Consider the following 108,715-nt stretch of genomic DNA (forward strand, 5'->3'; position numbering starts at 1 on the left):
TCAATTAAAAAATATTATATGATGGTCTGTAAAAAACTAAGACTCGCCGAGGGGCGCGTGCACTTGCAGGCTCTCCGGGCGGCTCTGTCTCACCACCCGCGTTTGGTGCTCTGGAACCGCAGTGTGTGGACTGGATTGGGACGGCCGGTGGTCAAGGAAAGGCGAAGGAAGAACGAGGACCAAGCTAGTTGCTGATTAGTTACCGTTTATTCAATCTTCCATCTTTCTCATCTCCCGCACTCCCAGCTCTGGCCTCTCTCTGGATCTACTGCCACCTCTTTTTCTAGTCTCTCCTCCTCCTTGTCTCTCCTACCTTGCCCTCTAGGCTACACCCAGCCAGGTAGCAAAATCAACATAAGAAAGCCCTTCCTGAGGGCAGGGCATTCCAAAGCCTTCTTGACTCTTAAGGTTTTTTTCCTTTCCTTAGTCCAAACACTTATTAACATCTTAATACTAGTTATTTTTGTATGGACATAGCAAGAGATACATTGAGGCTTGCAAGGCAGCTCTCCTGGCAACATCTTGCCACAGGCTCAGACCACAGCACTCAGGCCAGATTAATCATTCCTCACCCTAGCAGGGTCTGAATCTAGTTATCACTGTTTGGATCATGACAACATTTGTCCATGATCAAGCTCTTAACTTATAGTTAAACATTAGGCACTTTGGCCAGGCCCATCTTGATGCCAGGGTAGCACACAACTCACCGCTTGCCCTGGGTCTGTCTTGTCCCCCGTAGGGACCTTGCTTTGGGGATGCTAGGAAGTAAGGGCAGCTGAGGCTTAGGTCAAGAGAACAGATGCCCTAGAAGAAAATATCATGTAGAGTCAAATGACTCCCAGGTTACAAAAGCATAACATTTGTTAAGTCTTCCTGTGTCCATACAAAAAGGACTTGCTCTGAATAAACTATGCAAAGGACTCGAGGAGAAGAGAAAAACATTATTTACAAGTCAACAGAACACTAAGAAAGAAGCTACAAATAAACAAAGAGGAATAGGAGCACTGTAACGGGAGTAACCCAATAAACCTAAACTACCTGAGGCTATGTTATCCTACTATGGTCTGGAGAGATAAAAGTGCTTGCCTCACAGGTGACTGACCCCGATTTGAGATTTTGTACCATGTGGTCCTCTGAGCACTGCCAGGGGTGACCCCGGACCACAGAGCCAGTAGCCCTGCTTGGTGTGGCCCCCCCAAATAGTAAGAAGGCAGAAAATTTTTCCATGAGTTATTTTGTTTTAGTTGCCTCCATTTATCTCGTTCTTTCATTTTTAAAAACCTCCATTCATTTCTCGATTAACTAAAGTTCACTTTCTAGTAGATGCTTTGGTTGTTTGTTTTGCTTTTTGGGTCATACCCAGCGATGCACAGGGGTCACTCCTGGCTCTGCACTCAGGAACTACCCCTGGCGGTGCTCAAGGGACCATATGGGATACTGAGAATCGAACCCAGGTTGGCCGCATGCAAGGCAAACACCCTCTCTGCTGTGCTATCACTCCAGCCCTCTAGTAGATGCTTTGAAAGAAAATGATGGTGGCTGGAAAGATAGTCCAGCAGGCAGACATAGAAAGATTGCACTCATCTGTGGAATATAGAATAACAGACTAGGAGACTAACACCCAAGAATAGTAGAAATAAGTACCAAGAGGTTGACTCCTTGGCTTGGAGGCTGGTCTCTCATTCTGGGCAACTCAGAGAAGGGAACACCAAGTAAAATGTGGTCGGAGCTCATGCGGGGGAAGGGTGATGCGTGCCGAATGTAGACAAGAGACTGAACACAATGGCCACTCAACACCTTTATTGCAAACCACAACACCTAATCAGAGAGAGAGAACAAAAGGGAATTCCCTGCCATAGTGGCAGTGTGGGGTGGGGGGAGACGGGACTGGGGAGGGTGGGAGGGATGCTGGTTTTCCTGGTGGTGGAGAATGGGCACTGTTGAAGGGATGGGTTCTCAAACTTTGTATGGGGGAAACATGAGCACAAAAATGTATAAATCTGTAACTGTACCCTCACGGTGATTCACTAATTAAAAAAAAAAAAAAAAGATAGTCCAGCAGGGATAGTACATTTGCCCTGCAAGGGACCAACCTGAGTTTCACCCCTAGCACCAGATTCTCAAATCAGGGTCACAACTACAGTCCCCTGAGCCCTGCCAGGAGTGAGCCCTGAGTGCAGAGCCAGGAGTACCCCCCCTGATCACCTGTCGGCGGTGCTGTGCCCCACCCCCGACAAAAAAAGAAAGAGGATGATGGAAAATATATGCTGTTAATATAGACATGATAAACATTAATACACATGTGCTAATCACACGGTATAATACATGTGCATTGATGTTTATTAATACATGCATATATTTATATATCTCTCTCTATATATTTGCCTGAATACCTTACCTTTACCTTGATTGTAAGTAACTTTACTATGGCATTTTTCATTGTTTTTGTTTGTTTGGGGGCCACCCCCGGCTGTGCTCAGGGCTCCGTGCTCAGGAGCGACCACTGGTGGTGCTCAGTTACCACATGTGACGCTGGCACCAAACGGGGGGGGTGGAAGTGTCTGCTTTACCCGTTCTCTCTTTCCGCCCCTTATTCTCCTTTTAGGCTTCGTATTTGATTTCTGCTTTGCTTCGTTTGTGGTGGGGTGGTCACGCATGGTGGTGCTCAGGGTTCACTCCTGGTTCAGTGCTCAGGAGTTGGTCTCAGCTGCGCGGGAGACTGCAGTGCCAATTGAATCCAGGCCCACTGCACGAGAAGCATCTGCCCTGGGCCTTTGCACTGGCTCTTAAGCCTCTCGTTCGAAAAAAGGATTTTCTTCATCTTTGGCCTCATAGCAAAATGTTTTAGGTTTTTCATCTCACTTCCACAATGACCCATCGGCTATTTCTCTAATGCATTCCCACTCCTTTTAGTTTAGTCCTTTTTGGGGGGACAGGAGCCAGGGCACACCCAATGAGGTTCAGGGGGTACTCCCAGCTCTGTGCTCAGGAGTTGCTCCTGGCAGTGCTCGAGGGACCGTGTGGTGCTGTGGCTTGACCCTGGGCCTCCTGGAGACTCAGTCCATTAAGCTCCATGTTCCTTCTCCTGAGGAATGGGATTGAAGAAGGTACTTAGCACCAATGCGGTACATTTGATTTTAGATCTTTAAATGGAAAGAGCTGCATATCCCTACATCTCTGTATAGACACATCTGTGTAGAGAAACACATGCCTCTATTAGAAATCACCAGCTCCCACTTATACCAACGATTCCAAACTATTTCCTGCCGGGGTATTTTATTGTTTTGTTTCTCTCTACTACTATTTTTTTTTTTTTTTTACTTTTTGGGTCACACCTGGTGATGCACAGGGGTTACTCCTGGCTCTGCACTCAGGAATTACTCCTGGCGTGCTCATGGGACCATATGGGATGCTGGGAATCGAATCTGGGTCGGCCGCCTACAAGGTAAACACCCTTCCCGCTGTGCTATCACTCCAGCCCCCTCTGCTACATATTTAGGTGTTTCCTCTCCAGGCTGAGAATCCTGACTTTGCAGCTGCACACACCTCTCCATTTGCTCAGTGACACAGGAATACATCTGCAGCAGAGGGGTGGGAGAGCGAGTACAGCGGGTAAGGCACTTGCCTTCGTGGAGACAACTTGGATTTGACCCTGAGCGTGGCATATGGTTCCCTCAGGAGTGACCCGTGAGCACAGAGCCAGGTGTAAGCCTGGGGCAGCTGATCGTGGTCCAAAAATCAAACAGGGAATACACCTGCAGGAATTCCGGAACACGAGCAGGGCTCAGGATGCTTCTGCCGCGCTCTCCTGGCGTGCCCGCCAGTGCCTGGGTTTTCAGCCATGACCCCTCCTGGCAGTCCGGGTGCGGGAGGAAGATGGAAGCAGGAAAGCGCAGCGGGCATCTGGGCGTGGAGGGGGAGGGGGGCATCTCACTTAGACTCAGGGGCTGCCCCCAGGTTGGCGGGAGGCCTGGGCGCTTGTGACCTGGGTCCACTTGGTGGCCTGTTGGCCGGCGGCCTGCGTGCCGGGGAGAGAGGACAGATGGTGGGGGTGGCTGCTCCCATCCCAAGCCGGAAGCAGGTGATTGTGGCAGAAGGAGATGCTGGCGGGAGAGCGGTCACCCAGGATCTGAATGGGGGAGGGAGGGAGGGCCATGGGGAAAAGGGGGGACTGGATGGGCCAGGCCACGAGGGTTTTGGAAGCGACTTCCACTAAGTCAGCAGGCTGGGAGCGGAAGCTGGCAGGAAACCCAACTCTGCTGAGAACCCCCAAAGCATTTCTGCTTCCCAGCCCAGAGACTGAGGGAAGGCAGGCCTCGCACGGCAGGCTGAAGGGGCCACCGTTCCAGAGGTGCGTGAGACCCCCCCCCCCAGTGAAGGGGCCCTGGAGCTCAGGCAACCTCCAGTGGCTTCACCTTTGTGCTCAGGGAATGAAGAACCACGCCCACCCCCAATCCCCCACACCCTGCTCCACCCCTGCCTCACCCTGCCGCACCCCTGCCCCAACCTGGCAGGGAGTCAAATACAGGTGTCACTGGTTTTGATGTTGGTTTGATTTTTCCGGGTGCGGTGGTTACCTCCAGTGGTGCTCAGAAGCTACTTCGTGCTGGCTGTTCGGGGCTCTCTCCTGGCAGGACTTCAGGAACCACGTGTGGTGCCAGGGGTTGAAGCAGGGTTGACAGTGTTCAAGGCAAGTGCCTTAACCCCTGTCCTACCAGTCTGGTGCCCACTGGCTCTCTTTAAGCTTTAACAATGCCAGATAATAATGCCATAAATTTTTATTTTGGGTGGTGGTGGTGGCAGAGTTATACTCATGGTACTCAGGGCTTAGTCCTGGCTCTCCTAGTGGGCTTGGGGGACCGTATGGGGTGCTGGGAATTAAACCTAGGTCAGCCACATGGAAGGAAAGTATCCTACCTGCTGTACTGTCACTCTGGCCCTTATTGCTTGAATACGTGTGTGTGTGTGTGTGTGTGTGTGTGTGTGTGTGTGTGTTGATGCCACAGCAGACAGTGCTCAGTGCATGTGCAGCACCAGGGATTAAAGGCAGGACCAACCCCTTGCTCAGAACACTTCCTCACTTCCTTAGCCACTAAGCCATCTTCCAGACCCATCGTGCTAGAGACCAAGAACTGCAGCACTATTCTGGTCATTCAGCCCAGTTGGCAGCTGCAAGGTGCTAACTCACCCTGCACTGGCAGGAAAGCTCTTGAAGCCACTGCACCACCTTTCAGGTGATTATTCTTCTTATTAATTTATTTACTTTGTTTTGGGGGCCATGTCTGGCTATGCACAGGGTTTACTCCTGTCTCTGCACTCAGGAATCACTCCTGGCAGGCTAGGGGGAACCATGTGGTGTCAGGATAGAATCTAGGTCAGACACATACAAGGGTATAGCCTACTCTTTGTACTATCGTGTGGCCCAAATTCTGAGTTTCTTTTCTTCTTTTATTTTTGCTTTTTTGGGTCACACCCGGCGATGCACAGTGGTTACTCCAGGCTCATGCACTCAGGAATTACTCCTGATGGTGCTTGGGGGACCATAAGGGATGCTGGGAATCGAACCCCGGTCGGCCATGTGTAAGGCAAACTCCTTACCTGCTGTACTATCGCTCCAGCTTTTTTTTTTTTTTTTGCTTTTTGGGTCACACCTGGCACTGCACAGGGGTTACTCCTGGTTCTGCACTCAGGAATTACTCCTGGTGGTGCTTGGGGGACCACATGGGATCATGGGGATGCTGGGAATACAAACCCAGGTCGCCGGGTGCAATGCAAACGCCCTACCCGCTGTGCTATTGCTCCAGCCCTTCCAATTCTAAGTTTCTTAAGAAGATCCTCAGATCCTCAACACCCCCTCTGGTTCCCTGAAATGATGCTCTGGCCCCTAAAGCATCATTTTGAGGAGGAAAAGAGAATTTAAAAAGAGGCTGGGTGGGGCTGGAGCAATAGTACAGAGGTGGGGCATTTGCCTTGCACACAGCCTTCCTAAGTTTGATCCTTGGCATCCCATATGATCCCTAGAGCACCCACCAGGAGTAATTCCTGAGTGCAGAGCCAGGAGTAACCCCTGAGCATCATCGGGTGTGGCTCCAAAACAAAGCAAGCAAACGGAAAAAGAGAATGAAGTGACGGATGCCAGGTATGGCTCAAGCCTCTCTCTCACCACCCTTCCCTCCAAATCAGAAAGGACAGAAATGTTTCTTGTGAAATTTGGTTCCGCTCCCTCCCGCTGGGCCACAGAGCAGGTTTTGTGACTTCAAAGGTGCCCTGTGGGTAGGCGAGAGCAAACACTGTGCTCAGCAGTCCAGTGTCAGGCACGCGGGGCCTGCTGTGTGGCATCACAAACAGGGCAGCGGGGTCCCTTGGGTGACGCCTTTCCTACAAGGCAGCCTGAGGACTGCTCTCCACGGGCCGGGACCCCCACTCCAAGCTCCTGGTTCTTTTGAAGTGGTAGCTGGCAAAAAGCACCCTGATGCTATTTTCAGAGTCCTGGTGTCTCTTTGGAGTCCCTGCCCCTCCCCCATTTAACGGGTCATCAGAGCCCCTTTCCCCTCCCCTGGGTTGCTCTTGGGGCTGTGGTGATGTGTCTTCTGCTCACCAGGGGCCGCTATGGTGCTCCCAAGCCCAAGACACCTCATCCTCTCTGCGGGGCTGGGGATTGAACCCGTGGCTTCAGGGGCTTTTAATTCCACCCTGGGAGCTCCCACAGAGACCAAATGCCAACGACCTATTCCAATGACGCTGATCAGGGCCGCGGAGACAGCTCAGGGGTCGGGGTGAGGGACAGCTGGGCTCCCTTAGGAACACCTGGTGTGGCGCTGGAGGCCCCCAGCACCACGCTGAGTACTGGACCTTCCGGTCAACCCAACCAGGTGAAGATACTGGAAGTGGCTGAAGGGCCTGAAGGAAGCAACCCCCACCCCCCCACCCACCCCCACCCCCCCAAAAGAAAGAAAGAAAAAGAAATTATGCCAGAGGAAATGGGTTGAAAAAAGAAAACACAGGTTCGAAAGATTTTTTTTTTTTATTTTATTTTTGCTTTTTGGGTCCCACCTGGTGATGCTCAGGGGTGAGTCCTGGTGGGGCTGGGGGGACCATATCGTAGGCCGGAGATCCAACCGGGGTTGTGCAAGGCCAACACCCTCCCCGCTGGACTAGTGCTCTAATTTTTAGTCAATAGGTTACAAAATGAGCAGTTTGACATAATGCATGATTAAATCACTGCTGCTACATGAATGGCTTCTCAGCGCACCGTGAAACACATTACTGACTGCTGGGAAATGGACTTCCTTATTTTAGCAATTTTATTTGACTTAAATTATTTCTTTTTTCATTCCCTGCCCCTTCCTTTCAGTGTTACAGTTGGGGTGCAGAGGTGCTCCCTGTGTGTGTGTGTGTGTGTGTGGAAAATACATCAAATTACAGTGCTCATGCAGTGCTCACTGGGGGTGCTTCACTGGTGCACCCGATACTTACTGTGCACCAAAGGCTGCACTTCCTGCAGCGGCACTTGCTCCTCTTTTGCAGTTGATGGTACTAAGGGTCGCACCCCTGCTTGTCGTGCTCACACGCACCTGTGCGGCGGGAAACCAAGCATGGGGCTGTAGGTTCCGGAGAGCGGAAGGGCCCGGCTGGTGCTGGGTGCATGTGGGACACGGGGGGCGGGGGGGGGCGGGAGGGTGACCCTACGACCACATGCCGGCAGGGCAGCTGCTCTAAGCCTCGGTGCTATTCCCCTGAGCCAGAAGCTCTGACTTCAGCATCGCACGCTCCCAGAATACAGTTAGGAGTCTGATTTTTTAAAAACTGATTTGCGTGTCCTTTCAGAGAGACTCTGCTGCTTATCAGTAAAGAGGCGCAGCCCAGCCGTGCGGCAGAGGCTCGCACGCTGATTTCTGATAAAGAAAGCTTTTCTAGATAGCATGGTAACATTTTATAGGAAAGAAAAATAATTTAGTACATGAGGTATGCATCTTGAAGGCACGTGGCCCAGCGGAAACGCGCGCTGGAAGGTCGGGCCATGCGGTTCCTGGGCACGGTGCTCCCCACGCTCCTACGGGTAAGTGTAGACGTGCAGGGACGGGTACGCCACCATGGTCGTGCGGCCTCTCTTTGGCAGGAGGTATCTGTGCCGGGGCGGGTGAGCCTTCAGGTGTGGGGCTGGTGCTTGACTGGTGTTGGGGTTTCTCTTTGGAGAACAGAATAACATGGATATTGGCTTCTCTTTCTGCGCAAACAAGATATGGAAGCTGAATTCACTTTGGGTTGTGGTTTTGAAAAGTCCCAATCAGAGAGACACTTGCACATGCCAGACCCAGGTTTGATCCCCGGCATCCCGTATGGTCCCCCATGCCTGCCAGGAGTGGTCCCTAAGAGTCAAGAGTAAGCCCTGAGGGGCTGGAGCGATAGCACAGTGGGTAGGGCGTTTGCCTTGCACGCGGCCGACCCGGGTTCAAATCCCAGCATCCCATATGGTCCCTTGAGCACCGCCAGGGGTAATTTCTGAGTTCAGAGCCAGGAGTAACCCCTGTGCATCGCCGGGTGTGACCCAAAAAGCAAAAAAAAAAAAAAAAGAGTAAGCCCTGAGCCTCACTGAGTATGGCCCCAGAACAACAACAACAAAAGTTCTAGTTAGGGTTGGGGATGGGTCTACCAGGGGTTTATTTATGAGTAGATGCATTTCCTGCTAACACCAATGAGGCCGATGTTACCAGGCCAGGCGGATCAAGTATTTCTGCCCTAAGGACCTCAGCCAGAGAAAGGTCCGGGGGTGATACTGCAGCTGCCCTCGGGAGCTCAGGTCGAGCATTTCAGAAGTCATCAAGGAACGATATAAAAAGGGAGGAGGAAGTGGATCCATCTGGGCGTGAGCAGCCCCGTCTGCTCCAGCCCAGAGCTGGGGAAGCACCAGGAAACGGTGTTAGACTTCGGGTGGGCGTGCCGAGCCCTGCGTCCACGCACAGCCTTGCTCGCGTGCCCACTCCAGCTTTTAGGCCCCCAAGAGGCCAACTTGGTTCACATCACTGTCAGGACAGAAGCCCGCTTTGGTTTGGCGTTAAACACCTTCTCATCGCTTTTCCAGTTCGGCTCTAGCACGGGGGTCGGACTGTCCTTGAGGGTGACCCATGAGGGAAAGAGAGACCCAGCACTGGGCCTCAGAGATGCCACACAGAGAAGGCTGCGGGTGAGGGGTGGATGGTCAGCAAGAGCAGCGGCCTGACCATTTCTCCACAGCCCACTTGGGCAGTCACAGGCCCCGGGCTCACCTCCGCACAGAGGCTCCCCCCCCCCATGCCTGGCCCCCGTGAGCAGCCCTCCCTCCCTCAGACAAGAGGGGCAGACTGCCATCCCTCCGCCACCTCTTCAATGGCGTCTCCTCTTTTTCCTGCTTGGGAAAGAACGGGCCAGTGTGAAGAGGTCGGCGAACGGTGCCTAAGGCACGGGAAGGGTCATTCCTACAGGCTGGAAAGACAGGACATCGGGGAAGGCGCTGACCTGGCAGCAGCTGGCCCCTGAGCGCAGAGCCAGGAGTATGCCCTGAGCACTTTACGATATGCCACCCCTCAAGATAATGCGTCATTCTAACTTTTTTTTTTTTTCTTTTTGGCCAGGGCAAAGGAGTTGGCCATACCTGGCAGAGTCCCGGGGACCATGGGATGTGGGCAAGGCAAGGGCCTCAGTCTGTACCCACTCCAGCTCTCTTTTGGCGGGGAAGGCTTAAGGTTTTGGGGACACACCTGATGCTGTGCAGGGGACCATGTGGCGTTGGGAGTGGAGCCAGGGTCGGCCGCACACAAGGCCAACAGTCGCAATCACTGCAGTGTCCTTTGGCCCTGTTTTGGGAGGGTTGTGCCGGGCTTGGGCCACATCTGGCTGTGCTCTGAGGCTCTGCACTCAGGGGTCGCTCCTGGGGGTGCTGGGGGCTGGGCTGAGTTGGCTGTGCAGGGCACACGCCTTCCCTGCTGTTCTCTCTCTTGGGCGCCCCCCCCCCCCCCCCCCGACCCGTCCCTTGCAAAAGCCAAGTTCTGCCGCCTTGGTGGCGCGGGCTCACACGGCGGGTGGCCCCTGCTGTTGTCCCCTCCCCCTGCACCGCCAGGGCTCTCCTGGCCCTCGTCCTGACGTGACAAAGCTATGACTCCCTAGCAAAGTTTTGCTGAAGAAATAAATAAGAACTCCCCATGGAAAGCTTTTCGCTCTGGCGTGCTCGCAGATTCGGATCCATCTCCGGGGAAGTACCTGCATTCTGTCTTTACTCTTAGTCAGAATCGAGGCAGACGTTTTCGATGGCTCCAGGAAGGAGGCTTTGTCTCGTCCGTTAAACTGTGACTGGAACAAATGAAGACACGCTCACTAGATATTTCCCCGGGGGGGGGGGCAACCTCAGTTAAGTGGAATAAACGTTATTTGAGGGGTTTTGTTAGCGGGGAGGGGTGCTACATCTGGTGGTGCTTGGGGCTTTCTCCTGGCTCTGTGCTCAGGCATCACTCCTGGTGGAGCGTGGGGACCCTAGGAGACGCCAGAGATCAAAACCAGGTTGGCTGCATGCAAGGCAAATATCTTACCTGCTTTCCGATGGCTCCAGCCCCATTATCTTAGTATTTTTATTCACCTGTATTGACTCATTATGAAACAGTAACACAAAAGGAGAGACAGGACACAAATGAATATTAATTTTTTTTTTTTTTTTGCTGTTTGGGTCACACCCGGCGATGCACAGGGGTTATTCCTGGCTCATGCACTCAGGAATTACTCCTAGTGGTGCTCAGGGGACCATATGGGATGCTGGGAATCGAACCCGGTTTGGCTGCGTGCAAGGCAAACGCCCTACCTGCTGTGCTATTGCTCCAGCCCCAAATGAATATTAATTAAAAAAAAAAAGGCAAGGGGAAGATACAGCACAGGGCTGGGACACCTGCCCTGCATGAGGTGACACAGGCTCTGTGCTGGGCTCTGCATCCAGCCCCCCGAACACTGTCAGGAGTGATCCCTAAGCACAGAGCCAGGAGTAAGCCCTGACATTGCTGGGTGTGGCCCCGAGCTCCCTAATGAACGGTACTTTGAAGGCAAGGAAGCCGAGGGGCGGAGCTTCCCACCTTCCCGTCCCCGTCCCTCCAGATGGCTGTTACCAGGCCTGTATTTCAGAGATGGGTGGGTAAGTAGCTCACAGAGGGTGACAGCAGGGAGGTGTGTGAAAGCAACAGTGTCCTCAAGTGACCCTCGGGCCCTCCTCATAACACTGTTTAGTTTGGATTGGGGGTCATTGAGGTTGCTCCCTGTGGTGCTTCGGGGACCATGTGGCAGCAGGGCTCGACCCCAAAGTCCTGCATGCAAAGCTTGGCCCCATCAGAGCACTGTGGGCACGGGGTGGCACTCGGCCCAGCGCAGCACACGGAGCACCTGTTTTTGCCCAGTGCCCAGTAAGAATTGGCTGAGGCTGAGGGGCCGGAGCGATAGCACAGCGGGTAGGGTGTTTGCCTTGCACGCAGCCAACCCGGGTTCAATCCCCGGCACCCCATATGGTCCCCCAAGCACCGCCAGGGGTAATTCCTGAGTGTAAAGCCAGGAGTAACCCCTGAGCATCGCTGGGTTGTGACCCAAAAAGCAAAAAAAAAAAAAAATAATAATTGGCTGCGGCTGACCCACACCTGGCTGGACAGATGGAAAATCAAGGATCGTACAGCTATAAAGTCCCAAAGTACCAAAAGCGGGCCGGGGACTTCACCCCTGTGTCTCAGCCACGGTGGGGCTGCCTTGTCCCCCTGCTCCCGCCAGACCCGCTGGACCCCGAGGTCTCCGGGGCTCTCACCCAGGGCCTCTCCCGCTGATCCACTGCTGGCCAGGGGCAGTCTGGGTCTGGGCCTCAGTCCCAGAACCTGGCTGGGGGCTGGTGCTCGGGGGTAACTGTCCTGTGCTGAGCACGGGTGGCGGGGCCTCTGGTTCTGAGTCTAAATCACTAGTTCGTGGCACTAGGACTCAGTGGCTCACACCTCCAGCAGTGCCACGGGGCCTCGCCATCTGCCCTCAGCTGCCGGGTCAGGGGTCACACATGCTGGGCAGCCCAGAGCAAGGGGCGGTACCGTGGTGTTGGGGGTCCCAGCGGGGAGGCTCGGGACCCAAGTCAAGGCCTCATGCAGGTACGGCAGGAGCTCAACCACCCACCCAAGACCCTGCGGCCCCCTCCCGCCGACTTTCCCATCCTCTGTCCCATGACACACTGACACGGAAGAACAATGCTGGTGCCTGTGACACTCCTCACCCCGTGGGCAGACATGCTAAGCGGGAAACAGAGTCACGGTGGGGACAGAAGAGAAGGTTGAGGGGCTGGAGAGATAGCACAGCAGGTAGGGCATTTGCCTTACACACGGCCGCCCCGGGTTCGAATCCCAGCATCCCGTATGGTCCCCAGAGCACCGCCAGGAGTAATTCCTGAGTGTAGAACCAGGAGTAACCCCTGTGCATCGCCAAGTGTGACCCCCCCCCCAAAAAAAAAGGGTGCTGGGAAAATGGCTCCATCTGCAGGACTTCCACGTAGGGAACTGTACCATAAAGGTCAACTCAAAACGGAACAAAGCCTTACATTTAAGAACTGGAATTGCAAAGCTCCTAGGAGAAGGAGAGGCAGTAGCTTCGTCCTTGAAAGTGGTCCTAGCAATGACCTTTTTTTTTTTCTTTTTTTTTTTTTTTCTTTTTGGGTCACACCCAGCAATGCTCAGGGGTTACTCCTGGCTTTGCACTCAGGAATTACTCCTGGCGGTGCTTGGGGGACCATATGGGATGCCGGGGATCGAACCCGGGTCGGCCGCGTGCAAGGCAAACGCCCTACCCGCTGTGCTATCGCTCCGGCCCCAGCAATGACCTTTTTATATAAAGAACAAAGAACGCAAAGGGGAAAGTAAACAGGTGGGACCATACTGAACCATGAGCCTCTGCCCAGGGGCCAGAGAGACAGTACAGATGTTAGGGCGCTCACCTGACATACGGCCAATCTCAGTTGGACCCTCGGCACCCCTTATGACACCCGAGCCCAGCCGGGACTAAGTCCTGAGCTCCACCTGGGTGCGATGCCCACTCTACCCCTCTCACAATTAGAAAGCTAAAAAAATAAAGGGCCCAAGTGAGAGTACAGTAGGTGGGGTGCTTGCCTTGCATGCAACTGATGCAGGCTCAATCTCCAGAACCCCACGTGGTCCCCCAAGTCCTGCCAGGAGTGATTGATCCCTAGGCTCAGAGCTAGAGAAAGTCTCCGACACAGCCAAGTATGATGCCCAATACCCCTCAAATCCCAAAACAACAAAACAAAGCAAAAACAAAAACTAAAGAACACTGAAAAGCTTCTGCACAGCACAGGACACTGTGAGCAGGGTGGGAGGCAGGGGCTGGGTGCAACTGGGAGCGAGAGCGGGCATGCACAGCATCTCAACCGCAGCAAACAAATGCAGGACCGCCGCTACCACCAGACACGCATTTCTGCTCCCCCCTCCACCCTGCCCTGTTGCGACTGTCACTGCCACAACAGAGAGGACTAAGAGCTGAGGAGCCTGCGGACAGCACAGTGGCAGTCATTATCCACTGGGTCCCAGAATTTAAATCCGGGGGCGGAGCTGAACAGCGGGTACAGTGGGAGGAGCCCTTCCCTAGGACGCGGCCCAGCATGGGCTCAATCCCTGGTACCCCATATGGTCTCTGGAGTCGGCCCGGGTGATCCCTGAGCATTAAGCCGAGGAGTAAGCCCTGAGCACAGCTGGGTGTATCCCCCACCCCCACCCCACCCCCTATTTTTTTTTTTTTGCAAGAAGTTGAACCACCTAAGTGTTGTACTTGAAAAGAAAGAAAAATATGTGAGTGGGGGTGTGTGTGGTGGTGGTGGTGGTGCAGAGAATAGTATAGTGGATAGGTCATTTGCCTTGCACGAGTCTGTCCTGAGTTTGATCCAAGACATCCCTTATAGTCACCCGAGCACCGCCAGGAGTAACCCCTGGACATCGCCGGTGTGGTCCTCAAACAAAACACAACAACAAAAAAAAAAAAGAAAAAAAATGTGAGTCCCCTGAATGTGTTAACTTGTTAGTGTGTTAACCCAAGGGTACTTTCCACAATGTAGAGGCTGGAGTCAAATCATCACGTTTTATGCTTCAAATACCTCACCCGGAAGTCATAATACATGCTTCCATTAGTGAGCTAAGAAGAAGAATCAAGGGCAAATACCTCGTTCAGCCTCAGTTTCTCATTCCTCAGGGCTGCAGCACTGGAATTCTCTGACTGTGTGAAAGAGGTGGGCTGCTTTGGCAGAGCAGAGGGAAACTCTGTTCTTTCCTAGAAAGACCGAGTGCAGAGAGAGCATTTGCAGTGGCCCTGTGGCCATCCATCTGCTCTGAGGTGACCCCGTTTGCCCACCTGGGCAAGCATGTTCGGGATGGAAGGAAGGTCGGGGAAGCTCTCCGGGTCTCAGAGCTGTGCCCAGTCCCAGGGACTTGGCCAGCGGCCCTGTGGACTAGCTCTGGGAACCAGAACCCAAACTTGCTAGGCTGAGTCTGCCCGGAGCCGTGCGGAGCAGCTCCAAGCCCTAATGAATGATCCCCCGTCCCCCACCTGACACCCCTCTTGGTGCTTCGGAGTGAAGCTCAGGCCCCTGTCCTGCCCCGCCAGATGACAGCGACAGGAGCAGCCTTGTCTTACTGGCATGTCTGCCGTCAACTTCCTCATTGTGGCATTTTTCTGGTACTGCTCATTCCGCTGCTTCCTCGTCTGCAGCGACTTCTTTTTCTTCTTCTTCGACACCTTCCTTTGCTGATACGACAGCTTCAGAAAGACGAGAGAAGCGAGTCACTGAGGCTCCAGAGGCACACGCCCGGCAGCAGCCGCCCCGGCGCACCTGCTCCAGACAGCAAGACTAACCCCCTGCAGCCCCGCTGAGCGCCGTCGGGCCGGCATGCAGAACAAACCGGCCGGGCCCCACATAGCAGCCCCAAGCCCCACTCTCACTGTCCCGCTGGCCGGAGGAGACCTTGTTCTCATATCCAGGGGGCTGGACTTCAGGAGAGCAGACCACTTAGAGCAACAACGCTGGGCGGGAGAGCTCCGGCGGTGGGTAAGGCAGGCCACCCGCATTCGGCCAACTCACCCTCCCCCACCCCCTTAACCGGTGCCCAGGGCTCATGGCTAGCTCTGTGTAGAGAGCCATCTTACAGAGCTTGGCCCTTATCGTCTAGTCAAGCGGAGGCTGCTTGGGATTCCTGTGATCTTATCATTTTGCCATTTGTCTCACTAGCCAACGGCCATGCCTGATCGGCATTCTACTACTGTTCCTATGGGGGTCCAAGCATGCATACTATACTACCCCCTCCCAGCAGAGGTATAAGTATTGTAACTGCAGTGAATAAACTCTCTCTCCCTCCTCCTCCTCCTGGCTCTGCGTCTGTTCATTCGGCTGCGTCCCCTCCTTAGCCCCGTGAAGGGTCCTCCCTGCTGGACAGGACGGGACCCCACAGCTCTGTGCTCAGGGATCACTCTTGGTGGGGCTCACAGAATTATATGGTGTGCTAAGGACTGAACCTGGGTCAGTCGCGTGCAAGACAAGCACTTTACCGATTTTATGATCTCTCCAGCCTCTCACCCTGATACCATCTCAGCACTCCATAATGATCCCCAAGTTCAGCCAAGAGTAATTCATGAGGGGCTGGAGCAATAGTACAGCGGGTAGGGTGTTTTCCTTGCACGTGGCCGACCAGGGTTCGATTCCCGGCATTCCATGTGGTCCCCTGAGCACCGCCGGGAGTAATTCCTGAGTGTAAAGCCAAGAGTAACCCTTGTGCATCGCCGGGTATGACCCAAAAAGAAAAAAAAAAAAGTTATTCATGAGCACAGAGCCAGGAGTAAGCTGTGAGCACAAGCTGTAGTCCAAAATGCTTACTTTTTTTTTTTGTAGCCCAAAATTATTACCTCACCAAAAAAAATTCAAGGGGAAGATTATACTGATTATTAGGTGCTTGTGGCAGTGTGTGTATTATTATAGATATGAAGGTATATTTATATCTATGTAGGTATATTTGTATCTATGTATATATGTGTATATTTGGGGAGAGCCTGGCAAGGTCCCCGTGGTGTATTCATATGCCAAAACCAGTAACAATGATGGGTCTCATTCCCCTGACCCTGAAAGAGCCTCCAATGTGATATTGTTGGGAAGGACAAGTAAAGAGAGGCTGCTAAAATCTCAGGGCTAGGATGAATGGAGACATTACTGAGACCGCTTGAGAAAATCGACAATCAACGGAATGATGATGATGATGATGATGATGATGATGTTGATTGGGTGTGTTTACTAGGACATCATTACTTTATTTTCTGCACATTTTAGCAAATTGGAAAATTCCATCAATTTATCTAGTAGTGTTGGATTGATTGCTAGTGGGTTATGCCCAGCCAAATTTGGGGGCTCCCCCATCTTGGAGTAGCCCCTGGCAGTGCTGGGAGGAGGACCATGAAGTTCTGGAGATCAAACCTATGGTTCCTACCTCAAATCACGGAGGTCCAGCTCTCCACACTGTCTCCCAGCCCTGCCTGCTTTGCTAAAGGCTGCCCCTTGCTGATGTAAGGGTCCAGGAGTCTCACCTCGTTTGCCATGTTCACCTGGCGAATGGGAAGGCCATCGGAGAGGGAACTGTCAGAGCCACTGGTGCTATTCCAAAGGGAGTGAAGAAAGGGAAATCCCGTTAGTCACGTCCAGGCAGTGCGAGCGGCCCAGCCCTGTTGCAGGGGATCAGGGCGACTGGTCTCCCAGTTACCCACACTGTGCGGCCCTCTGGGCTGGAGTGACAGCACAGCGGGGAGGGCGTTTGCCTTGCACGTGGCCGGCCTGGGTTTGATTTCCAGCACCCTATATGGTTCCCTGAGCCCTACCAGGAGTGACCAGTGATCCCAGAGCCAGGAGTAAGGCTTACGCACAGCCTGGTTGTGGGATGGGTTGGGGGGGGGGGGTGTCTAACAACAACAACAACAAAATCATGTCTGTTGGAGACTGACCAGATCCATGAGGTAGTTTCCGAGACGCTGCCTTGCAGGCAAGGCCACGTCAGAGCTGCAAATAGCTTGGAACTCTGACTGAACTGGGCTAGAGTCAGCATGTCACAGTTACAGCTACTCCTTCTTAGAGATTAACCTTGGATGAAAGTTAGTCAAATACCTTACTGGGCTATTGTGAAAGCTTGCATAGATTTAGATTTACAGAGAATGAGGAAATAGAATCTACGGGAGTGGGGATGTAAAAGATTGACATGGTGGTCTGGCTTGCTTTATCGGAAATGCTGTATGCCACTAAATCACAAGACAATATGTATTTTGATCTTATGTACTTCGGTGTATTGTGAGGTATGCTAGGTGTTCTGAACATTAATTTTATTTTTTTTTTGTTGTTTTTTAGGTCACACCTGGCGATGCACAGGCGTTTTTCCTGTCTCATGCACTCAGGAATTACTCCTGGCGGTACTCAGGGGACCATATGGGATGCTGGGAATCGAACCCGGGTTGGCCATGTGCAACGCCCTACCCGCTGTGCTATCGCTCCAGCCCCGGATGTTCTGAACATTAACCCAATAAAAGGAGACTGCAGAAGCCGATCAGGGCTAAATGGCCTGAGCGAGCTTTAGCCCTCCGTGCTTCAACATTCCACACGCCTAGCTTGTGTCTGTCCCACCATCACCCATCAAGAACTAACAATGTCTGTGCTTTCTCTTCTCTTTACTGAGCTGACGAGCACCAGAAACACACTCTCTGGGTTGGAGAGATAGCACAGCAGACAAGGTGGTTGCCTTGCAAGTAGCAGACCGAAGTTCGATCCCCAGCACCCTTAAGTTCCCCTGAGCACTGCTAGGAATAAATCCTGAGCACAGGTGGGTGCAGCACACAAACGAACAAACAAACAAACAAACAAACTGGTGACAGAGTGATAGTACAGCAGGTAGGGTGTTTGCCTTACATGTGGTCAACCGGGTTTAATCCCTGACACCCCATAAGGTCTCCCGAGCACTGCAGGAGTGATTCCTGAGTGCAGAGCTGGGAGTAACTCCTGAGCATTGCTGGGTGTGGACCCCCCCCCCAAAAAAAAAAACAAAGCAAAGCAAAACAAAAAAAAATGCAAAATACATAAGATAAAACCTATTTTCCGAACAGCAGGCAGAATGCCCCTGTTGAAAATGAAGTCTTGACTCAAACCCTTCTCATGGCTTCCCCTCCTCCTCGGAGGGAGAAGTGACAATGTGACAGGAGCTGGGGCGGACCAGCACAGACCGTCTGTCCAGTTCCCCGAAAATTTCCCGAGCCTAGAAAACAGGCTGCAAGAGAACCGGTAACCCAGCTGAGCTGTGGAAGACATGAAGTAAATCACAAACTGAAGGTAGGATTTATTCGCTCTCTTGCAGAGACTGGTCCAAAACCAAACCAGCAAGGCCAAAGTAACAAACAAAATGAAAAAAACCTTTCCCCAACTCGATAATATCTCTGGTGTTTCCTTTGGCATAAAGTTTGTTACCTGGATTCAATGTCAGACAAAGAAATATCACTCCAACTTCCTTCTACTATATCTCGTCCAAGTTCGTGGAGTTTCTTGTGGATTTCCTGTTGTAAGAGGTTTCTAAGCTCTGCGAGACACTGTGTGAACTGTGGAAGTGAAGTAATTTTTTTGGTAACTTACTTATTCATTGACCGTTTGCTAATCATATGCTGAATGGAGCTTTAATACTGCCGGGGACACAAAGATGACTAAGTTGGGACCTCTGCTTCTAAGGGTACTGATGAACAAATTACATGATCAGTTGTTGGATGGCACTGGTTTGTCCTTGCTCCTCCCATGGGAGCTTTACTGAGGTTTACTGAGTTACACCCATCACAGTGCTCCCTAGGCACACCCAGTTCCACCAGGCACTCCTAATTCTCTGCGTTTGTCTTCTTCCCCTATCTTTTATATTGCTTTTCTCTTTCCTTTATGTCCTCTGCATAGTTTATTTTAGAGCAATGAGCAATGTCTTTTTTGTAGAGACACAGAATGTTGGATATCATTGGTTTGTCCTGCTCTCCTTGCAGCTAGGAGCTTAGGTTTATCAGTCACACCCATCAAAGTGCTCCCGAGTCACTCCCATTCCTTTGTTTATCTGTAACCATTTCTACCAGTTTATCTGCTCTTCCCCTAATCAGACTCTGTTAATTTGTAAGGTCAGACCTTGCTAGGACAGTGTAAGTTAATATTGTCTTTAAGTTAATATTGTCTTTCTCCTCTCTTATGTCTTTTGAATAGTTTACTTTAAAACAATATCCTTTTTGTATGGACAAAGAAAGACATTTATTAATATGCTTTGGTAACATGGGATTTAATTGGCTTCAAATATTATTCATTCCCGGGCATCTGCTTTCTTGACTTAAGCCTCAGCTGGCCTTACTTCCTAGCACCCTCAAAAGCAGGGTCCCAACGGGGGACGAGATGGACCCAGGGAAAGTGGTGAGTTATGTGCTACCCTGGCATCGAGATGGGCCTGGCCAAAGCGCCTAATGCTTAACTATATGTTAAGAGCTTGGTCATGGGCTGTCATGTCATGATCCAAAAGCAACGACGAGACTAGGCCCTGCTAGGGCTAGGGAAGACTAATCTGGCCTGAGCGCTGTAGTCTGAGATCGAGGTGACCCCCGGAGAGCAATTCTATAAGCTTAATGCGTCTCTTGCTATGTCCTTACAAAATTATTTATAATATGAATACTTATACGTTATAAGTATAAGTATAAGTTATAAGTATAACGTATAAGTATTCATATTATAAATACTAATCAAACGAGGGTTGGCTGCGTGCAAGGCAAACGCCCTACCCACTGTGCTATCGCTCCAGCCCCCTAATTAATATTTTTAAAAGTCTATTTCTAAGGGCCGGAGAGACAGTCCACCAGGTGGGGCACCTGCCTTCCACACTGCCAACCCGGGGCTCAATCTCTGGCACCACACAGGACACCTTAAGCCTGCTAGAAGTGATCCCTGGGCACAGAGCCAGGAGTAAGCTCTGAGCACTGCCAGATATAGCCCTCAAACAAGCAAGCCCTATATTGCGGCCAGAGTAATAGTCCTGTGGGTAGAGTGCTTGACTTGCTCACAGTCGCCGACCCAGGTTCAATCCCATGTACCCCATATGGTTCCCTGAGTCCCATTAGGAGTGATCACCGAGTGCAGAACCAGGAGTAAGCTCTGAGTACTGCTGGGTGTGGCCCTCCCCCCAAAAAACCCCCAAAATAAAACAAAAAATAAAAGAATTTGAGAAAGGTATTTAAAGGTGAGCCTGCAGTCCCACAAGGCTGACTGCAGGCCTCCATGAAACTTAGCCCAGAAGTGCACCCACAGTTCCTTGCCCCCACTTTACCTTGGTTTGATCAGGATCACACAAATCCAGAAGGGTGTCACAGACAAGATGACCCAGGGACTTAAGATCCTCGGTGGTAAAGTGGGTGTCTCTTTTATTGCCTGCCAAGAAATCCACAATCAGGGGCTGGAGCACAGTGGGTAGAGTGTTTGCCTTGCAAGTGGCAAAAGCAGGTTCGATTCCCAGCATCCCATATGGTCTCCTGAGCACCGCCAGGAGTAATTCCTGAGTGCATAGCCAGGAGTAACCCCTGTGCATCGCCGGGTGTGACCCAAAAGCAAAAAAAAAAAAAAAAGAAATCCACAATCATTTCTGAGCAAATCGTTTTTCCCGTGAGGTTGATGTCGGGCCACACCCAGCAATACTCGGGAGCTACCTGAGCTCAGTGCTCGGGGCCCACTCCTGTTGGTGCTCAGGGGACCAGATGGTGCTGAAGACCGAATTTGGGCATCCCACATGTGTAGCGACATGCAGTTGGTTGAAGTACTGTGTGACTTCCAAAAGCCAATGTACACTTTTTTTTTTTTTTTTTTTTTTTTGGTTTTTGGGTCACACCTGGCAATGCACAGGGGTTACTCCTGGCTCATGCACTCAGGAATTACTTCTGGTGGTGCTCGGGGGACCATATGGGATGCTGGGAATCGAACACAGGTTGGACGCATGCAAGGCAAATGCCTTATCCGCTGTGCTATTGCTCCAGCCCCCAATATGTACTCTTTTTTTTTTTTCCAGTATCTACTCTTGACAACCGACTAGAACAGTCACAAATGCAAAGTGTGCTCTCCAGTCCTGGAGCCATCTCCCCAAGCCTGCATGAAATTTGAATCGGCAAGTAAAAATCTACTTTGTGAGTATATCTTTTAAAATCTTACCTCTGGGGCGGGAGAGGGGACCCAACAGGTTGAGTACATGCTTTGCATGTGGGGGTCCTGGATTCGATCCCTGCTATCACCTAGTCCTGAGCACTGCCAGGGAGAGACCCACAAGCCCAGAGCCAGGAATAGACCCTGAATACCCAGCTATGACCCCAACACTAGAAATTAATAGATAAATAAATAAATAATGAAATAAAATAGTATCTCTGGGGCCCAGGGAGATGTCTCAGAGTGATGGGGACAGGGGACATCTTCGATCCCTGGCTCTACGTGGCCCCTGAGCACTGACAGAAGGAAGCCCTGAGCATCTTGCTAGGGGCAGCCACAGGGTGTGGCCCCCAGACCCAAAACTACTAATAAGAATCTCACCAGTGATTCTAGAATACTATGCTTCTGGACAGGGTATCTCTCTTAGTTTTAGTTTGGTTCAAAAGAATTTTTGTTTGTTTGTTTTGGGCCACACGCAGAGGTACTCCGGGCTTACTCCTGGAACTGCACCAGGGGGTCACTCCTGGTGGGCTTGGGGGATCATATGGGGTTCTGGGGATCAAACCCGAGTCAGCTGAATATACGGCGAGTGCCCTACCAGCTGTACTGTCACTCTGGCCCCTCTAAAGAATCAATCTTTCTTTCTTTCTTTCTTTCTTTCTTTCTTTCTTTCTTTCTTTCTTTCTTTCTTTCTTTCTTTCTTTCTTTCTTTCTTTCTTTCTTTCTTTCTTTCTTTCTTTCTTTCTTTCTTTCTTTCTTTCTTTCTTTCTTTCTTTCTTTCTTGCGTCACACCCAGCGATGCTCAGGGGTCACTCCTGACTCTGCACTCAGGAATTACCCCTGGCGGTGCTCAGGGGACCATATGGGATGCTGGGAATCAAACCCAGGTCGGCCACGTGCAAGGCAAACGCCCTACCCGCTGTGCTATCGCTCCAGCCCCTCCGGAGAATTTTTGACAATCGAAAAGTGTACAGTGGCGAAGCTCTTCGAGCCAAGATTTTAATTTGTGGTGAGCTGTATGCCAAGTGCTTTGTTAAAGAATTTTTCTAGGGGCTGAGGCTGGAGCGATAGCACAGCAGGTAGGGCATTTGCCTTGCACGCAGCCGACCTGGGTTCGATTCCCAGCATCCCATATGGTCCCCTGAGCATCGCCAGGAGTTAATTCCTGAGTGCATGAGTCAGGAGTAACCCCTGTGCATCGCCGGGTATGACCCAAAAAGCCAAAAAAAAAAAAAAGAATTTTTCTAGGGGCCAGAGCAATAGTACATCAGGTAAGGTGTTTGCTTTGCACATGGCCAACGTGGACTCGATCCCATATGGTCCCCCAAGCACCACCAGGAGTAATTCCTGAGTGCAGAGCCAGGAGTAACCCCTGAGCATCTCTGGGTACAACCCAAAAAGGAAAAAAAAAGAGAATTTTTCTAATTTTCCTTGCTGGTTAATGAGAAACTCCCTTCCAAGAGACTGAGTAACTTATTTTCAGTCATATCGTTTATAAATAATAGAGGAGAAATTCAAACCCAAAGCTTCCTAACTCCAGGTCCTGAGTGGCCATCCTGTTATATTATTCAATCAAGGACGCTGTTTCACACCCATGCTTCTCATACTCAGAGTTAGCGTTCTTTAGAGACAAGAAGGCCCTCTTGGTCAGCTACCTCCCCAGACCAGGGCACTCACCCAGGGTGGAGCCTCCGAAAGTGGCCTCCATGGTGTAGCTGTTGAGGACGCCCATCCTCCACATCACCACTCGTCCCGTGCCCTCTTTGCACTTTTTCACCTTAAAATTGCAGCTGTGAAAAGAGAACTGAAGAGAAATCCAAATTCTGCTCAGCACACACTGGCCAGTGCAAGCTCCCCAAGCTGTGTCATTATGACTCAGGATGGTTCTCTCATGGAGTCCATGCTGTTTCCTACGTGACGCCTATTTCACAGAAGTGCTAAGTTTTTGAGGGTTTGTTTTTTTTTTTTGCTTTTGCTTTTTTTTTTTGGGGTCACACCCGGCGATGCACAGGGGCTACTCCTGGCTTTTGCACTCAGGAATTACTCCTGGCGGTGCTCGGGGGACCATATGGGATGCTGGGAATCGAACCCAGGTCGACCATGTGCAAAGCAAATGCCCTACCTGCTGTACTATGGCTCCAGTCCCCACAGAAGTGCGAAGTTTGAGGGCTGCTGATCAGGGTGAGAGCAGAATAGGGGTTCTTCCTGGTCAGGTTAGTGAGGGGGAGGAAGGCCTTGCAGACACTCCCCGAGAGGAAGGGGAAACTCTGCTTTTCCGACCTGAGTCCTTCTCACCTCCCTGCCATCTCTCGTCCTGGCCTCTTTAGCAGGAGCAAGGTTCTGAGAGCACCTGGCTGGCTTTAGTAACCATGGTTAGCTTGACTAAGACTTGTGCTTCAGCCCCTGGAGCTGGTTGTGTTTATCCTCCATATATGACCTATGTATACCTCACCCCTACACAATTTTGGGGGGTGGCTAGGTTTCTGGGCCACACCCAGTGGTGCTCTGGGACTATTTGGTGCCAGAGATAGAACCTGGGTCAGCCACACGCAAGCAGAGCAGCCCATAACCCCTGCACTATCTCTCCAAGCCCTACCTAAAAATACCCTCAAAACTTTTAAATACAAATACTGAAAAAGCAGATATCAAATTTTCATCGTATCTCTTTAGGTGAGAAAATCTGCACTAATCACTTAATTACTTATTTAATTCAAACAAGTTTCTTCTTTCATTCTTTTTTTCCTTTTTTTTTTCTTTTTGGGTCACACCCGGCGATGCTCAGGGGTTACTCCTGGCTTTGCACTCAGGAATTACTCCTAGCGGTGCTCAGGGGACCCTATGGGATGCTGGGAATCGAACCCAGATCGGCTGCATGCAAGGCAAACGCCCTACCCATTGTGCTATCGCTTCAGCTCCAGGTGTGTTTTTTCCCCAGCCCCCCACTTTTTTTTTTTGAGTCACCCCTCAGTACTGACCTTAGTACTGTCTGAGCATGGCCACAGTACTAGGATAATCTTTTTTCCCTTTTTCTTTGATTTTTGGGCAGTGAGAAGGGATTATTCCTGACCACACTCAGAGATCATTCCTGGTGGGTTCTGGGGACCATCTCTGGTGCCCAGGATGGAACCCGGGTCAGTCAAACGCAAGGCCAAAGCCTGATCTGCTAATAAGTATCTTTTGGCCCCAAGATATTTTTTGTTCCATAAATGTGGTCCCTGCAAGTTTGTATTGGAGGGGCAGGGAGAGGAACTCAACAGGAGACGGAGAGAGATCACACGTTGTGGTGGTGGACTGAGTGTGACAACTTGTTTTGAAGAGGTGGAAAAGGAACACCTAAAACACACAGTGTTGTAATTACTTCAATAATGAAATGCAAACTTCAAAGTTAAAAGAGTGTAAAATATCTCAAATTTTATTTTGTTTTGTTGGGGGGGTACATCTAGTGGTGCTCAGTGCTTACTCATGGCTGTGTGCTCAGGGATCACTCCTGGCAGGGCTGGGGGACCATGTGGGGCACTTCAGATTGAACCCAGGTTAGCTGTGTGCAAGGCAAACGTGTGCAAAGCACCCGACTTGCTGTATACTATTTCTTCAGCCCCCAATCTCTCTCTCTCTCTCTCTTTTTTTTTTTTTGGCTTTTTGGCAAAAAAAGCCAAAAAATGCTCAGAGATTACTACAGGCTCTACATTCAGGAATTACTTCTAGCAGTGCTCAGGGAATTATAGGGGATGCTGGGGATCAAATCCAGGTCTGCTGCATACCAGGCAAATGCCCTGCCCGCTGGACTATTGCTCCGGCCCCAATATCTCACTTTCATAGTTACATGTTGAAACAATATTTTGGGAAGACTGGGTAAAACATCATAATTTGACCTATTTTAAGAATTGGGGTGGTGGGAGGATGACTCCCAAGTCGTGCTCAGAAAACTGGGACGACATCTGACGGGTGGTCCAAGGTCAGTGGCAAGAGCTGGAGATACAGTGGGCACTGCTCAGGTCCCGTGGAGTTGAGGATTACCCAGGTGACCCCGGGGGACAGGGGTTCCACCTGGCGATGCTTGGGGAACCACGTAGCATTGGCTAACCGCTGTACTGGCCAGCCCCATTTAATATTTTTTGTGACGCTGCTAAAATTTTTTAAATTAAAAATATGATTTTAATTTGTGACTTATATATATCACAGGAAATAATAGGGCTGCTGTATAATCCAAATGAACTCGTGTTTCTATAGCACATCAAAGTCTCACCCATTGGAGTAGATTGTAAATATCCTAAAATATATTGTTTCTCTTTATATCCCTCGCATTTAAGACAGCAGCTGGCTCCTGTAGCTATTCTCCTGCTTTGTATTGATTGAATAAATGAGTAAACAGGTATTTTTTTTAATTCTGCATCTGTTTGGCAGTACTTCTCTATTAAGGAATGAATGAACAACAGGGAAAGGAAGCACAAGCCTATGGTTATTATTTTGATAGGGCCAAGTAGGTTCTAACTTCAGGAATTGATGTTTAAAAAAAACGCTCAATCCGTGTTTCCCTCCATGGGTTGCAAGTATGACACTGAGTGATTATGATGATGACTGATTGATTTTGAGAGGGGGCAGTAGAGTAGGCCGGACAGATGTGGGAATCCTGACCTAGATCTTGGGGTCAGGGGGGTGACTCAGAGGGCTGGAGGGCATGGGGGAGCCCTCGGTTCAGCTTCTGGCACCACAAGGTGGTACCTTCAACACCCAGTAGCCTGGGCACTGCCTGGTGCCCCTACCCATCCCCACCCCCCCCCCGTCCCCCCCAAAATAAAAAGAATCTTTAGAGCTTAGACTGTTTGATTCTTTTGTCTTTATGCTCAAACATCTATTTTTAGATGCTTCTTTTATTTGACTAAGGGGAACCCCCAGTGTCCCAGCAGCACTGATGGCCTTTATTGCGACTGGTCCCTTCTGCCCCTGCAGTCTCCTCGACCTGGCAGAGTGATCTTACTAAAACACCTGGAACGACGGTTCTCAGAAAAACCTTCTGAGCAACAACAGCGTTGCTGTTCGGAGTCTAAGCAGAAGTCTCTGCCTGTGCTCCGTCCCCTGCTTTGCTCTGTCCGCCCCAGCTTCTCTACAGCTCTCTCCGGGTGCCAGGCAGGCTTTAAAGTCTCAGGTCGTCGGTCCCCAAGACTTAAAACTTGATTACCCGACTTAGCTCGATTACCAAATGTCTCTTCCCTCACTTTCTGAGGGTTCCCTCACTCCCTTCGAGCCCTTATTCAGTTATCGCCTTAGAAGTGAGGACTATTCTGATCCTTCAATATAAAATCATACTGCTCCTTAATTATATCTCCCTCTTCTCAGCGCCTTTCGTTGTTTAACACACATTTTGTATATAGTTAGCTTCTCCTTGACCTCATGAAGGCAGAAGTTTTAGCTGCTTTAGTTCCCCCTTATAAAAAAGCCATTTCTGGGCTGGAGTGATAGCACAGCAGGTAGGGCGTTTGCCTTGCATGCAGCCGACCCGAGTTCGATTCCTAGCATCCCATATGGTTCCCTGAGCACTGAGAGGGGTGATTCCTGAGTGCAGAGCCAGGACTAACCCCTGTGCATCACCGGGTGTGACCCAAAAAGCAAAAAAAAAAAAAAAGCCATTTATTCAACACTGCATCTACTTTTAGGCAATACCTTTTCGTTCTCATTTATTTCTTTACTCAAAGGTCGGAAACTACCAAAATGAAGCAGCCCTGGCCCAGCCAGTCTCCTAGGATGTGTTTCTTTGTCTTTTCCCAACTGTGGCTCCCTCTTACCTTATTTTCTTTCTGTAGCACCCCCGATTCTTACCAAATGGCTCCCATAGCCCCCTGTTTCACAATTCTCCACTGTTATCCCCATCGAATATCCTGGTTGCCCACATACAGCCATCTAGCCATACTTTTGATTATTTTGTTACTTAATGGATATACAGATATTTGGATAGTTGTCTTTTTTTTCCCATTACAAAAAAATTACGGTAATCTTGCTTATGTTTTTAATATTTACATTTTTTTTTCCAATTGGAAATCTTAGACGTGGAATTGCTACATCTTGGTCCACACTTGTGCTCTTTTACTTGAAAAACTTTATGAATCTGATAAACATGAACAGTATCTCATTTTGTTCCAGTTGCATTTTCCTGGTTGCTAGTAAGATCTAGGTGTTCTTTATCTCATTTATATGAACAGTTGCATTTTTCTTATAGTTTGTCTTTTCCTTCTCTAGTTAGGCTGCTAATTCTTTGTGTGCCAAAAATCTACTTATAGTCTGTTCCGTATGGTTAGGAAGTTAACTTTGTTGATGGTGCCCTTTTTGAGGTACACTTTATATTAATTTGTAGGTAAATTTACTTACCCCCTGGTGCATTCATATTCAAAATACAGTGAAAGATACATACATACCTCTCAGAGAGCCCGGCAAGCTACCGAGAGTATCCCGCCCACACGGCAGAGCCTGGCAAGCTAACTGTGGTGTATTCGATATGCCAAAAACAGTAACAATAGGTCTCATTCCCCTGGCCCTAAAGGAGCCTCCAATCATTGGGAAAGACAAGAAAGGAGAGGCTGCTAAAATCTCAGGGCTGAGTGTAATAGAGACATTACTGGTGCCCGCTCGAGTAAATCGACGAACAACGGGATGACAGTGATACAGTGATACAGTGGAGTCACACCTGGTGATACTCAGGAGTTACTCCTGACTCTGGACGCATGGGGGACCCTATGGGATGTTGGGGATTGAATCCCGGTGGGCTGTGTTCAAGGCAAACATCCTCCTGCTGTTTCTTTCTTTCTTTTTTTTTCTTTTTTGGGTCACACCTGGCGATGCACAGGGGTTACTCCTGGCTCTGCACTCAGGAATTACTCCTGGCGGTGCTCGGGGGACCATATGGGATGCTGGGATTTGAACCCGGGTTGGCCGCGTGCAAGGCAAACACCCTACCCGCTGTGCTATCGCTCCAGCCCCCCTCCTGCTGTTTCTTCTTTCTTATGACAGTTATACTTTGTGGATCTATTTCTGATGCTATTAGGAAAACCAGCTCCGTAGCCAACACAGATCCTTTATCCATTCCATTCACAGTGTGACTCAGTCGGCCATCAAAGGCTTTTAACTTGTGAGGGAGGCGACGAGACAGCCCACGTGGTAGAGCAAGTGCCTTGTCCCCTGCACTACCAACAAAGAAATACATTTTTTGTTTGTTTGCTTTCGGGTCACACCTGGTAGCGTTCAGGGTTTACTCTTGAACTCAGAGATCATTTATGGCCGGTTCAAACTCTGGTCAGCCACATGCAAGGCAAACGACCTACTGGCTGTACTATTGCTCCAGCCATAGATAAATAATTTCTAAGCTGTTTTCATTAGCCCTTTAAAATCTTAATTACTCGTGACCTGCATTATATAAACTTCCTGTGGTGGCTCAAATAACGTTAGCATTTTGCTTCTGCTTCAATCCTTCCCGCTGCCAACCACGGGATTAAAGATGAGAGATATTTCTAGAAGAAGGTTGAATATGTTCCCAGGCAAAGCAACCAGAACAATTCAAAACATTACCAGAAAACACTCCGATAGTAGCCGGTGAGATAGTGCAGTGAGTAAGGCATTTGCCTTGCATGAGGACAATGGGTTCAAGCCCTGGTACCACATCTGGCCTCCTGAGCCCCGCCAGGAGTGACCTCAGAAGCTCAGACTGAGCACTGATCCCTGAGCACCTACGGGAGTGGCCCAAAATCAAGAAAAGAAAGACAATGATAGAGAGCTGATTTACACTATTTTCTTTTCTTTTTTCATTTTTATGGGTCATGCTTGGCGGTGCTCAGGACTTACTCCTGGAGACAGGGAAGCCCTGAGTGCTGCCTCGTGTGGCCCCCCCAAATAAATAATTTTTAAAAATTTATAAAATAAAAATTCGGGGCCAGAGAAATAGTACTGGGGCTAAGATGCTTGGCTTGTATTCTGTGGGTGCTGGTTCAAACCTCCAATATATATCCCCCCAAGTGCCATCAGGGGTCTTCCTGAGCACTGAGTCCAGAGCAAGCCCAGTCTATTTGGGGCCACAGTCTGGCCCCCAAATCCTAAAATTTGAAAATAACAAAAATTTTATAAAGCATTTGATTGCTGATTAATACGCCTCTGTGGGGATATCCTACATTTTGTCAGTGGATGATAAAAGCTGCTTTTATTTAATTTCAATTTTTTAATTTACTTTCAGTTCTGGGGAGTCACATCCAACAGTGCTCAGAGCTTCTTCCTGGCTGTGTACTCGGGGATCATTTCTAGTCGGGCTCAAGGGAACATTTAGGATGCCAGGGATCAGCCCTGGGTGAACCATACGCAAGGCGAGTGCCCTGTCTGCTGTACTATCTCTCCGGCCCCCAAACAGAGGAGTTTTTCATCATACCCTTGAAAATTCTTGAAATCTATGTTACTGAGATCTACCCAAGGTTCGAAAAAAGAGGAAAATAGTGGCAAATCAAACACTGCACACAGGAAGTAAGGCACTCACCTCTCCTCGGCCAGCGACCGGAACATTCCCTCGAGGGGCTTACCTTATCGGGGGCATTTTTGCTTAACATTAAAGGGAAGACGCGCTCATGAAGCCAGTACTTTCGGTCAATGCTGTTGCAGCCATACAGGAAGATGTTATGCTTGCGGCTGTGGCCATGGAAGTCACAGTACAAGAGAACCTCCCTTTCCTCCAGAAGCCTGCAGAGCAGGGACACAGGCGTTAGGGAGCATCCAGACGCAAACGAATCATCAGAGCTCTTCCTTAAGTTTGGGTGTTGACACCATCCCTACAAGACAGCTTCAGCCCCTGCGAGCCCCAGAAGACTCCATCCCCAACCTCCGGCCGCTGCCAGAGTGTCACCAACCCTCGTGGCTTCCCCACAACCAGACAGATTTCAATAGAAACATCCTGGGGTTGGCGAGACAGGATGGCAGGTAAGACACCGCCTTGCCTGTGGCCGACCCAGCCTCCCCAAGGGTCTCCCTTCTCCCTGCCAAGCTTTCCTACTATTTTCTCTTGTTGGGTTGAAACGGAACATACGGGGGCCAGAGAGGTAGCCCAGCAGGGCTTACCTGGCACGCTCCCAACCTGGGTTCCACCCCTGGCAGCCCAAATGGTTCCCTGAGCACCACCAGGAGTGATTCCTGAGTGCAGAGCCAGGAGGAAGCCCTGAGCACTGCTGGGTGTAGCCCCAAAACCAAGGAGGGAGAGGGAGAGGGAGAGGAAAAGGGAGAGGGAGAGGGAGAGGGAGAGGGAGAGGGAGAGGGAGAAGAAGAGGGAGAGGGAGAGGGAGAGGGAGAGGGAGAGGAATATGTGAATATAGGAATATGTGAATCTACACGGCCTCTGAGTTCCTCGGTGGGGCCAGAGCGATAACACAGCAGGATGCCTTGCACGTGGCCAACCTGACACTGCCTTGCCTGTGGCCGACCCAGACACAGGTGGGTCAATCCCCAGCCTCCCCAAGGGTCTCCCCTTGGGGAGAGGGAGGGGGAGAGGGAGAGGGAGGGGGAGAGGGAGAGGGAGAGGGAGAGGGAGAGGGAGAGGAGGAAATAGCGGGGCTGGGCATTGGGAAACAGACAATACAATGGGGAAATGTGTTCAAAGAAAGCGCAACCCAGGCCAGAGCGATAGCACAGCCCACTGTGAGGGCGTTTGCCTTGCAGGCTGCGGACCCAAGTTCCATGCCCAGCATTCCACATGGTCCCCCGAGCACCACCAGGAGTAATTCCTGAGTGCAGAGGAACCCCTGAGCATCGCTGGGTGTGCCCCAAAAAGAAAAAAAAAGAAAGTGCACCCGGCTGCAGCCCTGTGGGAGGAGGGAGAGGACTGTGGGTGCCAGGAAAGCCTCGATCCTGCCTTTCCCTGCACGTCGCTCTCCCTGTCACCCTGCACCCTCATCAGCTGCCGAATGGCTTCGCCTTCTCCAGAATGAGGAGGAGAGCAGGAAGAGGATGCTGACAAGGACGGCACGCTTATGGGTTCTGTGTGCAGCTCAGCCCTGGGGGGGCCTCGTTTAACCCTGCAGCAGTTGCCCAGGGATTCTTGGTTCCATTCCGGGACTGAGAGAGCAGAATTGCAGGGTGCTGAAATCACTTCCAAGGGCGCGGAACCAGCCAGTGGTGAAACCAGGTCAAATGCAGGCCTGTTGGACTCCTCGACACGTGCTCTGAGCCACAGATGAATCTAACTATTTATTTGCTTTTGGTTTGGGGGCCGCACCCATTGGTGCTCAGGGCTTACTCCCACATCTGTGATCAGGGATGACTCCTGGCGGGGCCTGGGGGGGGGGTCACATGTGCCGCTGAGGATTGAACTCAGGTTGGCCACGTGCAAGGCATCCTGCTGTGTTATCGCTCTGGCCCCACCGAGGAACTCAGAGGCCGTGTAGATTCACATATTCCTATGGCTGCACTTGCATTCACAAAAGCTTACATTTCCTATAAAATGATGGAAGTTACTTAAAGGTGGGTGCTCTGATCAGAGCCTTCAAGGTAGTTCTCACACAGGCCTGGAAAAAATTGCTAGCCCACTTATCCTTCACGAGAGGCGATGCCAACTGGTAACTCGTCACGACTCGGGAAGGCGGGAACCTGGTTTTGCATCTCCTCTGGAAGATGCAGAGTTGTAGGGCCTCAGGAACAAAAGCACCTGCCTTGCCAGGGTGGGGCTGAGAGCTTCAGCGCTGCCACAGACACTGAGTGTGGGCCCGGGGGTTCTGTTGTCGGGAACCCGAGCACTGCCACAAAGTCTGTGATCTCTGGCCCACAGTGGCCAAGAATGTGCCAGCACTACAGAGTGCGTGAGCCCTAAACCACAGAGATAGTACAGTGGGCAGGGTGCTAGCCTTGCTGGTGGCCAAGCCAGATCCCCCAAGCGCTACTCCCTAAACAGGAGTCAGCCAGGAGTAAGCCCTGAGCACCACTGGCTGTGGCCCCCAAACCAAAACCAAAACCAAAAATCAAAAGAACCGATGCAACCCCTGGTGAGCACTACAAATGAGAAAATAGGCTCGGGGCTGGAGAGATGATGTAGTGGTAAGACTTTTTGCCCTGGATGCAACCAAACCAGATTCGATCCCCAGAATCCCATATGGTCCCCAAATCCTAGCAAGAGTGAACCCTGGGCCCAGAGCCAGGAGAAACCCCTGAGCACTGCTGGCCTAGCCCCCAAAATAAAATAATAAAATAAAAAACAAAACCTGGATAGACACTGAGGTCAGGAGCAGTCCCTGTGAGGTCGGATGAGCACAGAGTGAGAACCACTGTAAGCCGCAGAGCACTGCAGAACGGGTGTGAGCACAACTCAGACATGTGGGCCCAAACGAGCACCACTGCCCAGGGTGTACACATCACGGCCATGTGCATGTGGGACCCCAAAGGAGGAAATAGTTATCTCAATTAAAAAATATTTAAAAATAGAAACAGAACCAGGGATATACCCTGTCGCATGTTCGTTGTCCTTTATTTCTTTTTCTTTTCTTTTTTTCTTTTTGGGTCACACCCAGCAATGCTCAGGGGTTACTCCTGGCTTTGCCTGGCGGTGCTTGGGGGACCATATGGGATGCCGGGGATTGAACCCAGGTCGGCCGTGTGCAAGGCAAATGCCCTACCCGCTGTGCTATCGCTCCGGCTCCGGATGTCCTTTCTTTCTCTCTTTCTCTCTTTCTTTCTCTCTCTTTCTTTTTTACTTTTCTTTCTCTTTCTTCCTTTCTCTCTTCCTTCCTTCCTTTCTCCCTTCCTTCCTTCCTTCCTTCCTTCCTTCCTTCCTTCCTTCCTTCCTTCCTTTCTTTCTTTCTTTCTTTCTTTCTTTCTTTCTTTCTTTCTTTCTTTCTTTCTTTCTTTCTTTCTTTCCTTTCTTTCTCTCTCTCTCTCTCTCTCTTTCTTTCTGCTGTATATCTTGGGAGAGTTACTGACCTTTTCTGGACCTCACATACAAAACAGTTGCACTGAATTAATGTGAAGACTAAATTGAGTCACGGGTATAAAGTCCTGAGAATTCTTTTGTTTGTTTGTTTCTGGGTCACACCCAGCGATGCACAGGGATTACTCCTGGCTCATGCACTCAGGAATCACGGAATCAGTCCTGGCAGTGCTCGGGGGACCATACGGGATGCTGGGAATTGAACCCAGGTCGGCCGCGTGCAAGGCAAACGCCCTACCCGCTGTGCTATCCTGTGCTATCATCTCTCCAGGCCCGGTTGTCCTTTCTTTCTCTCTTTCTTTCTTTCTTTCTTTCTTTCTTTCTTTCTTTCTTCTTTCTTTCTTTCTTTCTTTCTTTCTTTCTTTCTTTCTTTCTTTCTTTCTTTCTTTCTCTCTTTCTCTCTTTCTTTCTCTCTCTTTCTTTCTTTCTTTCTTTCTCTTTCTCTTTCTTTCTTTCTTTCTTTCTTTCTTTCTTTCTTTCTTTCTTTCTTTCTTTCTTCTTTTTTTCTTTCTTTCTCTCTCACTTTCTTCCTTCCTTCCTTCCTTCCTTCCTTCCTTCCTTCCTTCCTTCCTTCCTTCCTTTCTTTCTTTCTTTCTTTCTTTCTTTCTTTCTTTCTTTCTTTCTTTTTCTTTCTTTCTTTCTTTCTCTCTTTTTCTTTCTCTCTCTCTTTCTTTCTGCTGTATATCTTGGGAGAGTTACTGACCTTTTCTGGGCCTCACATACAAAACAGGGGCACTGAATTAATGTGAAGATTAAATTGAGTCACGGGTATAAAGTCCTGAGAATTTTTGTTTTTGGGAAACACCCATCTGAGGCTGGAACCTGGATGGTCCACACGCAAGCCAAGTGTCTGAACCCTAATACTATCTCCCCAGTCCTGTGCGGAGGATTCTCCCTGTCACCTCAGACCTCACCACTGGCGAATGAGGACTATGATATCAGTGGGCACTATTCATGTTATTCCTCAAGCCCCATCCTGAAGGCCTGTGAACTGCTTTAACTTTGGATCTTTCCCATTTAATCCTTTCCCTTGTTGCTACCTGTTCAGTTTCTTTTGGGTGGGGTGGGGGGTGGTGTTTGGGCCGTACCTGGCAGTGCTCAGGGCTTGCTCCTGGTTCTGTGCTCAGGGATCACTCCTGGTAGAGCTCAGGGGACCAGGCGGGCTGCCAGGGATGGAGCCCAGGTTGGGAGCATGCCAGGCAAGCGCCTTCCCTGCTGGGCTACCTTTTGGCCCCTGCACGTTCAGTTTCAACCTAACAATAGGATGTAACTGAAAAGCTTGAAAAGAAGATTCACATGCCTACAAAGGAAATGGTGGACTCAGTCCCCAGGTCATACTGGGTTCCTGCAGCAGCAGAGGAATTGTCTCACGTGCCCCAGACAGTGCTCAGGGCAAGGTAAGATGGACCTCTTGGAGCTGGAGAGAGAGTACCAGGGCTGAGGCACTTGCCTTTTTTTTTTTTTGCTTTTTTTTTTTTTTTTTTTTTGCTTTTTGGGTCACACCTGGCGATGCACAGGGGTTACTCCTGGCTCTGCACTCAGGAATCACCCCTGGCCGTGCTCAGGGGACCATATGGGATGCTGGGATTCGAACCCGGGTCGACCGCGTGTAAGGCAAACGCCCTACCCGCTGTGCTATCGCTCCAGCCCCCTTGCCTTTCATGTAGGCCAACTTGAGCACTGCCAGGGCTCATTCGTGAGAACAGACAAGGAAAAGTCCCTGAACACAGTTGGGTGTGGCCTCCCCACAAAAACCAAAACCGAAACAAAGGTTGTACCTCTTTTCTTTTTTTTTTTGTTTGCTTTTTGGGTCACACCTGGAGATGCTCAGGGGTTACTCCTGGCTCTGCACTCAGTAATCACCCCTGGCGGTACTCAGGGGACCATATGGGATGCTGGGAATCGAACCCGGGTCGGCCGCGTGCAAGGCAAACACCCTACCCGCTGTGCTATCGCTCCAGCCCCAAGGGTCGTACCTCTTGATCATGTTCCTGGTGTGCCAGATGCAAGGGAAGGAGTCCTTCAGCATGGTTTTATAATGCCTGTTCAAGTCCTTCCCAGCCAGCGAACACCGATAATTCCCCACGATCACGCCGTCGGGATTTAACATGGGGATCACTTTGAAGATAAAGAGGTCCCTGAGGAGCTGGGCGTCCGGGGAGCTGCTCAGGATGAAGTCCAAAAAGCCGTTCATGACCCACGAGCTGTTGCTTTCCCCGGGGTGGACTCGGGCGCTCAGCACCACCGCTTTCTTGGCCGCTGCCTCCTGAGGGGTCCGGGAGGGGTTGGTGATGGTGAGCAGGTAGACGGTGTTCCCGGCCAGGCTCCGGCACAACGTCCGCAGCTTGCAGAACTGGGACTGGACGGGGTTGTTGGCCACGGAGAGGAGGTAGCACCGCAGGTTGGTGTACGTGTAGGGGTAGAAGTGGGCAAAGTAGCACGTGTCGTCGTCGTGCGGGAACTGAACGGTCCACGTGAGGCAGTAGCAGGGCTGCTGCCCCTCCTCCACGGGGTTCCTGTAGTACCTGATCTCGCTGCCTTCTCTCCGCCAGCCGATGCGGTGCCTCTGGGCGTCGGCCTGGGAGTACAGGAGTGGCTTCATCCCCACGGCGTACAGGCTCTTGGGCTTGAGCAGGTTGACGATGGTGAAGCGATAGACGGCATCCTTTCTGGTGTTTTGAACTTGGAAATAGAACCACTGGGTGTGTTTGTTTGTGTAGAGGTCGGTCCGCAAGGTGAGTTCGTAGTCATAGGTGTCTCTGTGAGGGAGGAGAGAAAGGAATCTCTGGGACAGGTCGGAGACAAAAACTGATGTCACCACAGAAAGGCCACTTTGCCGAACCTTACTTCTCACGTTTACCTGGTTTCCAGTTCAGAGGCTAAATGAGCAGCCACTTGGGGCAACTAAGCTTATGTAGGGCTGGCCTTGCTCACCAGGGGCCCAGGTGACCCTCGGCACCACGTGGTCTCTCCTGAGCACTGCCAGGAGACCTGGCCAAAGAGTCAGGAGGAGTCACCAAACGTGGCCCAAGAAACAAACAAAAAAAACCCTCACCCAGGGGCTGGAGGGATCATATAGAGGGTAAGGTGTGTTGCCTTGCATGCAGCCAACCTGTGTTTGATCCCTGGCACCCCATAGGTTTTTGGTGTTTTGTTTTGTTTTGTTTTGTTTTGTTTGCTTTTTTGGGTCACACCCATCGATGCACAGGGGTTACTCCTGCCTCTACACTCAGGAATTACTCCTGGCAGTGCTGGGGAACCATATGGGACGCAGGGAATTGAGCCCAGGTTGACCGCATGCAAGGCAAATGCCCTACCCGCTGTGCTATCACTCCAGCCACCCCATAGGGACCCCTGAGCACCACCAGGAATAATTCCTGAGTGGAGAGCCAGGAGTAACCCCCTGAGCATTGCCGGGTGTGACCCAGAAACAAACAACAATAACAACAACAACAAAAGCAAACAAAAAAGAAATTAAAACCCCAAACCAGACGGAACCCAAACCTTCCCACTGCAGAACAGGCTGTCTGGGAGGGCTGCTGGGAGTCCTTTGGCAGCTGCGGATGCCCAGTGGCAGTTTCTAATCCCTTCCCGACATTTCTCGGGAGGTCAGTGAGCAGCAGGGGAGCCAGAGGTGGCTGCCCGCACCTCCTGGACATCACAGAGGAGGAGCTCCTGAGGCCTCCGGTGCCAGAAGAACGGAAGGAGCATCTCGGAATGCATTCACCTGGTTGGCAAGAAGTAGGGCTGGGCCGGGCAGTGAGCACCGAGGGCTGGAGCACATGCTGGAGCCCCAGGTTCAAACTCTGGCACCACCGTGGTTTTTTGAGCCTCTGCAAGAGTCACCCCTTCAGCAACAAGCTGTTTCCAGCCTCCAACACTTCCAGGTCTGACCCGGAAACCAACCAAGCACGGGTTGGGCACATGCGCTAAGCATGTGCTAGGCCCTAAGTCCAATCCACGGCACCAAATGGCCCCCTGAACACTGCCAGGTGTGGCCCCTGTTGCCCCCAGCACTGCTGGGCCTCACAGTACTTCACTACCAGGTCACTAAACCATCAGACCCTAGCCATGTAGGCCAAATATCCCCAGGAGGGACCCTAGGTCCTGGGCATGGCTTAGGGGCACCCCCCCAAAGTAATAATAATAAAGAAAAATAAATGGGGAACTTGTTGAAAATAAAAATACAAAATGAAGGTGACAAGTTTTTCCCCACACACCTATTACAGATACACAAGATAAGGGACGCAGTGATAGTGCAGCAGGTAGGACACTTACCTTGCACGAGGCCAACCCAGGTTCAATTGCCAGCATCCCATATGGTCCCCTAAGCCCTGACAGGAGTGATCCCTGAGCACTGCTGGGTGTGTCCCTCCCCCTCAAAAAGGAAATGCAAGGGGCTAGAGCCATAACACAGCTGGTAGGGCATTTGCCTTGTACGTGGCTGCCCCGGGTTCAATTCCCAGCATCCCATATGGTCCCCCGAGCACCGCCAGGAGTAATTCCTGAATGCAGAGCCAGGAGTAACCCCTGTGCATTGCTGGTGTGACTCCAAAAAAAAAAGGAAATGCAAGCTAAAATGCTTGTCTCCCTCTATCTCATCCATACTCGGGTGCAGAGAGATAGGCCTGACACTGCTGATAGGAACGAAAATCAAAGAGGAGCACCATCAGGAGGGAGACAGCCAGTTCAGGGGGCTGGAGCTCAGGCTCACCCTGCAGGAAGTCCCCATCCTGTCAGACCACCATTAGGAATGGTCTCTGAGCACTTAGCTGGGAGTAGCCCTGAGCACCACCGGGGTGTGGCCCCCACATAAATGGATAAACAAATGAAGAAGTGCAATCTGGCACTGGCTAGCAGCAGGTGACACACTCAGACTCAGCTGCCCCAACAAGTCACTCCCCCAACCACAGTGACTCACAACTGAAAATCGAGAGGAGTGCCAATTCTGTTCATTCAATAAACTGAAAATCATAAATAACTCGAAGCTGGAGAGATAATCCAGTGGGTAGGCGCTGGCTTTGCCCATGGCCAACCTGGTTTAATTCCAGGCTCCCCATATGGTCCCCGGATCTCGCCAGGAGTAGTCCTGAAGCACAGAGCCAGGAGGAAGCCCTGAACACTGCCGGGTGTGGCCCAAAATGCAAAAAACAAACAAATTATTTCCCATCAGCCGGGAACAGGAAAAATGAAATAGGCAATGTTCAGAAAACAGAAGAATGCACACTATTAAAGTGAAAGCATCAGGGAGCTGGAGAGATGGTGTAGTGAATAAGGCACTGCCTAGCACACTGCTGACGGGGGGCCAATTCCTGGCACGCCGTGTGGTCCCCCGAGCCTGCCAGGATGACCCCTGAGTGTAGAGCCAGGAATAAGCCCTGCCCCACTCTGGGTGTGGCCCAGACACCAAATAAATAAGTAAGTAAATAACATAAAGGTATCAATTTGTGGTTCTGACAGAAAAAAACCACTGACAGTTCGTTAAAGGAAAAAACAGCAATTTGGGGCTGGAGCAATCGCACAGTGGGTAGGGCATTTGCCTTGCACGAGGCCAACCTGGGTTCGAATCCCAGCATCCCATATAGTCCCCTGAGCACCGCCAGGAGTAATTCCTGAGTGCATGAGCCAGAAGTGACCCCTGTGCAACGTTGGGTGTGACCCAAAAGGCAAAACACAAACAAACAAACAAACAAACCAGCAATTTGTAAAACAATAAAAGTACTCTTTTTCGTTTGTTTGTTTCTGGACCACAAGCAGCTATGCTCAGGGCTTCCTCCTGACTCTGCACTCCGGGATCACTCCTGGAAGCCTGGAAGTGCTGCGGAACCATTTGCAATGCTGGGGATTGAACCCAGGTCAGCCTCATGCAAGGCAAATGCCCTGATTGCTGTACTACTGCTCTGACCCCATATGCATGTATTTATTATTATTATTGGTTTTGAGGTCACATGCACAGTGCTTGGGGCTACTCACGGTACACTCTATTTTGTTTTTGTTTTTTTGCTTTTTGGGTCACACCCGGCGATGCACAGGGGTTACTCCTGGCTCATGCACTCAGGAATAACTCCTGGCAGTGCGCGGGGGACCATATGGGATGCTGGGAATTGAATTCGGGTCTGCGGCGTGCAAGGCAAACGCCCTACCCACTGTGCTATTGCTCCAACCCCTCACGGTACACTCTGATGGAGATGAATGGGACTGCTTCTGGTGGTGCTTGGGGGACCAGGAGGTGCTAGTGACAGAACCCAGTCCTGCTTGCAGAGCATGTGCCCTTTGTGTCATGCCCGTGGCTCCCGCTAGGATCTATGCTTTCAGGCCATATCTGCCACTGCTTGGGGACTGCTTCTGGCAGTGCTCTGGGGACCAGGAGGTGGTGGGATCAAACCTAGAACTGCATCATGCAAAGCATGGCTTTACCCAGTCAGCTCTTCTGGGTAGAAGCCCTCAAACGAACATAATTAGGTGAGTATTGATTTCTTTTATAAAAAAAAAAATTTAGAGGGGCCGGAGAGATAGCACAGCGGGTAGGGCGTTTGCCTTGCACGCGGCCGACCCGGGTTCGATTCCCAGCATCCCATATGGTCCCCCAAGCACCGCCAGGAGTAATTCCTGAGTGCAAAGCCAGGAGTAACCCCTGAGCATCGCTGGGTGTGACCCAAAAAGCAAAAAAAAAAAATTTAGAATTTTTTTTTTTTTGCTTTTATTTTGGTGTCACGCCCAGCAGTGCTCAGGGGCTACTCTTGACTTAGAACTCAAGGCAAGTTCCTGGAAGTACAGGGGAACCCTGGCTGGTCCCAGGAATTGAGCCTGGTCCCTTCTGCTTGCAAAGCACGTGCTCCAGCTTGCTGAGGTATTTCTCCAGCCCATTAAAAAAAAAAAATTTTATTGGGGTCGGAGAGATGGTGCAGCAGGTAAGTCACTCGCCTTGCATGTGGCCAATTCAGGCTCTATCCCCAGCATCCCGTATGGTCCCCTGAACACCGCCAGGAGTTAATTCCTGAGCACTGGAGCCAGGAGTAAGCCCTGAACATCGCTAGTTATCACTCCAAACCAAGTTATTATTTTTTGTTTTGTGTCTTTAGAACACACCCGGCTGTGCTCAGGATCCTGGCTGTGTGCTCAGGGATCACTCTTGGTGGCACTCGGGGATACCATATGGGATACCGGGGATCAAACTGGGGCTGGCCAAATGCAAGGCAAGTGCCTTAACTCCCGCATTATTTCTCTGGCCCTCCGGTGCATTTTCAGATAAATATTTTTCGGAGGGGTGGGGGTCAATTTTATATAATCATTCCATTCTTCACCTTCCTCAGAAGCAAGTCCCACCCGGTCTTTTTCGGAAACACCGCCAGGGGCTCATCTGCCTCCTACCCCCGCTCAGCTCCCGGCCCCGCCGGGAGGAGGCGCTCGCGCTACTCACACGCGGACGGCTTTCTGCAGGTTCCCACTCTCAAACCTCGATTCGAACAGCAGCGTCTCATCTTCCGGTCCTTCCAACGGGACGGCCAGCCTCTTGATCGCTCCTCGCCGGCCTCCCACTCTGGAGCTGGTGAAGTAGGAATCCTCCCTGGGTGCTGCAGGGGAGAGGGCTGCTGAGGCCGCTCCCCCCTCCCCCGGCCGCCGCCGCTCAGCCCGCGCAGATTCAGTGAACCCCTTCATCAAGCCGCCGCTTTAGCACCCTGACCTCGGGGCTGTGGTTGGTGCCGGCCACCCCACATTCAGAGAGGGGCCATCATGCAGGCATCAATCAATGTGGCAAACAACATCGTTTTTTTCCACGACCTTGAAGTGACTTAGAGCACTTGTGTATCTTTGAAATCTCAAATATTGCTTATTCCCTTTTCAACCCGAATTTTTTTTTGGGGGGGGAGCCGGAGAGATAGTACAGAGGGTAAGAATCTTTGTCTTGGGGGCTGGAGCGATAGCACAGCGGGTAGGGCGTTTGCCTTGCACGCAGCCGACCCGGGTTCGATTCCCAGCATCCCATATGGTCCCCTGAGCACCGACAGGAGTAATTCCTGAGTGCAGAGTCAGGGGTAACCCCTGTGCATCGCCGGGTGTGACCCAAAAAGTAAAAAAAGAAGAAAAGAATCTTTGTCCTTTATCTTGTCTTGCATGTGCCCGACCCAGGCATGATCCCTAGTACCGCATACGGTTCCCCAAGCCCTTCCAGAAAACACAGAGCGAAGCGAGCCCCTCCAGAAAACACAGAGCGAAGCACTGAGCACCAGTGGGTGCTCAACTGCACTCAGCCGCTGTGCTCAACATAACCACAACAACCTCAAACCCCGAAAACAACAATTACAATACAAAACAATCCAAAAGCCCAGTAAAATCCAACCCTCAAACAACACCTATTTATTAATTTGACAATCCGCGAAGAAAAGAGAAAACGTCACCTTGTATCGTTTTTGGCATATTCTTCCAGATTTAAATTTATAAAAATAAAAATTTGAGGGGCTGGAGTGATAGCACAGCGGGTAGGGCGTTTGCCTTGCACGCGGCCAACCCGGGTTCGATTCCCAGCATCCCATATGGTCCCCCAGCACCGCCAGGAGTGATTCCTGAGTGCAGAGCCAGGAGTAACCCCTGTGCATCGCTGGGTGTGACCCCCCCAAAAAATAAAATAAAAACAAAATTTGAGAAGAATGGCACGGGTGGACCTGCCTAAGAAGGGAACCCAAGCACCTTAGGGCTTAGTGAAAGGCTTGTGATCATGGGTCTGGAGTAACAGTACAGTGGGGAGGGCATTTGCCTTGCACACGGCCAACCTGAGTTTGATCCCAGCACCTCATATAGTTCCTTAAGTTCTCTCCAGGAGTAATTCCTGAGTGCAGAGACAGGAGCAAGCCTTGACCACCACCAGGGGTCGCCCCAAAACCAAATAAATAAAGGCTTATGATTAAAAAAAAAAACTTTATTAAAATGTTGGTAAGGGGACTGGAGAGATAGTTCTGCAGGTATGGTGCTTACTTTGCACATGATTGCTGAACTAGGTTCAATTCCCAGCACCCCATATGGTCCCCAGAGCCTGCCAGGACGGGATACTCTCGGTAGCTTGTCGGGCTCTCCAAGAGGTAGCTGAGTGCAGAGCCAGGAGTAAGCCCCAAACACCACCAGGTGTCGCCCAAACCCCCAAATAAGTAAGTGAATGAATGAATACATAAATAAAGTCTTATCATCAAACCTTTATTAAAGTGTAGCTCAGGGATCTGAAGTTCAGCGGGTAGGGTGCTTGCCTTGCACACGGTAAAATCAAATTCAATTCCCCATATGGTCTCCCAAGCATACCAGGGGTGATCCCTGAGCTAGCTCAGAGGCAGGAGTAAACCCTGAGCACTTGACCTCAAAACAAATAAAATGAAGCTAAGGGAGGGAGAGATATAACTGGGGTTAAGGCCTTGCAAATGGCTTCCCAGTTTGATTGCCCCACCAGGTGTGATCCTCTCCCCAAACTAAACCAAAAAAGGCATAAAATTAAGCTAAAACTTTATAGCTTTATATATAAACACACAAACTATATGATCCCCCAAGTCCCACCAGGAATGATCCCTGAGCGCAGAACTAGGGCTAAGCTCTGAGCACCACTGGTTGTGCCCTCCTCCCTAGTAAAAAAGTTGCATTACAGTACAGTACTGATGTATCAGGACACAGCTGTTTGCCTTGCACGTGCCGACCCGGGTTCGATTCCTCTGTCCCTCTTGGAGAGCCTGACAAGCTACTGAGAGTATCCCGTCCACACAGCAGAGCCTGGCAAGCTACCCGTGGCGTATTCGATATGCCAAAACCAGTAACAACAATCTCACAGTGGAGACGATACTGGTGCCCACTTCAAGCAAATTGATGAACAACGGGATGACAGTGCTACGTGCTACTGATGTATCATCATCATCATATTAAATGTTTTATTGTTGTCGGGTAGGTACAAAGTTCTGTAAAAAGATATGGGGTATATCTCTAGGAAGTCTGCAATTTTTGTTTTGTTTTGTTTTTATGCGGCCTCTCCAAGCAGTGCTCAGGGCTTACTCCTAGCCCTGAGGGTTTACTCCATGCTTGGGCCACCATGTAGGGTGCTGGGGATCTAAGCTGGGGTCTGCATGTGCAAGGCAGACACCTTACCCACTGGTATTCTCTTTAGCCAAGGGCAAGTCTGCAATTTAATGCAGAAACCTTCTAGTAAATGATAGTTATCTGCACAGGGAACAAAGTATTGCATAGAGTGCATACAGAAAAGAAGTGTTAAGTTTCCCCAGGATCCACCATCTGATTTTCAGAATGAGAAAGAGAAAACTATAAAACAAACCTGGAATGATTAAGGAGAAGGAACTTCCATTTTCAGTTATAGTGAAAGTTTCAGGCTTAGAGATCATGCATACCAGGGCCCATTCAGGTTGATCTAGAAAAACACTCTGGAAGTTTTCAAATCACATTAAGGGCTGGAGAGATAGTACAATGGGCAGGGCACTGCCTTGCACATGGCCAATATGATCCCCTGAGTGATCCTGGGCAAAGTCAGGAGTAAGCTCTGAGTAACCACCAGGTGTGATCCAAAAAAACAAACCAAAAAAAAAAAAACCAGGTTAATTATTGAAAATATTTACTAGAACTGTCATGACTGATTACTCACTGGTATAAAGAAAATACTTGATGAGACCAGAAAGATATTACAAGTGGCTAGGGCATTTGCCTTGCACGCAGACAACCCAGGTTCAATCACTAGCATCCCATATGGTCCCTGGAGGACCACCAGGATTAATTCTTGAGCACAGGTCCAGGAGTATCTGGGCATTGCCGGGTGTGACCCCCCCACCCTTCCTCCCAAAGAAGACAATACCTGAATCTAATTGGTAGACAACTCTGCCTTTTTCCTCTCCTACAATTTCTGGTAACTTTTCATTTCCTGTAGGTTGATAAAAATATTCTGGATGAGGTGGAATCCACTCTGAAAAAAAACAAAAGTAGAAAGTAGTGTGAGAGAGAGAGAGAGAGAGAGAGAGAGAGAGAGAAGAGAGGGAGATTACTGCTGGTAGGGCATGTGCCTTACACCATCCTGACCTGGTCTCAATCCCTGGCACCCCAAATGGTCTTGAGCCCTCTCAGGAGGAATCTCTGAGTAGAGAACCCGGAGTAAGCCCCAAGTACTCCTGGGTGTGGCTCTAAAACCAAAACAACAACAACAAAAAAAATACTATCAAAGATTTTTTTTTTTCTTTTTTGGGTCACACCCAGCGATGCTCAGGGGTTACTCCTGGCTCTGCACTCAGGAATTACTCCTGGCAGTGCTTGGAGGACCATATCGGATGCCGGGGATCGAACCCGGGTCGGCTGCATGCAAGGCAAACGCCCTACCCGCTGTGCTATCGCTCCGGCCCCACTATCAAAGATTCTTAATCAGAACTAATATGAAATTGTACTGGACTTAACAGATCAAGCGAGGGGCTGGGTGCATGCTTAGCATGCAAGAGGCCTGGGATTAACCCTGGAACTGCTCACTCTTCCACATGCAAAATGTGTGCTCCAGCCTTCGGAGATATCTCTTTGGATCCAAAGCTTTAAATAAATAAAAATTTAATAAATAAAATTTAAAAATTTTTATTTTATTTATTAAATTTAAAAATTAAAAATTGGGGCTGGAGCAATAGCACAGCGGGTAGGGCGTTTGCCTTGCACGCGGCCGACCCAGGTTCGATTCCCAGCATCCCATATGGTCCCCTGAGCACCACCAGGGGTAATTCCTGAGTGCAGAGCCAGGAGCAACCCCTGTGCATCTCGGGGTGTGACCCAAAAAGCAAAAAAAAAAAAAAAAAAAAAATTAAAAATTAAAAAGAAGTCAGAGGAGCCGCAAGATAGTTCAGTGGGCTGGGCCGAGGCTTTGCAGGCAGGCGGTCCAAGTCTGACCCTCAAGACCCCACCAAGTTTCCCTGAGCAAGCCTGGACCACGGGAGCAAACTTGGAGCCATGTCTAGCCCCTGAGCACTGCGAGATGCGGCTGAAACTCTGGAAGCAGAAAGGAAAAAAGAAAAGAAAAAAATAGACAGTGGCTTCCACAGCCTTCTAGAGCTCACACACATGCCTGCTAGACAGAGGGTTTCAGCACTGATAGGAGTCTCAACTTTCAATGCGACCCACTCCTGGAAAACGCTTCATAAAATAAATGCTGATGTTGTACTGGCACCAACGGTTAGTTCAAAGATGTGGCTGTCATTGCCAAGGAGCCCCACTGGGCAGGGGGGAAGCAGCAGTTCCTTTGCAGCTGTAAGGTTCTGGGTTCAATCCTTGACGTCGTGTGGTTGCAAAGCACCGCCAGGAACAGCCCCCACAACAAAGAAAGTGTCTGCAGTTCATAAAAAGCTCCAACAAGTGTTAACCTGGGCAGCATGGAAGATTGGATCGATATGGGGAAGATCAGCCTGGCCCCTGAGAAAGGCTCACATGTGGATTTGTGGAGGGCTCTGTGAAATACAAAACCCCCAAACTCCAGCAAATTCAAAAAAATTTTTTTTTTTTTTTGCTTTTTGGGTCACACCCAGCGATGCTCAGGGGTTACTCCTGGCTTTGCACTCAGGAACTACTCCTGGTGGTGCTTGGGGGACCATATGGGATGCCGGGGATCGAACCCGGGTTGGCCGAGTGCAAGGCAAACGCCCTACCCGCTGTGCTATCGCTCCGGCCCCAGCAAATTCAAAAATTTAACGGACAGGGACCAGAACGATAGTACTGCAGGTAGGGCAGGGGCCAGGATGATAGAATGCAGGTAGGGCACTTGCCTTGCATGCAGCTGACCCAGGGTTGACCACTGGCATCCCACATCATCCCCCAAGCCTGTCAGAAGTGACCCCCACGTGTAGAGCCAGGAGTAAGCCTGGGAACCACCAGGTGTGGCCCCAAGACAAAAAATACGAAAAAAAGTTCAGTTCTGGTAATAAAGCCAGTTGGGAAAGTGTACACACAACACCGGAGTCACTGTACCAATATGATGAACGTGTTCCTTGATGACTTCACATTCTATTGGCCATTTTGGCACCTGTGGGGTCCCGTCTCTTGAGCAAAGGCCGAAGAGATCTCGGGGTTCTCGGAGACGTGGGATTACTTCTCCAAACTCATCATAAAGCAGCTGTTTGCTCTTAAGATGGGATGAGTTCAGCACAAGGGAATCTGCAAAAGGCAAAGGGAACGGTGAAGAGCGTTCTCAGAGGGACCAGAACCGCTAAGTAACTAAGTGACCGTATGGAAATATGCGCAGGAGGCTGGAGACAGTCCAGAGGTGAAGGCACTTGCCTTGCAGCCTGCCAACCGTGGTTTGATTCCCGGCAACGCCAGGTGTGGCACAAATACGCCCCCCCACCCCACTGCCACCAAATAAAATAAAGTTGGGGCTGGAGAGATAGCACAACAGGTAAGGTACTTGGTCTCGCATACAGCCGACCCAAATTGCATGGCACCCATCTGCACTCCCTGAACGCAGGGCCAGGAGTAAGCCTTGAGCAACGCTGAGTTTGACCGCCCCTGTGCCCTGACCAATAAATAAATATATAAATAAAAGGAAAATAATGAAATGAGTGCAGACATGCAATTCCGTGACATGGCCCTCTTTAAGGAAATTTATCTCAAGAGGACAGCATCACAGTGATAAAATGCTTAAGAGACAAAAGTGTAGTCTATTAAATATTTGGATATGAAGTTTTATAGATAGGAGAAATTTTTTATTTTTTTTTTATTTTTTTTTTTTTTGGTCACACCCAGCGATGCTCAGGGGTTACTCCTGGCTCTTCACTCAGGAATTACCCCTGGCGGTACTCAGGGGACCATATGGGATGCTGGGATTAGAACCCGGGTCGGCCGCGTGCAAGGCAAATGCCCTACCCGCTGTGCTATCGCTCCAGCCCAAGAGAAATTTTTTTTAAGTCAAAGCTGGGGGCAAAAATATTAAATCAAAGCTAATGTGTCTGTAACATTTTAGCTGTTTTGCAAATGAAGGAAAAGTTTGTGTATTTTGTTCTTTTTATTTGAAGAGAGGTAACAGGGGTAACTTCCCAGCCAATCTGTTAATGTTTTAGAAAAAAATATATACATGTGTATATATATAAAACATTTTTTTTAATCAGGGCCAGAGTTATAGTACAGTGGGTAGGGCATTTGCCTTGCACATGGCTGACCTGGGTTCAATGTTTGGCATCCCTGAGCACTGCCAGGACTAATTCCTGAGTGCAGAGCCAGGAGTAACCCCTGAGCATCGCCGGGTATGACCTCCCGCCCAAAAAATAAAGAAAAAAGAAAGTTTTTTAACGTTATGTTTAAGAGTGAAAACTATGTACAGATTAAAATTTAAGTTTATAACATATAAACACTCAAAGCACAGGAACATATAAAACAGAGAAGGAATGAGAAGCAGCAGGCCTAGAGCTTGGAAAATAGAAAATGAGAAAAAAAGGCGGGGGGGGGGGGAAGATAGTCTTTCAGGGCTCTGGACACACACACACACACACACACACACACACACACACACACACACACACACACACACACACACACACACACACACACACACACACACACACACACACACACACACACACACACACACACACACACACACACACACGCAGGCTTTCCGGAAGAAAGCATATGGGACGAAGCAGGGAAGCAGGTTGTAGGGTGTGCAAAGTCCCGGTTGGTGTCCGCTCGGGGAAGGACCGGAAATACCTCTGTTCAGTGCTTCTCTCCGCCGCTGCTCGGTTGAAGACAGACATCGAGGCCCTAGGAAGAGGAAGGAGCAGGGTTGGTCCTCGGGACCCTCGCCGTCCCCTTCGACGCACCTCTCTCCCTTATCCGTTTCCTCCTTCCACCTCCACTCTGGGCCCCTGCGTTTCTGTGTTTGGGGAGGACAGACACACTGGTTTGGGGGTCACTTCCAGCCGCACTTGGAGGAACACGTAGTCCTGGGCTTGGACCCGGGGCTCCCTCGGGCAGAGCATGCGCCCCAGTCCTCCGAGCCGCCTCTCCTCTCTATTTCCGTCTGTCTCTAAATTGTTGGGTTGGGGGGTTTGCCTTGCACGTGCTGGATCCGGGTTTGTTCCCAGGCATCCCATATGGTCCCCCGACCACTGCCAGGGCTAATTCCTGAGTGCAGAGCCAGGAGTAACCCCTGAGCATCATCCGGTGTGGTGGTGGTGGTGGTGGTGGTGGGGGGAGGAGGAGGAGGAGGAGGAGGAGGAGGAGGAGGAGGAGGAGGAGGAGGAGGAGGAGGAGGAGGAGGAGGAGGAGGAGGAGGAGGAGGGGAAAAAAACTGTTTTTGGGCCACACCAGCAGTGCTCAAGGGTTACTCCTGGGCTCTATACTCAGAGATCACTCCTGTCAGTGCTCAGGGGACCATGGGTGGTGCCAGGGATTGAACATGGGCTGGCCATGTGCAAGGAGCACTCCTGCCTGCTGGACTATCACTTCAGCCCTATCTCTGAATCTTTTCCCAACTGTTTGATGTTGGGGTGCAGGAAGTGGCAGCACAGCATGAGTGATTTCTGGCTGCACCTCAATCAGGTGCATGTACAGATCCCTGACCCCAGCAGCACACGCACACACACACACACACACACACACACACACACACACACGAAAGCACCACAGCCTAAAAGTGTGACCTCTGGTTAGTATTGCAACCATAACTCCTGGCAGGTGCGTGTACAAATATCTGGGTGCGGATGTATGTCCCCACAAAACCAAACAGAATAGGGCCGGAGCGATAGCACAGTGGGTAGGGCGTTTGCCTTGCACGTGGCCGACCCGGGTTCGATCCCCGCATCCCCGGCATATGGGATGCCGGGGATTGAACTCCAAGCACTGCCAGGAGTAATTCCTGAGTGCAAAGCCAGGAGTAACCCCTGAGCATCGCTGGGTGTGACCCAAAAAGAAAAAAAAAAACAGAATAATCAAAAAAGACATTGCCCAAATCCTATAAGCCTTTTGGAGAAGGGTTTGAGGAAACTGCAGCTATGAGCTTACTGTAGTTCCCAGCAGTGACGGGGATGAAGTGGTGCTGGGGCTTGATCTACGGTCAGCAAGCCCTGGACCATCTCCTTGGCCCATTCTGGATTTTTTTTTTTTTTGGCTTTTTGGGTCACACCCGGCAATGCTAAGGGCTGACTCCTGGTTCTGCACTCAGGAATCACTCCTGGCGGTGCTTGGGGACCATATGGGGTGCTGGGAATCGAACCCGGGTCACGTGCAAGGCAAATGCCCTACCCGCTGTACTATCACTCCAGCCCGGCACATTCTGGAATTTTAAAACTGCTAGATGAACATTTTTAGTTTTATCTTCCATTAGGTCAGTGACACTGCACATTCGTTCCTAAAGTTTACTGTTTTTTTGCTTTTGTCTTAATTTTTGGGATACACTGGTGATGCTCAGGAGTCACACGTGGCTCAGCACTCAGAAATTACTCCTGTAAGTTTTTGGGGGACCACATGGGATGCTGGGGATTAAACCTGGGTTGGGCGCATGCAAGGCAAGCACCCTACTCACTGTATTATCTCTCCAGCTTCAAAGCTTACTGTTCTTCCTCCAAACAGTTGTGTTCTTTGCCCCATTTTTCCATTTGGTCATCTTACAGATTTGTAAGAATCTGAATCCTTTGACACATGTCATAAATGCTGCCTTTCCTTTTTTAAAATTTTGGGCCACACCCAGCAGTGCTCAGGGCTTGCTCCTGACTGCTCAGGCATCACTCCTGGAAGAGCTCAGAGAACTCTATGATCCAACCAGGGTCAGTTACGTGAAAGGCAAGCATCTCAATCCATGTACTACTACTCTGGCCCTGGAAAGGCCTTTTAAAGCTCGTTTTATAGCATAGGAAAGAAATATAGTGGTATGTTTTCCTACGCTAACGTTTTTGTTTTGTTATTGGTGTGGCTTTGGGATTAGATCTGATAGTAGTACTCTGTACTGCTGCAGAGAGTCTCTTGCCCACATGCCTGGCTGTCTTCCCCGGGGCCCCTCGGAGGGGATGGGCTCCAGCTTCCCTCCCTGCCCCGAGCAGAGCCCCCGGCGGCCAAAGACCACCGGAACCTAGCCACAGCCATGTTCGAGGCCCCTCTCCACACATTTGGACAAGCCTCAAGCATGAAGGTAACTGGCAGAGGAACCCAGGTGTGTGTAATCCCATCAACGTCCAACATCCAGAGACTTAAAAGCAAGCTCCCAGAAGCGATATCTTATAACCTACTTTCCCTCTGGGAGAAAATAGCAAGCTACTGAGAGCTTCCTGCTCACATGGAACAGCCTCGAAAGCTTCCCACGGTGTATCCATATGCCAAAGCCAGTAACCAGCTGAATCTCATTCCTCTGACCCTGAAAGAGCCTCCAATGCGGCATCATTGGGAAGGCCGAGAAGAGAGAGGCTTCTAACATCTCAGGGATAGGACGAATGTAGAGGTTACTGAGACCGCTTGAGCAACTCGACGATTAACAGGATTTCGTGATTCGTGAGTAGTACTCAGGATTTACTCCTAGTGGGACTCAGGGGCTGTATGTGTTGCCAGGGATCAAACCTGGGTCAGTCATGTGCAAGGCAAGCGCCCTACCCACTGGTTGTTGCAGCCCTGTACATGTGTTTATATTATTTCCTTTAGTCCTGTCTCTCCCCCTCCCTTGTTACTGTGTCTATGACTCATGGCTATGTGTTTGGTTGCCATGTACACACAGTTTATTTTCTTTTCAGGCCACAACTGGCAGTGCTCAGGGGTTATTCCTGGCTCTGTGCTCCGAAATGACTCCCTGTAGTGCTCGAGAGACTATATGGAAAGCCGGGGCTCAAACCCGGGTTCGCTGCGTGCAAGGCAAACACTGTACCCGCTGTACTATCGCTCAGGCCTCAGTTTTGAGTGCTCTTATGCCAAGAGCCTTGGCAAGTATATCCTTTGAATCTGTTACTCGATTTTCTGGCTTTTATGCCATACCCAGTGGTGCATGGGAGATCTTCCCAGAGGTATGGTGGGGAGTCATCCGGTAGCAGAGATGGAAGCTGGGGCTCCAACATGCGAGGCGTGCACTTGCCCCAGCGAACTCCCCTCCAGCCCCTCAGCATGCTTCTTTCGGCAAACAAATCCTGACAAATGGTAGAAAGATCGTCCACAGTGTAGTGTATTTTGAATTGAAATTGACAATCCAAAGTAGAGCTAGAGAGAACATTTCTGAGTGTGGGCCTCAGAAATTCTTTGGATTCTGGGGCCAGAGCTATAGGACAGAGGGTAGGGCGTTTTTCTTCCATGTAGGTGACCCTGGTTCGATCCCCACTATCCCATACGGTCCTCAAGCTTGCTAGGAATGATTCCTGAGCACAGAGCCAGGAGTAACTCCTGAGCATCAGTGGGGGTGGCTTCAAAACCTAAAAAGAGGAAAAAAGAAAAAGGAAAGGAATTCCTTGGCTTCTCCCACGTGAGATTAGCCTCTGAATTCCTGATATGGCTCAAGGGCTCTGGGGCCACATTCACTTGTTACTCACAAAGAAGCTTCTCCTTCCGCCGGTGGTCTGACGATCTCAGGTCATCTCTTTCCCCCAGAGGACCATTCAAGAGGGACCGAGGACTGTTCTTCCAAACAGGCTGATTCCTAGCAGAGTTTTGTATTCTGCCTTTCTGATCTAAGAAGCAAGTTTATCGAAGTTGCTGGAAGTTTATCATTTGCAATGCCAACACCTAACTAATTACCAAGACTGACACAATTTTCATTGTTCCCCCCCCCCGCCCCACTGGCCTCTATAATATTTATAAGCTAATGGCCAAAGAACTTTCACTTTTCAATTTACATACATCCATTAAAGGTATATTCTGCATTTTACACTGAGGAGGGACTAAAAAGCATCATCGTTTTATTAAAAAAAAAAAAAGGGTTTAGGCCGAGGGGCTGGAGTGATAGCACAGCAGGCAGGGCATTTGCCTTGCACGCGGCCGACCCGGGTTCGATTCCCAGCATCCCAAATGGTCCCCTGAGCACCACCAGGAGTTAATTCCTGAGTGCAGAGCCAGGAGTAACCCCTGTGCATCGCCGCCAGGTGTGACCCAAAAAGCCAAAAAAAAAAAGGGTTTAGGCTGAGAGATAGTCCAATAGCTGAAGCACATACTTTGCATGCAGGAGGCCCGGGGTTGATCCCAGCACAATCTATGTCCATTGAACACCACAAGGAGTGAGAGACCCCTGAGCACAGACGTAGGAGGAGCCCCTAAGCACTGGTGGGTATAGACCCTAAACCCCCCAAAAAAAGAAAAAGCAAAGGAAAGGGGCCGGAGCAGTAGTACAGTGAGTAGAACATTTGTCGGACATATGGCAAATTCCATCTGCCAGTCCCCTGGGCCCACCAGGAGTGATCCTTGAGTGCAGAGCCAGGAGTAAGCCCAGAGCATCTCTGGGTGTAGCCCCCGAAATCCCTCCCCCACGAAAGGGCACTTACAACACCTAAAGACCTGCCCGTGACCAGCCTTCAGAGCCCTGGGCAAGCGAGGCAGCCCTCAGACTGGAACTGAAAGCAGCTTTGTGCTCTGCTGAATCGGAAACATAAATAATCATTTGGCAAATGAAACCAATAATCAGAATGTTTGGGAGCCTGGGGGTCTAGCTGAGTGGCAAAGCACGTAGTTTAACATTAGTAAAGCCCGGAGTTGATCCACAGTGTCAAAATGAAAAGAGAAAACGTGAATAAAAACAAACCGGGGGGTGAGAGACACAGCTGAAGCAGCTGGAACGCGGGCTCTGCATTCGACCTCCAGCAGCACTGAGTGCCCTGAGCACTGCCACGGACGCCCGTGAGGACCGGAATGGGTGCAGTCTCTGAGCACTACCAGGGGAGGCCCGAAAGACTAAACAAAATCAGGAAAAGCAAAACACATAGTAAAACACAGGAAGTGCTTTCTTTTTAAATACCAGAAACAACATTCGAAAATAAAAAAAAATTTTTAAAGAATCATTGTCACTGTCACTGTCATCTTGTTGCTCATCGATTTGCTGGAGCGGGCACCAGTAACGTCTCCATTGTGAGACTTGTTACTGTTTTTGGCATATGAAATATGCCAAAAACAGTAATATGCTCTGCCGTGCAGGTGAGATACTCTCCGTAGCTTGCCGGGCTCTCCGAGAGGGGCGGGGGAATTGAACCTGGGTCGGCGCGTGCAAGGCAAACGCCCTACCCACTGTGCTATCGCTTTAGCCCATAAAGAATATATATATTTGCTTAAAAAAAAAAGAATATATATATTTGCTTTTTGGGTCACACTCAACGATGCACAGGGGTTACTCCTGGCTCTACACACAGGAATTACTCCTGGTGGTGCTCAGGGGACCATATGGGATGCTGGGAATCTAACCCGGGTTGGCCATATGCAGGGCAAATGCCCTACCTGCTCTGCTATTGCTCCAGTCCCAAAGAATATATTTTTTGGGAGTGGGAGGGAGGACACACCCAGAGGTGCTTAAGGTTGACTCCTGGTTCTGCACGCAGGGATTATTCCTGGCAAGGTTTAGGGGACCACATGGGGTACCAGGGATAGAACCCGGGCCAGCTGTGTGCAAGGCTCCAGAGTATCATTTATAATAGCATAAAAACATTGACATCTGGGGTAAAAAAAAGAGCACCTGCCTTGTATGTGTGAAGGAATAGGTTCTATGCTTGGTACTGTAAAATTTTTTTCTATAAAAAATTATAAATCATCTTGAGGAAAGAGAGAGAGGAATACTACTCAACGGAGAACAAGGTCTTTTTTTCAAATGATTGAAATAAAACATCTAAAACTGCAGCTCCTGGAAGAACCAGTTTGTTCTTGCAGATCTTGTTTCTCTCCTCAAACTTGACCTTAGCCTTTTGCCAGGCCTGGCAAATGTCCAAGAGTGGCGGGGTGGGTCTCTGAAGACCCCTTGCTGGTTTTATCCAAATATTCCCTTGTGGGCATGGTGATTGTGTTTATAGAAACTTTCGAGAAGGACTTGATCTTTGACCCTCTGACAGTGTTTTCTTTGCCCACTGGCATCTGTCCCTTTTGGGTGGCAGTCAGTCCCAGCCACTAGAGCTTGGTCAGACTGGTCTGAGGTGCCATCCTCAGTGAGAAAAAAAAAATTATATATCTTAATTGGGAAATACTAAAGATTGAAGTAAATTATTCATAGATTGGAAGGGCTTCTATTGGAAATTTCTTACTTCCTGTAAAACTCTCTCTCCAATGGCCTCTACTCAAGTAGTTTTCTTGGGGTGAGAGAGGGATTGGGCCACACTCAGTGATGTCAGGGCGTACCCTGGGTCTGTGCTCAGGAGACTTCAGGGATTGGGGTTTGAACCCGGGGTTGGTCGTGCGCAAGGCAAGTACCTTAACCCCTAGTACTAAATCTCCAGTCACACAGACTCTCCCAAATAAAATTTTTTTTTTTTGCCTTTTGGGTCACACCCGGCGATGCACAGGGGTTACTCCTGTTTTTGCACTCAGGAATTACCCCTGGCGGTACTCAGGGGACCATATGGGATGCTGGGATTCGAACCCCGGTTGGCCGTGTGCAAGGCAAATGCCCTACCCGCTATGCTATCGCTCCAGCCCCTCCCAAATAAATTTTTTTAAAAATTCTTTATCTCTGTATTGGTTTGGGGGCCATACCCGGCAATGCTCCGGGGTTACTCCTGGCTCTGCACTCAGAAATTATTCCTGGCATTCCTCAGAGGACCACACAAGGCAAGCTCCTCCCTGCTTTCCTATGCTCGACCCTTCCAAATAATTTTTTTTTTTGGCTTTTTTGGGTCACACCTGGCAATGCACAGGGGCCACTCCTGGCTCTGCACTCAGGAATTACCCCTGGCGGTACTCAGGGGACCATATGGGATGCTGAGAATCGAACCCGGGTCAGCCGCGTGCAAGGCAACGCCCTACCCGCTGTGCTATCTCTCCAGCTCCTCCAAATAATTTTTAAAACAGGCCGAGTTAATTTTAAAGTTATCTGGGCCAGGACACTCATGCACGCCCTTCCAGATAAGGAGAGGACCTCAGTGCCATCTCAGGGAAGGCGGTCTTGGTACAAGGACACCCAGGCCCTATGCCTGACGCTCCAACTGAGGTGGGGGAAAGGAAGTGCTTCTCACGAATGATGGGGTCTCAGCTCCACGCATCTGAGCTCTGCACGGCTCTCCCAGCTAATCAACCCACTGGGGATCCTGGGCCCCGAGAGGCGAGGGAAGGCGCGGCTGGTACCTTTAAAGTAGCCATAGTAGCGGAGGTGATGGAACATAAAGTCTTCATAGGGGTCAGAAAGCGTCTGCAAGGCAAGGCACGTGCGTCAGGGGACTCACCGCGCTTTCACTGCCAGGCGCCCGGGCGTCGGGGAGGACCCTTGGGGAAGGCAATTCTGACCTAGAATTGAATCTTGGAGGCGGTGGTGGTGGCTAGGTGGGTGGGTGGGTGGGTGGGGGGTGTAAGGGGAGTCAACCTGCGGATTCTGTAAATTTACTGGGGTTCTCCAGGGCGGTCCAGGGGCGCGGCGGGTACCGACCTCCGGCTTTAGCTCTGTTTCCAGCGCTGGGAACATGTTACTGGCGCATGGTCCAGCCCTAGACCGGTCGGTGCCGCGAGCCCCGGTCACACGCGGCCGCGCCCACTTCCAGAAGGGCCGCGGACTACAGCGGAGAGACTGGAAGCACACGGCGGGGAAAGTGAGGCAGGCAGGCGGGCCCCGCCGCGCCCCCTCCCCCCGTCCCGGCTCCCCGCCAGCCGAGGGGGCCCAGAGCACACACCTGAGGATCGAGGGCGAGCCTGTCTCCCAGCCTCCGCCTCCCCGGGGACCAGGCCCCTAGCTGGCCTCATCCTTCCCTCTCCCGCCGGGAGGGAGAAGCCCCCCAGGCGTCTCAGTTAAGGGAAAGAAATCCGGACGGAGGAACCCGGCCGAGTGGTCTCCTCGGGAAGGGAAAGACAGGCCGGGGTCTGGCAGAAGACGCAACCCAGGCTGGAAGCGTTTCGGGACGGTCCAGAAGTGGGGGGCGGGGGGGTCTAGAGACTTCTAGAACAGACGGAGGGGGGTGAGCGCCTCCGGGCCCCGCCCCGCAAGGTGTCTGCAGAGCCGAGAAGCCTGCGCGTTTTGGCCGCGGCCCCGTCACCTAGCAACGCAGCGGAGGAAGTGGGGAGCGAAGCCCGCAGGCACTTCCGGGGAGGCGGGCCCCTCGGGAAACTCGGGAAAGGTATACGTTCATTCTCCCATTTATTTAATCAACCCTGCAGCCTAGCTTCCCGGCAATCGAAGGGCTGAAAAATACAACCAGGGTTGTATTCTTCTCTGCCAGACTTGACCTTGTTCTCTTTTGTACCAGCTGGGACTGGCACACACACACACACACACACACACACACACACACACACACACACACACACACACACGAAAATCATCATCATCATCCCATTGATCTCATCCTAGACTTTGACCTTGTTTTCTATTCTACTAGCTGGGACTGGTACACACACACACACACGAAAATCATCATCATCATCATCATCATCCGGTTGATCCTCGAATTTCTGGAGCGGTCTCAGTACTGTCTCCATTCGTCCTAGCCCTGAGATTTCAGAAGCCTGTTTACTCGTCCTTCCCAATGATGCCGCATTGGAGGCTCTTTCAGGGTCAGGGAATGAGACCCATCATTGTTACTGGTTTTGGCATATGAATACACCAAGGGGAGTTTGTGAGGCTCTCCCATGTGGGCAGGAAACTCTTGGTAGCTTGCCAGGTTCTATGAGAGGGAGATCTAGGTTATATTCCAGGAGCCAACTCTCTGGATGTTGGCCATTGGTGGGATTACACGGCGCCGGGGGCAGTCCCTGGGTGTGACCACCTAGCTACTGGAAAAAGGGAAGTCTGGGTGGAAGAGGCCTAGTCCTGATCCGAGCAGGACTGGAGGTCTCAGCCCCGGGTCCCAAACAACTGGGTTCCTCTACCGGTACCTTCATACCTGAGGCTTGTCCGAATGTGTGCTGAGGGGCCTTGAGCATGACTGTGGCTAAGGTTCCGGAGGTCTTAACATCCTTGCCACATCCCCAAGGATGGCGCCTACCTGCTGTACTATCTACAGGCCCCTTCTAGATTTTTTCTTTTAAAAAACCAATTGGAAAAATGATTTTTAATGCACTGCATTAATGCCATCTTTGCTTGTGGCAGACCCAGGCTTCATAACCGCAGCCCTCTCAGGTGCCCTGAGAGTAGAGCTAGGATTAAGCCCCGGGATGGGTGTGGACCCCTAACCAAGATACCTGACTTCAAATAGACCCCCTGGTCCTGCTGGGTAGTCCCAAGTCCACCTCCCTTCCCCCACTATTTTAAAGTTCTAGTGGTCCCTGAGGACCAGGCAGGCTAAGTGGCTGGGTTCCTGCCTTGCAAATGCAATCTTTTTTTTGCCTTTTGGGTCACACCCGGCGATGCACAGGGGTTACTCCTGGCTCATGCACTCAGGAATTACTCCTGGTGGTGCTGGGGGGACCATATGGGATGCTGGGACTCGAACCCGGGTAGGCCATGTGCAAGGCAAAGGCCCTACCTGCTGTGCTATTGCTCCAGCCCCCGCAAATGCAATTTTTAATTCAAATCCCCACACACACCAAGCAGGGCTCTGCTGGTGAATCCTGGCACCATAGTAATTCCTGGATACACCTCGGACATGAGTATTACAATACAAAAATAGGGTATGGGGCTGGAGAGAGAGCAGGTGGGCGCTTGCTCTGCTCACAGGAGACCCAGGTTTGATCCCCTGCACCCTTGTTTCCCAAGCACCACCAATAATTCCTGAGTGCAGAGCCAGGAGTAAGCTCTGAACAGCGCTCTATGTTGCTGTACCGTACACTTGCCATATGCTGTAGCAAGCACAACTAAAAGGGGTGATACCATGGTTGGCAATGAATGGGGAATGACACCTCTGGCACACGTGGAAGCACCACAGCAACCTTCTACAAATATGAAAGGAATGCAAGTGTCAGCGAGCACTGCACCTGATGTGTGCCTCCTGCCCAGCTGCGGACAAGACTGCATCAGTGCTTAGAAGACTGAAGGACAGGGAGGCAGGGGGAAAAAGTCATTACATACATAAACCATTTACTAATAAGTCTTAAAAAAGCAAAAACATAACCAATAAGAAGTATAAAAAAAGCTTTATTAGTGAATATATACAAATTTACATGGTCAAAAACTGGAGAAATACAAACAGTTTTAAAACACAATTTGCCTTTTCTTCAGTTTAAAGTGACTTTTACCTGATTGTGATAATAGAAAGTACAGAACAGTAAACTGCTTTTTAAATACTGGAATTTTATGGAGGATACATTCACACTAAAGGGAAAGTGGATTGGGGATAAGGTAAAACAATGGAGACACACTAAATGTAGAATGGCTCGATACACTTGCTGCCACATACAAGAGGAGAAATTCAAGGCTATGAGTGCTTGCCGCTACTGTTGTCTATATCAAAAGTTAACTCTGCTACCCAGTGTGTCAAGTATGAGCTATCTGTTCTAGAACTGGTGAGACAAAGACAGTGACCCCATGGTGGGCACAAGGTGAACAATGTGCCGTATCTCAGCATATCTGGGGTGGCACACTGAAGAAGAGGTCAGCAAGAGATTCCGGTAACCCGTTAAGCATGGTCAAATACAGAGCTGCCTTAATTGCACTTGTTTTGGAGAAATTAATGAGAGAGAGCGCCAAACTAGGAATTAAAAGAGCCTCTATTAAAAGCAGGAAAATCCTTCACTCTTAGTCACTCACTCGCCATGGTGTCACACCCTAGAGTGACCTGTCCTAGGCTGCTGAAGATAGCAGACAACACGCTGAATGGGCCAGTGAGAATCAAGGCAGCCAGATCAAAGCACTCCATTGCCTCACCCATCTGAAAACAAAAATTACATTTCACAGATTGTGAAAATTTGTACTTATAAGCTCTTATCCAGGAAGTTCATATGCTCTCCCTCAAAACATTTATAGTTTATTGACGACAAGTAAAACTGGTTAAGACTCTGAACTGAACATAAACAAATTTAGGGGGGAAAAAAAATTAAGTGTTTGGTGCCATTTTTCTTCTCTTTAGTCGTGCTCGCCAATCTTCAGGAAGGGCTTCAAAATTAGCATTTCTTTCTGCCATACCACTGCAAAAACAAAATACAGATTCTTTTACCAAACAAAACAAAACAAAAAAACAAACAAAAACCCATTTCATTTCCTAGCAAAAATTCCAAATGAAAACAAAATTCTGATTTTATTCATGTTGACAAATAAATGCTTGAAATCTCAGGTAAGAATTGGTACATTCAATTTCTTCTCTTTTTTTTTGTAGTACAACTTGTGGTATTTGCTCCCTACAATATGCAGAGAACCAATCCTAGGAACTCCAGTACTCAAAGCACAAACTTCAGTATTGGAGTGACCCTATAACCTCTCTTTAGATCTCCTCATCTGGGGCGCCTTGTGCCACACCCAGCAGTGCTCAGAGGGCCACATGGAGTTGCCAGGGATCAATACAGGTCACCTGCATACAAGGCAAGTGCCCTACTTGCTGTATTACCAATCAGGTCCAAGTATACAATTATTTTAAATAAAAGCCTTTAATTTTTCTCTAAGAGTTATGAGTCTTTTAAGATATATTTAATCCACAATATAATATCAGGGCCCTTTGGAACTAGTTTGAGTTTCATGTTTCTCACGGCACAACAGATTCTAACAATGATGAAAAAAACTGGTAAGTAAAATCCCAAACTGCTAAGAGGACTTTAATTGAGATAGTTTTCCCAATGACTAAGAACCAAACTAAAAGACTTGCAACTGGGCTCCCAGAATAACAGCAATAGACCTAGCCTTACAAAGGTGAGGAATATTGAGTACTGTTTAATCACTGGCACAACCCCACATCCCAATGACTGCTGGCTTGGGATCACCAGTGCCACAACAAAGTATGTGTGAATGGAAACTAAAGTGCTGCAGGAACACAAACAACTGTGTTTAATTCTCAGACATCACAAAACAAGAGATGGGGGTGGGAGAAAGACACTGACAGTGATCATTTAGGTTTTATGATTCTAATTATTTTACCATTCTAAATATTCTTATGAACCTAAAGACAAAATTACTAAAATTGTAAGAACACTATCATTCCCCAAATATTATCACTGCAATCCTCTAAAATTAAGAAAAATTAAGAATTAAGATTGAAGGAACCAGGGGATAGAGGGGGAGGGCACTTGACCTGGGTTCAATCTTTGGGCATTGTAGATTGTCTGCTGAGCACTACCAGAGTAAGTCACCAGGTATGGCCTCAAGACCAAACCCAAACATAAACAAAGAATAAAAATTTAGGTTGTACAGAGAAGAATCTGGGCGTTCGGGTAAGCAACACGTCTGGAGACTGCTCCGGACCCCCAGACAGGGCCAGCAATACTGGGGAGCCAGATGGAGGAGGTACAGCTGGTACGCCTTCTCCAGATGGAGCCCAGGCGACAATGAGCAGCAACTAACACGATTCCGGGATGCAGGACTGGGACAGCTCCGAACCGCGCGGCCGCATTACAATCTATTGATGCCATCCAATATGTCTGACTGTTGGAGGAAAACCTCCAAATAATGATAGTGAGATCCTTGTTGAAAATTGAATGTAATCAAAGTAAGGAAAGAGTAAAGTGAAAAATGTCTGCCAGACAGGCAGAAGGGGAGTGGGAGGGGGGTATGTGGGGGTTTGGTGATGGATCAAATCTGAAAACTTTGTAACGCTATCTCACAGTGATTCAATAAAAAATAAAATTAAAAAAAAATTAGGTTGTACATTTTGGGGTTTAAAATTTGAGTTATATTGGTGCTGAAGCAATAGCACAGCGGGTAGGGCATTTGCCTTGCACGTGGCCAACCCGGGTTCGAGTCCCAGCATCCCACATGGTACCCCGGCCACTGCCAGGAGCAATTCCTGAGTGCATGACCCAGGAGTAACCCCTGTGCATCGCCAGGTGTGACCCAAAAAGCAAAAATAATAAAAGAAAATTAAAGAAGATTAAAAATTAAAAAAATAACTGAGTTATAAAAGCCCAAGTACTACTGGGTGTGGCCCTTTGCAAAGATCTTCCATGTTTAAAATTCTTTGGGGTGGGGTATTCCCAAGCCATATTTAAGCGTACTTAAGCCCTGTCACATACCATGTGCCAAGCAATTTTTTCAGACCTGCTACGCTTATATTCTATGATATTATCAATTTTTTTTTCTAACTTCTGGCCACACTCGGAAGTGCTCAGAGCTTACAAGACTCTGCACAGTGACTAATATGAGTTAAGACTCAGAGAACAGTAAGTAGTGCTGAGATCAAACCCAGCTCGGCCAATTGCAAGACAAGCATCTTACCTGCAGTATTCTCTGGCACAAAATATTTTTCTTTTCTGTAAAAAGCTTTTAAAAACTTGAGGTTGTGATTTACAACTGTTAACAATGGTATCCCACGCACATGATACCACACCCATCACCAGTGTACCCAACTCCTTCCCACAATGACCCCAGCCCCACCAACTCAGTCGTACGGAAAAGTTCTTGTGTTGCTACCCTGCTCTGTCCCACATTAAAGAGATCATTCAAACCTTTTGTGCCAACTTCACTCAACATATCCTCCAGTTCCATCCATGCTGCAAATTTTGAAATTTTATTCTTAGAGCTGCATAGTCTTATAGAGTATAATAAGATTTCTTGATCCAGTCACCTACAGTTGTACATTTGGGTTCTTTTTGTATCTTGGCACTGCAGTTAACATCAGCATGTATACATACTTTCAAATGAATGGTTTTGGTTTGGATAAGTGGTATCACGGATCATATGATAGTTTTAACCTTACATTTTTCTGAGAGATCTCCTGATTGCTTTCCACAGAATCTAAAGGACAATACCCCCAACAGTGGATGAGGCTTTCTTCTCACCACATCCCTGTCAACACTGGCTGTTCCAGACTTTTTCTTTTTTTTTTTTTCTTTTTGGGTCACACCCAGCAATGCACAGGGGTTACCTCCTGGCTTTACACTCAGGAGTTACTCCTGGCGGTGCTAAGGGGACCATATGGGATGCTGGGAATCGAACCCAGGTTGGCCGCTCGCAAGGCAAACACCCTACCCGCTGTGCTATCGCTCCAGCCCTGTTCTAGACTTTTTCATATGTGCCACTCTCACTGGTGCAGTATATCATTGTTGTCTTGATCTGCATTTCCCTACTCTTAAGTGATGAGTACTTTTTCATATACCTATTGGCCAATTATGTCTTCTTGAGGAGGACTGTTCATCTCCTTGCCCCATTTGTGTATGGGGTTACTGGACGTTTTAAGTTCTATGACTGCTTTATGTCTAGGGTATTAGCCCTTTATCCAATGCGATGTACTGTGTGCAGATATTTTCCTCCATTCACTAGGGTCCATTTTTTATTATAACTTGAGTTTTCTTTGCTATTTGAGCATTTTAATTTGACGTCGTACCTTTTGTTTTTACCACTGTGGTCATCTCATTTTCAATGATAACTGCAGGAAAGGTCTGATGTTTTCTTCAATGTTATTTTATGAATTCTAATTTTGAGGTCTTTAGTTCACCAAGTTTACTTCTGTGAATGATGTGAAATATGGTTTTAATTTTACGTCTTGGTTTTTTGGGTGGCAACCAATGGTGCTCAGGGTTTACTCTTGACTTTGCACTCGAGGATGACTCCAGGTGGGGCATGGGGGACCATGTATGGTGCTGGGAATTGAACCTGGGTTAGCCACATTCAAAACAAGTGTCTAAAGTTCTGTACTCTCACTCTGGCCCAGCAATTTTATTTTTTATATCTGGCTCCAGAATTTTCCCAATACCATTTATTGAAGATATTTTCTTCAATATTTCATATATTAAGTTCCTTTGTCATATATTGCCTATTCATAAACCTGACGGTTTAGCGCAGCAGGTCTCGCATCTATTCCATTGCTCTGCAGGTCTCTTTCTTTCAGTAGCATGCTATTTATTACAGATTTATAATACAGTTTGAAGTTGGGAAATCTAATACATTAAATATGTGTAGTACTTGAAGTAGGATGGCCAATATGACAATGTTGATTCTTCCAATCTATGAACAGGAACAGGGGGTGCCTGTCATTTTCTGCTATCTTCTATTTCTCTTAGGAGTGATATATAATTTTCACTGTATCTGTTTTTCATCTCCCTTGTTAAGTGGATTCCTAGAGGTTTATGAGGCTTTGGCGCATCATTTTGAAAGATACAATTTTGGGGGGTGGGTGGGTGATGAGTTTATGTATATTTGTTATTAACTATTTTGTTTCATTCTTTACTATAGAAAGGAATGGCACTGCCTGAACTAGTAATCATATATGCAGGAGAAATGTTTAACATTAGGCCAATTCTTTATATTTGAAGTGACAGAAACCCAAATCATTCTTTACTAGAGCAGTAGCTATACTAGTATATCTGACTAGTATATATCCTTCCTAGCAGTACATATAGTAGTATAGCTGTCTCGTAAATATCCTTTCTAACGCTTAACATTAGTGCATTTCTTTATACCTGAGGTGACAGAAATCCAATCATTCTTTTATTTTTAATTGAATCACCATGTGGAAAGTTACAAAGCTTTCAGATTTAAGTCTCAGTTATACAATGCTCGAACACCCATCCCTTCACCAGTGCACATATTCCACCACCAAGGATGAAAGATACAATCTTTAAAAATTATTTTTCTTGGGGCTGGAGTGATAGCACAGCAGGTAGGACATTTGCCTTGCATGCGGTCGACCTGGGTTTGATTCCCAGCATCCCATATGGTCCCCTGAGCACGGCCAGGGGTAATTCCTGAGTGCAGAGCCAGGAGTAACCCCTGTACATCGCCGGGTGTGACCCAAAAAGAAAAAAAAAATATTTTTCTCCTAGTTATTTGTGTACAGGAACACCAGTGATTCTTGCATATTAATTTTGCAACCTGCCATTTTATAATAGTCGCTGTATTATTTCTAAGAATTTTCCAGGAGTCTTAAAAGACTTTCAGTGTATAATAACAAATGATCTGCAAAGACTGAGTTTATTTCCAGTTTGGATTCCTTTGATACTTTGCTCATGTCTGCTGGCACAGTGATTCATGTCTAATATCAGGGGGAAAAAAGGCTTTCAGTTCTCTCACCACTGATACTGAATGTGGACTTCTTAGTGTCTTGAGGTATGTTTCTCCCACCCGTAATACTTGATTTGCATATACTGAACCATCCTTGCATGCCTGGGATAAGCCCCTTTTGACCATGGTATATAATTCTTTTAACATATGGCTGGATTCAAGCTTGCTAGGGTTTTGTTAGAATTTTCTGCATTAATTATTGTTCTGAATAGCTTGAGAAATTATAGGTACTCAGTCCTGGTAGAAATCACAAGTGAATCCATCAGAATCTAGGTTTATTATTGGGGTATTTTAATTTTGTTTCTCTGTGCCATACCCTTCAGTCTTTAAAATTTACTCCTGTCTCTGCTTTCAGGGTGATGCTTGGCACTGTATGGGATGCCAGAGATCTGGATTAACATACAAGGTGAGCACCCCAACTGTTGTCCTATCACTCCATCCCCTCTTGCAGATTCTAAATTGCTATTTCATTATTTTTATTATTTTTTCACTCGAGATTGGTCTAGTGAAATTTTGTTTCCTTTTGGTTTAACTGTGACAATTCATATGATTCTGAAACCTATTTGTTTTAGATTTTCATTTTAGTGGCATAAAGTTATTAACAGTAACATTCTAAGATTTGTCAGAGTGATAGTACAGTGTGTAAGAACATTTGTGTGATACACAGCCAACCTGGCTTCAAACTGCAGCACCCAAAGTGGTCCCCAAAGCCTGCCAACAGTAACCCCTGAGCGCTGAGCCAGGGCCACCGCCCGATGTGGATCCCCCAAAATTTCTATATTGTCACCTCTGATCCTATTTATTTTCTTTCTTTTCTTGTTAGTAAATCTAGCTAGGGGTTGTCAATCCTCTTCACTCTCCACTCTAATTTTTATTATTTCCTACTTTCTATTTGGAATTCATTTGCTATTCCTTTTTCTGAATTTCTCTACATGGTTGAATTGGTGATTTGAGCCCTTTCTTTGCGCCCCTCCCCCAGCCTGTGTACCATGAGTAGCTATAACATTTCCTCTTAGTACTGCTTTTGCTGTGTCCCATAGGTTCAAGTAAGTGGTTTCTTCATTTTGAGAAATCTTTTGATTTCTTCTTTGATCTAATTTAGCTTCTAGCTGTACCCCACCATGAGAAAGCCCTAAGCATCACTGTATGTGGCCCTCCAAGAAGTCAGCCCTATTTCAGAAAAGCTAAAAAAAAAAAAAAAAAAAAAAAAAAAAAAAAAAAAAAAAAAGAGAGAGAGAGAGAGAGAGAGAGAAAGAATGCCAATTTAGGGGCAGGAGCAGCAGAGTAGTGGGTAGGACATTTGCCTTCCACATTCAACCGAGATTTTATCCCCGGCATCCTATACTATCTGCCATGCACCACCAGGAGTGCAGAGCCAGGGGTAGCTCCTAAATATGGCAGGGTATGGCTTAAAACAAACAACAAATTTCAATGAAAAAAGCTCCAACTATAATCCACACCATCTATGGCAACCCTCCTATTTTTACCTGACAAGCTGCTGCTGCTTCCATTCTTCAATACGTTTCTGAGCAGTTGATTCCCGGTCCTCTTCACTGGAACTAGAGTTCTCCTCTTCATCTAACTCACGCTGGATACTCTGCCACTTTTTAACCAGAGAAGGCATTTTGGTTTTGCTTTTCTTTGTCTGTAAACAAAAGAAGTCAGAGGAATTTATAAAATAGGTTACGTGATTATCAAGACCTGCCGATTCTATGAACATATGTGAAGCACTGCATATGTGGTTCCAAAATTAAAAAGAAATTAAAACCTCATTAGCTCAACAGCAAGGATGAGCAATGACGATCGATCAATTTATTTTTTCTTTTTGGTTTTGGGACCATAAGTGGTACCAAAGATCGAATCCAAGCCAGCCACTGTGCAAGGCAAGCACTATACCCACTATAGTAAACGATACAGTATAGTATGTTATACTATACTATCTTAGGACTTCACACTTGTTAGCTAAAGTACTCCAACTTAGTTCCCACGGGAAGAAGAAAACACTTGATGTTTTAGCCAGTATATTAAAGCTTTGTCTCATGGCAACAATCAGCTCAGCATGTCCAGAAAAGCCCTGTGCTTTCTACACCGAGCACTAATTACTTTCTGTCAGACTTTCCATACCTATATTCCATTTCTCCATTAGCTAAGTCCCCCCAGGTTACCCTAAGATAAACAACAGCATGTCTAACCTAAGCTCCCTGCCCAACAACCCTTTGGGAGATGTGACAACTTCCTATGAGGTCTCTGCTGTGTGTACTGTGCAGTATAATATAAACTTAATACTTTACTCCCTTGCCAAACAAACACCTTACTGTTAAATTCTCTTACCACCCCTCTCTTTGAGCCCCCTCAGGATTCAGTGATGGAAGTCTCCATTATTATTAATTCCCGAGTGCAGAGCCAGGAGTAACCCCTATGCATCGCCATGTGTGACCCAAAAAACAAATAATTTAATGACATAGAACATCTGATGGGTCAATAAAATCATTATGCAGTTCTAGAGAACAAAGTTATTTGAACCACAGTCCAAAATTCCCAAGTATAATAATCAAGGACAATCATATATACCCATGAGGTTTAATTAATTTCATGTTTTTTTTTTTAAAACCTGGGGTTCAGAGCCACAGTACAGCATATAGGGCACTTTGTTTTGCATGCACTTGACCAAGTTCAATCCCCAGCACCCTATATGGTGTCCCAATCCTGACAGAAGTGATCCTGAGAGTGAAACCAGAAGTAAGCGCTGAGCACCAGCAGGCACGGCATAAATAAATAAATAAATAAATAAATAAATAAATAAATAAATAGATAAATAAATAAATCTGTGCCAAGATATAATCCTTCAAAGGTCATGAGAGAATTTTGAAGCAGAAGCAAAACCTAAAGCTCCAGACTTGTTATACCTAAGGGATTCTCAATGAGAGTCTTAGGAGGATTTCTGAGGAGAAACCTTTAGAAACAAAGCATGAACATGAGGATGGGCCCAGAAAGTGGCTCAGTGGTTTATGAAGGGTGCAGGGCAAGAATGAAGCTAATTCTCTGATACCAAAGCAATTCTGAAAGCTTGAGGGCTGGGTTCCCTAAACAAGGGCCAGAGTCATCAATGAACAAAAAAGTCACTATACCGGGCTAGAGAGATGGTACAGTGGGTAGGGTGTACACAGCGGGTAGGGTACTGGCCTTACATGGAACCAATCGGGTTCAATTTCCTGGCACCCCATAAAATCCCAAGCCCTACCAAGAGTAATCCTTGAACCCAGAGCCAGCCAGGAGTAAGCCTTAAGTACCACAGGGAGTGGGCCAAAACCATTTTACTAATTGAGGGGACTAGAGAATAATTCAAAGTGATAGTACAAAGGTTTTGGAGGTGGGAGACTTGGGTTCTACCCTCACTATCAAAAAAAATTTTTACTTTATGGGGGCTGAATGACAGCACAGTGGGTAGGGTGTTTGCCTTGCATGCGGCCGACCCTGGTTCTATTCCCAGCTATCTCATATGGTCCCCTGAGCACCTCCAGGGGTAATTCCTGAGTGCAGAGCCAGGAGTAACCCCTGTGCACCACCGGGTGTGACCCAAAAAGCAGCAAATAAATAAATAAATAAATAAATATTTTTTTTTTTCCTTAAGCATCTTACAAGAAATTCCTATGGAAACTCTAAGTGAGAAGGGACACTTGCCTTGCATGGAGATGAGCTAGCTTTGATCCTCTGCACTGTGTTTAGTCCCTCAAGCCCCACCAGAAGTGATCCCTAAGCACCTAACAGGAGCAGGCCCTGAATAGAGTGGGGTGTGCCTCTGTACCTCCTCCCCCTCACTCCCCTCAAAAAGAGGAAAAAAAATATATATGCAATAAGGGCTGGAGGGAAGGGCATTTGCCTTGCAGGTGGCTGACTACGGTTCTATCCCAGGTATTCCATACGGTTCCCCAAGCCAGCGAGGAGTGATTTCTGAGTGCAGAACTAGCATGGCCAATTATCCCCCAAAAGAGACAGAAAATACAGAGAGTAGATACAAAGGGTAGTGTAAAAGAAGCAAAATAAATCACACACATACCATAGCAGCCAAACACAAAAGCAGACAGTAAGAAACAATATAGGAAGTGTAAAGCATAAGAAAAGAGGAATTTCCCGAGCACAGAGCCAGGAGTAAGTCCTGAGCACTGCTAGGTTTGGTCTGTAAACCAACAAAAAACTGTAACCAGTGTCTGTAATAAATGAACTTTAAGTGTCAAGCACATAGTAAATACCACTTGAACGCTGGGTTTCTCATAAACAAGGGCACTCCTGTCCTTCCACAAAAACATCATAGGCAAGGAAGATTACAAACAGAGGAGCACACTAATAGCATACACAAGGCCAGGTTAATTTTAATCACTGACAATGCTTGGCATATTTATGTACAGTTCTAATGTCCTCAGGATAAAGGCACCATCAGAACCACAAACTCAGGCTGAACAAAATTCAAAAAACATGTGTCACACCTGTTGAGCAACGCAGACTAATGTAAGCACTACAGTGAGCGACTCTCGGTCACTGAAACAGCAAAGGGTGGGAAAATTGCTGCAACCAGGGCGTAGCTCATGACTTGCACATTTGGTCACTAACCAATACCCTCGCCCTCCAAACAGTTTTAGAAAACAAAGGAAAAACTTTGTATAAAAGCTTTTAACACCTGCTGAGAAGAATATGGCCACAAGTTCACATCAATGGGGTTCCACATGCAAGCACAATTCTCGCAACTCTGCCTTTTGTGCCTGGCACTGTGCTGTCTGCAATTCCAGGCGCCACCAGTGATTTCCAGCCACACCAAGGCAGATGAGGCAAAGCACAACAAACAGAGACAGACACCACTGAGAGGCATGACTACAGAAATAAGCATGGGCTAGAGTTACAAATGTGGACACGTGGCCTGGGGAGACATGGTTAGTGTGTGAGCACCACAACCATTACCTCGGATGCCTCACTGAAAAGTACAAGCCATGCAACTAAAACAGCACAGAGCTCCCTAGCATAGTGGTCCTGTGTGACTGGCCACCAGCAAGCATCAGGAAGCTAGTACGCAACTCCACCCCAAAATTTCTTTTGAAGTGATACTGTGGGAGATGGCTGTACTCAATTATACACTCTGAAATGATCTGGGGTCAGAGGGTTTAGTACTAGGCAAAGGAACTTGCCTGCTAAACCCAATTAGACTCCTGGCATCACATGGTCCCCAGAGCACTTTTGGGAACAACAACCCCTGAGGAGATTCAGGAGTATGCCCCCAATCAAATAAAACAGATTAACTTTCCAATTCCCAGCACTACACCCAACTAAGTAGATATCTACCTAAGTAGATAAAACCACTTTTAGATGCACACATTCCCCCCCCCCTCCTTTTTGATTTGCTTTTGATCTTTATCCAGTGATGCTTAAGATTACTCCTGGTTTTGAACTTAGGAACTTACTGGCAGTGCTCAGGGACCATAAGGGATGCCAGAGATAAAACCCAGACTGGCTGCACACAAGGCAAGCGCCATACCTGCTGTACCATCACTCCAACCCCTAGATTAATGTTAGTAACAGAGATTTTCAATAAAACCTTCAGAATGTAGTGTACCTTATCTTTCTTTCCCTTCTTTGTCTTGTCAGGTGGTGGTACTTTAGGAGTAGGTGGTGGTGGAGGTGGAGGAGGGGGTGGTGGAGGTGGCGGTGGTTCAATAATTGCCGTGGCAGGGACAGCACTTCGAGCCTGGATTGGCTGCAGAGTGGAAGCAGTGACTCCAATTGGGACAGAACATTCGGCGTAGCTCAGGATTGCTGGGGCTGCTGCCAGTCCTAGGTAATTTGATTGGAGGCTCATCGCTCTGGTCTGATGACCCATTCCTACTGCTGGATGACTAACTGATAGTGCCTGGTGTCCAATCCCTGCAGCCCCATGACCAATCCCTGTTGTCTGGTGACCTAACATAAAAAACATAACATGAAACTATAAAAGACATTGTGACAAAGCCAAAAACAAGGAAAAAAAGGAAAAGGGAATTGGGGATTAGATCATGGATAAAATGATTTCCGCACACTTTCCCCACAAAAGAAATAAAACATTTTTTTCTTCTAGCAAAACATTCATTTTTGGGGGCCTGAGGATCGATCAGTGGTAGAACACCTGCCTTCCAAGCACAAGGCTCTTTGATTTCTAGTTCACCCAACTCCAGATGCAGTTTGGGATCCTTGATGCCACAAGATGTGTGGCCTTTGGTACCATCTTACAATTAAGTCTGCAACTGCTAGTCATGACAGGGAAGGGGAGGGAAGGTGGGCAGCACATCAGCAGCACTCAAGAGACCATATGGGATGCTGGGAATCAATCCAGATTGGTCACATGCAAGGCAAGTGTCCTGCTTACTGTACTATCTCTCAGCCCCATAAGGAAGGAGAAATTTTTAAAAAATTAATTTTGGGGGGGATATGGTGCCGCCAACAGGTCAACCTGTACCTGCGGGCTTCAGGCTTCCTGACAGCCAAAAACTGCCATTGTGCTGGACCCCAACAACTTGGGACCAAGTTTACCAAGAAATTAGGTATGTGGGAGCCATGCCCACAAACCACCTCCGGCTCAGCTATACAGGCTCATTTAATGGCCTTATTTCAGAGACCCATAGATAAATCTCGAAAGAGATCAAAAGCCACAGTTAATCTCAGACTCGTGCAGAAGAGACCGGGGTAAATCAGAGCGGGGCAGACTGGCCTATGCCTACCCAAGCAGAGCCCCCAGCAGCTGCTTGCTTCCACAATCCAAAATCGCTGCCATGCCCCTGGCCTGACTCCACCATCTCAGGATAGACCGCACCAAGACATAATCTGCTGAAAATTCGGGTGTGTGGGTTTTGTGACTGAAATCTCCAGGCTTTCACAGAATTGGGGTGGGCTACCTCCCCTCACTTTCCAATACACCCTCAGAAGCACTGGCAGTCACCCCCACAAACCAACTCCAGCGACACGCTGTAAATTATATTAGTGGCCTTGATTCAGAGACCCATAAATGTCAAATGAGATCAAAACCCAGAGACACCACAGCACTGGAGATCTCTCTGGGCCTCATACTGAGCCAATTTCATCGGGGCACCCCAGAGGAAGTAGGTCCAGTCTCCCCGCCTACTCCAGATGGAATCCCAGCGACCAAGAGCTGCCAGAAGCAAGGCCCACGTATGCGGGTTCCAGGACTAAAACCTCCAAGCTGCATTGTGGCAGAGGTGCTGGGCTGTCCCTCTCTGGCTCCCTGCCTGTGCCTGGCTGTCACAACCACAATGTGCCTCTGGGTGCCATTTTAACACATCAAACAGCCCTGGTCTAGAGACACCCAATTGAATCCCAAAATGGATCAGTGCCCTACAGAGATGTTTCTGGAACCCAACCATCTACAATCTAGGATTCCAGAAGCGCCCTGCTGCGGCACCCATGATATTCAAAATGAGCAAGAGACAATAAATGATCTAGCATCTGGCCCTGGCAAGCAGGCTTGAATGGTGGTGTGAAAATTTGAGCAAAACATAATGCCCAAAAGTAGACAGAGAGAATTGGGGAAATTGCCTGCCATGGAGGCAGGGAGAGGACTGGGATGGGGGTGGATATACTGGGGACACTGTTGGTGGAAAATGTGCACTGGTAGAGGGATGGGTGTTCGATCATTGTACAGCTGAATCTCGAAAAACGTGAACATGTTTACGGTGACTCAATTAAAAAAATAATTTTTGAATAGCTTAGCGCTAATACACAAGTCAGAGAAGTGACATAAAATGCAGAGAAAACAATCTGGCAGTGTGACATGCCTGTTGAGGGTGATTTTTAAAAATATTTTAATGAAGAGTCATACCCATGAACTGCCTCTGGTAGCATATAAGCTCACTGACGGCCATGATCTAAAGACTTACAAATAAATCTCAGAAAAGAACAATAAGCTGTAGAGATGCCTCCGAACCCCAAAGTCACCTCCAGTTGTAGCACTCTAGAATTTTAGGAATTCCTGGAGCGACATCTCATACTCTACTCCACTGATGTACCAAAAGTAATACACCACATTTGATAGGGTGTCAAGCAGAAGGCAACTAACTAATCTCGAACAACAACAACAAAATGTATGTATTAGCATACAAGGTTCAATCTTTAACATTGTTAGCAATTCTGTAAGCTAGTAAAGCTTAATGGCTCCAGGGTGAGATACAACAATATTCACACACTTTCCTCTAAGGAAACTTTTTTGAATCATTTTCAGTTTATTTTTAATAACAAGCAATCAAAAATAAATTATTTATGACCTACTTTTGGGGCCGGCTTGGGTGATAGTGGGTAAATTAGAAATAATAATGGTGGAAGGTGTAATGGTGGTGGAATTGGTGCTGGATTATTGAATGTAATAAATTATTGTGAACCTTTATAAAAATAAAATTTTGAAATAAAAGTATCTTAATGAAATGCACTTAAGTAGGTTTTACAAAAAGCTTTCAGCATATCTTCAATTTGAGCATTTAATTCTAGAAACAAAGATAAAAGTACTTTAAAGAAAGCACATTTTAGTCTTGACACTTACTTGCAGTTAAAGCTGATTGGCTGTAGAGGACAGGAGAGCTACCGATGGTAGCTGATCTCTGAACAACTGCAGTACTCATTTCTGTAGCTTTTCTCTTTACTGCCTTAGTGGAAGGAGAACTGGAGATGGTAGTATCAACTGAACTCTGAAAAATTAAAACTGCCTGTCAGTGGCTGGAGGTCCTGGTTATCATGGCCCCGTTCCCAAATATTCTTCTAGACACCATATGGCATTCCTCACCTGGCTGGTCACAACTGTGGTTTGCGTGGAAGGTTTCAATGGAGTATCCTCCTCTGTTCCTGGGGCAGGAGGCTCCTCACTTCCCTCATCCTCCATTTCTACCTCCTGGATTTCCCCATCTTCTGCGGGAGGAGGAGGGGGCGGTGGTGGAGGGGGAGGAGGGGATTCTGGGGGTGGAGGTGGAGGGGGTGGCATTTCCAGTGGTAATGGAGGCTGGAGCACAGGCACATTTGACTGAAGAAGGGTCCAGAATGGAGTGAGTGGCATGAGTGATGAAGAAGAAACTTGACCAGAAAAGGCTTCTTTACAAAGAGAACCTATGAAAACAAACAGGAGTCAGGGAACAAGACAAAAATTCTATGGCTTATGGTTCATAAAAATGTTGAAGAGATTGTTGAGACAAAATGTGACACACAAACACCTACTCTACAACAATGTTATTAATAAATGAACAACTCTGCTCAAATATATGGTAAAATAAATTTATGAACTGGTGGTTAGCATTTGCCCTGGTTGTGGTTTACTAGTATGTACACTGGGTCCACATTTACAGATGGGTGAAGGGAGCACATCATGTCAGCTGAATGACAAATTCAGTCATTTGGCAATAATAGACATAACTACAAGGCAACACTCTGTAAATTTTTATTTCAAAAGCAAAGTGGTAAGAAAATCTGCATTTGCAATAATGATTCCATGTGTTTTTGTTTCTTACTGGGCCTAGTTAAGTGACTGGGGATAATCTAGAAAAGTACCCATTCAAAAAAATTCTACTCATTTCCACTAATATGAGCTAAATTAAAAAAAAAAAAGAATCCATTTGCAAAGTACCATCCCAGTCCTATCAACCCTTCATTTCTCTGTGCATGTACATTGATTTATTTGCTGCAACACTCTGAACAAAACAGAGGGTGATTTTTAAACATTTTCCTGTAGCAAAAGGGAAAATCAGAGAATCAAATTCTAGTAAATACAATTAAAGCACACCAAAAGGGATGTTTAAAGATGCAAAGAATATGAAATGGCTCAATCCTCAGTTAAGTCATAGCTAGAAGCCAGAGAGCTAGTATAGCAGGTAAGGTGCTTTGCCTTATATGTGGCAGACCCACGTTTGAGCAGGGGCACCTTGAGCTCCACCAGGAGTGATCCCTGAGCAGAGCCAGTAGTCCTGAGCACCATTCGTTATGGCCCCCCAAGTTAAAACCAAACAGGCTAAAACCTGTATGATCAACTTTCACCAAGTTCTGCAAATGTCAAAGTTAATTATGCCCTTTCTCTACTGGGCAAAGCTTTAAGGATTAGAGAAAACATGATATACTTACTTGTAGCCTTCCCCATCCCTCTTTATCGTCAATAGGGAAGTTTCACAATATATGGGACTATTAAATATCTCAGGAATGTTGAAGGGAATTTTCTCCCTAAAACTGTAGAATTTAGGAGTAGAAGAAATATGAGAAATCATCTAGTTCAACCCTCTCAATTTAAAGGTAATGAAACCCAGGAGAAATTACCTGCCCAAGTCTAGGGCTTTCTCTATTATACCAACATCTATCAGGAATCTGAGACTTCTTATGGAGTAGAGCTCCAGTTGACGTTAACTGTCAAATTTCATGGTCAAAAGTGGTTGAGTAAAGGCTTTATTATAAAAACTAAGGCAAGGGAAAAGCCTTTTACCTTACTAGGCTCCAAATACACTATAACACTGACATGCAACACAGTTAAAACTAAAATGACCATTAACCTTTTGATTTTTAGACTGGGGCTGGAGACTGTACAATGGGCTGGGTGCTTGCCTTATACATGGCCAAGCCAGGAATCTGATCCCGGGCACCCCCAAATGATCCCTGAACCAGTCAGGAGCAATCCCTGAGCAGAGTCAGGAGTAAGTCCTGAACACCGCTGGGTGTGGTTCCCCCCACCCCCAAAAGTCACCTCTACTTTTTATTCAACAGAAACAATCTAAATGACTATTACGAACATGATTCATATGACTGTTTTAACTGAGAAATTACTAAAAAGTATTGGGGGGGCGGGCAGGGGCACTGCAACAGAATATAAGTTTTCCCAGCTTCAAATATCTCATCAGTTTTTTTGTAGTTACATATACATAAAACTAGATTTATATATACTTTGGGTATTCAGTGAGGCAGTTTATGTTACACATGCAGTAGAACCACATAAAACCTAAGGTAGTAACTACAATATACAGAAATAAATATCTGTTTTATATTATTGGTTAAGTTTTCATTTAGAAGCCTAATGCAACATCCATGTTAAGGATTGAGACATGCTCCTATGTAGAGGAACTCAGGGAAATAGAGTAGGTTCAAGGTAAATCATGTAATTTAACGAATTCTAGCAAAGCTAACCAGCTGAGTATATTATGTGTGAATAAGAGATACAAGTCTTGAAGAATTTAGTAGCAGATAAGCATGGATAAAATCTGTGATTCCCACGCTATTAAAAAACTGACTGGAATGTCTAAAATTTTAAATGATCCTTTGGCAAAGAATTTCAATAAATCCTAGCTCAATATACATGGCTATCATGTTAAAATGATTCTTCCCACTTCATTTAAAGTTGACCCAATTGGTTTACTTTTCCCAGTTAGTGAAACATTTTTAATTCATCAAGTCTAGAGAGAGAGAAGAAAAAAAATCACATATGCAGGTTCTATTAGGTGCTTACAGATTTAAAAAAACTACAAGCTCAAAGACACTATTATGAAACTTAAAATTTTTGGATTTAGGGGCTGGAGAGATAGTACAGCAAGTGGGGACTTGCCAACCCGGTGCACTCCCCAACATCCCATATGGTTCCCCTGAGCACTGCTGGGAGTATTTCCTGAATGCAGTCAGGAGTTACCCCTGAGCACCAGTAGGTGTGGCCCAAACCCTCTAACACACATAATTTTTTTTTTGAAGATTCAAAAACAGATTTCTTTTGTGCTCTACGGCAGAATTCACTTATTTTATTATTACCCCACCAAAAAGTTTAAATTTACTATCTTAGGTTATGGTTAATTAAGCAATTAAAACATTGCTATAAAAATAGCAGACCAAAGCAATAGTACAGAGGGTAAGGCACTTGACTTGCATAAAGTCAACCTGGGTTCCATAGATGCTTTCCCACATGGTCCCCCAAGAGTTCCCAGAGTGATCCCTGAGTGCAGAGCCAGGAGTTAGTTCTGAACACCAATGGGTGTACCCCAAAGTACAAAAGTATCTTAGGAACTTATTTCCTCCTTGAAGTGGATTAAACTTTAAAAGAAGGTTTTAGGTGGGGCAGGAAAGGTAATATACCAGGCAGTGTACCTGCCTTACACGTGGCTGACTTGGGTTCTATCCCTGGTACCACATAAGGTTACGTGGGCCCAGTCAGGCATGATTCCTGAATGCGGAGCCAGGAGTTAAGCCCTGGTAATCGGTGGATTTGGTCTACTCTCAGCCCACAAAAGATGGTTTCAGAACTGGAGAGAATATATCGTTAAAGTGCTTTTGTTGTGCAATTCCAGCAAGTCAGCTTCAATCTCCAATACCACCTATAGCTCCTGAGCACTGCCAGGGGTCACTTTGGAGCACAAAGCCAGGAAGAGACACTGAGCATTGCTGAATGTAACCCAAATCAAATCCACCCTCCCTACCAAAAATTAAAGTTTTAAAAAAGGAATAAATTTAGTGGTGGAGAGCCAATTCATTGGCTGAATGCACGCTTTGCATATGGGAGAACCAGTTTATATTCCTGGAAGCGTATGGTCCCCCAAATAGGAATGGCTCCTGATAACTAAGCTGGAAGCCTTGAGCGCCAAAGGGTAATGGCCCCTAATTAAAAAATGATGGCTTTTAAGGCCAAGGAAGTGGGTCAAACTGGGATTACATGCCCAGCACGTGACTGTCCCAACACAAACTCTCAGAAGGGAAAAGGGATGCTTCAAAACACTGCTCAACTGAGAAGTACTTATTAGGTGGGATATTTCTCCAGCAATGCTCATTAATTAATTCAAGGGCCCTGGCCAGAAATACTGGGTGGGGCTTACGCAAGTGCTGATGTTCATATTCTGGGTCCGGTGATTCAGTATTGCTAGGGCCCAGCTGAGGGGAACGCTGGACATATGGGCCACACTAAATAGTGTTCAGGGGACCAGGTGAAGCCAGAATCAAACTTGAGGCCTCATTGCATGCTGGGAACATGCTCCAGCCCTTAACGCAATATCACAAAGCCCATACTGTGTACATTTTTTTAGGCTTAAGCCAAACATCAATATTACTCTTAATTCTCAAAGACCTTATTACAAGATCTAGACTTTATTTCAATTGTTTACCTTATGGTTCTTGTGATTCTCAAGATCAAAAATATACACCTATTTGGCTCAGGAATCAGATAGGGGTAGAATGCTCACTTAAGAATCAGGACTCGGGTCTGACCCCCAACCCCAGGGAAAAAAGCTGGTGTACCAGTGGCTTTTTCCAACAGATGGACTAGTTTTTAAGAGTAACTCTTAAAAGGCCAGTGTGATAATACAGTGGGTAAGGTTCTTGCTTTGCATGCAGCCAACCTGATTTTCAATCCCCCAGCACACTGCTTGGTCACCTAAACCCTGCCAGAAGTGATCCCTGAGCTCAAGAAACAGGATAAGCCCTGAGCACTGCCATGCTGGACCTCGTCCCCTGCCCCCACAAACACCAAAAACAAAAACCAAACCAAACCAAAAAAGAGCCCAAAATAAAAAACCACCCACCACCCTAAAGCATACTATCTCTTAAAGAGACTGAGATGTGTTCAAAGCCTTGGGAGCAAGTGTTTTGTATACAAGCCCTGGGTTCAATGCCTGCACTGCATAATTCCCCATGCATGCTGCAGTGGTTACCCCATGACCACCACCAGGGATAGTCTTTCATTGATCAAACAGTATGAGCTGTAGGTGTCATCCAAAAGGGGAGAAAATAGGCCAGAGGAACAGTACAGCAGGCAAGGCTTTTGCCTTACATGCAGATGACCTATGTTCAATCTTCAATCCCCAACACTTCCTATGGATCCTTTGAGTCTGCAATCCCTCAGTGCCGAGCCAGGAATTAGTCCTGAGCACCACTAGGTGTGGCCCAGAATAGGAAAAAATAGTGGCCAGATGGTACCTTGGTAAGGTGTTAAGTCTGGCACACATCCAATCAGAGTTCACTCCCTAGCACCCAGTATGGTTCCCTAAAGACTGTCAGTAGTAATACCTGAGCACAGAACCAGTAGTAGACCCCCACAGCCCCCCAAAGGAGAAAATAATACCACTTAACTCCAAGGTGTTCACAGAATGCTTAAGAGTTGAAAACTTTAATACTCAGCTTGGAACATACAAGAAAGGGACATTAGACAGTGGTCAGGAGAGGAATCACCTACCCAGAACCACCATCAAGCCTCTTCAGTTCACTAACTACTAAAAAGCAAACAAACAACAAAACCAACTTATTAGACAGTCATCACTATTACCAAAAGAACAAGGAAAAGTAATCAAAAGAAAATCTCATTAAGTGAGCACCCTATAACTTGAAAAATCATATTCCTAAAATATGAAGCTGAATAAAACTACCTTTGTGCTACATTATAAACTTATTGCTGCAACCTTATGTAGACTATTAGCGTTCTCATAAAGTTCCTAGATTATTTAAGAAGTCAACAAAATCATAACATCTATGACTAATTCCATTTGGTGCATTATCAGAACTTTTCTAACGGAACTAGAAACCAATGGAGTTTAGAGCATTATCATTTTCATTTTGAAAAGCAAACAACTTTTTAGTTTTTCTGAAACTCAAGTTCCTCATTCTCTAAACGAAAGTACTGTGCTTCCATCTTCAGAGTTTTATAACTTTAGAAACCACTCTAAAGACTCGTTTTTAAATGTCATCACTTCAATATACCTGCCAGTTTTTATTTTAATACCTTGGGCAGTTCTCTGGGTTCCCATGCAGTGTCAGGAATTCAAACCAGGGTGTTATCACTTGCAAGGCAAGCATCTTAACCTCCTCAATTAACTCTCCAGCCCTAAAATTTTATGCCAATTTTCTGATCCAACGTTTATCTTATCTTGACCACACTTCATTCTTCACTTATTTTTGTCATCCAAGAAAGATGAACTTCATGGGATAAAAAAGTATCTCATTCCATAGTGTGGAAAATGGGCTCTTCAGAAGAGATCAACAAATTCTCTGAAGGCCTATGGAAGTCTTTTAAAATAATGTACGTAAGTAAATCAAGGCTTCCAAGAGTACCTTAAATAGATGAGTTATTCTGATGGCTTTATAACATTATTATTATTATTTTAACTATTATTTTACTTCTGAAACATGATTGTAGTTTCAGAACATTCCTTTCGAACACTGATTTTTACCAACTATACTTTTTAAAAACTCTTAAAGACTAGTGAATTTGAAAACTGAGATTATAAAAATCACTAAATTTAGAAGACTGAATCTTCTAAAGAAACATAGCAAACCACTTACATATAGATACTGGTATCACTGCCTTAATACCAATTACTGTTCTCATTATGGAAAATCCAATTTTTAAGGCATGACGGTTACAGGACAATCTTCAAATAAAATATTCTTTTGGGGACCAGAAATACTATAGGGGTTAAGGTGCGTGCAGCTGACCCTAGTTCAATTCCTGGCACTACACCTCCCTGTGCATCATCAGTTGTGGCCATGGACGCCCCAAAAGCACTGTAGCTCTCACAGCACTGCACCCTCAGGGTCTCCTATTGAATCACCAACCCAGGTAGCCTAGACATCAATAGAAAATGCCCTGGGCCCCACTGGCATGACTTGGAAGGCCCTTCTTCCATATATGCGTGCATGGATATATGAAAGAAACATGCACACTTACATATACCCTGTCATTGTTTATATTTTTAGCAGTCAGTTATCAATAGGTTACAGATTATCAATAGTCTCTGCAAGTTTAATTCAACATAACTACTGTATTCTATTTTTTAAATTAGGCCACTACTCTTTCTTTTAATACACATTATGAATATAAGAATTTCTTGTGTTACAAGTTATTTTTCTCTAAAAGACTTTCTTTGTAATTGGTACAGGGTAAATATCCCACCTGCGGCATTCTCGGAGGCGTCTGTAGAATTTGAGTCAGTTCCAGTTTTGTCTTTCAGCATCTGCTTAGGAAGAGTCTCGTCTCTATGTTCTTGTGCTTGGCTTTCATCCTCCTCCTCACCATCTGGGAACTCCCACTGAGACTCGCCAGAGTGTTCGTTTACATAGAAATATCGTCTATGATCCCTAAATTACAAGAAAGAAAACGCAAGTTTTAAGATCCGTTCTCCTACAAAGACACTTCCATTTGGTCCTGTCCCAGGACAGCAGTCTGCTCTCACAGGGACGAACCTCTTCTTAATGGACTGCTATTCACAAAGGCAACAAAGAGCTTTGACAATTGACGATGGAGAACCAAGGATAATTCAAAGCTATTTGCACTGCCGGCAGCTCTGTGAATACAGCCCTGAGCCCTCTCGCTTCAACAGATGACTTAGAAAACACCTCTCACATCTTTTTATTTTTTGGTTTGCTTTGTTTTGCCAATGCTTAACAGGGTTTTCAAGTTTCATTAATGAAGGGTCTCAATCTCCTAAAACACTAATTTCCCTTCCAAAGAGAACAACGAAGTTTGCAATAGGTGACTCTTCCCCTCTTGGACCGTGGAATTCACATTTCATACTCTTGATATCAAACAGTGAAAGCTAAAGAGAGGGAGAGGATCTGGGAGCTGAAAAATAAAAGAGCAAAGATTTCAAATAACGAAAAAAAAAATCAAGAAAAGCCAAATATAAAAAGAAATGTTTTCATCTGACCTGCTGGCAGAAGATAGTAATCTTGTTCTTCATTCACATCTTCAGCCACGAAGCTTTCCTTAACTTCACCGAGGATTAATCAGGAGTAGTTGCTTCCAGAGGTCCTGTAAAGCGCACAGAGCTCTCGCATGCGCTTAACCCCCAAGCCCGCCCTACTCCGTGCAACACTCTGGAGAGTAAAAACCAGCTTTGTCCAATCTTGGGAAAAAATCCGTTACAAGGAACACTTTTAAACATTGCTTTTTTTCTCCGTGTGGCTGGCCCAACTCTGTAAGTGCTTGGCGGTGCTTTGCCTGCCCTGCACCGCTAACTGCAGCGGCTCTCAGTCTCCAGACAGGCTGTCAAGTCGTCAGGTGGTGATGATCACAAATCATGTCTGAGATGTCAAAGGTGAAAGGTGAAAAGGGGAGAAGAGTGCGTACCTGTCCCAGTGGCAGGACCAGCCTTTAGGAGTGGCGTTTATTTCATACTGTTTTAGTTGTTCTGCTGCATCCTGTAGCTTTCGTTTAAGGTAGTTTCCATTAAGAGCCCCTTCCCGCCAATCTGCAATCCGAGTCTAGAAAACAACAAGGAACATTATGTCAGGGAACAGTTTATTTTTTTTTTTTTGCTTTTTGGGTCACACCTGGCGATGCACAGGGGTTACTCCTGGCTCTGCACTCAGGAATTACCCCTGGCCGTGCTCAGGGGACCATATGGGATGCTGGGATTTGAACCTGGGTCGGCCGCGTGCAAGGCAAACGCCCTACCCGCTGTGCTATCTCTCCAGCCCCATGTCAGGGAACAGTTTAAAACAATGTCATTGAGCCAGAGCAATGGTATAGCGGGAAGGGTGTTTTCCTTGCACGAAGCCGACCTGGGTTCAATTCCCAGCATCTCATATGGCTCCCTGAGCACCGCCAGGAGTAATTCCTGAGTGCAGAGCTAGAAGTAATCCTGTGCCGCTGGGTGTGACCCACCCGCCAAATAAATGTCATAAAGGGCAGGAGAGAGAAGCTGATAAACCCCTTGTCTTACAAATAGCTATTAATCATCCAATCCTCATACACTGTTTCGTGAACTCTGCAGAAATGACTAGAGCAGAGCCAGGAATAAATCCCTATGCACCAAAGGGCATGACCCCCCAAACATAAAAATTTAAATGTCATAAACTTCCTGATTCATCATTATGTTGCAAAGATGGTAACAAAGAGGAAAAAGCCATCAAGACTGCTCAAAAGGCTAGTGTGCCTGCTTTGCCTGCTGGAGTAACCAAAGGGTTCCAAAGCATTGACAGGAGTGACCCTGAGCACTACCAGGAAACTTGCCATGAAATTTAAGAAAGAACAAAGAAAAGAGGCAAGGGTGGTCCAATAAGTATGTAGGACACTTGGCTAACACAGGTTCAATCCTCCACACCCCTTATGGTCCCCCAGCTCTGCCAGGAGTGATTCCTGAACACAGAGACAAGAGCAAAAACCCAATCTGAGTTGAAAGTTCTAAAGAAAAAAAAAAAAGGGGGGGGGATCCCAGTTTATTATCGCCTAATCAACTCCAGCAATCTATAAAAATGAATTACAATAGTTGTCTTCAGGCCACATTAAAAATGTGTATCCAGGGGGTTGGAGCGATAGCACGGGGGGGGGGGGGGGGGCGCGAGAGGGTGTTTGCCTTGCAAACCAACCCAGGTTAGATTCCCAGCATCCATATGGTCCCTGAGCACCGCCAGGAGTAATCCCTGAGTACAGAGTCAGGAGTAACCCTTGAGCATCTCGGAATGTAGCCCAAAAACCAAAAGTGTATCCAATAGTCTATACCTTCCCTGAGGTAGAAAGGAGTTCATTCAGGTCAGTAATAAAATTAAAGTTTCAGTCCTTTAACATTCTATAGGAGACTGTTGTAAATCCTACCTTTCCCCACTACTGGTAAAGTATGCTGGGGACAAATATGAATAGAACCTTTTGTTGTGCATGTGTTAAGATTCAGGTTGGACCACATAAGGCAAGTGCTCAGGAACTACTCCTGGCTCTTTGCTCAGCAGACCATGTGTTGCCAGAGACTGAACTTGAGTCTCAATCACCAGGATCTAATTGTCAAATGAATAAAGTGGGACTGAGTCCCTGAGAAGCTTCAGTGTGGCCCAAAATCAACCAAACACATGCTTGTTATTAGCGAAAATGGCTAAATTACCTCAGTCTGTAAGAGGAGCACATGAAAGTTGGAGATGGACTGTCTATTAATGCCTAGGAATTCAAATTTACTTGTCAGGGTATTTGCAAGTTCTCCAATTTGAAACTGAAATACATGAAAGAAAAAAGGAAAATTAATACACAGTATTTCTTTGCGTATGTGAAATCTTCAAGAAACCAGAGAAATGGGTCTACTCTTGAACAGTCTTTCTCAAACTGTTTAATCTAAATAGGCAGAAGATAAAAATCCTATAGTACACAGACATTTATGATCATATAAGGTCTACTGAAATTATAGGCTATTTATACTACCAGAATACATTCTAATACAAAGACTTCAACACTTAAAAATAGACTCTGAATAACTATTTGTACAAACTATCATTCATCAGTTTAGTGCTAAAACTCAGAGTTTAGCTAAATAAGCTAAAATAAAATTAACCATTTAACATAAAGTTCTACATTATCTATGTAAATTATTTTGCACGAACCACTTTATTTTAATAACGGTCTATTTTCCACAAAATCAAATCTAAAACAAATTTGCTTTGTGTAGGTCAAGTAGTTCATCAAGAGTTAAATATATAATCTCCAGTCACCTTAATACTTTAAGTTATTGCTTTCCAATAGATGCTTGCAATTTACTTTTTATTTCTCATCACATCAGTCTTAGAATTATTTTAGCTATGTGACCTGACCTGTTTAACCTAAAAAGTACGTGATTTGTGCTAAGAGATAATAAAGGTTCCTTTTATTGACACTTATCCTACCTAATTGCTTATCAAAAAGAATAGTTAATGGTTGGCCAATTATTACAGTATCTGTCAAATGGTGCATACTTTTAAATCCTGTTCCTCTTCGATTTTAGGTGCTGTTTGTACTTTTAACTTCTCTGGAGATTCTTCTACTTCAAGCTCTTTGTCTGAATGCTCATCTACTTTTTCTGAATTTTCAGCACCAATAACTGAAAAAGAAAAAACAAATTAAATCAAAAGGACAGTGCTCTGCATACTTTTTTTTGTCACACCCAACAGAGTTCAGATGACTATATGTGGTATCAAGGATCAAATCTGCATCTCTTGAGGGTCTGAGTATAGTATAGCGGGTAGGGTGTTTGCCCCACACACAACTGACCTGGATTCAATCCCTGACACCATATAAGGTGCCCTTGAGTAAAGTTCCACCAGGCATCCCTAACTACTGAGCCAGGAGTGAAACCTGAGCATAGCTGTGTGCCACTTAGCACCCCAATATTTTCTTAGCCTTTTAGTAGAGCTAAATGGAAGACTTAACAGGCGGGGCCCAAGAGACCATATGGGGTTTCAGAGATCAAATCAAGACTGGCCGGCACATGTAAGACTATTCATCCAGCCCATGTTTTTTAATTTAAGAAACCCAACGATTTATTGTCCTTAAATAAAAGCAAAAATCTAAGCTTTGTAATCTTTGTTTTGTCTTGAGATTCCTGGCAATTACACAGGAGCCCAGAACTACACATGGCAGTTCTACAGAAGAGGCAGGAAGTGAAGTACAGTGCTGGGGATCAAAACCAGGGCCCCGTGCAGGTAAGGAATATGTTCTATCATTTGTCCTGCATCCCAGGGCCTATGATATCTTGGTAGTGGTAGAGGGTTTCTTAGGCGAAATCCAACAGTATTTGAAGTTGCTCGCTACACAGTGCTCATTCAGGTGATTATACAGTGCTGGGATTCAAACCCGAGCTTCAAGCATGTGCTCCAGCCTGTTGAACTATATCTAACTGCTTTTTATTTTCGTAGTTAACAGAAATGGAATCACACATGCAAGGTATGTGCTCTAATGCTAAGCCACTAGGTAATTGTTCTTAAAATGTGCATCAATAAAGACTGTTTCAAACTGGCCTCACATGCTGGGGAAAAAGGCAGCTGAGATAGAGAAGGGAACACCTAGTACAGAATGTTTGTTGGGTGGATCCACTCGGGTTGAAAGCTGCATGCCGAAAGTAGACTACTAACTGAACATGATGGCCACTCAATACCTCTATTAGAAACTACAACATCCAATAGAAGAGAAAACAAAAGGGAATGCCCTGCCGCAGAGGCAGGGTGGGGTGGAGGTGGTGGGAGGGATACTGGGAACATTGATGGAGAGATGTAAACAAAATGCAAACATGAAGGTTCATAAGTTTGTAACTGTACCTCACGGTGATTCACTAAAATTAAAAAACAAAACAAAACAACTGTTTTATCACTTTTCTCTAGTCTCTGCTCTCCCCTTATCCTTTTTTTATTTTCTTTTTGGGTCACACCCAGCAATGCACAGGGGTCACTCCTGGCTCATGCACTCAGGAATCACCCCTGGCGGTGCTCAGGGGACCATATGGGATGCTGGGATTTGAACCCGGGCCGGCCACGTGCAAGGCAAACGCCCTACCCGCTGTGCTATCACTCCAGCCCCTCCCTCCCCTTATCCTTTTATGTACTTAACTTCTTCAGAACATCATTGCTTTAGTTATAGGGGGACAGGGTGATTTTTCAGAAGGTAGATGGAGATTTCATATTCAAGCAGTGCTGACAAGGGACCATGTGTCACATGCCAGGAACTGAAAGGGACCTGGCAGCCGGCTTACTAGCCTCAGCTCCTGCACTGTTCTTTCCAGATTTCACTGCTTCAATTCTTCAAAAACAACAGAAGGTCAGAGAAATAATAATATAGGGATCCTAGGAGCGAGCTCTCAGGACAAAGCCCTGAGTATAGCCAGGTGACATCCCCAAGTCTCCCAAAACAAAAATCTGCAATTTTATCAAGTCAATTATGAAAATAAGCATCTCAAAAATCAGAACAGCATTAGTGTTTTTTCCTGGCTTGCTTTTTTGGGGGCCACACGTCATAGTGCTAGAGGTTGCTCCTGGGAGCACCAGGGATCCATGCAACACCAGAAGTCATTACTTCTGCATATGAAGAGTGTATGCTTGTCCTCTAAGCCATCTCCAAGGCACAGAACAGCATTCCCTTTAAACTAATGTTTAAATTTTAAGCTTCAAACTTTTTCTGAGGGTGTGCCTACACCAAAAGGTGCTCAGAGATCATACCTATGGGTCTCACAAGTAGAGCATGACTTCATTCTTAAATCACCAGATAAAGCTGTCAGATTAAAATAATTAGTATCTCTTGATTGAATGCACCCAACACTTCTTGGTAATTTGATGGTAATAATAAACAGACTTGGGCTGTAGAGATCATACAGAGCATAAGGTGCTTGCCTTCAACATACAGCTGAGTCATATTCAACCCCTAACTCCACATATGGTCCCCCAGCCTTGTCAGGAGTGATTCCTGAGTATAGTTAGATGCGGCCCCAAAACAAAATACCCCTCCAGACCTATCAACATAAATGGAGTGTAAGGTAGGTATTCTCTTGTTGATGTTTTGTTTCCTAATACCCGCCTACCAATTACAACATATAATAAAAATCATGAAGTAACCACAATGGAAACTCCACTCTCCAAACAAAAATAACCAAATTCTACTGCCCATGACCTTCAGCACATAAAAATTTACTTTGGCTCTTCTTGGTGTTCTGTCTACACCTGTCTTAGAATCAGTACCCTCTTTCAATACAACCATTGTTTATTTCACTTCACTGTCACTGTCATCCCGTTGCTCATCGATTTGTTCTATCAGGCACCAGTAACGTCTCTCATTGAGACTTATTGTTACTGCTTTTTGGCATATGCAATACGCACGGGGAGCTTGCCAGGCTCTGCCGCACAGGCAGGATACTCTCGGTAGCTTGCCGGGCTCTCCGAGAGGGGCGGAGAAATCGAACTTGGGTCAGCCACATGAAAGGCAAACGCCCAACCGCTGTGCTATTGCTGTAAAGACCTTTTCTTTCTCTGAGTAATCCATTACTGGTATAGGAGGAAATAGTGATTAATTCTGACCGGATTGGAAAATGAGAAGAGATCTCTGAAAGATGGTTAACTCTGGTGCACATTAGAACGCACATACACATACTACCGGACTAAAAAATTTGTCAAGGGGAAATGCGAGGCATGGTTTTGCCAGAGCTGGTCCCTGCCTCCTGGAAACAGTGGGCTAAGGAGCAAGCTTAAAAACGAACCGTGCTTGGGCCAGAGAGAGAAAAAGAAACAAGTATGTTCGTATAAATTTGATCCCAGGCACTGTGTGGTCCCCGAGCACCAACAAGAGTGAAACTTAAGCACAGAGCAGGGAATAATCCCTGACCACAGCTGGATGTAAGAAGAAAGAAAAATACAGAACTTAACTCCAGTACTAGATAGCCCCCTAAGCATCACCAGGAGTGACCAGTAAGAACCATCAGATTTGGCCCTAAACAAAAACAAAAGTTGAATCTGTGGTTCTTTGTATAATAAAGGTAATGTGGCAAGTGATTAAAAAAAAAAGTCAATCTTGTTTCCTACTACACTGAGGGAAATAATGATCAATACATAATGAACTTGTAGAAAGCCAATGACTATTGGTCTCTTCACCCCTCCTTTCCACTAGACAAGAAGCAGGAAAGGTGAAGAAAAATACTTAGCTTCCAGCTGTTCTCTAAAAGTTAAATGTGGGGGCCACATAGTGCTGGGGTTAAGGCACTTGCCTACAAATAGCCAACCCTGGTTCAACCCCCAAATCAGAGATGGTCCCATGAGCCAGCCAGGAGTAACCCCCCAACAACACCAGGTATAATAACTGCACCCTCACCCCAATCTGCCCAAAATAAATGAAAGGTAAAAGTGACTTCTTGTTGCAAAGACAGAAAAAGGGAAAAAGGATATTCCCTCCATAGCTTTCAACTCTCTTTAAAAAAAAAAAAAAAAAGCATTAAATTACCAGTTTCTCCATTTTCTGGAGTCTCTCTTCCAGTTTTGCTAGAACTCCGGCTGGTGGATTCTGGACTGGCAGCTCGAACAAACATCTTCCACTTGCCTCTTTTAGACATTAGTCTACGCATTCCATCTTGAGACGCTGGCTGGCTGACATCAGAACATGGACTTGACCCTGACACACTACCATCTCCTTCTTCCAAAGCTCGTAATTCTGCCTACAACAAACAAGGCAACCTAGTTAGAGCATCCTTAACATATGAGTAGTGAGAATGACAGCAATGTTAGTATTTAAAAGATAATATAAATTAACAGGTAGGTGCTTGCTGTGCGTGTGGCCAACTCAAGTTTGATCCCAGCATCCCGAATGCCCCCCTCCCAGCACCTCCAGGAGTAATTTCTGAGAAGAGCCAGGAGTAACCCCAGATCATTATGGAGTATGGCCCCAAAACAAAGCAACAATAACAAAAACCCCAATTAACCCATCAGTAAAACATCATACTCAAAAGTTCTACTGCTAGTGAATAAAGGTTTATTCAAGATTAGAGTCAACAAATATTCATCTGGAGGGGTAAGTTCTAGACAAACTAAAATGTACACAATAAAAAAACCTTAACTTGGTAATACCTTTCCTACATCTTCCAATTATTGGGGCTGGAGAGATACTACAGCAGGCAGGGCACTTATATGTGCCCGGCCAGGCTTTATCTACGAAACCCCACATAGTCCCTGCCAGTAATGATTCCTGTGTGCAAAGCCAGGAACATGCCCTTGAGCATTGCTCTGTGTGGCCCCCAAACCAAATAAAAACTAAAAAGCCCACCAAGCTTTGAATGATCAAAGTGAAGTGTCAAGAAGCTAATATTGTATAACATCTATTAACATTTTCCTTCATACTTAAAGCAACAGATGAACTTGAACCAAGAAAAATCAAAAGACAAAATAAACTTGTCACCTTATAATTTTATTTTCATCGTATTTTAGGCCCTACCCAGCAGTGCTTAGGGTAGAACCAGGGTTGGCCATGTGCAAGACACAAGCTTTAAGCTCTATATACTTCTCTCTCTCTTCTTTTTTTTTGCTTTTTGGGTCACACCTGGAGATGCACTGGGGTTACTCCTGGCGGTGCTCAGGGGACCATATGGGATGCTGGGAATTGAACCCAGGTCGGCTGCGTTAAGGCAAACGCCATATCCGCTGCGCTATCGTTCCAGCCCCCTATATACTTCTCTCTTGCCCTTGAACTATCTTTCCAAAGTGAAGAATTCAGGGGCTAGAGCAATAGTTTAGTGGGTGCTTGCAAGTGGCTGAGTGTTTGATCCCCAGCACCCTATGTGTTTCCCCTGAGCATTGCCTGGAGTGATCCCCAATGGCAGAGCTAGGACTAAGGCCCTGAGCACCACAAGGTGTGGCTCTAAACCAAACCAAAACAAAAATGTATAAATAAAAAGAACGTGAAAGGGCTGAAGAGTGCCTTGCATGCAGCTAATCCCAGTTATTTCCAGAACAGTGGGCATAACCCACACCAAATAATCTTTCTATCCTGTTCCCTAAAAAGGGGAAGAACTTAAGTTTATATTCCTTTTAATTCTTCTGTTACTTTACACATTATTTGCCTACCCCCTATCAATGCTGATACCTGGAACCAATTTTTTAAAAAATTCCAAAAATAAAATCCAGTCCATCAGGTCCAGAGAATGACACAGTGGCTTGGAACAGTTACCATGAAGGAGATGAAATAAAAGTTCAAATCTCTGGTATTAACACACGCATCAAAGCAATGACACAATCCTACTTATTTTAACTCATTTTAGATGGGCGACTGTCTACACTTCCTAGTGTCAGTGTTTCTCGCCACAATCCTGCCCCAGGTGTGCATAAACAATATAAAAGGGCATGATCTTCAGTGAGAACCACCACTAAAAATGTCTGAGGCCCATTTTTATGACAAGGGTGTGTAAAACATCGAGTTTCTGCAAAAATACAAGGAAGGGAAAAAAGCTCTTGTGGTAAGAGCTTAATCCATGTTTCGCATGTGGGAGTTTTAGATCTGGTTCCCAGCACCTCATGACCTTTGGAGCACCACTTGGAATGACCCCTAAATATAACAAAATGTGGCCCCCCAAATTAATACAAGATTATAATTTGTTTTTTAAAAAGGGGGAGGGCAGAGAGAAATTACAGCAAGTAAAGTGCTTTCATTGCATGTCAGTGACCAGGATTTAATTCCCAAATATGGTCACTGGAGCCCCACCAGTGATCCCTGAGCAGCACCAACACAAGGTATGCCCCCCCTACCCGCCAAGAAACCAGAAAAATAAAAAGAACAGTTTTTACTGGCTGTGAAGAACCAAAAATATGAGAATACAAATTAATGACGAGATCTATAGTTTTATTTTACTGTATAAACGTAAACCTATCTTGATCTAGTATAAAATCTTAGATAATAATCAAGATCCCAAAAATGCTATAAAATTACCAACATTGAAAACCACAACGCCCAAAAGAAGGGTGGGAGGGAGGGAGGGAGGGAGGGAGGGAGGGAGGGAGAGGGAGAAGAGGAGAGGGAGAGAGGGAGGGGGAGAGAGAGGGAGAGAGAAAGAGCGACAGAGAAAGAGAGGGAGAGAGGAAGAGAGAGAGGAGAGGGAGAGAGAAAGAGGGAGAGAGAGAATATGAAAGTGCCTGCCAGGGTGAGGAGACACTGGTGCAGGGATGGGTGTTGGAATATTGCATGGCTGAAATCTAATTATGAGTATCTTTGTAAGGGTCTATCTCACAGTGATTAAAAAAACAAACAAACCTGTAAACCAAGAATAATGAACCACAGTAGCACTGCACTGTAGCACTGTCCTCCCATTGTTCAATTCGCTCAAGCAGGCACCAGTAACATCTCCATTGTGAGACTTGTTACTGTTTTTGGCATGTCATATACATCACAGGTAGCTTGCCAGGCTTTGCCCTGCGGGCGGGATACTCTCAGTAGCTTGCTAGGCTCTCGAAGAGGGACAGAGGAATGAACCCTGGTTGGTCGCATGCAAGGCAAACGCCCTACCCGCTGTGCTATTGCTCCAGTCCAGCATTAACAGTAATGAAAAAATTTACTTTAATCCAACTTCAAAAACTTACTTTTTTCCTTTCCAAAACCAGCTCCAGTTCCAAGGTATCTTGCTCCTCTTCCTCTTCACTTTCCCCAGACTGAACAACACTACAAAGATCTTCCTGAGAAGGGTCTTCCATAGTGTCCAAAACAACTTCCTGTGGCTTCACCACTGCTGCGGCTGGTTCCACTGCTGTACTTGACTCTTTCACTTCTGAAACTGTTTCTTCTTTACAAATAACTTTTCTCCTCCATCTCTCTTCTTCCTCTTTTATTCCCTCAGGCAATAAAGGTGCAAGGAGTGATGCTGCTACCCCCTTCTTCTCCTCCTCACTATTTGAGAGTGCCTGAATTCCTTCATTGACTTCCTAAAGAACAAATAATCTCATTTAATTCTCAGAAATAATTTTCTCTTTTTTAAAAATTTTCGAGTCACACCTGGAGATACTCAATGGTTATTCCTGGCTCTGTGGGATTATATGGGGTACTGGGAATTGAAACCCACGTTAGCTGCAAGTCAAGTGCCAAGCCCACTGTACCATTGTTCCAACCCATTTTCTCTTTTGAATGTGTCTTTTACATTTCCTATTTCCTAAATGAAACTACACTATTTCACAAAAATATGAACCACTAACAGGTTTGCTAATGAGAATTAAAAAAGGAATAGACCGTTTAACTTTTTTTTTTTTTTTTTGCAAAGGGGGGCAGAGAACAACACCTGGCAGTACTCAGGGGCTCATAAGAGGTGCCTGGGATCAAATCCAAGTTGGCCATGCGCACGTTAAATGGGTGTCTTCTTTATCTACTATATCTCTCCAGCTCCCAAACATGAACTTTAAAAAGATCAGCAACTTTTTCAACAAGGCTGTATACATCATTTTGGGGGGAGAGGGGGGCGGAGCGAGGGTGGCACATCACACACCCAGAGGTGCTCAGGTAACCATAAGGAGTGCTGAGGATTATGTCCAGGTTGGTCACATCTAAGTGCCCTACCCTCTGCACTCTCTCTCTGGACTCACAATCTTTAACTTTTGTACAATCAGATAAACTCACACAGGTCTGCCATGAAGGTAAACCAAATCAGAAAGTGTACTTTTTACTTAAGCATCTATTTTGGGAAGGGAGAAACAATACAGCAGGTAGTGTGCTTGCCTTCACGCCACTGGCCTGGATTCAATCTCTGGTTCCCTATTTGGTCCCCAGAACCTCACCAGGAATGATCCCTGAGAGCAAAGCAAGGAATAAGTCCCGAGCACTTCTGGGGCATAGTCCAAAAACATGCCCCCCCCCCAAAAAAAATCTATTTCCTCTACTGAAACAATTACTCTACCACCCTCAAGGAGTTGTGAAGGTTGTTGGGTTGGGAAATGACCCCAAACACAAAGCCAGTTGTAGCCCAAAAGCAAAACCTTCATTAAAAATTAAAACTTCAGGGGCTGGAGTGATAGCACAGCGGGGTAGGGCGTTTGCCTTACACGCGGCCGACCCGGGTTCAAATCCCAGCATTCCATATGGTCCCCTGAGCACCGCCAGGGGTGATTCCTGAGTGCGTGAGCCAGGAGTAAACCCTGTGCATTGCTGGGTGTGACCCAAAAAAGCAAAATAAATAAATAAATAAATAAAATAAAAAATTAAAACTTCAGGGGCTGGATCAATAGCACAGTGGGTAGGGAATTTGCCTTGCACGCGGACGACCCGGGTTTATCTCCCAGCATCCTATATGGTCCCCTGAGCACTGCCAGGAGTAATTCCTGAGTGCATGAGCCAGAAGTAACCCCTGTGCATAGCTGGATGTGACCCAAAAATTAAAAAAAATTGTGGCTAAAAAAAGGAAAAGAAATTTTTTCATGATTGGGGGTATCAGAGAGACAGTATAGCAGGTTGAGTGTGTCTCACATGTGGCTTATCTAGGTTCAATCCCAGCACCCCCGACACACTCCAGGAGTGCGCCGAATAAGGAGTAAGCCCTGAATACCACTGAGCACACAGAAACTAAGCAAACAAAAAACAAATTTATGATGAAAAACAATAGTCCGGGACTGGAGCAATAGCATAGCGGGTAGGGCATTTGCCTTGCACACGGCCGACCCAGGTTCGATTCCCAGCAACCCATATGGTTCCCTGAGCACCGCTAGGGATAATTCCTGAGTGCAGAGCCAGGAGTAACCCGTGTGCACTGCCGGGTGTGACCCCCCCCCAGGAAAAAAAAAAACCCCACCACCCACAAACAACAGTTCTTAAATATGATCATATAGAAATTTTCAAGTTCAGCCGAGAATGTGGCTGGCTCAGTAATAATAGTCCATGGCTTGCATGAATGAGGTCTAAGGACTAATGCCCTGCACTACCAAAAGAAAAAATGTTCAAAATTTCATTAACAGTCATTTTCAGTTTTTAAAAGATGATCTTGGGGCTAGGGAATTGAAAGGGCTGGAGGGCATTCTTTCTTCTGCATGCAGGAGCCCTTCTCTCAAATCCCAGAGCTGCATGGCTGCTAAGCATCAGAAGGTGTTACTCAAACACCAAATAAAAAGTATCTGATCTTGGTCAGAGATGTAGTTCTGTGGCAGTACACACCCTCATGTATGTGAAGGTCATGCCTGGGATCCCCAGGACAACCTTAAAGGAAAAGAATTTTCAGCTAAATGTAGGGGCTGGAGAGTACAACATGTAGGCTACTTGCTGTGCACACATCTGACACAAGTTCATTCCCCAGCACCCCATATGGTCTGTTCAGTCCACCTAGGCACTGCTGGGTTCAGCCTGGAAATGTAAAACAAAGTCAAATTTTTTTCTATTAAAAAAAATCAACACAGGATCAATAAAGATAATACAGGGGTTAAAAGACTTGCCTTGCAGGAGGCAAATCCCAATCCAATCTGGCACCATAGAGGGCTCCTTAAGCACAATAACTCAGTAAGCTCTGAGCAAAGCCAACTGTAACCCCCAAACACAAAGGACTGGGGGGTGAAGTGCCTGCCTTGAGCCAAGTAAATAGCTGAAAGGGCAGAAACACATGCTTTGCATGCTGGAGCCTTCGGTTCCATTCCCCACAATCCTGGGCCCCACCAAGCACTGCCAAGAGCATCCTCTGAGCACTGAGCTATGAAATGCTCCTGAGCACAGCTGGGTATGGGCCAAACAAAGAAAAACCAAAAAGCACCTGTTTCCAATGGAAGAAGCACAAGCTTGAGAAGGGTTTGAGACCCTGGAGTCAATGCCCAGCACTGCACGACCTCAAACGGAACTATTTTCAAGTGAAAAATGAGACTTAAGTCCTGCCTACTTTAGTGGCTCCCATGTCCTTCAAAGCAACTGAAGAGTCTTCTAATACACCGCAAAGCCCCCAAAGAATCACTAAACTAAATAAATACTATGCAACAAATGAAACAAAACAAGGCCAGAGGGAGTACAAGTATAGTATAAGTACAAGTACAGTCAGTAAGGCTGTTTGTCTTGCACACAGCTCAACCTAGGCTTGATCCCTGACATCCTGTATAGTGCCCCTGAACAGCCAGGAATAATTCCTGAGTGCAGAGCCAGGAGTAATCCTAAGCATCGCCAAGTGTAGTCTGACCACACCTCCCCCTGCCACCTGCAAAACAAAAATATCCCTAATACACAATTATTTCCTATTTCACACATCTGTGTTCTAAGGCTTCTATACATGTACCAGAGTAACAAATCCTGTATGTGGGAACATAAGTAAAAGGGGTTTGGGAGACAGTTGAACAGGGAATGGACATGTTTATTATGTGTGCACCCCAAGTTAAACTCCAGCACTATCTGTCCACAACCCAAGCCAGATCCGCCGAGTAGTTCTGAGATGTCGACCCTATTCGAAAAGAAGAGGGGCTAGAGTGCTAGTACAGTGGGTAGGGCACTATCTTATATGTAGTCAACCCAAGTTTTGTTCCTGGCACCTCATATATTACCCCAAGCACTGCCAGGAATGACTCCCAATAGTAGAGCCAGGAGTAACCTTTGAGTGTCACCAGATGTGGACCCCAAACCAAAAAAAGAAAGAAAGAAGAAAAACATCTTTTAAACACTGACCTTTTTAACTTCTCGCTTCACTATGACAGGTCCACTTTTACTACTAGACACAGAAACATTCTTTTCCTTGGTATACAAATCAGTATTTATCACGAAGTTAGGCTCAGTACTTGTTATAGAACTGGAAAAAAAAAAAGCGCCTTGTATGATGTATGTACACAGAAATATACTTGGCAAAATAAAAAAAGGAGGCTAATATTATCAGCAAATTATTAGACTAGAATTTTCTTCTAGATGATTTTTCAATCATTTCTCACCTGGGCTGGTAATGTTGCAATCCCTGCACCTGGGTGGCAAGATACTGGGGCAACTCCCAAGTCACTTCATTGGTTTGTGTGTTCCAATAATAGTAACAGCCTGTGTTCTCATCCCAGACTTCTTGCCAATCTCCCATTTCAATTCCAACTAAAAGAAAACAGAATTTTGTGAATTGGAGAGATAGTACTGAGGTACTGATTAGGGATTATCCGTGACATCAAATGGTCCCAATTTCTAGTGGGTGCAACTCAAGCCCTCCAAACTACCAAAATAAAATAAAATAAAATAAAATAAAATAAAATCAGAGGCTGGAGCGACAGTATAGCAGGTGGGGCGTTTGCTTTGCATGTGGCTGACCTGGGTTCAATCCCCAGCATTCCATATGGTCCCCCAGCACTGCCAGGAGTAACTCCTGAGTATAGAGCCAGGAGTAACCCCTGAGTATCGCTGGGTACGACCCCCTCCATAAAAAGAGAAAAAAAACTTTTTCCCTGCTATCTGTCATATTTACTACTGTTTAGCAGATTCTTAATCTCTCTCTTGGAAACCACTCCACCTTGAAAATCATACTTGTCAAATGTCTTTTGTCCCTCTGGGTAGCAACTTCTGCCTTTCAAATAAGCTTAAAGAAAATATGTTGATGTCCAAAAATGTATTCCCGGACTGGGAAGATAGCACAATGTGCTGGAGCATGTGCTTTGCATGTAAAAGGCCCCAGTTTGACCCCCTAGCACCATGTGATCTCTACACTGATGTCAGGAGAAGCCCATGCTCTACGGGATATAGCCCAAAGAAAAAATGTAATAATACATTCTGAACCCGAAAGACTTTTGTTGGTTTATTTTTGGGCCACACCTCATGGTATTCAGGGCTTACTTCTGACTCACGAGTATCACTCCCGGTGGGCTCTAGGACCACATAGGGTGTCAGGGATTGAAACTGCATCAGCTACAAGCCAAGTGCCCAACCCTCAACAGATTTTAAGAGGTTTGAGGGCCTGAGAGATAGTATAGAGGTTAAGGCACTTCCCCTGCATGCACCCAATCTTAATTTGAGTCCTCATATATCACATACATTCCTTGGGCATAGCCTGTAAGCACTGCAGGGTGTGGCCCCAAACTAAAAAATAACAAAATCAAAAACACCCACCTAAAACAATAACAAAAAAGGAGTGTGGTGTTAGAGCTCAAAGGTATAGAACACGTCATTTATGCCAGAGGCTCTGGGGTTCAATCCCCAGTACCACCTGGCACCCTGGGTACCGGTGAGGTGAAGCCCATACACTTATGCCCACACACACAGACACATACAAATATTACTCAAAAGGGCTAGAGAAATAGTAAAGCAGGCACTGGGCATTTGCCTTGCACAAGGCTGAACGGCTGACCTAGGACCACATACGATCACCCCGTGCACCAGCATAATGATCTCTGATCGAAGAGTTAGGAACAAGCCCTGATTTCTACCGGGTATGGCCCCCAAACAAAGCAAAACCCCATGAACTCTAAGGGCTGAGAGCATGTTCTGTATGCTGTTTTTGTTTGATCCTGGGCATCATAGAGTTCCAAGTACCTCCAAAAGCAGCCTTGATGCCATGAGCCCTGATGGGTGTAGCCCCAAAACACAATAAAATACAAGAACAATCCAAAGAATTAGGATTTTTAAGACTAAAATCTCAACATTAAACATCAAAAGATTAAGCTTACCTCCTGCCAAAGAGCACTGCGTGTCATATTGCCACACTGCTGTCTGGGCTGCGTCCGTTCCATTTGATGTGGTGGCAGAAAGGGCAGAGGCTGCTGATTCCTTTGGCTCTGGTCGAGGTGGTGTTGGAGGTGGAGCAGAAGCTCCTACAGGAGCTGAAGGCTGGGGAGCTGTTATAGCATCAATCTCCTTCAGAATGAAATAACAGGTGCATCTTAGTCACATTAGGATGAGGATATGCCACTTTAAATACTTCACTCAGTTCTCAGCTTCTTAAACCAAAACTCTCATCTTCCAAATTACAAAATCCTCAAATCCTGTTCTCCATTTTTCTCATCTTAAAGCAGGGGATGGGTGATAGGTAGAGGGAGATCAAGGAAAGGGAAATGACAAGTAACCCTGAGATCCAAGTACCAGGATAGTCCTAGTAACATATCTCACAGAAAATACCAATCATTTGGTTATGTGTATGCAAGAGTGCATAAAAACAACAAATGGCATTATTTTAAACTTAATTTTATTTATGTCACGTAAACCAAAGACCCTAAAACCCCAAACAAAAGTATCACTAACCGCTAGGAAGTTGGCCAATGTACTATCAATATCTGTTGACTGGTTCCCATTAGCCTCTTTGGGTTGGGCTGGTTTTTCTGAAACATCACTCTCTTCATCATCACTGTCAGCATATGCACCAAGTAAACATAGACCTCCTAGAAACAAAAATGATAAACAATCAGGGACTGGAGATGGTGCAGGGATCAACATGTTTCTCTCAAACACAGCGGACCCTGCACTCATCCCTGGCACTTTGTATTTCCCAGTTCACTGCCAATTACAGCCCTCAAATACCAAACAACAACAACAACAACAACAAACTAATAACAATACCTGTCTATTGCACCAAGTATTTGAGAAAATATAACATGTTTTTTGAGAGTTCAGGAGATATGGCCCCACCTTGCATGGGGCCATGCAAAGGTTAAAATCACAGGCACTGTAGGTAAGGCACTTGCCTTGCATGCAGTCATCTTGGTATTTGATCTGAGGCATCCCACAGAATGCCTAAACACTGCCAAGAGTAATCCTTGAGTGCATAGTCAAAAGTAACCCCTGAGGGGCTGGAGTGATAGTATAGCGGGTAGGGCGTTTGCCTTGCACGCGGCCGACCCGGGTTCGAATCCTAGCATTCCATATGGTCCCCTGAGCATGGCCAGGGGTAATTCCTGAGTGCAGAGCCAGAAGTAACTCCTGTGCATCGCCAGGTGTGACCCAAAAAGCAAAAAAAAAAAAAAAAAAAGTAACCCCTGAGAACCAATGGGTATGGATGGCCCAAAGAACAACAAAAAAAATTTCAGGCATGACAACAGGAGAGAGAGCTTGCCTTGCAAACAATTGACCTGGGTTCAATCCCCAACATCTCATATGGTCTCCCAAGCCCCAACCTAGGTTAAGTCCTGACCACAGGGGTCTGATTCCAAGCCAAGGGTAGCTCCATGAGCACCGCTGGATAGGACTGCCTAAATCAGTAACTTGAGCTGGAACGAGTTATCAATGTTTTCTTCAAATTCAAGTTGTCAGGCAAGTTATATGGTCTTTCCTTTCCCATGTTGGGGGTTAGGGTCACACATGGCAGCACGCAGAGCTTAAATAGCCTTTTAAGCATAGAACTACAAAAATAAAAGATAATGCTGTATGTTAGTATGCAGACACTTATGTTTTTATTTTTCAAAGAGGATGGAAAATGTGGAGAGCAGGGTTGTGTTGGGACATGGCTCTTGACATTGAACCTGGGTATCTGGCATGCAACGAAAGCACATGCTCAGTCTATTTCTCTGCTTTGGAAATCTATGTTCCTATTTAAAAGCTGCTTGCTTAGAAATGATCACAGATATAACCACCCAGTTCATTAGCCTTACTACATCCTTAGTAAAACATTCTAGCCAGGTGAGCTTCATGAAATTCTGATTACAGGGGCCAAAACAATATTACAGTGGGTAAGGTGTTTGCTCTATATGCAGCTGACTCAAGACTCATTCCAGTATCCCATTTAGTCCTGACCATTACCAGGAGTGATTCCCGAGTGCAGAGCCAGGAGTAACACCTGAGCACTACTGTGTAGTCCAAAAACAAAAATTCTGACTACAAAATTCCCAAGCATGGGGGCTGAAGCAATTATACAATGTGTAGGGGATTTGCTTTGCATACAGCAGCAAACCTGGGTTCATTCCTAGCATCCCACATGGTTTCCTGAGCCCCACCATGAGTGATTCCTGAGAGCAGATCGAGGAGTTAAGTGAGCATAGCTGGAGTGTGGCCCAAAAACAAGGGGGGAGGTGGAATCCCCAAATAAGGGTAATTAATTCTTCAGGTCCTGAGTCTCCTGGGGAACAGGTTTCACAATACACATAGCAAACTTCTCCCAAGCACCCATTATGAACAATAATAAATAAAAGCCATTAAATCCAATATGTGGGGGAATAGGCCTACTTAGTATCATTAGACACCGTAATTCATAATAAAACCTTTTTGTCAGGTTTTGTCAGGGCCAGAGAGATAACAGAGCAACACTTGCAAACAGCATGCATGCAAAGAGTGATCCTTGTGCAGAGCCAGGAAAAAACCTGCACCAGAACGTGCACCAGAACAATCAAAAACAATCAAAAACGTGCACCAGAACAATCAAAACACTTTAGCCCTTAATTTATAGAATCTTTTTTTTTTCCTTTTGGGGTCACACCTGGCAATGCTCATGGGTTACTCCTGGCTCTGCAATCAGGAAATCACTCCTGGAGGTGCTTGTGGGAACACATGGGATGCTGGGAATCGAACCTGGTTCGCCTGTGTACAAGGCAAATGCCCTACCCGCTGTACTATCACTCCAGCCCCTGTAATATCTTATGTGTGTAGTTTTGGGGCCATACCAGGCGGGACCCCCTGCAGTGCTCAGAGGACCATACAATGGCAATAACTGCATAAAATGCATGGGTTCTTCCCCATAAGCTCTATCCCCAGTGCTCTATCTAATACCCCTACTTTTCCCTTGGTTTTGGGGCCACACCCTAAGTACTCAGGAGACCATGATATGGTGCCAAGGATCAAACCTACATCACCTATGTGCACAGCAAGTGCCTCACCAGCTGTACTCTGGAGCTGCAAAACATTTCGGGGCCAGATATAGTAGATAAGACAGGGACCTTGCCTTGAATTCGGCCGACCCAGGCTCAATCACTGGCACCTCATGTGTCCCGCACCCCAAGCCCAGCACCACCAGGAGTGACATCAGAGTGTAGAGGCAGAAGTAAGCCCTGAACACCACCAGAAGGGACCCCCAAACAAACACAAAACAACAATCAAAAAACCCTCTTTTTTTTTTTTGCTTTTTGGGTCACACCCAGCGATGCACAGGGGTCACTCCTGGCTCATGCACTCAGGAATTACTCCTGGCGGTGCTGGGGGGACCATATGGGATGCTGGAATTCGAACCCGGGTCAGCCGCGTGCAAGGCAAACGTCCTACCTGCTGTGCTATCACTCCAGCCCCGAAATCCTCATTTCCTTTAGCAAAATAATTCTATCATTAAATTTTTCCTTGGGTTTGATTCATAGCACATTTTATGTTTAATTTGGTTGGGGATCATGCCAGGCAATACTCAGATCTTATTCTCCGCTTTGGACTCAAGGGTCACCTCTGACCATGCTAACCTGGGTTAACAGCATGCTAGGCAAGCACCTAATCAGCTAGCTTTACTTAAATAATTGCTGTAAACAACTCATGCTCTCAAAAGTTCGTAAATTACATCATAGAACCTGATGCGATATTATAAGATCAAGCAGATCATTTTAGGATTACAGTAACAATGCTGAAAGGACAAAAAGCAATGGTAAAAAGTCAAAATACACACAAACTCCAATTACATCTCTGAAAATTTAGTGCATACAATGAAAAAGACTGGCATGAAAACAAGTGTTTGCAATATTACATAAAATTGCTTAATACTAAAACTGTAAACAAAATCCTCAGTGGACCATGCTGTAGTCTTCTACAGAGACGGTGCTGCTACAGAGAAGCAAAGCCCTTCTTCAGGGCCAATGTCCTTTGGGATCTTTTTCTGAGGAGTGGTGACTCCTCAAACCTCAGTATATTTTGCCTTAATGAGTGGTGCCACAGAACTTGCAAATCAGCTAATTCTATTATGGACTACTTTTGTGGGGGCACACCCTACAGTACTTGTCAGGGGCCACATCTGGTGGCTCTGGTTGCAACGTGAACTCATTTGTTGCTGCAGCCACACGCAAAGAGGCTGAACCTGTGGGCCCCAAGTCAAGAAAATCTTCCCTTGGGGCTGGAACAATAGCACATGGGGAGGGGGTGTTTGCCTTGCACAAGTGACCCAGGTTCGATTCCCAGCATCCCATATAGTCCCCTGCGCACCACCAGGAGTAATTCCTGAGTGCAGAGCCAGGTGTGGCCCAAAAAGGAAAAAAAAAAAATCTTACCTGGAAGTTTCAAACAGCAGTCTTTTATACATCATGTAATTACTATTCCCTCATAAAGTAATTTGAATGAATAGTGTTTTTAAGATTTTTCAGTCACAGAAATTAATCAAAATAATAAAAGCTGGACTGGAGCTATAGTACAGCATGTAGGATGCTGGCCTTGCACATGGCTGACTGAGGTTCAATCCCTGTTGTCCCATACGGTTCCCCAAGCACTGCCAAGAGTTAATTCCTGAGTGCAGAGCCAACAGTAAGACTAAGCACTGGCCAAAAACCCAAATAACAGTAATAAAAGTTTTAAAGCCAAGAGTGATTCCAGAGCAAGGAGTAACCCCTAAGCATTGCCAAGTATGCCCCCAAAACAAACAACCCCCCGCAAAAAAAAAAAAAAAAAAAAAAAACCGTCCTAGAAACACTTGTGTGCAATTTCTGATGATTCATGAACCTGTGATGTTCATCTATACTCATTATGCATCCCTTTTTAGAAAATGTGTAATATTATTATCAAAGTAGCCTATTTAATTCAATAGAGCCTATTGGTATTTCCCCTTAACTCTTGTGCATAAGTCACAATATTTTTAGTGTAAGAACACTAGATATGCTTGGGATAGCTCAATGGGCTGAGCTGTACAGGCAGGAGATCCAGTTCAAGGTGCCCAGTTTCCAGTATTTACTTACACGGTCCCCGGAAAACACTGCCAGAAGTAATTACCGAGCAGAGTCAGGAGTAGCTCCTGATCACCATTAATGGGATTTGGAAGCCAAAAATATTTTAACATGTGAGAAAAATAATAAATCTAATACTAGAAAGATCACTCCTGCCAGGAAGCCTGAGCGCCCACATACACGCCCCCCCACGGTGCCCCTAAAATAAATTATCAGGCACACACACCACCCCCGACATGGTGCCCCTAAAGTACCAAGCTGTACAAAACCATTAAAGTAAGTTCAACACAGTATCAGAGAGGCCCAGAGAGATACTAGTTTGGGCAAGGTGCTTATTTGCCTTGCATTAGGGCTGATCCAGGTAAGATCCCCAGCATGGGCTAGACACCCCCAACCCCCAGCACGCCAGAAAGTGATCCCTGAGTGGAGAGTCTGAAGGGTACCCACAGCATTGCTGAGTGACACAAAACCCAAAGTAGTAGTAATAATAGAGAAAAGTGAAATGATCAAGTGTCTATTAAGTAGCATGTATAAAGGCAGAGTAATAGTACCTGGGTAAAAGAGCTTGCCCTGCATGCTGTCTATAGAATTCAATTCCTAGTACCCGATGATCTGTTGTTTTGTTTTGGGTTTATTTTTGGCTTTTTGGGTCATACCTGGCTCTGCACAGGGGTTACTCCTGGCTCTGCACTCAGGAATTACCCCTAGCAGTGCTCAGGGGACCGTATGGGATGCTGGGAATCGAACCTGGGTCGGCCACATGCAAGGGAAACACCCTACCCGCTGTGATATTGCCCCAGCCCCTGATAATCCATGTTTTACCCCTTTCCTTTCCCTGTCCCTCATCCTTCCTCCCAGCACCACGCAGAATTGCCCCCCAAGCTCTGCTGAGTGTGGTCCAAGGCCCCACAAGAAAGTGCATGCATATACCCACAAGCTTTCAATTAACAGAAAGATCTTAAATTCATTCCATGAAATATAAATTAACAGCGAACCATTCAACTCCCAATAAAATATTCTAGAAAATACCTGTTGCTTTAACAGCTGTGGGTCTGGCAGTCATGACTGGTTTAGGAGGGGTCGGAACAACTCTGGGAGCCTCCACCACCACCACTTCCTGCTCATCTGAATGTTTAAAAAAAGGATAAAAAAAAAAAAAGACAGTCAGAGACAGGACCACTGAAAACAGGTGACAAATCTGTGATCTGACCTTGTCAAGTCTGCAGTTTCATTACTTAAAGCCAGAAAACGATAAATCAGCATAGCACACAATCTTTCACTTGCCTTCTACTCCAAAGAAGGTACATGGAGGGCCAGAGGGATAATAAATACAACGGGCAGAGCGCTTGCCTTGCACCCGGGTTCCGTCCCCGAGCATAGAACTAGGAGTAAACCCTGAGCACCACTCACTGGGTGTGCCCCCCCCCTTCAACCGAAGTACCCCGAGAAGAGCCTGAGCCAAAATAAGGTGCTTGTTTTGCCCGCGGGCCACGCCAAGTTCGATCCCCTTAGGGTCCCCGCGCCCCGCGTGGAGTGATCTGTGAGCCGAATCAGGGGTCAGGCCTGAGCACCGCGGGCTGTGGCCCCCAAACCAAACGTAAAAAATTCGAAATCGCCAGCCCCTCTCCCCCACCCACATCCCCCCCTCTTCAAGGCCACGAGGCCTTGTGAGACAAGCACAGCTGTAACACATCAGCGCGGTTTTTTTCTTTCCCTTTCCCCCCGCGGAAACAACGAATGGAGATGGGATTTCTGGGACTGCTCTAGGTTGGGTTTTTTTTTTTTTATTTGTTTTCTGCAATATGGGGGGGGGGGGGTGGAATCGAACCCACATCTCCGGTCAGCCAAGCCACGTGCTCTCCCGCTAGGCCACCTCCCCGAGAGGTTTTTTTTTTGGTTTTGTTTCATTTCAGTTCCTTTAAGCGTCTGAAACCGAAACGGTCGCGGCTCTCCCCGGCGGCCCGAACCCCCTCTCAAGCTCACTCTGGGCACACACACGAGCGCCCCTTCTCCAGAGATCGCGCCGGTTACCTGCCTCCTGGGGGCACGGGGGCGACTCACGCTTTGGCCGGAATTTATAAAAATTAAAAAAAAAAAAAACACGGTTCGCTTCCTTCCTGAGAGAGGCCCGACAGAGTTTCAGCAAAAACGAAAGGGGAAATAATTTTTTTTTTTTTAAAGAAGCCAACGGCCCGTTTCCTCGGCGGAAACGCTCTCCCGGCCGGTGTGGTCGCTGGGTGGGGTGGGGGGGGCGACTCTCGGGCGCCCGGGCCAACACCTGCACCAGAGATGGCGCCACCGCCGCCGCCCTCACAGACGCCCTCCCGCGGCTTCCTCTCCGCGCCCCCCCGCCCCGGCGCCCACCCGGAGGCCTAGGCCTCAGCGCCCGCGCTCGAGTGCCTCACGCTCCGCCTCAGGGCTGCGTCCCCTCGCGGCGTCCTCACCTTCCACTGCAGGCGCGTCGTCCGGGGCCGCGGCGGCAGGCACCGCGGGCGTCGTCGTGGTCGCGAGCGCCGGCGCGGGAGCCGCGGGCGGCGCGGGGACCGCGGGCGGCGCCGGGGCCGGGGCTGAGGCCGAGGCCGAGGCCGGGGCCGAAGCCGGCTGACTGGGCGCCGGCACGACCGGCGCCGCCGTCGAGTCCGGTTCGGGGTCGGGTTCCGGCTCCGGGTCCCGACCCGGCGTGCTGCTGCGAGGCCCCGGCGGAGAGAGCTGCAAGATAGGCCTGCGGCCGGGTACCGCCCGGGACTTCTTCCCCATCGCGAGCCTGGGCGCGAGCCACGAGCGTCGAGCAGCCCAGAGGGGCGGGCGCGGCGCGCGGCGCTGCGTAATCAATATTCATACATCGCGATACCGCCTCCCGAGAGAGGATCCGCTTCTAACCGGCGGGCCGCGCGCCCGCGCAAGCGCCGAGGGCCCGCGCAAGCGCCGCGCTCCTCCCAGCACGCCCCAAGGGCGGGGCTCTACCCGCGAAGCCAGACGATTGGTCGTTTTTGACCCGTTGAAGGAGCCGGTAGCCAATGGGGAAGGAAAAACTGAGTCAGGCCCGAGCCAATGGCGCGTAGGTCCTGAAGTCCGACCGAGTTCGCCATTACTTCCTGCCCCACCCTTACGGTTTGCCGCGGAGTCTTTTCTTTACCCGCGTTGTCCTCCATTTTGTACCGGTTCTTGGCTCGTTATTCGGCGTCTTCTCGGAAGCTGTTCCCGGCCCTCACTTTTACCCGTGCTAAATTGCTTTATAGCGTTGAACATTAGAGTCGTGGTTTATGCTTTTGTAAAAAATTTTTTCTTACGGAGGACAATGATGCCATCTGTTCATTTTTCAGCACCTGAGGGGCGGCGGGGTGGGGGTGGGGGTGTTGGGGAAAATCACAGGACGTTCGACAGACGTCGAACAATAATTGTTAGGTTAGAACACAAGAGCTTTTCCAATCTGGGCACTGGGCGCCTCACCGTTTGGGTTGGGCTGGGTTGGGTGGGGGTTTTGTTGCTTTTATTTGTATCTTGATGTGTGCGACCATAAGGAGCAGCTCAGACCCAGGGCTGGCTTACGCTCCTGGCTCTGCACTCAGGGGCCTCTCCTCGTGGTACTCGGGGGACCAGGGGTGTTGCTGGGGACCAAGCCCGGCGTGGCCGCGTGCGAGGCAGGCGCCCTTGCAGCGCTCCGAGCTTTACTCCTCCAGGAATAGCTGTTGCGTCACGTCGTTAAATATTTGGGGGTGGGGGGAGGCTCCTGAGTGTTGCTCAAGGCATGTGGGGCCGCTGCCTGACTCACTTGGCCGGCCAGCCAGGTCTGCAGTAAGGTGCTAAGACCGGGATTCAGTCCTCCAAGGGCTCCGCAGTGTCAGGACCACCAGGGGGCTCCTGAAGTGCTTGGGGTCTTCAGGGCCACACCTAGTGGTGCTTTGGAGGGGGTAGGGGGGGATACACTGCTCCATGCTCAGGGCACCTTGCATCAGGGATGGAATTCCAGGTTGGGGTCCTTAAAGGCATGAGCCCTATCCTCTCTCCTGCCTACTACTTCCCAGAAGAAATTATTTTTATTGTTCAAGATGTATATTCCCTGTACCCCCCTTCTTTCTTTCTTTTTTCTTTTTTTCTTTTGCTTTTGTGCCACACCCAGCATTGCTCAGATCTTCTGACTCTGTGCTCAGGGATCACTCCTGGTGGGGTGTAGGGGACTGTATGGGATGTTAGGGATGGAATCCAGGTCAGCCATGTTCAGGGAAATGTCCTACCCGCCGTACTCTCTACCCCACCAAGTACTTTTTTTTTAACCTGTAGGTCTCAAAGCTGAGTCTAGAGCTTGACCCATCTCTCTAAATTAACTTTGAGGACTCTTTTAAATTGCCCTAGACTATTTTAGCTTGGGAGTTATCGCAGTGCTCGGGGCTTATTCCTAACTGCACAGGGATCACTCCTGGCGGACTTGGGACCATACAGGGTGTGGCGTGCCAGGCAACTGCCCTACCCGCTGTACCATCAAGTGCTCAGTTTTTTTTTTTACGTTGTTTTTAGAGGCTGTATCCGGTATTGCTCAGTAGTTACTTGCAGTTCTGGGTACAAGGGTTGCTCCAGGTTGGGATAGCTAATGTAAGGCAAGTGCCTTAACGCCTGGACCATCTTTCCTTTCTCTACAGTGAGTTTTTGTTGATAGTGTTTGGGACGCAGTACAGTAGCTTTAAACGTAAGATCAGGGGGGTGGGAGGGAAGCTGGGGACACTTGCTGGGAAATGTACACTGGTGAATGGATGAGCGGTAGACTATGACTGAAGTCTAATGACCATTTTGTAAAGGGTCTATCTCACAATGGTTCAATTTTTAAAAGATACAACAATAAAAGGCAAGATCATGGGGGCTGGAGTGATAGCACAGCGGGTAGGGCATTTGCCTTGCACGCGGCCGACCCGGGTTTGAATCTCAGCATCCCATATGGTCCTCTGAGCACCGCCAGGGTGATTCCTGAGTGCATGAGCCAGGAGTGACCCCTATGCATCGCCAGGTGTGACCCCAAAAAGCAAAATAAATAAATAAATAGATAAATAAATAAAAGGCAAGATCAGGACCGAAGTGATACTACAAAGGATAGGGAGAACGTTTGTCCTGCTTACACCCGACCTGGGTTTGATCCCTGACACGATATGTGGTTCTCAGAGCTCCATCAAGGATGATCCCTTGGGTATAGAGTCAGAAGTAAGCCCTCAGCATGCCAGGTATGGCACAGATAAACAAATTATCAGAGAACAAGACAGTTTGAAGTAGGCCAAAAACTGCAGCAAAAGGCCGTGAGGGTGCTCTTGGGAAGGTGGGAGGCACCGGCCCCTCCTGCCGCTGCCAAGATGTGATCCCAGGGGCCGCACATCCGCAGCTGCACGAGTGTGAATCCAGACCCAGCTAAACCACTTTTGACATGGGCAGCTACTTGCTGAATGTCTCCAGCCTGAGAACTAAGCCGAGGCCCCATGCCCGCCCAGGAGGGGAAAGGTATTTCTCTCTCTTGCCTCTCCCTTTCCGGGGATGAAGGGCGTGGGGACCGCCATATTATGACGACCACAGATGGGGTTTACAAGCTTGCAATGATCCAATATCTGGAAGAAATCTCCCTGGACTTAGTTGTTAAAGTACAGAAATCCAAAACCGACCTCATTTCTCTTCACAACAGGTCTGACTCTAGTGGGGTACTCCTAACAATAATGATGAGGTTTGTGTTGAAATATTGAATGTAACCAAAGTAAATAGAAAGTAAAGTGAAATTTATCAGTTACAAGGTGGGGTGGGAGGGTGCGGGGGTGGGCGGGATGGGAGGTGTACTGTGTTTTATTTTTGGTGGTGGGATATGGGCACTGGTGAAGGGATGGTTGTTTCAGCATTGTATGACTAAGACTTAAGCCTGAAAGCATTGTAATTTTTCCACATGGTGATTCAATAAAATAAAATTCTTATTAAAAAAAAAAAGACAGTTTGAAGTAGGAACAAAGTGTTAGAAGAGAGGGCTGGAACCATAGTACAGCTGGTAGGGTGCTTGCTTTGCACACGGCCCAAACTGAGTTAGATCCCCTGTGTCCAATATGGTTTCCGAGTACCACCAGGGGAATTCCTGAGTGCAGAGTCAGGAATAATCCCTGGGCATCACTGGGAGTGGCCCCCAAACAAAATAAAGCAAACAGGTATATTGGTCAGACTGACAAAATGAAGGTCTCTAAAGAGACAGACCTTGCTTAGCAGAGTTGGGGGATCTGATTATGTGTCTCTGGGCTACTTAGGTGGGAAGCTTCTGTTTTCTGTAGATAATTCCAGAAAGTGGGTGAGCAGAAGACAAGTGGCCAGTTCTGGGAAGGGAGTCAGTGGTATATATAAATGTTCGGAAGAGGCTGAAGTGATAGCACAGCGGGTAGGGCATTTGCCTTACACACGGCTGACCCGGGTTCAA

The 108,715-nt window shown here is 47.3% G+C and overlaps 2 protein-coding genes across 3 annotated transcripts; both read right to left on the reverse strand.

The window, feature by feature from the left end:
- Positions 1-7,014: 7,014 nt before the first annotated feature.
- AGBL2 (AGBL carboxypeptidase 2) lies at positions 7,015-56,287 on the reverse strand. The gene is made up of 18 exons (XM_055141656.1): positions 55,946-56,287; positions 55,705-55,842; positions 55,407-55,470; positions 51,689-51,826; positions 47,895-47,948; positions 46,161-46,346; positions 44,026-44,133; positions 40,612-40,765; positions 35,168-35,950; positions 29,809-29,965; positions 22,934-23,060; positions 20,394-20,494; positions 18,527-18,654; positions 16,612-16,678; positions 14,677-14,799; positions 14,206-14,313; positions 10,237-10,326; positions 7,015-8,227 (listed from the first exon to the last, which is right to left on the reverse strand). The coding sequence occupies exons 2-18, from the start codon at positions 55,738-55,740 to the stop codon at positions 8,054-8,056; spliced, it is 2,598 nt and encodes an 865-aa protein (XP_054997631.1). The 5' UTR covers positions 55,741-55,842; positions 55,946-56,287; the 3' UTR covers positions 7,015-8,053.
- A 2,034-nt stretch (positions 56,288-58,321) lies between these two features.
- On the reverse strand, positions 58,322-105,162 carry FNBP4 (formin binding protein 4). 2 transcript variants are annotated; one of them, XM_055141654.1, is made up of 17 exons: positions 104,733-105,162; positions 103,318-103,413; positions 97,700-97,836; positions 97,129-97,315; positions 95,422-95,569; positions 95,165-95,285; positions 91,138-91,476; positions 88,019-88,229; positions 84,019-84,143; positions 83,181-83,285; positions 81,434-81,567; positions 80,258-80,442; positions 73,157-73,473; positions 72,917-73,061; positions 69,950-70,293; positions 65,835-65,992; positions 58,322-59,330 (listed from the first exon to the last, which is right to left on the reverse strand). In XM_055141654.1, exons 1-17 carry the CDS (start codon positions 105,043-105,045, stop codon positions 59,240-59,242), a joined length of 3,156 nt encoding a protein of 1,051 aa, XP_054997629.1. In that variant the 5' UTR covers positions 105,046-105,162; the 3' UTR covers positions 58,322-59,239. The 2 variants fall into 2 exon arrangements, with proteins under 2 accessions (XP_054997629.1, XP_054997630.1); XM_055141655.1 differs by lacking the exons at positions 58,322-59,330; positions 65,835-65,992 and having other exon boundaries at positions 70,087-70,318.
- Between the last annotated feature and the right edge of the window lie 3,553 nt (positions 105,163-108,715).

The sequence above is a fragment of the Sorex araneus genome, chromosome 6 (assembly GCF_027595985.1).
Source record: "Sorex araneus isolate mSorAra2 chromosome 6, mSorAra2.pri, whole genome shotgun sequence".
In the NCBI taxonomy this organism is placed as follows: domain Eukaryota; kingdom Metazoa; phylum Chordata; class Mammalia; order Eulipotyphla; family Soricidae; genus Sorex; species Sorex araneus.

Coding starts and splice junctions, on each gene's coding strand:
- AGBL2 (XM_055141656.1), bottom strand. CDS start 55,740: ATGTTCCCAGCGCTGGAAACAGAGCTAAAGCCGGAG. Junction 46,347..47,894: donor GAGAGAAGCACTGAACAGAG/GTATTTCCGGTC, acceptor TGCCTTTTGCAG/ATTCCCTTGTGCTGAACTCA. Junction 35,951..40,611: donor CTGCAGAAAGCCGTCCGCGT/GTGAGTAGCGCG, acceptor CCTCCCTCACAG/AGACACCTATGACTACGAAC.
- FNBP4 (XM_055141654.1), bottom strand. CDS start 105,045: ATGGGGAAGAAGTCCCGGGCGGTACCCGGCCGCAGGCCTATCTTGCAG. Junction 97,837..103,317: donor CACAGCTGTTAAAGCAACAG/GTATTTTCTAGA, acceptor TTTTGTTTCTAG/GAGGTCTATGTTTACTTGGT. Junction 70,294..72,916: donor CCAATCAGCTTTAACTGCAA/GTAAGTGTCAAG, acceptor TTTTTATGTTAG/GTCACCAGACAACAGGGATT.